This window comes from Hydra vulgaris, chromosome 09 (assembly GCF_038396675.1).
Source record: "Hydra vulgaris chromosome 09, alternate assembly HydraT2T_AEP".
NCBI lineage: Eukaryota > Metazoa > Cnidaria > Hydrozoa > Anthoathecata > Hydridae > Hydra > Hydra vulgaris.
The window spans coordinates 17,585,554-17,729,732 of NC_088928.1; the positions used below are offsets into that span (position 1 = coordinate 17,585,554).

The 144,179-nt window shown below is 27.6% G+C and overlaps 5 protein-coding genes and 2 long non-coding RNA genes across 13 annotated transcripts; 6 read left to right on the forward strand and 1 right to left on the reverse strand.

The window, feature by feature from the left end:
* Nucleotides 1–5,821: 5,821 nt before the first annotated feature.
* On the forward strand, nt 5,822–6,396 carry LOC136084605 (uncharacterized). The gene is made up of 2 exons (XR_010640677.1): nt 5,822–5,933; nt 6,056–6,396. It is a non-coding gene; the product is annotated as an uncharacterized LOC136084605 (long non-coding RNA).
* A 5,440-nt stretch (nt 6,397–11,836) lies between these two features.
* On the reverse strand, nt 11,837–30,745 carry LOC100202445 (uncharacterized). Its single transcript, XM_065804900.1, has 4 exons — nt 30,480–30,745; nt 22,914–23,069; nt 19,872–20,285; nt 11,837–12,458 (listed from the first exon to the last, which is right to left on the reverse strand). Exons 1-4 carry the CDS (start codon nt 30,661–30,663, stop codon nt 11,980–11,982), a joined length of 1,233 nt encoding a protein of 410 aa, XP_065660972.1. The 5' UTR covers nt 30,664–30,745; the 3' UTR covers nt 11,837–11,979.
* An 8,218-nt stretch (nt 30,746–38,963) lies between these two features.
* Nucleotides 38,964–61,045, forward strand: LOC101240885 (uncharacterized protein PF13_0277). Its single transcript, XM_065804901.1, has 6 exons — nt 38,964–39,119; nt 44,361–45,281; nt 58,432–58,486; nt 59,054–59,178; nt 59,925–59,986; nt 60,426–61,045. Exons 1-6 carry the CDS (start codon nt 39,038–39,040, stop codon nt 60,588–60,590), a joined length of 1,410 nt encoding a protein of 469 aa, XP_065660973.1. The 5' UTR covers nt 38,964–39,037; the 3' UTR covers nt 60,591–61,045.
* A 684-nt stretch (nt 61,046–61,729) lies between these two features.
* On the forward strand, nt 61,730–65,909 carry LOC100215587 (translation initiation factor eIF2B subunit alpha). The gene is made up of 2 exons (XM_065804904.1): nt 61,730–61,935; nt 64,973–65,909. The coding sequence occupies exon 2, from the start codon at nt 64,974–64,976 to the stop codon at nt 65,880–65,882; it is 909 nt and encodes a 302-aa protein (XP_065660976.1). The 5' UTR covers nt 61,730–61,935; nt 64,973; the 3' UTR covers nt 65,883–65,909.
* A 104-nt stretch (nt 65,910–66,013) lies between these two features.
* Nucleotides 66,014–78,505, forward strand: LOC100200083 (zinc finger protein ubi-d4 B). Of its 2 annotated transcripts, none has more exons than XM_065804902.1 (7): nt 66,014–66,532; nt 66,861–67,051; nt 72,262–72,403; nt 72,485–72,748; nt 72,824–72,936; nt 74,480–74,561; nt 78,236–78,505. In XM_065804902.1, the coding sequence occupies exons 1-7, from the start codon at nt 66,232–66,234 to the stop codon at nt 78,325–78,327; spliced, it is 1,185 nt and encodes a 394-aa protein (XP_065660974.1). In that variant the 5' UTR covers nt 66,014–66,231; the 3' UTR covers nt 78,328–78,505. The 2 variants fall into 2 exon arrangements, with proteins under 2 accessions (XP_065660974.1, XP_065660975.1); XM_065804903.1 differs by having other exon boundaries at nt 72,292–72,403.
* A 12,999-nt stretch (nt 78,506–91,504) lies between these two features.
* LOC136084606 (uncharacterized) lies at nt 91,505–96,577 on the forward strand. The gene is made up of 9 exons (XM_065804905.1): nt 91,505–91,668; nt 94,104–94,325; nt 94,870–94,963; nt 95,068–95,198; nt 95,270–95,403; nt 95,620–95,689; nt 95,843–95,889; nt 96,085–96,244; nt 96,389–96,577. The coding sequence occupies exons 1-9, from the start codon at nt 91,635–91,637 to the stop codon at nt 96,520–96,522; spliced, it is 1,026 nt and encodes a 341-aa protein (XP_065660977.1). The 5' UTR covers nt 91,505–91,634; the 3' UTR covers nt 96,523–96,577.
* Nucleotides 96,578–126,921: 30,344 nt separating this feature from the next.
* Nucleotides 126,922–129,584, forward strand: LOC136084607 (uncharacterized). Of its 6 annotated transcripts, XR_010640681.1 has the most exons (5): nt 126,922–127,597; nt 127,789–127,885; nt 128,081–128,189; nt 128,652–128,724; nt 129,407–129,584. It is a non-coding gene; the product is annotated as an uncharacterized LOC136084607 (long non-coding RNA). The 6 variants fall into 6 exon arrangements; XR_010640679.1 differs by having other exon boundaries at nt 127,789–128,189; XR_010640683.1 differs by lacking the exon at nt 128,652–128,724.
* The last annotated feature ends 14,595 nt before the right edge of the window (nt 129,585–144,179 follow it).

Sequence of the window (144,179 nt, forward strand, 5' to 3'; positions counted from 1 at the left end):
TATTTCAGGTTAATTGCTAAATAAGTAAAAAATCTCTCTTGCGAACAAGAAAAATCCTAAAAATAAAAAGTTTAGTTAACTGAGTTTAACTGAGTCAATTTACTGCGTAATATTAAGGCTTTTAGTGTGCAACTAAAAAGTCATATTTTTTAAATTAAAGTTGCAGAAAAATAATTTACAAGTAAAAAATAAAAACTATTACTATAAAACAAAATGATAATAGACAACAGCAAAGCAATAGCAAAACTAAACAAAATAAAAAACAAAAAAAAAAGAATAGAAAAATAGAACTTTGACATAAAGAAAAAGAACTAAAAAATTAAATTATAAAAAAATAAATAAAATTAACAAGAAAAAATGAAAATAAGAATTATAAGATTAAAAAAGAAAGATTTTTGTATGCATTATTTGATTACACTTTATTTAGACGTCGTTTAATTTTATTGTTTACTTTTACTTATATTTATCTTTGCAAATTTTATTTTTTATTATTAACTTTATTTCTAATTATATTTATTTTATTTCTATTTAGTAATATTTTATTTCATCTTTCATCAAGGTACAAAAGTAGTACTATGATTTATTTAATGAATATTTATAAATCATAGTGCTTTTTTTTCTGATTTTATTTTATGTTGTTATTTATTAAAATTTAGAATATAGTTTTTAAACACATCATGTTTTGAAGATGATATCTTTCAAATGATGCTCATCATTTGCTTCATCCTGATGTGATCTTTTTAAACCATTTTTCACAACTTAGAATTTAGCCAAATTTTTCATTTTTTAGCTATAGCTTGACATGCTGTGTGAATTGTTGCTCTGTCTTGTTGGAACCACAATTCTGGATTGTTCTCTAACTCTGGTCTTGAAAATTTTTAATCATTGCTTAATATTAAATGCCATTCCTAATACTCGCAACTTGTTTGTTGTTTTCGAAAAATTATCCAATGATCCATATCATTTATTATGTCTTAATAAAAATACTTGTTGTTTTCTAAACACAGCTCTTGAAAACGACAACTGCATTAAATTCATATTTGGACATCATTTGGTTTTAATGTGATTTAGTTGAATCTTATATGGTAAAATGTTTTCTAAATATAATATAAATAAATAAAGAAGTTTTCTATAAAACTCGTGGCAAAGACTGCCTTGTCAAATGCTGAGAATGTCTCCTGGTGGAAGTTTCAGGGGTTTATGTCAATCCTTACTTACACGTGTGCAAGTAAGTATTTACAAAATGAAACTGTTAACTTTTTACTATTATTATCATTAATACTATTTAATGATATTTACCTAAGATTAATTGAAAGTTATTTATAAATAACCTTAAATTTGAGATCTTTTGTCAAAATATATTGATTGATTGTATTACAAGGTTAATACATCACATTCCTTATAGTAACCAACATAATTATATAAGACAATGACATTAGTAACTCAATTTTAATTGGCTTTCACACGGTAATCTCCTACTTAAAAAGAAGGATATTATACACTTTATGCTACACTTTTCTTTGTGAGTTTGTATAAAAATAATTAAAATAAATATTTATATTAATAGTAATATATATTACCAAAATTAAAAATATAAGAAAAATAATGTCATTGAATTTTAGTTACCAAAACCACAATGGTGTTTATTAAATGATTCCACTGCAAATCTATTAGTTAGAGTCACAAAAGCGTAGCATTTTAAATAAAAAGTTAAATTTATGATGGAAAAAAAAAAAAAATATATAGATATTTGGGTATGAGAAAATTTTTTTTTGAATTTTATATCTTTTAAAATATATTTTATTCCATATTTTATATTTTATACTGTTATAATTTTGTATATTTATTTCTTAATGGTTATTTGTTAGTTTGTTTTTTAATGTTTACTAATTTAGTATAAGCGGTTTATGTACTTAAAATCAAATTAAAATTAGATAACTGTTCATCTTATAGTTTTTTTAAATTAAAAAAATACATATTAAATACATGCTACATAACATTATCTGCATAGTTAAATGTTATAAAATTATGCAATATATAATTTATATGTTTTATATATTCTAAAGAAATGTTATTATGTAAACAAAAAACTTGATTCAATAAATATTTTTTTAAATAAATAGTCCATACATAAAAAACATATTATATATATTAAAACATTAAAAACAGATTCAATAGCTTTCAATTAGATAACGCAAAGTGCAAATATTAATCCATTTAATGTCTATTTAGAGGGCTAATATTTTTTTTGACCCGTTCCTAAAAGCGAGCAAGTCTTTATTCAATGTTATAAAAGAAAAATAACGTTGTTACACGAGGTACGAAAAAAACTAAACGGAAACCCAATTTTTCAAAGGATTTTTTTTGTTATTTACAGTTTGTTACATTGAAATGTCAAGGTCCCAACAGCTTAATTACAAATTTGAAAAAGTATTTAAGTAAAAAAATTTTTATTTAATTAAAAAATTAACTGTTATTTATACTTTTATATCAGAAAATACATTTTAAACAAACTGTTACAATCATTCAGGGGCGGATCCAGACTAATCACGTAAGGAGTGGGGTGGGGTCACGGTTTTTAACTTTTTTTAACAACTCCATAAATCATATACCTTTAGAGTTAATTTGTATTGTTGAAACTGTTTCTGCAATCAGTAATGTCTATATCATCATTCTGGGACTTAGTATCCAAAACTTATCTGCAGTTGAATTTACAACAGAAGTTATACTACGGCAGTACCAATGTATAAGAATGAAAGATGAGGTAGAAATTACATCAATACCTATTAATATTTCTTTTGTTTAAATTTGTGTGACCAGGTGCAATATCCAATCAATCTCAAGTTGTTTCAAATTATTAAGTCATGTCCTGTAAATGTAGCCAGTGCTGAACGTAGCTTCTTAACTCTGCAACGAGTTAAAAGCTGGCTAAGAACACGAATGACAGAAAACAGACATAGAAATTTTCGTAAATGTTAAAAACGTAGTTGACCGTTTTTCATAGTCGGGAAATTGTAAATTAGAATTTGTAGTATAAGTCGTTGAAATAATCCACTAATCATTGTTAGATACGTTTTTAGTTAAACAACTTAACTCTCTAATTTTCGTCAAATAGTTGTGTTTCAACAAACCTAAATTATAAAAATATTTTAACATTTTAATTTACAATGCATGCTTTTTTTTATAAAGGGATACAAATGCTAAGTATAATTCACAAAAAAGTTTTATACTAATTTTGAAGGCAGGGGGGGGAGGAACTGCCACCATTGCCCCCCTATGGATCAGCCCTTACAATGATTTTTTTTCCATGTAATTTTGTCACTTATTAAACTATAAAACTGTAGTAAATCTATACTCTCTATAACTTATAAAAAAAAAATTAAAAGAATATTATATCAAGCTTATATATTAATTCATTTAACTTTTATAGTAGAAAAATTGTGAATAGTGCTCTCAAAAATGTATTTTTGTGTTATAATATAAAATTGTGTTAAAATATAACTCACCATATATAGATATATAGATACTTTTTATAATTACTATTATTTCTAATTTTTCTATATTATAATTTTTCATGTTATTATCACTATTTTTGTCCTCATTGAATTCGACAGGTGTTTCCTTCATATTCGTATTTATTTCTACTTGTAAATATTATTTGTATATATTATATTATATAAATATATTCTACATGTAAATTTTTTTTTTTGAAATATGTAATGATTGTTGTAAAAATAAAAAAAATAAAAAAAACATATATATATATATATTCATATATATATTCTTGATGAAAGAACTTTATGCAAAATATATATTTGATTTGGTAATATTGCAAGACTTTTGAGTTTTAAAGCACTTGTTGCATGACAAAAATAGTTTTGCAGCTAGCGTCATTGAAAGTAGTTGTTCAAATTATTCTTTGCAAAAATGGAATATTAAGTACAAAATTTTCCAATCTATACTATTAAATAAATTTTAGTAATTCAAGAGGACTTTGATGTTTGTCAATATCTCCAACTCTTTTCAAATTGTTAAGCTGCTACCACAGCGTTTATTAGCGCATCTTTTTAGGATGTTGGTGGTGTTGGCGGTGGTAGTGTTGAGTAGGGGGGAGGGGGTTTGAAGAGTTTGCTCCATGTCTGGAAGTTAGCCACCTCAAAAATCAAAAAGTTATGGATCCGCCCCTAGTAATAGGTAGCGTCAGCATAATGTTAAATAATTTTAACACTTACTAATAAGCATGATTTACGAAATTTAAAAATTAGGTTAAGTTATAGGCCACCAAAAATATCAATAATTTTCATAATAGTCTGACAACCCCAAACCTGCAATTAGGGCCCCAAAAATTTTTTCACTAGGTGTTAATAATAAAAAAAAAAGCTTCTTAAATTTGCAAAAGGGCCCCTAAACTTCTATTAACTAAAATTACTAGGTTCTAAATTTGGGAGCCTATTAATTTTTTACCAAAAAAATATTTACAAAATAGAGCAACTGGAAAAATATATGTAATAAGTGAGCCCGTAAGTATTTCTGAGAATTTAAAAGATTAGATAACGGCGTTTTGGATAGGTTTGTTGTAGATTTCGGCGACAAACCTATCCAAAACGACGTAATATGATCTTTAAATTTCTCAGAAAAACTTACGGGCTCACTTATTACATATATTTTTTCAATTAATCTATTTGGTAAATATTTTTTTAAAAGTACAAAATTTTCTGTCATCTAGTTGCTTTAGGTGATGGTTCACTAGATATGGAATCCAAATCAACTTCAATACCGACAGATGTTGCAAACTCTTTTGATTTTTGGGTACGCTATAGGTTTAGACCTTTTAATTAAAACGGTTCAGATAATGTGTTCATTTTTGATATGTGTAAATGTAAGATGAATAATGGCGGTTCAAAGTTTTGTTAATTGATTATAGCAAAAAAGTTGCTGGTATCCTTTTTAGTGATACTATCTTCTCATATCCTATGTACTTTTGAGCAGCCATACACATCTTGTACTAAAAACAAACTAAGAAACTTTAAATTTTTCAGCTACTGTCTTTTTAACCTACAAAAAAACTTCATATGAACCAACTTCATCCTCAGACCTTTATCTGTTTCCGCAAACTCATTCATTAGTTTGCAAAAATTTCCTTTATTTTCTGATTCTTCGGTTTCATTGTAATTTCGAAATGCAATACCTTACCAAGCAAAAAATTTAGTTGCACGAAGAAGTGCGTTTACTTGACTTTGATTTTCTTCTACTTCCTTTGATCTGCTGACGTAAGAGATGATTGAAGTTTATTGAGTTTAATCAATATAGAAATAGATGGTTGAAGTTTTTTTGATACTGACATTAATTGGATACCATTGAGTTGACGTAAACTTTTACTATGTTGCTCAAACAAACCTTTTATAAACTATATTTCAAAAAAATCTTTATCAGTGAATATACTTTCTTACCTTTGAATGTTCAATTTTCCAGCAAACCGTTGGTATTAGCGTTAAAAAGAATGCTAATTTTTTTTAACGTAGTATTCTAGTAAAAAAAAAGCCAAAGCAAAACGTCTCTTTGTAACATCAAAAGAATATACTTCAATACTAGACTGCATTCGAGGATTGTATTTCAATCGATTTATATCAATATCCATATGCAAAAGTAAAGATTTGAGATAATTAGTACTGTTGTAACCAGCGTCTTCTCTCTCGTCTACGTGTAGATTATCTGTGTTATCCGTATCTACGATCTGAACTGAAATAAATTTTTCAAAGTTAATCTATCTTCTGCGGTTTATAATGTTGCAAGCTCAATGTGAGTTTTCTTAGTAAATGCAAACATATTTAAACTAGCTTGTCTCAATTGTTCCTTGCGTGAATTAACTACAGTGTAAATGCTATTTATATAGATAGTTTAAATATGGTTTTACGCTTTTTAAATATAAAAAAGTAGGTTAGATAGGAAAATTAAGACTTTAATTTAATTAGAAAACTTGAAACAATTAAAAATGATTTTTACTTTGTTATGAAATTCGTAATAGAGAATTTAGCTGGTAATTTTTTTATTTTAGCTTTTAGCGAACATAATTGTCTTCTTCACTCCACAAATAAGAGCGCCTGCTCTTCAAACTACGATCTACGGGGCCACAACCTTTGTCTGGAAATTTAGAATGCGTCGAACTGTGCTGAGCAATTTCATTATTTTACAAACCATGACGTAAATGATTGGAATTCTTTACCGTTCGAAACTGTAAAAGCATCATCAACAAATACTTTCAAGAACTTTCTTACCAGAAAATCATACAAGCATTAGTTAAACGACATAAGTAGTCAACTGGATAGACCAAGTATCTTCAGTCTAGAAGTGTCTGGTACCGCACATCTTTATCGATTTTAAGACTATAACAATAAAGTTTTTTTCAAAAATTTAATTTTTGAAAACATTGCGACGTTTTTGACGTTATGTAGTTAAAGAAATTAATTACTGAATATAGAAACTTAAACTTATATGCAAGCTAAGATTTTACTACGCGAACCTTTATTTTATTAACATTAAAAGTTAATGATTTACTAAACGACAATAACAATAGGTTTTAAAAAAAACGTTTATGTTTTTAATAAACAAATGTTTTACGCAAGGATAATGTTTATGACGCAAATTTGCATCTTTTTTAACTGAAATATAATATAAGCTGGTGAGAACCTGCATGGTGTAAGTAAAAAAAAATTGTTTTAAGTCAATATTTATGATTACATACTATCATTCTGTTCAAGGCCCGTGGGAAAAATATTTTGTTAGGGGAAGAAGGGGGACAATACTACTGGGTAGGTCAAACACTTTGAGTATAAATCAGAATAAATTATGATTTTGCTTGCAATGTATAATAAACGGAATTTTTTTTATATTCTACTTGATTTAAAAGACAAAAAAGGTATATCTAGAGCTTTTTATGTTTGGATGAATTTTTAAACATATTTTAGTTGTCATTGAATATCGTATTTGGAGAAACGTCCACAAATGTTTCGTGTTTCTTTCCAAGCAAATCGTGTTTCTTTCCAAACAGCTAACTCTTTCACAACTCCAATCATATGGATTGCGTCAGTCTTATCTTTATGAATATTTAATAACATAATATGATTCAACCATTTTTTTTAGTTGTTGTTAATTAAAGACACGTTTTCATGCGTCTTAAAGTGGAAAATGATCTTTCGCTTTTAGCATTAGTTGCAGGTATCTTAAAGTATATAATAATCTTTCGCTTTTAGCGTATGTAGCATAATCAGAAGAAGCTTTGCCAAAATAAACGCTTGAGGCGTCTTTTACCCGCACTTAAGTTTTGTAAAAATCAAACTGATTCGTTTGCATTTACTACTGTTTCTTTAACCAGAACCTAAAAATTGGCAATTACGCAACCAATTTATCTTTTCAAAAATCATTTTCAAATACTTCAAAAACTACATTAATTTCTCGGTTATAGGCATTAAGTGCATTCATTAAAATTTGTTACAAAGTTCGGTAAACAACCCAATCTGGCTGATCAAAACAGTTTGTCGTTTCAGCTACATTATCAAGAGCTTTGTAATAAACCTTTCAATTTATCTCCCTGTTCTTTCAGGATAGTACGTGGTATTATCAGTATATTAACTTTCGATTCTAGCAAGATGTCTTTTCTTCCTTGGAATATAAGGGTTTTAAACTGCAATCGTAATTGCAAGAATTTGACAAGTTTCCAAAATCTCTCAAATGACTTATAATTTCTAATTGACAATGTTGACATTATAATAGAAGCAAAATGTTGGTCTTCAACAGCAGTGCATGCGCTATTCTGTAAAGTTCGTAAAAATCTGTTTGTCTAAAATCATATTCCACAAAAGACAACCAAAAGAAAATCGAATTGCTGCATGTATATCATATCACCCCGGATTTGCTTTATCATTTCAGTTTCTTTTACATTTCCCAACAACCCCTCCAATTAATCCATCAGCTAATCTTATTTTTTAATCACGACATTTATTCTTTATCTCAAAAAATTTCACCCCTTATTATAAAAAAGGAATTATGGAATATAAAAAATGTAATTTTTAGACACATGTTCCAGTACTTTACAGAAAACCAATAAAAATGAATGATTGAAATAATTTTACAGTCTATTTGACAATAAGTATTTAATGTTAAGTTTTTCTATGCTATGAAATAGAGACACTTGCATCACTTTTACCGCACGTTCTATCCATATATTTGACCGTTGTGTTGGAATTAGTGTTGGCTCTGTGAACCAAATTGTCTTTAACGATTTTAATGCTTTTGGATGCTCATTGCAGGATTCTAATAGATTAACAAAATCTGCAGGATTGAAGTACTGACTATCAAACCATATATCACTCCATGAAACACAGACGAAGTCGCATTGTGTATATATATATATATATATATTGTGTATATATATATATATATTGTGTATATATATATATATATTGTGTATATATATATATATATATATATATATATATATATATATATATATATATATATATATATATATATATATATATATATTGTATATATGTATATATACTGTATATATATATACTGTATATATATATTGTACATACTATATATACATATATTACATACATAATATATATACATATATTGTATATATGTATATATATATTTTTTATTTTTTATTTTAGGTTTCCCAAGATGTCCTAACGGTCTTGTCACAGAGCACCGCGGAAATGCATTTAACCAGGAAGTTCACGCCTCCTTTCTTACCGTGACGCGAAAATATGTCCAGAGCTCATTTTGAACCTGGATCTCTTGCTTATAAAGCAAGCGCTCTAACCACTGCACCACGGCCGCAAATATTGTATATATATATATATATATATATATATATATATATATATATATATATATATATATATATATATATATATATATATATATATATATATATATATATATATATATATATATATATATATATATATATATATATATATATATATATATATGTATATATATATATATATATATATAGTCGCGTGGGAAGGTTAAGAAAGTTGGGGGAAGGGGATGCTGGTACAAAAATCAAGGGGGGCTAAGGCATTTAGAATCAGCAGCAAGTGATGTCTTTTTTGATCAGGTTGCAGTAAATGACATAATAAAGAAATGCAGAAGTATCTACACTCATTTTAACCATAAGAGTTTTGCTTACACCAAATTAAAAAAAATCAACTATTTTCTATTTCCGAATCTTTTCTCTTTAACCTTTAACTCTCCTTAACTACGCTGAGTTGTCTCGTTTCTTTTGTTGTTTTTTTCTTTTGTTTTGACTTGGTTCTCAATATTTTGTTTATCTTTTTTATTTATTTATTTTTCTTTTATTAAACTCTCTTCATTTTTATTTAATTTATTTTTGTTAAAAACTTCCTTTAACCTTCCAAAACTTTTTTTTATCTTTATTTTATATGTAATTTATTTATAAAGTTCGTTATAAAAACGCGTCCGCCATTTCGGAAGTTTTTGCTGTGCTATTCTAATTCTAAGTACTCTAAAGTGTGTTTGCTACCGATTTCGGCAATTTGTAAAGATTTGAAAGTTAACTTAATACTACGAGTGCTACAAAAATTCAGAAAACGCCTGCATTGCCTGGCATTAGTTAACTTTTGTTATACAGAGTTAGAGAGAAAAAAAAAGAAAATCTAGATCGGCACGATGTAAATTTTGCTAAGCTTTAATTACCGATGGAGTTGCGACAACAACCAACTTCATTCGCTATTTAAAAACACATCCCGGAAAATAGGCATTATATCAAAAGTTTGTTCAAAAAAGATCTGCGGCTGCTACACCTGACCAATCTAAGATTTCTGACTTTCGAGCAGGTAAGATTATTTACTAATACTGATTTTTTTTATTTTAATAGATATTTAAAACAGAGGAACATACCCGCGGTCCGCATGCTCTCCGCATGGAGTTCCTTCAGGGGTTCCTCAAGGTTCTATCCTTGGCCCTATACTCTTTTTAATTTACATCAACGATCTTCCAGATATTCTCACATCTAAGGTGGCATTGTTTGCTGATGATACTACCATTTATTCTTGTCGTGATAAAAAACCAATACTCTCTGATTGCTTGGAGGGGCATTCGAGCTCGAAAAGGATCTCACTTCTGCTACAGCATGGGACTCACAGCGGCTGGTGAACTTTAATACAGATAAAACTCAATTTTTTTTCAGCCAATCGTTATCGCAATAATTTAGATCTTCCTATATTTATGAACGGTGATGTACTCGATGAGTCATCTACTCTTTATCTTCTAGGATTAACTCATACTTCCAATCTTTCCTGGAAACCATATATTAAATCAGTTGCAAAATTAGCATCTGCTACGGTTGCATCTCTTTATCGAGCTCGTCACTTTCTTACTTCAGATTCTATCTCTATAAATCCCAAATCCGGCCCTGTATGGAATACTGTTGCTATATCTCGGGTGGTTCTTCTAATAATGCCCTTTCTCTTTTGGACAAGGTGCAAAAACGCATTGTAAACATAGTTGGACCTGCTCTTGCAGCCAACCTTCAACCATTATCACATCGTCGTAATGTTGCTTCTCTTTATCTTTTCTACAAATACTATAATGGGCCCTGCTCTAAAGAGCTAGCGTCTCTTGTTCCATCTACTAAATTTCATTCTCGTGTTACTCGTCATTCAATTGAGTCTCATCCTTTTTCTGTGACTGCTCCTAAGTGCTCCAAAAACGCTTATTCGTCTAGTTTTTTTCCTCGAACATCAGCTCTTTGGAGTTCGCTTCCTTCATCTTGTTTTCCTGATTCATATAATTTGCAATTCTTTAAGTCGTCCGTCAATCGTTATCTTGCTCTACAATCTTCATCTTTTCTCTTTCAGTAACTTCCAACTTTAATTAGTGGCTGCAGCCTTGTTGGAAGCAAAGATGTTTAAAAAAAAAAAAGAAAAGCTTTAGGCTTAGCTTATAATGCTTAGCGTTAAGGATAATGGATTATTAATTTATAGAATAAAAAATGAGGATGACTTTGCATTTATTATTTGTAGTTGCTTTTGAAGAGATTTCTACTACAACATATGGCCACACCTACCCCAATCTACGAAAATTTTTGGCAGTCATTGTAAATCATATGGTAGTTGGTGCATCACTACTCGTGTCTTGTAGAATGTGAACGTTTTAAGCAATACAATTATGTTCTTGATCCTCAGTGCTCAAGCATTAGCAGCTCTGTCGTAAAAACCTATTTAGAAAAAACGTACATGATTGCAAAGGAAAACTTAACTGATTCCGAATCGCTAATATCTACATCGATATTGCTTTTTTGATTGAACCAAAAAAAATGTTAATTAATCTTTAGTTTTTGAATAATTTCAAAATATACTCTTTATTTTGTTGCAACTCTCCGTTCATAACCGTTACTACCAATATTTATCAAGTCATTGTGTTAGGTGTTAGAATAATCTAGATTATATATATATATATATATTATATATATATATATATATATATATATATATATATATATATATATATATATATATATATATATATATATATATATATATATATATATATGTATATAACTTGTTTTCAACTTGTTTCTACGCGCAGCAACCTTGTTGTCAAGGTTCATGTTTTGGAGTTATAGAGTTGAGAGAGGGTTATAAACACTATTAAGTAGCCTCCCCATCTGTAGTGGCCTTCTCGGCATTGAGGAGGTGAATAACAAAAAAAAAATAAAAATATGTATATATATACTAAACTAAAGATACTTTATTATCATTTACAAGTCACTTTTTTTTAATCTTATTTAACTATTATATTTCTATATACACCATTACCATTCATATAAACAATACATATACCATTCATATATAAAATACATATACCATTCATATATACAATACATATACCAGTCTATATATACCATTATAAAAAAAGAGCATAAGAATAAATTTGAGCAAACTATGCAAAACTCTGAGTTCTGCTGCGGTATTCTAATTTTCGATGATCATAATCTAACAATTCTTGGTTAAGGTTTTTTTCTGGAGGAAAATTAAAAGTACCTTTACATTTGCAGTCAGATCTATTGCTTAGCAACATTCGCACAATATCACCGAATAGTGGAATATTGCGCCGACGTATCATTTCCAAGTACTCACATTCCCGAAACGTTAAAATCTGATATATTGCACGCGCTGGATTTCCATCATTTAAAAAACATGTTACTGTCACAAGATGTCCTACCAAGCTAATAATCAATCCACTAATACTAACAATAATGCTAAAGACTATCAAAAACCATAGCATGATGAGTACATATTGATACAATATATTTGGGCTAATTTCGCAAACAAACTTATTGTGATTTATCATAGAATGAGTTGAGTCTCCGTAAGATTCTGCAATTTCGCAGATACCCATTGGTGGAAGAAGTACGTTACCTAAAAGTAGGCAATAACATATTAAGTACAAAATGTTTAATGTCAGTAAACAATTGACTCCGTTTTTAAACTTATTTCAACAGTACATCTTTAATTTTTTTCAAAATTCGCTATTGTCGAAATGCATAATGTAAAATTTTTCTGGAAATATCTTATCTGAAAAATAGGACTTGGTTTGCCGTTTAATGTGATTGGTCAGTTTGCACAGCACATGCAAAAGTAATTATGCTAAAGTAGTAAAAATTCAAAATAAAGTTTTAGTGGGAAATCTATTTTCAATGGTTTTAATTTTATAGAAGAAACTAATTGGTTAAAAAATTGTCAGTTTAAGTGTTTATTAAAAAGTAAAAACTTTCTAGAACTTACATATATATATCGCGAATAACGTTTTTATTTTACAAAGTATTTTAAAGTTCAATTTACCTATTTTTAAAAGATTTAACTCAATTATTGTAAGAGCCATTTTTTAAAAGATATGTTTTTTTGTTTGTTGCTGTATCTCGGTATTTCGTTTATTTAATTCTAAATAGATTTTTCAAGATCGTCTATCCCAGCTAGCACTCATTTGTTGATAAAACGTTGTATTTAACTTTTATTATTTACTTCCGCGCAACGTTATATTTAACTTTTATCGGAATTAAATTTATTTGTTTCTTATATTTTAGTGTATATATATATATATATATATATATATATATATATATATATATATATATATATATATATATATATATATGCATATATATATACATATTACATTTTACATATTTATACGCATATATAGTTGTATATATGTGCTTGTACATATATATTTTATCCATTTTGATGAACCATCATTGTAGATGGGTAGAGTGGTTTATTCTCCTCTGGCTAATTGCCATATAGAGGTCACAAAACCGGACCCGCAAAGATCAAGCTCAGCTCAATCAAGAGCAACATCACCAGCTTCGCTAAAAAAGAGTCGAGTTAGAAAGATAAGTAAGATATACATATATATATCTTACTTGCAAACTCGAAGTTTGTAGAACTTTTCGAACTTTTGCCCTTAGAACTTTCTAGAAAAACCAAAAGATATATATAAGCGTCTTCACATGTTAATCAATTTAGTATTCTCTGCAGAGACTTCTTTACTTTAGTTAAGCTAATATTGATAATAATATGAAATACAATATCAAAATAGTCACTAATATCAAATAGAATTACCACATGAGTGCCTTAGCCACAATCTTATTAACGACGTATTCGGATAACTTTTTATTTTATTTATAATTTACCGAAAGAGATAGAAACGTTATCAGAAAAAGCCATTCTAACTCCAAAAAACTTTGATTCTCTAGCGATAAACAACGAGATTTTACGGCTATTACCTCAAGTGGAAAAAAATTACAAAAGTATCGACAAAGCTGAATGTGAGAGAAATATCAATAGAACGCATTTTCCGCTAGAATTCCTCAACAGCATTACTTCGCCTGGATATCCGTTGCATGATTTGAAATTAAAAATTGTAATGTTATTGAGGAATCTCGACGTCAAAAAAGGACTATGCAATGGAAGAAGATTTACCATCGAACGGCTCGAGAAACATCTAATCGACTGCAGAATTATGACCGGCAGCTACAAAAGCAGATTCCTATTAGTCTAACGTATTACGATATGCCCAAGCAACCAGACACTACCGTTTTGTCTGCGTTGACAAAACGGTAGTGTCTGGTTTCAGTTCCACTATCATTCAAAACGACTATCAACAAAAGTCAGGGGCAAACGTTCAAGAAAGTCGGATTATATCTGCCAAAAGTCTTCGGAAATGGCAATTATACGTCGCTTTATCACAAGTGCGATGCATAGATGACATAAAAATTTATTTACCAGATAACCAAACACAAACCTGTCACATACTTCATAAAGAACTATTACAACGATCGATAACTAAGTTGCCAATATTTTCTTTGAAAAATTTAAAATTTTTACAAAGAAAATATAGGCGTTTTTTGTAAATACTTTGTAATGTTAAATACAATGTAATGTTAATTACAAAATAAATTTATAAAAATAAAAAATAAAAAGTAAGCGAAATTATTATATATTGAAGGATAGTATAAGCATGTAAACTGTATTAACAAATACAAGTTTTGTGCGCGAAAAAGGCGCGCATCAAAACTTGTATTTGTTTATATATATATATACATATATATATATATATATATATATATATATATATATATATATATATATATATATATATATATATATATATATATATATATATATATATATATATATATATATATATATATATATATATATAAATATATGTATATATATTTAAACAACTTTAAAATGTATTCTACAAATAGAGTGCTCAATGTACTTAAAAGAACAGAGCAATTATAAATTAGTAGAAAATCACTTAACAGAAATTTATCTCATTTAACACTGTGTGGAAATATTGTTATATGCAAGCGCTGTTTTAAGAATGGACCTATTCAGTATGAAATCATTAATATTTTTTTCTTTTAACCCCCATATATATTTTGAAAGCATGGTGTCTTTGGTGTCATCCTTAAAACAGCGCCTGCATATAACAATATTTCTAAAAAATGTATACTATGCCTTCAAGAAAATTTTGAAATAATTACACATGCAAACCAAAAATGTTTATTAAGCAAAAAATCGGAATTAATTTCTAAATGTAGGCACGAAAATAAGTTTCTCCTAAAAAACTACAAAAATAAATGAGCTCAAATAATAGTTACATTAAGTCCCTTTTTTAAAAAATATTTTTAAAAAAGTAATCATTTTCAAAGAATTCTTTTTATAATAGTGTCAGCAAATTCCACAAATGTGTGAAAATTTACAATAGTTAAGATATTTGCGACTTCCTGTAATTTAATTTTTGGTATAAATTGAAGTTTTATTAATTTGATCTTTCATTTCTAATGAGTCTTTATTGATGAAACACAGTGTTAAATAAGATAAATTTCTGTTAAGTAATTTTCTACTAATTTATATATATATATATATACATATATATATATATATATCACTGTGGACCAAAGAGACCGCCAGGTTTTATGTTGTGTCAATTGAATCAAACCGTTTTTTTTCAAAAGTATTTTGTTTATATGTAGAAAAAAGGGTTTTTGATATTAAAACAAGTTGGTATGGGCCAAAACAGGGTGTTAGGATTGTTTCCACCTACCCATTTTTTAATTGATTATGATGGAAAATATTATACCAATTAGAAATCATATAAAAACATAGGTCTGAAAGTTACTAAAAAGTGGTCTATTTTACATTAGAAATTAAAAATATATGAATTAAAATATATAAAACCAACTTCTTTTAAAAATTCCTTTTTGCGTCTTTAAAAATTTAACGGAAATAAAGTAACTATTTACGGTGTGTGAAAAAACTGGTTTTTTTTATCATCAATTGCTGAAAAATGTTTGAATAATTATTATATAGAAGAAATTTAGAAGCTGATATTTTTTAAATGATGGAAACACTAATTTTTAAATATATAAAATAAATGATAATTTTTATTAATAAACAAACGTTAACTAAAAATAACAAATTAGGCAACATTAAAAGTATAATTCTTTCGCATAGCAAATAAAATCCAGGGTGGGCGATTATATAAAGAAATTTATATAATACCAAAAAGATAGCTTAAAAAGGGTTTCGTATGTGGATATTGTACTTTTATATTACTTTTCATATATATATATATATTTATATATATATATATATATATATATATATATATATATATATATATATATATATATATATATAAAATACATACTACCGTAAACAAAATGGAAGATTACCTAAAAGTCAAAATTATCGAATAAATGCCAAGAGAAAAACCCTCCTAATGAGCCCAAGCTGCGTCTAATTGAGGAATTTTGGACTCAAATTAAAAGATATGTGTATACAGATAATTGACAAGCTGAAAAATCGAGTATTGTATTTAAAAAAATTGACCAAAATCACACACGCAATAAAAGATTATTTTTGTATTGTAAAACACAATTTTCTTGTTGTTACGCTTTTTAAATCATTAAAATTAATAACTCCGTTTAAAAGATTTTCATTATCAATGGGTTTATAGTTATTAGATGTTACTACTTCAGAAAAAAAAAATCATTATAAATAATTATCGCAGACAAATACTTGTTACTAGTGTTCAAAAGCTCGATTTTCTAGCGCTCGTGGACATGTAACTGATCCACCCCAAACTTATTTTAACATTTTTCAAATATAAGATTGACTTAAATGGAAAATAGTTTAAATTGATTGTTTGACCATACCAAAACCCTCAGCCGATGTGTGTAGACTTCCTGCGCCTATTACTAGATACTCAGTCAATGTATGTACAGTTGTGAATTTATATTAAAAACGAATCTAAAAGTATAAAAAGAAAAGCATTCACAAAACTTTGAAGTTATAGGTATTAAAAGTACAATAGCTATATAGGGTAAAGTTTGTTAGTATATACAAATTAGTGTGTATTGTCTTAGAAAAATAGAAAGAAACTCTTTACCAGTAATGGAGTTAGTTATGGAGTTTGGAGTAGTGGAGTTTATCAATTCAACATTATCAAGTCTTAAGAAACAATGGTGAAAAAATATATCTCTATACTAAAGCAGAGCCGTCGGTCCGTCTGTCCTACCATGACATCAGGCGGCAAATTTAAAGTGTAAACATGTTAGAACATTCTAGAACTTTTCCAAAGTTTCTAGAACTTCTTAAAGTTTCTAGAACTTTTTTAAAGTTTTGAACTTTTGACCCTTAGATTTTTCTAGAAAAGCGGTATATATACGCGCCTTCAAACGTAACCTTGCTGTCATTTATTATTCATTATGGATGCCAACGACAAAACAAGAACGCTATAAGACGTCGATCGTATTATTAGTGCTGAAATCCCAGATCCAAAGTAAGAAAACCGTCTACACGAAATCATAGCGACTATGATGATGCACGGAATCTGCGGCGCAACGAATGCTAATGTACCATGCATGACTGATGGCGTATGTTAAAAACGAATTCCCAAGACATTCAGGGATACGGCTTCTCTGGATAGTGATGGCTATTCAGAATACTGTAAAAAGGATACAGGTTTCTATATTGACAAATAATATGGAAGAGCCGATAATTGATGGGTGGTACTACACAACAAATACTTACCAGCAAAGTACAAATGTCACATCAACGTCAACATTTGCGCTACCATCACATTGATTAAGTACCTATGCAAGTATATCTACAAGAGACCTGACAAAACAGCGACAAATATCCAACAAAAACAACAGCGCCAGCGACAACCTGTGTATGACGAAATTTTGGCCCATTTGGATGCACAATATGTTAGTCTGCCAAAACCTGCGTGGCGAATATTCGGCTTTGATACTGAAATGCAATCATATGGTATTTATCGCCTAACCGTACATCTACCAAAATTTCAAAATGTTTATATCTAACCAGGTAATGAAGCCAGCGCAACTGAAAAAACTAACGCAAAAAACACAACTTTAACGGCATGGTTCCAATAAAACGAGCGCTCGAAAAACTGTTTTAAACAAGGAGCAGCCCAACAAAGCACCACTATCGATTCGTGACAGTTTTTGTACTGCGAAATACCAGAGCATTTTGTTTTCAATGGAACATCGACGGAATGGACACCACGAAAACAGAAAAGAAATTGAACACATGTATACGGTCAGTCCAAAGAAGAAGAGCGCTACTACCTACCGGTCATGCTACAATACTACAAGAAATATCTTGCAGTTTTTGTAAATACTTTGTAATTATAAATACTATTTTACTTACAAAATAAATTTTTAAAAATAAAAACGAAAGTGTGAGCAGAGTTATTATATATTGAAGGATAGTATAAGCATGTAGTCTGTATACAAAGCAAAAAACCCAGAAAGGTTTACTTTAAAATTATTTTACTCAAATAATTTTAAAAACAAATACAAGTTTTGTGCACGCCGAAGGCGCGCATCAAAACTTGTATATATTTATTATACGAATCCCTAACAAGAGGAATACAATTATTAAACACTTTAAATAAGATTGAGTAAGAAATAAGAAATGAAAAACTTAAATTAAATGTACAAAGGTCCAAAGCTATGCCTATTTTAAATTTACAAAACAAGAAGAGATATTTTACCTAACCAAAAAAGTGATCTCTGATTGCTTTTCTTTTTTGTTGAAATATGTTGATTTTAAAAATAAAATTGCAAAGAAAACTGTATCTTGCTATAAAAAGCAAATATTTCACCTCATAGACAGTAATGTTAAACAGTCTCTCTATTATTCTTTGATGAAAAAAATAATAACTTAAATATCCTAGAAAATCTATAAAACAAGAGAAATGAGAATTATGCTGAAATGTGACTGATGAACTTATGAGTCGTCCATAAATTACGTCACAAAATTGTAACAATCAAGTAGCAAGTTTTGTACTAGTCGTCACAAAACTACCAACCCCTTCCCCCTTATAGCGTGGCGTAATTTATGGACGACGCCTTAGTGAAGTGTGACTGATTAACTTACAATACTGAATTGCAAAAACTGCTAGATTGAACAATCAGACCCAAAGACACGGGTTTCAAAGTGGAGGGGTACAATTAAGTTGTTAAGTAAATGATATTAAAGATATTTGTAATAAATATTCAGTATTTTATAACTTATTTTATAACTTTTTAAATTTTATAAAGAAACTCAAGTATTATGCTTTTATATATAGTGGGTAATTTCTCTCTCTCTCTCTCTATCTATCTATCTATACATATATATATATATATATATATATATATATATATATATTATATATATATATATATATATATATATATATATATATATATATATATATATATAAAACAAAAAATACTAAATTTTGAAATAAAATTTTAAAAAGACTTGTAATTATTAGAAAAATTTTCTTATATTAAACACGATCTTGAATATAAGTTATATAAGAGATCGTTCATAAAGGACGTCATTCAGAATTTAAAAAATTAAAAAAAAAAAATAAAGAGTGCATTTGAAAAACTTTGTTAAACATCTTCACTAATGACGTATGCTAAAAGAAATGTACGAATCTATGTAAAAACAATATTTTTATTTATTTTTGTATTCAAAAGTTTTTATAAAGTCTTTTGACTACCCAGCCGGCATTAGGTCCTAAAAAGACATCTTTTAAACGTTCAGAAGATTTTTAGAACGCCTTTTGAACGTTCAAAAGACGTTTTTTTAGAACCAAATGCCGACTGGGTAAATGTTTTTAAGTTATATCTTTTGATTTCTCTTTTTTTTATTACTATATGGGAATACCCTGTAAATAAGTTCAAAAAAAAGTTATTAAAGTTGTAAAAAAAATAAAAATTTATAAAATATAACCTGGTTTAGGGTGCTTCATTTCCTGGAAATCATGTGATGCAGAGTTGTTGTATTTTGTCCACCGTATCCAGCTGGGACCGTAACTCTTAAAATTGCCGTTATGAAGTAAGTCTATTAGCCAGAATCCTACGCAGCAAACTGTAATGTAGAAGCATTTTATAACAAGGTTTAAAAAAATACGAATACGCATCTTTGTTTTTGAGTTTATTTTGTAATTAAAATAATTGCGAACGAGCGAATCAGCACTAACTTCTCCTTTTAAACTTGTCTTCAAAGAAATTATATCCGTATTAACAATACGAAACAATAAATAAGGAAAGTAGTGCATCAAAGCGAGGCTAGCAATAAAAAATGGCATCCATTGATGTTGAAGATAAAATGTTTTTTGCATAGGTTTGCATTTTTGTCCTAAAGCTAAAAATGAAAAAATAAATTTTTACTAATAATGTCAGTTGATTGTTTAAATGAAAATATAAAATGGCATAATGCACCGAAGTTCAATTGAACATTCCTTGTAATCTTTCTGCGTAAACACATGATTTATTATTATATATTGAAATGTCATCATCTTTGTTTTTTATCCCTAAGAACTCCTTTAATATTATAATTGATATATATTCCTTTAAATCACTTACACATCTATTATCCTGGAATCAACATTTATCTGGATAGGCCTTAAATGACGGCTGTAATATTTGATATCTTTCTTTACAAAGCTAAGATTTAGTTAAGTATACAATGTTGGATTTTAGAAACGGGTTTATCGAGTTGTTTTTTTATGTACATAATCTAGTTTATGTAGTAATTTCTCCTCCTGAAATTACACCGATCTTCTGATAAAATATATCAGTCAGTGTATCAAAAAAAAAATGTATCTAGTCTCAGACATAGAACTAACAATAAGGTCAAACAAATGTCAAAAAACTTTGGTTTTAGCTATTTGTTTCTTATTCAGACTTTTTTAAAAATTTTCAAAACATTAGGCGACATCCAAGAAAGTTATTGTTATTTTAGTATTTTCATCAATGTTCCAAAATATTTCATCAATATTCCAAAATATTTCAATAATATTCCAAAATATTTCAATAATATTCTAAAATATTTCAATAATATTCCAAAATATTTTATCAATATTCCAAAAAAAAATTAAAATGCTACACTGCTTAGCTCTAAAAAAGTTATGAAAAATTTGAAAGAAAAAAAAACACCATCCCGATTGTAAAACAGATTATAAATTAGTTTTACAATCGGGATAGCAGGTTTTCAGAATAAAGAAATTCATAATTTTCAAATTAGATAGTATATATTTTTCATTGAATGTGAAATTATAGTAAGTATGAAAAACCATATTATAGAATTTTAAAACAGAAAAACACCCAAAAATCTTTCAATATTGTTCTTCATTTAAATTATATTATATAAACAAGCTTTTTTTATTTACTCTTACCGTAAGAGATATTTTAAGCAGTACTCAACTGCTTAATAGTTATTTTGAGCACTCTAAATGACCTAAACTTTGTTTGTAAGCGCCTTTGCCTAGCCTAATGAGATACACATGAACATTAAATATCGTGTATGATCACTCCTAAACCCAAAACCTCATTTTTTTAGTAGAGTTGGAGAAAGCTTTAGCTGATTAATGTGATACTTTTTCGCCTATTTGTCATTAAACTCAAGTATGTACTAGATGATAACATGAGCTTTTAATGCATTTGATGTTTTTAGGGGTTTTATTTCAAAGTTTTAAAAATTTTTTATATGCAGATTCTACATTTTTTAAAACTTTGGAAAAATTTATTTAATGTATACAAAATTTATTTTGAAATCCAACAATTTTCAGGTTTTTAGAACTTTATTAAAAATACTAAAATGCCGGTAACCTTTCTTTAAATGTTTTTAAAAAGTTGTAAAAGTCACGTTTGTATAAAAATCAAAATGCTAGTACAAAAACTATTTGAAGAAATATGTTTTTTAACCCCATTGTTAAATCTATGCCTAATCAATAATAACAAGGTTCATGTTAAAAGTTTAAATTGAAATTATCAAACTATACTGTGGTGTGTAATCAAGTTTACTTTAAGTAAACAGAATTGTCTACGTTTAATTAGACGTATACTATTTATACTTATTCGATATTTCATTTATTTTTCAAACTTTTTTAACATTAAAAATAATTTATTTAAATTATTTTTTTTAACATTACCGAAATGGTACAGAACGCATTTAACGTTTAAGTCGATTCTAAGGTTAAAACATGTGGTTTGATAAACATAGCCAAATTTAAATTGACAAATATAACATTTTGTAAATCAAAATTCTGGTCCTTTAGACACAACCGTCCCCAGTATATACCTCTGATCTTTCCTCCTTATTTACTGTGACCATGAATACAAAACTTTTTTAGAGCGAAGCTCTAAAATAGTTTTGATCACATGATCACAGTAAGTAATCTATTTACTATTGATTCATGATCACAGTAAGTAATCTATTTACTATTGATATAATATTAGCAATCTATTTACTATTAATATAACTTGAGAACCTAGTTTGGTCTACTTAAAGATTATAGTTTTTCTAAATTTAGTCTACTTGACAACTCAAAAAGAATATTTCTCAGGTCATAACTAACAACTTGAGTTGCTGGGTAAACTATCAAGTGGCTAGTTAAAATTTATAGTGGGTTAAACATCTCTACGGCAGCCAACAGAACCATTTAGTGGAAATATAAGAATATTTAATAAAAGTTAAATATATTACATAAATGTAATAAAAAAATATAATATTTGCTCTTTATATTTATATTCTTTTATTGTTGTATTAGGTTTTTTCAAACATACTTTTTTTAATCAGATAACCTGCCCGTTTTACGCAACAAAAAATCAATACTTCAAAAAAGCACTCGCAAACGAGGCCAACTTATATATTTTCATAACGTTTCAGCAATAAAGACGCAAACTAGAGATTTTTTTTACTAAAATTAATTTAACTTTTACAAAAAATAAAACTTAAAAAAATAGTTTTTATAATTTAAGAATTTTTTACTTGGTCCTGTTTTGCATAATACTCCATTTTCCAACATACCATCATATATGATATCTCTAGGCATACCATAGTATCTAGAATCTTTCATTCGCATTGCCATTTCGGGATAGATATAAAAGCCTTGTATCCAGCATGCACTGTGAACAAAATCTGCTCCTTTACAATTACAAAAAAAATTATTTAAATGATTTTCTTTTTTAATTTTTTTAATTTAAAATAATAAACTCTAATATAGTACCTAGTATAGTATATATATATATATATATATATATATATATATATATATATATATATATATATATATATATATATATATATAAAATCTGAATTAATTTCTAAATGTAGGCACGAAAATAAATACCTCTTAAAAAATTATAAAAACAAATGACCAAATTAAACTATCCCCATTCCAAAGAAAATTATTTCATAATTACTTTCTGTAACTTCCCGTTAACAAAAAAAAAAAAAAAAAAAAAATATATTAATTAAAAATTTTTTATAATAATTTATAACTTCCTGTAAAATATTTTTTTATATAAATTGAATTTTTTTTGAGATTTAGTAACTCTTCCTGATGATCCAGCAATGGTGAAACTCCAAGTCGAAGATAAAAGTTAGATAAGTGTTTTTTACTAATTAATTATTGCTCTGTTCTTTAAGAACATTGAGCACTCTATTTGTAAAATACACTAACATAATTTACATATATATATATATATATATGTATACAGAGCTCGAAGTAAGGCGGGATGCGACGGGATGCTATCCTTACGCCTTTTTAAAAAAGTATAAACCATCCCACCACCTTTTTATAAATCACTATATAACAATGATAAGGCAGGATTGTATTTTTAATTTACCGAATACCATCCCGTTACTTTTGTTCTCCACTTCGAGCACTATATATATATATATATATATATATATATATATATATATATATATATATATATATATATATATATATATATATATATATATGATTTGAGTGTAGACATCTTGTATAAGAGTGTATGTTATATTAATAAGAAAACATCAAACAATACGAATTCTCTTAATACAGATAATAATTTATTTTGATCATCAGCTCGTAAAATATTACAAAATTTTTGTGAACGTTAAAATATAATATATATATATATATATATATATATATATATATATAATATATATATATATATATATATATATATATATATATATGTTTGAGCAGGATATAAATCCTGTTATTTTGGCAAAACTTCTTGCCACCTAAAGTCACGAATGATGAACACTACAGAAGGGATAAAAACTCTCTTATTTATAAGCATCTTCACTCGAAAGAAGAATTTTTTACTTGTTAAAGTGATGAATGTTTTTCGACTTTGGATCGTGCCTATAACAAAATTGAATTAAAAATTAAAGAAAGTACTCATATAGGATGAGATAAACCAGATGTGAATAAACAAGTTAATGATGTTAAAATGGCTCTTACCATTTAAAAAAATTTATGAGTTCTTTTGTTTTATTTAACATCCGTTAAAATAATTTATAATAATTCTTTTTGTATATATAGGAAGTTTGTTATTAATTTTATTGCTTTTTATTATGTGTATTTTTACAATTATATACTATACTTTATACCGTTTTTAACAAATATAGTTTAACTGATGATGACAATATATAGTCAAAATATGTATTGAAATAATAAAATTAAAAAAAGTTATCTTATTTTTAAAAGTATTTTCACATTTTGTGCTGAGAAGAAGTATTGGATATATATATATATATATATATATATATATATATATATATATATATATATATATATATATATATATATATATATATATATATATATATATATATACAAGTTTTGAACTTGTATTTGTGCGCGCCATTATTTGAGTAAAATAATTTTAAAATAATTTTACTCAAATAATTTTAAAATTATTTGATTAAAATGATTTTAAAGTAATTCAAATAATGAGATTCACAAGGATTTCTTAAGATTTATTAATTGCAAGACTGGTACATCTGGTCTCAGTCTCTCTCTAAATTTACTTAATACACTTCAAGATACTTTTTGGACTTGATATTCAAAATAGTAAAGGCCAAAGATATGATGGTGCGGGTTGTATGGTAGGTGATTGTGAAGAAGTTGCTTCTTGAATAAAAGCTCTTAATCATAAAGCTATTTTTGTTAATTGTGCAAGCCACAGACTAGTTGTGGCAGCTGCGTGCCAAGTTCAAAAAGTGAAAAATCTTTGCTAAGTAAAAGAAATGTCTTATATTTCTAACTTATCTAATCCTAATCGTAGTAACTGTCTCAAAAAATATTTAAGTCTAGAACAAGAAAAAATAATAGATACTATTTGAACAAGATGGATTCAAAAGCGGAGAGATCTTGATGCTTTTATTGATAATTTTATAACTGTTATTCATGCTACAGAGGAAATGGGATTAAATGAATCAAAGGAATACAACTACTTCCAAATCCTCTTCTTTTTTAAGATCATTAACAGATTTCTCTTGTAAGTTTAGTTATAACAAAACGGTTAATGGATTTTTATGCAATTACTGTAACACTGTAGTGTTACAGTAATTGCATAAAAATCCATTGCAACTAAAAAATCCATTGCAACTAACTCTTTTGACATATCCGCGCAGCGTTTTGAAGTACATAACCTAAAAAATCTGTTATTAGAAATAAAAAAAAATTGATATACATCACACTGAAAGGTACACTCTTGCTTTTGATTTGGCTTTTGGTTTAGTCTTGATATCTAAGAAGTGAGATCTATATTGTGTAATTTCCAGGTTTACCGAGATAATTATCCAACAAATACAGTTTGTGACTATTTTAAACATTTCTTCTCCATTAATTAAATATCTTATTAATGAGCTAGATAACAGGTTTCCAGAAAATTGTATGTTTGTTTATAAAGGTTAAGAAACCATGGAAATCTGATTTTTTATGAATTTTTAAATTTCTATTCATCTGATATGCCTCATTTTACTTCAATACATGCTGAGTTAGATTTGTTGGAATTATTTTTGAAAAAGCAGTCAAATATTCCTTTAACTGATGCCGGTATTTTAAAGGCCATTGACATGAGAGGTTTTCCAAATATAAGAAAAACGTATATAAGAAAGAGAGAGACTATTAGCCTATATTTACTTTATATTAATTGAACTTCAATACAAAAGTATAACAAAAATTATTAAAAAAAAAAAATTTCTATCAAGAAAAGCAAAGAATTCAGAAATGTAGGGTTAACCTTAGATAAGATTACTAATACTTTACATAAACTGCTATCAAGAAAAGGATAGAATCCAGAGATGGATAACCTTTATAATTATAATATTACTTTACATTACATGCCTATCAAGAAAAGGTAAGAATCCAGAAATGGATGGCTAACCTTAGGCAACATTACTTCACAATACGTGCCTCTCAAGAAAAGGAAAGAATCCAGAAATGGAGGGCTAACCTTAGGCAAAATGATAGTATACTGATGAAATCCAAAGTCTTTTGGCTTACCTTCTCGTTGGTGCACTTTGTTAAATAAGTAAATTAGGCTGTAAATTACATGTCTAATTTATGAACGAAGCAGCCAAAGCAACATTTGAGTAAATTTTTATTAAAAATAGATACTACAAAAGCAATACAAAACAAAATTAGTTATTGTTTAATAACATAAACAGCAGCGTCACTCTTAAAAAAAAGCTGCCCGGGGCATGTCCGTCCCACCCTTGCCACGCCTTTTTCTGTCCCTTCACTTTTTAAATTGACTCTACTTAATCCTTAGGGAGATTGGAGGAAGGGGGATTCCATGAAAAAATTTCGCATTACCCATTTAAAATGCTAGATCCGCCCCTGTATATATATATATATATATATATATATATATATATATATATATATATATATATATATATATATATATATATATATATATATATAAATATATATAAATATATATATATATATATATATATATATATATATATATATATATATATATATATATATATATATATATATATAATAATTCATTTAAATTGTTAATCAAGATTTTATGTAGGTGCTTTCGGCATAAGAAATTAATTTGAATTAATGAGACTTGCTTTCAATGCGTTTAAGCAACGCTTTTAAAGTTTTAATTTTGATTTCAATTGTACATGTAAATTTTTTTTGTTGATAAAATTTACTTTGCTTTATGCGTTTTTCTTAAAAGTTTCACTCTTGAATAGTTTCCAGACATTTTCAATACAACTGAATTTAGATGATTTACCTGGCCTATCTAATAGTAGAATTCTTCGGTCTGAGATTTTATATCAAAGTGTGACTAGGAGAACCATTCTTCATGAATAAAAAAATTTACGACTCTGATTTCTTACATTGTGATTTTGCAGTATTATTTTTAATTATCCTTATAATGTTCAATTCAACCAAGAGTTTTTTAAATTAATTTTTTTTCACTTATTAGAAACCTAAAATAGAAACTGGGTGCTATACAATTTTTATGACTTTATTTTTATTGTATTAAAAATATTTTTCAAAACTAACTGAACTTTATTGATCATCACTTGTTTTGTATGTTAAGCCCAGCAATGAAACAACTGTCACAACCAATGACAGAAATATTGCTAAACAAAACTACCAAACAAAGTGAAACAAATGTTATTAATGAAAAACAAGACGAAATCTACCAGTCTCAGATAGATAGTTTGGAGACGAGTTAAGATATGCACGCAAGGAATATTTCTTGAAAAAAAATGACAAAGGAGAAGTTGTCAAGAGAGACTGGCTTATTTATTCTCCTTTTATAGATAAAGTGTTTTGTTATGTGTGCAAGCTATTTTGTTAAAAATAAGGTGGTGTCGATGAATCTTGCAATCAGTTTCAAACTGGTTTTAAAAATTGGAAAAGTGCAACTGCAAGGATTAGTTTGCATGAGAAATCTAAAGACCACACTGATGCTCTCTCAATGATGTTGCTAGTTCAGAAGTTCACTAGAATTGATGAAGAACTCCATAAAGAAAAAGAGACATTGTTTAAATACTGAACCGAAGTTTTGAAAAGAACAATTTCAGTTATAAAATTATTTGCTAAAAGAGGATTAGCTTTCCGTGGTGAGAGTCTGTCATAACAACGGAAACTTGGCTGCATTGATCTTTTAGTTAAAATTGATCTATTTCTAATTGAATACATTCGAAAATGTGGCAACTAGGGTAAGGAAAATGTATCATATATGTCAACTATATGCAATGAGTTGATTGATATATTAGACTAAAAAGTATTGCCGCAGATAATTTCTGAAACAAAGAATGCAAAGTATTATAGAATTAGCAAAGATTCAATTTCTGATATCATGGTCACATATTTCAACAATGGTTTGGTAAATGTTTCTTCAATTTATTCCAATTGAACATCACGATGGAAAATACTTGTTTAAGCTTGTAGTAAATACTCTTAAACTTCATTGTATCATTATTACGAATCGCAGGTCTATCATATGGTAATGCCAGCAACATGAGTGGAATTTATTCTGGCGTACAAGTTAGATTTAGAGAGATCAACAGTTTAGCATAGTAAATACCATGCTCTGCTCACAACTTAAAATCTGTTGGTTCATCTGCATTGTTGTTCAACAGCAGCTAATTATTTTGATATTGTTCAGTTAGTGTGTGCTTTTTTTCCGCTTCACCACAAAGATGATCAAAATTTAAAGAATGAATTAAGGATAAAGCAAACGCTCCAATTTTACAAAGTCTGTCAGAAACAAGATGGTTAGCACGTAGTGGTGCAACAAAATTTTTTTATGCAAACTATTTGGAGAAACACCTAGCATTGTCTGATATTGCTAAAGGCGAACTTCAATCACCAGCAGCTGTTCATGAAATTAAAAATTTAGATCATCATGAAACTGCACCAATGTGTATGATTTGGAAAGATTTACAAAAAATTGATATAGTCAATAAAGCTTTGCAGCAGTCTGGCATGAGTTGTGCTCTATGCCAAAATGCTGCTCTACCAATGTGCACTATCATCAAATTGTATGACAGTCTAAAAACCGCTTTCATGAAACAATAAAAGTACAATTGGTCAATTAATCAGTACAATTGGTCACAAGTTTTCAAAACGTAAATATTGCCTTTCGTATTTATCTTTCAATTTTTGAAACAAGTTGTGAAGGTGAAAAATCTTTCTCAAAACTCAAATTCATCAAAGAAAAATCATCTTCTCTTGCACTTCTTTCAATTGAAAACGATTTGATGTGAAAAATAACTCTTGAAGATGTTATTTATAATTTTGCTCACGCAAATAGTCGTAAAGTTTATATAATTTAGTCTATAATACTGTGTTTATCTGTGTATACTGTGTATAATTCCTTAACTAAAATTTTAAAATCATAAAAAAAAATTTTCTAAAAAAAAAGGTTTCTAATTATAAAAGTGATTGATGTTGAATTTTGTCTTTTTTTTCTCTATTTTTTTAACGCTCAATAAAAAAATCATCTTTTTTTGTCATCAATTTTTTCGTAGGCCCTAATTACTCTGAGGCCCTAGGCTCAGTGCCTGCTGGATATATATACATTATAATAATATTAATATAATGTAAATATTTAATAAAAAAAAATATTCATCTATAATATTAATGATTTATATAATTGTCTATTTAAATATATGATATATACTCATTGTTATTGTAACATTGGTAGGGCAAGTGCAAATAATACAAGTACTAAATAAACTTTACAGTAAATAAATGATGCATATCAAATTACATCTAGAGCTAATAGAGCGGAACTATGCAAACCCCCGGTTAAACGTAAAACTTTAAATGCTTATCGACTCAAATAACATCAGGTTTTAATTTGAAAATAAAAGTTTCGAATTAAGTGAAGACGTCACAAGTTATTTGCTTCTATTTTATTGAAACCTGTCATAAGTGTCACATAAGACTTTAATTATTTTTCTTTTTTTAAGATTTTTTCTCAATTAATTTTGATAATTATCCTCCTCATGTTCAAGCATGCTTTGAGTTTGTTTAAGTACATTTTAAAATTGTTAAAACTTCGAAGCTGTTAAAGTGTACTTCGAAGCTGTTTAAATTTGACTTTGATAAAGTATACCTTAGAGCTGTTTAAGTATACTTTTAACGTGTTCAAATATTTTTCCTTAGTGAAAAAAACTGGCTGAAAAAAGCTAGAACTAAACCAGTTTGACCGTTCGCCACTATTCAGGAATATTTATGAAGTTGAAGAATATTTATGAAGCTGGAGATGTTGATAAAACTTTTGATAATATTTTTGAAAATGAAAATTTCAATAATATTCTTTCAATAATATTCATTATTAGTGTTAAAGAAAATAACTTTCAACTTGATTAGTGCTTTCAAACAAAATCTAGAGATAGAATATTGTTAATTATTGTGAATCATATTAGATTAAAAAGTTACTCCATTTTACTAATGTCTAATCTACAAATGCTTGAGAATCAAATTTCACAATAGAAACTTTGTCAATGGTATTAGAGAAGAGAATTTTTTTAAATATAACAAAATATAGAAAAACATACCTAAATTACTTGTTTTGGGTACAATACAAGATACTCTATCGTTAAAAAAGTCTACGCCCATTACAAGAGCGCTTATCATAAACATTTTTGTCATGAAAATTCGAACAAATTGATCAGTGTAACTATCATGCCTTGCTTTGATTTTCACAGAAAGAATGTCTTTTATGTTCCCGATGGAACCCATCAATTTTTAGTTTCTTGAAGATATAGAACGCGTAACTGAACTTAAAATATGTGAAATGGAAGAATCATGATTTATAAATTAAAATAAGTATGAAACTAAAATACTCTATTGATTTATCTCATTATAAAAGCGTTTTTTAAAATATACGTATATTTTTTTAATTAATGAAAAATACAAACATCCGTTATGGAATTTTTTATTTGAGATATTTAGGTGTTTAAAAGTCAACATATACTAATTAAAAGTTTTAAACGTTTTTTATCTTTTGTAAATCTTTTATATTTTTATTGGGTTTTTTTTTTACCGCCATTTTAAGAAATTTTTGGAAAAAAAAGGAGCTTGCGTTTGTTGCAATATACATTTATATATATATATATATATATATATATATATATATATATATATATATATATATATATATATATATATATATATATATATATATATATATATATATATATATATATAAATTATATGACTTTGGGTATACAACTCAAACAAAGTTATTAAAATAATTATCCTTGTTAAAAAAGACTAAAGACAGTAAAATTGAGTCATTTTAACATGATTCACCTGCTTGTTCATATCTGGCATATGCTATTCTATATACATACTTTCCTTTAATTTGAGTTTATATTTATTGGAAGAAGAATCTAATACAGAAAAACAATTATCGTTAAATGTGACTTTCGTTAACGTATAAATGTTTAAAAATATGCAAGTTTTTGTCTTTCCATTTGTGTTTTGAGATGGCTTGTGGTTTCGCAAATAAAGCTAGAATTCCATCCTGCACAAACAAATTAATAGACAGCCAATGATTTGAATTCTATTGGTAAGGGATCTTTAGGTGATAATATGTGGTAAATTTTAAATGAAATGAATACTACTAAATTTTTAAGTACTGATTAACATTGTCTTTTAATAATTGAGTTTAACCTCTTTTTTGTTAAGTCCGATATTTTTCAAATTAATTTGAAATAGGTTTGAAACATTTTATTAGTAGTTAGTCTTTTGATTTGATTATTAATAGAGGTTTTGCGCAGATAAGAGCCCTGAACTTTATTTATTAGCCAAAATGGATACACCTTTCTCATTTGAATTTCTAAAAAGTTGTTTATATTAGCCGAGTATAGTGTTATTGATTTATATATTTTGTCAATTAACTCTAGTAAGTTAATTTTTGTCATCTGACAAGGCTTACTTTGTATACAAGAGAAGTAAAGCTATAAGCTAACGACAAGTGAAGACCAGAATAATAAAGCATCGATTTCTTAAGGAAAAGCAGCAAAAATGTCGTCAACCTAACTTTGGTAAAATGTTGGTTTAACACCTGTATAAGATTTTAACCATTTTTCTTCCAAAACACTCGTATAAAGATTTGCAAGAACAGGAGCTAATGAAGACTCCATGGCAATATTATCAATTTGGTCGAGCTGTTGCTAAAATAAACAGTTTTTTTAAAATCTGGTGTGATAAAATTGGATTTTTTTTTTACTTTCTTGAATAAGGTTAACGCCAATGTCAATGATTTCTTGCAAAGGTATGTTAGTGTATAGTTTTTTTATAACGTAAAAATCTTAAAATTGTTTGAGGATGTTAGCTTGGATGACATCATTAACAAAGAAAAAAGATCCTTTAACGCAGAACTCTGAAGGCATTAGTGGAGCCAAGTAACCTCTTAAAAATTTAGCAAGTTGATAGTTATACGTTCCGATAGTTGAAATAGTACGTTCAAAGTTGAATAGCTTATGTGAGCCCAATTAATAAAGTTTGATATAAACAGTATAATTAAAAAAACGTTTACATTTAATTTTCGTAAAAGATTCTGTAATTATGTCTCTCTGCTGAAAGTTACTTTTAAAATCTTTTTTAAATAGTTAAAATTTAGTCATATTATTTATTATTTAATAAATTCCTTCATCATACACTTTTCTGTCTTCTATAACCACACCATGTCCTATATCTAGTTTTGATATAATACTATCTAAGTAGTTTTTTATTTTTATTTTAAAAACTCCGTGTTTTTTTTAAGTTTCTTTTAAAGGTTTATAGTTAGCAAGATGCAAAAATTTTTATTCTCTTAAAATTAAATAAATATTCATCAATAAATTTCAAACTTAAATCTATATTGGCGCTGAAAAGTAAGGAACGTATAAAGTTTGTAACCCCCTCATTTTTTTTCAAGGATTTACAGTTTCAGAAAAAGAGTCAAGAAGAAAAATTTGTTTTATTTAATTTCAACGGTCTCTAGCTCACCTCAAGGTCTACAAAACTTTGTTAGATAAATAACTTTATCGGAAAACCTCCAATATAAGATATGTGAATGGAATCATTAAATGATAATTTAAAAGTATTATTAATAAAATGACATTAATACAACATATAATAAAATGACATTAAAAAAACATTTAAAACAGATTTGATTTTATTAAATCAAAACTCATTAAATTATACAAATAGCATTTTTTTTTTTTAAATCTTTATTACATTATATAGTGTAAATAAATATAGTGTATGGTTATCAAACTATAAATAAAATTAAAAGTGCATTTGGGTTTGATCGCCAGGTTTGTATCCTTTAAATAAATATAAAGGTTTATCTTTTTGGTAATTGTTTTTATTGTAGATATACGTTAATTTCTTCATTCGACCATTGTTGGATGCATCTTGAGCAGAATTAAAAGAAGCATCACGTCCAATTTTTGGGTTTTGATTATAGAAAGGATAATATTGGAGTCTACCTTTAATTGTAGAAATTTTTTGGTATTTGTTGTAATCGTTAATCTGACTGCTTTGAGATTCATTTTTTAAAGTATTAATGTCGCTACTAATTTTGTCATCAGTGTCTTCGTTATCGCGAAAAGGCATTGCGTTGACTGACACAACCACAAATATGTTTAGAGCCAGAAATGCATTAAAAACCAACCTGATTAATTTGTTTGTCTTTGGCATATTTTATCTTTTTTTTATTTGATTTATTATATCTTTCTGTAAATTTTTATCTAAACTAGATCGAACAGTTTTCTAATTGTGATGTGTGTTTATGGAAATTTAAAGTCATAATTTCAATGAATAATAAAATTTTTTAATAAAGGTTCTATTGTGTATATTTCTTCCTCTTAAAGTGAAATAGAGTTTATTATTTCAGGAAGGAACACTTTTGGTTGAAACCAATTTTTTCTCATTGCATTTAAAGTAAACATCCACAAACACGCAAAATTAAAAATTTAAAAAAGGAACTAACATGGAAAAAATAAATAAAAAAGGACTTACATGGAAATAAAAAAACAAATCGTGACTACAAAATTTGGAAGTTCCTTTCTAGTTTTAATTGTATAGCTTCTATGTCAATTATTTATTTATATTAATTATTAGTATATTAATTATTTATATGGAAAAAAGTTTTTAGAAGATATAAACAGTTTTCGTATATTTAGTACCAAAAATTCTTTCGACTACCATTCAGAGATGTTACTTTGTTCAGACTGCTTTTTCTGCACAATTTCAATTAGATGTCATAGTAGTAATGTTTAAGGTAGTGGACATTGTTTGATTTTAGTTGCTGTTTTCTTATTGGATTTAATTTAACACAATATTTCGTGTGGTCTAAAGAAACATGCTGAAATAATTTAATATAACGATAGTGAAAAACCGAATTATTGTCCCTTCCCTCACCCTGCTATCCCAATAGTGAGGTCTATAAAACAATAAGTTTTTTACAAGTCTAAATTTACTTCGCTGACACATTTAAAGTTTCACCTAATATCCTTTTAGTGTTGAAAATATGTTGTAGGGCGGGCTAAGCACGACAATAAAAATCTATTTAATGAAAAATAAGAATTAAAAAATTTAATCACTTTTTACATTATTTTATCAAAAATTATTTTAGCAAAATAATTTTTCATCATCTTGGAAGAAATAACAAACTTGCTAAATAATAAAAGATATAATTATTTTTTTCAAAATTTTCTACATTTTTCTAACGTGTTTTTTTTTTGAAAACTTTTAAGCTTCCCGTCTAATGTCTTCTTCTAGCTTCAAATCTTATACTTACATTCACGCAAACAATTTTTTTCTAATTTTGAAATATACTTAATAAGTGATTATAATAAAAAAGCAGGCTGATAGTAGGAATTAAAAACAATGTATAAAATAAAGATCTAAAAAATCTAAAAAGTAGGAAATACAACTGGCACTAGCGAAACCGTATTTGTACTAATTCACTCAAAGATTTGGGGTCATCCATAAATTGCGTAACGCTCTCATGGGAAGTAGGGGGGGGGGTAGAGTTAGCGGTTTTGCGACGACCCTGTATGATTTTAGTTTCACATTAAAACAGCCCGAAAGTAAAATCTTGGCTTATTTCAAAACGGCTCGTGAATAAAACCTAGTATTACTTTTTAAATGTGTATTAATGATTCTATAAAATTAAAATAAAACTTATGCTTAAAAAATCTTAGTAAAATTTTCTAATAAAATTGGTTTTAAATTCAACAAAGTTTTTAACGTCAAAGTTTTCGTACTTTTGATTGAAATTTATTATTTATAATTTCAATCATAACCTCGGGCTCCACACCCCGCATTTTTGGCAAAACATTCTAATTTGCCATACGCGTAAACATTGATAAGTTTGGAGTTGGCGTAGTGTCTAAAAGCGTCATATATGAAGAAAAAAAAAACTCCGCCGGGTCTACTGGACTATTGAGCGTATGTTTTATCATGTAAGAAAAAAGTTCGAGCGTTTTCTGTTGTTCTATTTGTTGGATTGTGGTTGATATTAACGCACCTAGTTACTAATGAACAACAAACATGTTTGTTCTTGAATACATAATATCTTCTGCGTCTATTTACTTGACAGTAATCTCACATAATTCCTATAAGCTACTGCAAATTTGACTTTGAACAGGCAAATGTGCAAAGAGTCCTTTGACTCCTCGAAAAATTATAACAATATACCATGTTTCTTTTAAACTCAATTTAATGTTTTTGATTCTGTTTTTGGTTCTGTTTTTACTTTAAGGGTTCGGTCTCTGCGCAAGATAAACGTACATTTGCTGATTTTTGGCGGCTCGTTGTAGTTTCACATTTTTCCATTATCAATTTGCTCTAATTATTTTTATTTAAACTTTTTTGCATGTATCTAGAAATTAAAAACGTTTATAATATAATAATTAATTTCAACTTTTCATTTTCTTATAAAAAACCCTTTAAAGTGGTTTTTAAAATGTGGTTTCTAAAAATGGAAATTAAAAAGTGGTTTTCAAAAAATTATTTTTCCTTAGTCCGTATAACATATTTATTCAATTTCCTCCAGTATTTATAGAACAAAATAAATTAAACCTATAATACTAACATTGCAAGGTAAATATAAATATAACCAAATACCTTTTTATCAAACGCAATGTTTCTTTCTGAAAGATTGCGTTTTGAAAGGTTTTTGTTTGAAAGGTTTTCTTTTGAAAACTTTTGCGTTTGAAAGGTTTTCTTTCTTGTATGTGTGTTTTTTTTAATAGCATCAAAAACAAAACATAAGAAAAAATGGGTTAGTTAAACTTGTTAATGAAATTGTTGTTTATATCTTATATGGGTATGACAAAATGTAAACAGCAATTTTATAAACACCTATCTAAGTGCACTGTGGTTTACTAAAGTGTATCTTTTTAACTTAGGATTTTTTGATAGATATTTTTTACTTACTGTTTAACTTCAACTCTTTAAATGAATGTATCACGAAGATATGCACTCCTAGTTTTACAATATTCTTTCAATATAATACAAATTTTTGTTATGCGTAAATTGTATTACGGAGTACGGTATATGCGAGGTATATAATGTATACCTCACATATACCGTATTCCGTAATAAAGTTTATATTATATGGCATATGTCAAAAACCCTTAGCAATATCATGCTGACATTGTATACATACGTTACAGTAGAAGTACAATAGCCAAAATTCTTTATGACATTCTATTTTTTAGGGCAAAGTCCAGCGTTCAAACCATTACGATTCTGGAACAGCAATGTCATTACTGAGGATATAACCACACCATTAAAGGCTATTTCTATAGCGGCCTTCTGTAATAAGATTGATTTTTTAAATATTTTGGATAAACTATATATTTTTAACTTATAACTGGTTTTTATATAACACGATAACTTTATTTTTACATAAAGAACACATAAAAAGTAACCTTAAAAGCAAGAAAGAAAAAAGAAAAAAAAGCTTGTATCGCGCGGAAAACTGAGAAAAGTAAACATAAAATTCCTATTTCTTTTGACGTTGTAATTTCAATGAGAAAACTTAGTTTTTTGTCGTTTTTTTAATATTTATTTTACTTTGTTTCTAATGTAAAATAGCTTAACGCTTTTTCTTTGTTTATAGCGTATAATATTTTTACTGAAAAGGATGAAGATCTTTTAGATAAGAATCAAAAAAATAATAAAACTTTATAAGTAACTTGTTTGAAACGACAAAAAAGGTATGATTTGAATCTATCACGTTATTAAAAAAGTAGTAATCCATTATGTTGCAACGTTACATTTCTCACGTTATTGCAAGAAATTCGAATGTTTATCACGTTTTTGTAATGTTACATTCATCTATAGTAACTATTAAAAATAACCAGTTTGCTGCCTAAGATTTTTAGAAAATAAATACTCCAATAATTTTTGCCTTTTTTTTTTTTATAAATACATTTAATGAATTAATATAATTGTTTAAAAAAGATTTATAGATTGTTTTAGGATTTCTATAAAAACTTATTGTATGTCAGAAATTCTAGCATATAACAATAAACTTCACCATTTTTTCAAAAAAAAGTAAATGTAAAAAGAGTAAATGTAAAGTTTATAGTATTATAAGCGTTACTGTACTTTGCAAAATGTATGCCTTTAAATTACTTTATAGTCTTCAATAAATACAGCACCTTTAGTGACCTTTAGAAGAATATAAATAATAAAAGTCAAAGTAACAAGAGTGCTATTATAATAGTGTAATACCAACAAGTCACTTATCTGACATTTATGTAATCTTAGATACTTGATGGTATACACACAAATAATACAATAAGGTATACACATGTAAACTAGGATATATATATATATATATATATATATATATATATATATATATATATATATATATATATATTTAAACACCTACTTTGCTTTTTGTGTATAACAATTATATATAATAGTATGTATACATGCTATTGTTATTCATAAAAAGAAAGTTATGCGTTTTTTTATGTGTTATCTTAATTTTTAAGATAAGTTTATTGCAGGTATTTTTTCAATATACTAATATAACTAGATTCATTTTATATACCTTATTCTAAGAAGTTCTTTATAACATTATATCAAACCAAGGTCCATTTATAATACTTATAATCGCCCTTTATTGAAAGGGCCATTACAAGTATTATAAATGAAATGCAAACTACTAGGTTGTTCACAAATAAAGATATAAAAAAAGGCTGAAAGTAATAGCATTTCTAATGCAGCAGTGGAAATATAACATGAAAAATTGTTTTTATGAATACAAAGTTTAACAGAGTTACACGTTTAAAAATAGCTACAAACTAAAATGTCGTAAAGCATGTATAATAGCTGAAAACATAAGGGAAAATGATAAAAGCAATGTCAAAAAAAAAACAATGAAGATAATTATATTAAAAGAAGTTATTAAATTAAAATTTTTAAAATTTCAATAAACAGTTACATTTAAATTTGTAATTATCAGTATTATCAATAAAAAAAATATTAAATAAAAAGCAAGACAATAATAAAACAACATAATAACTGCAAAGGAAAAGAAAAATTGAAAAATATTATTACAGAACAATACAAATAAGGAGAAATGAAAATCTTATATTATTACTAATTTGCAAAAAAAGTTAAATAGTTGAGAAAATATATATAATAAATACCAAAAAATAAATCACATTTTTGTTTATTAAATGTGATTTAGTTTTCGTGTTGATACATTTTTTCAATTTCTATTTATAATTTTTTATATATATTTATATATATATTTTAAAATATATATTATGCAATATATAAATATACAAACTACTATGGTAAACAAAAAAGTATTGCAAATCTGCAAAATTCAAAATTTTTTTGTCTTTATTATTCAGTAGTAATGAAAAGAACATGACCAATATTTAATAGATTATTATTTTAGTGATAGAACATTTTTAAAATTATGTAAATATGAAGTTAGAATTTAAGTTAAATAAATCATTTTAAATAAACAAATTTTATTTTTCTGTTATGAAGTTAAATCTGGAAATCTATCATTGCTATATTTAAAAAGTTTATCTGGTTTCATTTCATATAGAGAGTTATTTTTATATATTGCTAATGGCAGATGTTTAAGAAAAAAGATATTATCAAAACGATCAATTCTGACATACCAGCACGGTTTGTAAAAAAAGATGGAGTTGCTGAAGGTAATAATTTATAATTTGTATCAGTTTTTAATTGTACAAGAATTGTGTCAAGTTTGTTATCAATGCATTAAAACTTATCACGATGGTGTAAATCTGTGGTTTAAGGTGTGGTTTTAAAATATTAGTGATCGGATAATAATTATTAGATCTATATAAAAGTTATTATGGTAAGAGATGAAAGAAGTTTTAATTCTCTTTGATGATAATCATTTAATTAATAAGAATTTGAACATCTGATTCAAACTAAGGTCATCACCTGATTCAGACCAAGGTTATCATCTGTTTAAACCAAGATCATCATCTGATTCAGACAGCACAATGGATCTTCTGATTTTTATCTGTAGCATTTTAATTAAAGTTTTACATTTTAAACATTTTTTTTTTAATTAATTTTTATGTAAATATTAAAAAGAAATAATTTTTAATAATAAAAAAATTTATTAGATAAACATTCAAGATAATAAATCTAAGCTGTTTACTCTAATGTTGCATGGGTGAATCAAGGAGAGTGTTTTCTGGTAAGAAAGTAAATATTAAAAATCTGCAAAAATGATGCAAATAAAAGTTATAAAAACCAAAATTGAAAATTTAACAGAAGCAAAAGTATTTTTGTTTTCAATTATTTTTATTAATTCATTTTAAATGTGATAAATTGAGTACTATGCTTCAAAGTAAATGTGCGCATGGGTCAGTTTATTATAATTAAACCAATTTAAAGAAAAATTTGTGTGACACTTTATTCGATTTTCCTAGTTTTTACATATTGCATTATGTAGATAGATTACATTTTGAATTTCAGACTTCCAAGTATAATGGTTTAGAAATTATAGCCTTATAAACACGACACAGATTTACAAGTGATTCTTGATTTACTTGATTTACAAGATTCTTGATTTACTTGATTTACACTTGATTCTTGATTTACAAGACTCTTGATTTACAAGTGGTTAAAAAATTTATTTATTTTTTCATCTTTACTTTCAACAAGGCTGCAAGCAACCACTATTAGAGTTGGAAGTTACTGGAAGAGCAAAGATAATGTTTATAGAGCAAGATATTGATTGACAGATGACTTAAATGATTATAAATTATATGAATCAGGAAAACAAGATGAAGGAAGTGAATTCCAAAAAACTGATGTTTGAGGGAAAAAAAACTAGACAAATAAAAATTTTTAGAGCAGTTAGAAACAGTCATAGTAAAAGGATGAGACTTGATTAAATGACGAGTAACACGAGAATTAATTTTAGTAGATGGCACAAGAGACGCTAGCTCTTTAGAACAGTGCCCATTATAGTATTTATAAAAAGAAAGAGAAGCAACATTACGACAATGTGATAATGGTTGGAGGTTGGCCTCAAGTGCAGGTCAAACTATGTTTACAATGCATTTTTGCATCTTGTCTAAAAGAGAAAGGGCATCATTAGAAGATCTTCCCCAGATATGGCAACAGTTTTCCATACAAGGGCGAAATTGAGATTTACAGAGATAAAAAATAAAATACAAAGTAAAAAAGTGGCGAGCACGATAAAGAGATGCAACCTTAGCAGATGCTAATTTTACAATCAATTTGATATATGGTTTCCGAGAAAGATCGGAAGTAAGAGTTAATCCTAGAAAACGAAGGATAGATGACTCATCTAGTACATTACCATTCATAAATATAGGAAGAGCCCAATGCTGTAGTAGAAGTGAGATCTTTTTCAAGCTCAAATGCCCCCTCAAGGAAGGATATAATAATCTTAAAGATGTTACCTAATACACCTTATAAAAAAAAGAGCTTATGGAGAAGACCAGCATGCCAAACTTTATCAAAGGCTTTAGGAATGTCAAGAGCGATAGCCTTAACCTCTCCACCTCTATCTAATGCATGATAAAACCTATAGGTTATTACTGTTAGCAAATCCATACTAGAACGAGAAGATTGAAATCCATATTAATGATCAGAAAGTAAGTTATTAGATTCAAGATGACAGAATAAGTGTTTGTTAGTTAAAGATTCAAAAGCCTTGCTTATGGTAGTAAGAAGACTAATAGGATGGTAGTTAGGCAAGTCAGATCACTCTCCAGAGTTTTTGAAAATAGGGATAGCAAATGCTGCTTTCCAGCAGTCTGGAAAACAAAATTCTGATAAGCACTTGTTAAATAGTTTTGAAAGTATAGACAACAACTTCGAAGAACATTTCTGCAAGACTATAACAGGTATGTTGACTGGACCACAAGCTGTAGAATCTAAGCAGGAAATCTAATGGACTTATATGGTTTTAATCTTAGATCAAAAGAAAGTGTTTAAAAAATTTACAAGAATCTCAAAATGGCTGAAAATTGGACATTTTAGGCAAATATACAATATACTTAGATATATTTGAGTTCTAAACTGCAACATGCTACTTATATTTTGCCCATTTATTGCAGACAGTAGTAGTTAATCAGAAAACTTACCTGTAAAGACTTGTTTATTAATAGAAAAATACTACTGTTAACTTCATTTTGGTATATTTTAGCAATTTCAGATTTTTTGTAAACTCCAGGTTATAATTTTTCTCTAATATGATGTAAGTTAATAGAAAACTTCTTTTTTAAAGAGAGAACTATCCAGAAAATGGTTTGGTGCTATTCGACTTTTTCACCCACCCACCCCTGTTTTTATGATTGATTATGACAGACAGTGATAAGCCAAGAGTTTTTTTGGGGATACTTTTTTTTTTTCGGTGGCAGTAGAGGAAGAGGCGATGCTGATAGAGTAATTTCCCTCCCTCCCCAGTTAACACCGGTGCTGCGCTATGATTTTTAAATTTTACTTTGTTTGTGTTCACCTTCATTTTTTTTTTAATATCTGATTTTTTATTATTGTGCTCACCTTCTTAATTTCTTTATTATCCAAAGATAATTAGTTGATTTAAAATAGTATCTCATTATAAAATCCATTTACATTGTTTAACGGTGCACATACTTTTGTTACACTAAGAAAAATTATTTTTTAAAAATTTTAATTAACTTCTAAGTTATTATTTAAATTATTATATGGCATTTGTAAATATTTATTGAAAATTGTTAAAGGTATTTTAAACATTAAGTAACTATATTTTAGTAATTTTAATTTTATTAGTTATTATATGTTTAAAATACTTTAAAGAATTTTTTTAATTTTTTTTTATGCTACCCAGTTTTTATTGTCATTAAAAATAAAATTTATTTAAGTTTAATTTAATACACATTTTTCAATGCAGGCCTGTAAGAACAAAAATTATATATTTTTTTCTAAATATCCATACTGTAATATTATGGTTTTAAGCATTTCCTCATAATTCCTTCTTGCTCATCAGTAATTATATGTCTAATTGTCACAAAATTTATTACCACATAATTACAGAGCTTTCGTTTCAATAATTCACTTTTACATGTGTTCACTTTGTATATATGGCAGATGAAAAAGTTCTTTCAGTGCAAAAACCATTATCAAAAAATCAAATATTTACTCACAAAGAAATCGAAAATTTTATATTTGATGAATGGTTAATAAAAAAATATATTTGATGAATCATTAATGAAATTGATTATGAAGGATTAATGCTCAGAGAAGGTGTGTGGTATGTTACAAACACAAAATTCGAAAAGATTCAAGATATGAATGTGTAGAATGTGATGCAGGACTTTGTGCAGCTCCATGCTCCGCAGAATATCAAACAAAAAGTGAATATTGAATATATTTTTAAAATTTTGTGTTTAAATAGTGTGATTAAATATTCTTAAAAAAATAAAAACATTTTGTTGTGCTTAATAGTGTTGAAAATAGTAAAAAAACTTTTTATAATTTGTTAATAAAAAAACACTGTTTTTCAAAAACACGGGGTATTTAGAGACCATTTCACAAAAAAAAGCTGGACTGATAGCGACCGTAATTTAAAAAAACACAGGGCTGTTAAAGGGTTAAGGACCTTTTTTTTTTTTATTCATTTTTTCAAAATTATTTATTTCAAAGATTATTGGGGGGAGGGGGGCAAATGCCCTTGCTGTCCCCCTGGTTGCTACGGGCCTAAGATGTACATACATTTACTGACAAATAGGTACTGGTACAAATAAATGTACATACATCTACTTACAAAGAAATATTGGCACAATTAAATTAGTACATACATTGACTGACAAATAAAGATTGGTGTATTTTTTGTGTAATTAAATGTATATGCATCAAGTGACAAATAAAGATTGATACAATTAAATGTACATGGTTTTGGTCAGGGTTAGGGTCACAGATCAATCAATGTGTGACCATTTTTACATTTTTAAACAGTTTTGCTTTAAAGTGTCGATAGAAACCAGGCTTTTTAAAAGTTATTGAAAAGAAATTTAATCAAAACAGAATATGAAAAAGATGGCGAATATTAGCGTTTTTAGTTTAATTTTTTAAAGTTAAATACCAACTTAAAGTACTTTCCTCAAATTTTTAGACGAATGTTTTTATATAATTCTGTAGAATTAGTAAATGTATTTATATAATATTTGTATAAATAATATAATAAGTATATAATAATATAATATATAATAATAAATATAAATAATATATTATATAATTGTTTTTATATAATTCTGAATCAGTATAATGTATTCTATCAAGCAAAAAAGCAGGGGGGGGGTGAAGTTGAGTAGTGTCAATAGTTCTAGAAAAAATGAGAAAAAATGAAAAAAGTTATAAAGCTCTAAATTAGTCCATTTTGATCACTTGTAAATCGAGGGAGACCACTATGTTGTGTTAAAACGCTATAATTTCTAAACCGTTGTACTTGGAAGTCTGAAGTTCCAAATTAAACTTTTCTACATAATGCACATTATAATATGTTAAAACCAAAAAAAGTCAGAGATAGTTTCCTACAGACCATTGGTTAAAATATAATAACCTGACCTATAAAAATAGAATATTAAAATACTTTTGATATTAAGTTAATATGTTCATTATGTTCACTTTATCGTACATTTTTTTAATACTTCAACAAAATTTAAGCTAATATTATAAGATATTTTTCAATAGATTTAGCAACTAGCTACTCAAAGAAAATTTCAGATGTTCTTAACAAAAATATGACTTTTGTATAATTAAAAAAAAAAAAATTTATTATTTTAAAATGTATTATTTATTAAAAACTATTTAATTTACAGATGTTTTTTGAAGTTTTTATAATTAAAACTAGTTATTTTATTATTTCAAATGTATTATTGTATTATTAACTTTTTAATTTATAGATAATATGGTTGGAGCGATTCAAACACCAACCAGAAAGCAAAAAACTCCTATTCCCTTTCGCAAACTAAATTTTCCCCCAAATGACATCCCGATTTTGCGCTACCCAAAAGATAACAAAATTCCTTCGGCTGAAATTTCTGAATCATATATTTCAAGTAATTGTCATAATGTTGTTCACCAAAAAAATATTCGACAACGGTTTTCCCCTTCATTCTTGCTGTTGCGCAAGAAAAAGCATCCTTTGGTTAACAATTGTGATTTAAATGGAATTATTAAAGAAGAAGATATGACTGAGATTGTTTGTTATAAGGATGTTGCAGAACATGAATCAACTAAATCAATAACGATGAGTCAACTTGATGATACAAATCTTCATGTGATGGATTTAGAAGCATGTGAAAGAGAATATAAGGCAAGAATGGAGTATATAATGAAAAACTATCGACACCCACCACCCTATCAAAGTAAAAAGCAAAATAAACCCAAAATTCCAGCAGCTGATACCCCTTTAATCAGTAAATTGCTAAAGGAAACACAACTAAAAGACAATACTAGTATGAATAATTACTGGCAATCCAATTTAACATTAGACAATGATATTCCGCAAGTTAAAAAGAAGTTATCTGTTAGTGATAAACTGGTAAAAAGAACCAGAGAGCAAATTAATTTAGCTCATAACAATAACAATAATAATAATAATTATTTTAACAATAATATCAACCAAGTTTCTTATTTTAATGTTGTAGACAATATGCAGAGGTTCTCTAAAGATAGAGATACTATGAGTGCAGTATATGGGGATCAATATAATCACAATGAGGCAACAATGAGGGGTTGTTCTTCTGTACCTAATTTATCTATACAATATGAAAACTCTCTTGAAAGTATAATGAACGCACAAAGAGTTCAACAACCCAGAGGTGAAAAATTGTTTTTTGAATGTTTCGATTTTAATATTAATTTTTATAAGGACAAATGGAAATGTTATGATTTAATTATTTTGCTTAAACCTAACATTTATTTTTATACATCACATTGATTGAATTATTTTATTATTTTTTTAATTTCTAAATAAAATAATTAAAATAAAAATGAAAAAAAAAAACGTTTTATATTTGTTTTTTGTTTAATTAATTTGGTCAGAATTTAAATAAAATGTTTGTTTTGTTGTTTTTATTTTAATTATTTTATTCAGAATTTATTTTATATATATATGTATATATATATATATATATATATATATATATATATATATATATATATATATATATATCAATCCTCGAAATTAGGAAAAATAAGGTCAGCAATAAATTGCCGATCTCAAACAGTTAGAGGTCGGCAAAAATAACTTGACACAAAGAGGTTACCATAAAACATAGAAATGAGGTCAGCAATTTTTTGCTGACCTCAAACACTTTCAAGTTGGCAGTTAGGTCGGCCACTTTCAGGTTGGCAGTTAGGTCGGCCTAACCCTAATTCCGAGGGTTGATATATATATATATATATACATATATATATATACATATTTATATATATTATATATATATATATATATATATATATATATATATATATATATATATATATATATATATATATAAATATATATATGTATGTATGTATATATGTGTGTATATATATATATACATATAAATAAATATATATATATATATACATACATACATACATACATACATACATACATACATACATACATACATACATACATACATACAAATAATTTTAAATGTATTCTACAAAACAGAGTGCTCAATGTTCTTAAAAGAACAGAGAAATAACAAATTAGTAGAAAATCACTTATCAAAATTTTTTTTTCATTTTATTAAATGAAAAAAAATTTAATTAAAATGTATATATCAGTGGTGTACACTGGATTTTTAGATGTTTAAGTTTTGACACATTCTGTTCAGTTTTTATGACCCTGTAGTGTTTACAGCCCCCTCAAATTAAAGGGAGTTAAATCTTTATATGGTCATAGTTTTTGAAAAATAAGAGATTATTGCATGAAATTTAAAATTTGTTGATGAATATAAATTTAGATAAAAATAGTAAAGAAAATATTTTATAAACTCATTGCTCCCACCTTAAGGGCTGGGTGGGCCCAAAAATTAAGGGTTTTTTGTTCCCAAGCTCCTATCACCCCATTTCTTTGCAAAACATTCTTTTTTGATATAAGCATAAACATACAAAAGTTTGGAGTTTGCACAATGCTTGTAAGTGTCAAAACTCAAACATCTTAAAATCCAGTGTACACCACTGTATATATATATATATATATATATATATATATATATATATATATATATATATATATATATATATATATATATATATATATATATATATATATATACATATATATATATATATATATATATATATATATATATATATATATATATATATATATATATATATATATATATGTATATATGTATATATGTATATATATATATATATATCAAGCCTTCCGGGAAGCTCGTGTGGTCGCATGCCTTGCACGTCCACGCCTAAAGTAATTTTTTTAGACAACTTGACCACGTTTTTATATAGTAAGCGTTTTAAAAATTTGCGACAAAATATAGCTATAAAAAACTTGAGAATAATTCAGCAATACTTGAAGAAAAGAACAGAAGACTATACGAAATAGAAAGTTTAAATAAAATAAGTTAAAAAAAATTATTAATAAAAAAAAGAGACTTGTTGTCAAAAAAATATACCTAAATATTTAATGTTTTTGTTTTCTTATTTTCAGAGCATTTGTTATTTTCCACTACCAAAATTGATCCAAGTCAAGGAAAAAAGTCGATAAGAGTATAACGAAAATAAAAATATCTTTTGATTTACAATTTTTTTGCAACTTTTTTTCAGTCAGTATAAAAAGGAAGTACTTTATAAATTGCGCTAGAACCGCGGACAGTTTTTAAATTTGTTTTTCAAATGTCATTGCTAAACTCTACTGTTTTTATCCATGGAAAGAAAAGCAAGAAAATTAATTGCTCTTTATTTGTGAAAAATTTTATTTATTTTTAACAAGTTTTTCATGTAAAAAATGAAACGATGCTGCAAAATTTTGTGGGCTAGTGCATTATTAATTTACTAAACTTTCTTAATGAAATTTTTAGGAGCCTATTTAAAACTTTTGTTTAAGTTTTTAAATACATTTTTTTAAACAGAGAAATCGTTATGTTCATTATCTCTAGTAATTTGTATTAACATTAAAAATTAGGCAATATAAAAGAAACAATTTCAAACATGCATCAAATGCGGTAAATAAAATTATTAAAAAAATGTTATTCTTTTATTTAACTTATTCTGTCATTAACAAAATTTATTAATCAATTTCAGATGTCACACTGTTCACCTAAATCAGCAGTATAAGATATATATATATATATATATATATATATATATATATATATATATATATATATATATATATATATATATATTTATTATTTTATTTTTTATTTATTTAATTTTTTATTTATTTAACTCAGACAACAAGTACAGTACAAGGTCCATAGTTAAGATAAAAAAATAATAATTAATTAAAATTTCTGTTTAATCTATACACAGCTTTGTTGCTGCTGGTACCGATAACTAACTGACTTATAAGGCTAAGTCTGTAGTTATGCAATAAAGTATCTAGATTAGGCAAGCCTAGTACCATAAACATTTTTGTAGCACTTGAGTACCTGTCATATCCAAAAAACATTTTAGTACATTTCTTGTAACAACAGTCTAGCTTTAATATAGTATTGCACTAAAATTAGTCCATAGAGCCACATCATTAAAACAGAGGCAGTAGGTCCTAAATAGCTGCATTTCTACCTTAATCAAGCATTCCTTGAATCGTCAGATTAGTATGTTTGTACGCATATAAACCCATTTAATCTCTCGATTTATATCAGCATTATCAAACAAACCATTTTCTATTATGTGACCGAGATACTTAAATTTGTTGCTTGACACAATCTTACATCTCTGTTTTGGGTTAAATACCATACACACTGTTTTTTTTATATTAAATGACATGTTAATGGCAGTGGCTTCAACATTTAATGCAGTTAATAATTTTTGCAATGCAAACCAAGGCAGAGCAATTCGTACAATATTGTCAGCATTTGTTAAAAAATATATAAATATATATGTATATATATATATATACATATATACATATATACATATATACATATATACATATATACATATATACATATATACATATACACATATACACATATACACATATACACATATACACATATACACATATACACATATACATATACATATACATATATATATACATATATATATATATATATATATATATATATATATATATATATATATATATATATATATATATATATATAATTATATTTAGATGAATAAAAACAACTGATTAGCGGGACTTAAAGTTTCATGCCCGAAGGCAATCATCAGCCGTATATATATATATATATATATGTATATATATCAGGGTTGGAAAAAACCCAGCCCACTGGGTTTTTTTGGGTTTTTTTAAAAATAGCTTTTTTTGCTTAGAAAAATCAAAGACATAAAACCTATTTTGCATTCAAACTATCTTTAAACATTTAATTTTTTCAAAATAATAATTAAAAGCACATAGTAATAGTTATATTTATTTATTGAAAAGAGGTAAATAAAATTCTCCTTACATAATTTTACTTTGTTTGATTATTACGATAATTTTCAATTCTTGTCAGCTTTTCAGATGTTTTTGACAGATTTCCAGTTAAACACTTCCTCTGGGATCATCAAGAATAAACTAAAACAAATATAAAATACACTTAAATAATAGAAATAGAATTTTTTTCAGAATTTAGATGGTTATACTGAAGTTAAAAATGATTTTTCCTACTACTTACCTACTTATTGATCAGATTCGATATCCTCACAGGAATTGCTGTCAGCTGCTGAGCTATTGTGAAATGGTTTGTAAATCTTCACAAGTTTCATTGCCTTATCTGCACCAAGACGATTCCTGATCTTCGACCAGACAAATCCAAAGGTTGAAAACCATCTCTCAATTGAGGCTGAGCTAGCAGGACAGGAATGTAGAGAAGCTAGAAAGCTGCAGAAATTGGCAGAAACCTCTTTATCCCTTATTTGAGATCTAGTAACCTTTCCCTTCATGATGTTCCATCATTCTGATGGAGAGATAACCTTCAGTGATTCTAAGAACATTTGCTTCGGGAACACCTCCCTGTCCTTCAAGTTAAACTTGTATAGTAAACCCAAGAAATCAGGGTTCCTGTCCTCTAACCGTTGTTCTGCACTGTTTTCATTATCATTATCAATGAAGCTTTTGTAATCATCTACATAGCGATGATCAGTTATATAGGCCAAAATATGAAAGGGTTGTACAGCATCTTGAAATCTCTTCTTTATTGCATCATAGTATATGGATAGCTCTTTATCCTTTATCAATGAATACCAGATATGAACTGCGTCAGAGAGATGACAAGAATCACTCTGCATCTTGTCTAAGGCAATCCCAAATTTTTTTATTTGACTAAGAAGACGACTTGCCTCATGTTTGATGGCTATATTCTCAATTATTCTTCCAATATTGGCTGGAAAATCTTCCATCTTCTCTCCATAGATCTCCATATAGAAGTTATAATTTTTCTGGTATGTCTCAATGCAGGCAACTTGAGAGTTCCAGCGTGTTTCATTTGGCAGCTGAGGCATACATCCACCTTTTTCCTTTAACAAACCGTGGGCCATATTCACATTTCTAAAATATTTCTGAACTTCCACAACCTGTTTTAGAATTGTTGAAAAAGAATTGCAAATGTCTTTCTGTAGCAAATTCATATAGTGTGCATTACAGCCATATGTTAACATATCAGGATACTCTTGTTTGATCAGCTCTTTCATTTTCTTCATCTTAGCTTCATTGTCAGTGCAGACAGCAAATACAAACTTATTATAATCATTTTTTATGCTAATTATAGCTTCATTGATGATTTTGAAGCAGTATTCTGCAGTTTTTTTTTCTGATCCTGAGTCAACTATGTTGTACAGATAACTCTTTTTTCCATCATAAAATGAGTGAGTAATTATTGGGTCATTCCGAATACTAGACCATCCATCTTGACAAATTACCAACGTGTCTTTGGTTTCCAGTTTGTTCTTTATACCAGCTGACAGATCATCATAGACTTCATTTAATAGATCTCCACCCTGTTTCTTTCGGCTTGGTGGGACATACCCAGGACAAAGAAGAGAGCAAAGTTTCTGAAACTCACAATTTTCCACTGAATTAAAAGACATGTTAGAGCTGAAAAAAAACCGGGCAACTTGCTTGTCTATGGCATCTTTCTGATCATTTGATGTTCTAACTACAAAGTGTTAAGCTACTACTTTTAAACCTTTTTGCTGGTGTGGAGCTGGACATAATAGATCCTTCGGAAATTGAAGTATCTGGCTCATTTGACAAGAGGCTAATATTGCTCATTGAGCTTCCAGGTCTTGGTTCTTGTTCATCAGTGTCCTTCTTTCTCTCTTTATACTTCTCCAAATGAATACGAATTCTTTCAATTTTTCCACTAATCTTCTCTGAACAATGGTCACACTGAACATTATTTTTGTCCCCTTCTATCTCACTGACCTCCTTTCACTCCCATCCTTTCTTCCTTCCACTTCCGAATGGCATTCTTATAAAGATTTTTTTCTGAAAAATACACATTGCATCGAAATATGCAAGGTAAATATACTTAATGCTACACAAATTTTTTTTTTTTTTTTTTTTTTTTTTGTTATTCACCTCCTCAAGGCCAAGAAGGCCACTACAGATGAGGAGGCTACTTAATGGTGGTTATAACCCTCTCTCAACTCTATAACTCCGAAACACAAACCTTGACAAACAAGGCCGCTGCGCGGAGAAACAAGTTGAAATAATAATAAGAAATAATAATACTGTTTGAGTAAAAGTTTCTTGAGTAATTTGTAAGATAGAACACAGGCCTGACTTTGATAAGGTTGATGAAAGCCACTGAGATCACTGAAAGTATATTGTAAAAAATACTAAAACTATTTTTTCAGAAATATTTCAAAAACATCATGTCTTTTAAAAATTTTGATTCTTATTAAGTACTATATTTTGATCATACCCGTATCCTCTTTTCGATAATAATTACCTTTTAATTAGTCATAATTATGTTTAAATGTTTTCTGACATAAATAAATCACAGAAAAAAACCAAGCAAAGAGAATCCTTTAAATAAAATATTATTTTAAAAAAACCCCAAAAAACCCTGTTTTTTTTTTGGTTTTTTTAACTGGGTTTTTTAATGCCAACCCTGATATTTATATATATATATATATATATATATATATATATATATATATATATATATATATATATATATATATATATATATATATATATATATATATACAGGCTTCGGCAGAAATGGCGGGCTATGGCCCGTGTCCGTCTCCGCACCCGTCTAAGTCAGTTTAGACGGGCCAAAAAAAGCCCGTCTCAAAAATAAATTTTGGGTAAAAAATAAGGTGAATTTTATGATGTTTTTTTATTTATGTACTCTTTTAAAATTTCTCTTATGACATAGTTTTAATATGGATAGCAAAATCCATGTTATAATTTTTTATATTCAAATGTAAAATTTAAACAATTATAATTTAAACAATTTAAATAATATAACTAAATCGTACAGTTTTTCAAACGACGATAACTGATTGATATAATATCGAATTACCGTATTATATCGAGTATAATATCGAATCGATATAATATCGAGTTACCGTATTATGTTATAAATTTAATAATTATTTGATTAAAAAAGGGAAATATACGCATTTGATGCACAAGAATTAGGATTTTATTTTGGGTTTTTGGTATTTATAATAATAACGATAATAAAAAAAATTATCCATGTGATCTTTTTTTCGACAAACTGGTTTGTCTTACTTTAAAGACATTTAAATTATTTCCCTGTTAACTTCCGCGTTAACTTAATGGTTTTTCTTAACAAGACGGCAGCATATTTAATATGCAATTGTATAACTCGTTATTAAAAATGAAATATCTCATTAAAAATCAACAGGCGGCTAATCAATTTTTATAGAATAATATAATTAGTGTGTCTGCTTTGTAGTTATCAAGTTATTCAAGTTATCCAGTCATTCAAGTTTTCAAGTTTTTCTAGTTTTTCAGTTAAGATTTCCGATCAGGATAGGCATATGTAAAGCGAAGTTATAAAAATTATAAAACAAATTATAAACAGTTTAAGTGAGTTTTTAGTTTTCACGCCCAATAGAATGCATAAGTATATAAACAATTGAATTGAAACATTAACAAAGTTAATGTTTCAATTCAATTCAATAGTTACCAAACAATTCTTAAACTATCGAACTCATTCATTTAAGGTTTAAAAAAAAAAGATTTCAAACTATTTGTGGCTATAGCTTAAAAAAGTCGCAGTTAGATTTTGAAAATTTTATCATTCTATAAGATTTTTATTCACTAGAAACGAAGGAACTAAAGAAGCACGATATACTAAAATATACTAAAATAAACTTTGGTAAAAAAATATACTAATAATATACTAAAATAGACTTTGGTAAAAAAACACGTCAGGATGCTTAAATAAGGAAACCTGATTAAACTCCATGGTTTTTATAAATGGTTTTTATATAAACGCCATGGTTTTTATATAAACGCCATGGTTATTATAAACGCCATGGCTTAAATAAGGAAACGTGATGAAACGCTATGATTTTTTCCGTCGTTTTCAAGTTTATTGGTTTGCCTATATCTGGAATAAAGAAAAAAAATGAACATAAATAAAGTTCACTTAAAGAAACTAAATAAAGTTCACTTAAATAACAATTCAAATAAAAGCAACCATAAAACAACTAACCCGCATGAAACGAAAATAGATCTGAGCAAATAAAAAACTTTGAAAAACAATTATTGAAACTTAAAAAGTATCCAACTCATTTACTTTTATTAATAAAAGATTTTTTTTCTAATTAGCTCTCAAACAATTGGCTCTCTAAGTTATTATTTTAGTTCAATTCACAAAATATTTCATATTCAATGACATTTTCATTCAAAAATAGAAGATAAATTTATAAACTTTAAAAAAAAAATAAAAAAATTTAAAGTTGTAAAAGCCCGTGCGAGATCATCGAGACGGGCGGCCCTCCAAGCCTGCAAAGTCTATTTGTGACGGGCTTTTCATAGCCCATGTGGTTTTTACTCCTGCCGAAGCCTGTATATATATATATATATATATATATATATATATATATATATATATATATATATATATATATATATATATATATATATATATATATATATTAGGGCTGTCCAAAAAAAATGTTTTTTTTCAGATTTGATTGCATAGTTGTTTATTTTGTGCCATTTGACATAGTAATTAACTGTGCAAAAAATCTTTCCAATCAGATAATGTTTAGGGGGTGCTCAATGACCATAAAGTTTTACGAAAAATGTGAAAAACATGGAAAAAGTAACAAAGTTTCACAAATTTCTAAAACCCGGTTAATTAGATTTTTCAGATTTGATCAGTTTTAATTATCTCTAAATATTAAATTCTGAATACAAATTACAATCCACATCCACTTTAGACTGGTTTATTAGCAGAGAAATTAATGAAATAAAATACTGCAATACGACTAAAGTTCTGCGGTTTTTGTTATATCAGAATTTTTCCAAAATAAAACACTAGGATTTTTGACTCTTTGTCATTGATTAAAATACGAATTATAAACAAAAAAACATATGAGCAATTAACATTTAATTATCGTAATGTTATAGTTCGTGCAATGTTAATGCTAGCGAGGACTATAACTCTTCAGAGTACACTTTCTGGCATCTGGCACTCGCTTTCTGTGATCCTCAACCACCTGAATTAACCTCTGCATTTCAGATTCATTCCTTGTAATCGATTCATTAAACATCGACATTAAAGCCACAGATCGTTCGGCAGCATCATTTACTACTTTCAATGAATATACTAAATTTTTTCCTTCTTGGTATTCTGGGGAATCATTCCAGGTAGCTGGATCGTTGTTGAACAGAAAATCAATATCAACCTTCATTGACCGCAACGCACTTGCTGAAACTGATGTCACCAGCATGTCCAGAGATTTCTTCTCTAGACTTTCAATGTTCTTTAATTTGATCAACCTTTCAGACCAGTTCTCACCGTGAAATTTCATGTTGGAAATCATTTTTGGCTTCTCTTCCGTTTGAAGTTTGTTTGAAAACAAAGCTAGTGGGACCAATTCTGGTGAAAGGTACCACAAATGGTTTTGAAAGTTCTTGACTGCTGCTTCGGAAATCGTTTTATTCACAACTGCAAACTGCTTAAGTTGCTGAAACAGAAACAAGTCATTAACTGGAGCATCGCTGGCATTTGTGCATGATATCCAAGATTTTACATAAACCAGACTAGCAAATAAGCAAAATTCACAGAGATTTTTTTCCTTTTTTGTGGTCAACTTGAACTCTTCACGAAATAAATAAATCTTAAAACAATAAATAACCTTGGCCATCCAGCGAGCCATGTGATAAGCACCAGGGATCTTGAAATGATAATTTTTCTCTTCTTGATCAGGCAGTTTTCCAAGTATTAACAGACAGAGATCCATGATTTCTTTGTAGTCATCCCTTGGCATTTTAACATGCAGGTTTTCTTTGAGGAATGCAATCACTTCATTTTGTAGTTCTTGCACCAGGGGTATTTTCATTCGAATGTCATCCAGAGGTTTAAAATTTCCTTGATTAACTTTGAGCCAATATTGCTGAAATCTCTGGAAAAGAGGTATGTTGGGACCAGATGATGGTCCAAATAGTGATCCAAACACTCCTGCTACTATGATCTCATGAACATGGTGTCTGCAAGCGAAATATAACAAATTTCTACCTATATGTTTCTCTAGAACTACACATGCACCATTTTTGGAGCCAGTGTTAGAGGCTGTAGTATCAAAACTCATTCCAATAACATCACCAATTATGTCCCAGAAATTAGGCAGATGAATAACTGCTTTTGCTTGGGCTTCTCCAGTTCCAGCTGATAGTTTTGCTATTCCAAGTATTTTGTCAACATTGTGACCTGTCACACCTACAGATAGCCGGTCAACATTTGCTTTAGGGGCTGCAGAATTTGTACGATCTATCATCAGTTTGCCATCCCAGTGGACGATTAATGGTGGTTTGTCCAAATCGCAGAATTCAGTTCGAACAGTGGCTTCAATATTTGATCGATGATAGGTTTGTTTTCTACGGACTGTAGAACGTGACAATGATCCATCATCGAGGTTCTGTCCACCAGCCCTTGCAATTGCTGCTGCTAGTATAGTAAATTTTGTGTCAGATAGATTAATTCTGTCTAATGTTGATGAAACATCAGGCGAGTCAAGAATTGTATCTAAGATACATTGTCGTTTTGGAGTACTTGCTATACTTGATTCAGCTGACCCTGAAGAACTTGCTTTACTGACTTGTTGTCTGTAATAAACAGGGATTTCTATCTCAAAATCTTTATCAACCATTTTGTCATTATCAACAGCATCGTTATCGTTGTCATCACTATAACTTTCGTCATGTAAAGGTTCAATAACAGGAACTATTGCACTCGCACCAGATTGTCTTTGCTCTTCTTTTAGCTTTCGTTCTCTCTCTGCTTGTTTCCTTGCTTCATTTCTTTCTTCTAATTTTGAAAGTTCTTTGTCCTCTCCAAACATCACCATTTTTCTCTGACATCTCTGATCCAATAAAAATTCTTTATCTTCTTCAATTCTGATCATGGTTTCAGCATCCTTGTGGGCAATGTCAAAAAGTAGGCCAATGGTGTCTGTAAATGATTTCTCTCTCGATTTCTGAGAATCTGACAATCTGGATTTTTTTTTTTTTATTAATTCAAATTCCTGGACTAAAGTTTTCAACTTTAAGACTACATTCGGATGAAATGCTGACGGAATACGGGCTTTATTCCAAATAATAATTAGTTCATCAACAGTTGTTTTAAGACTTTCAGGCACTGACTTTTTGGTTGAATTAAGATGATAAAAAAATGTTTTTAAAACATCAGATGTTAAGGGAAGAACTTTATCTGGAAGATTTGGCTTTGGTTGTCCAATTAAAAAGATTTTGGTTTGAAGTCGTGTAGAGATAGCAACACGAGATGATGCTGCCATTTCAATGATAACTGAAATATTATGAGAAAATCAAAACTCAATACCATATTATACAAACTTATCATTCAGTTGTTGGTTTATGCAGCTGCAGCAATATATTATAATAATTATTACTAAAGAAATTAAATAAATATTTTCAAATTAGAAATTATTATTATCTGCACTTAATAACAAACAATACACTACTAGACTACCATGCTAGTTTTCTGTAATAGGTTACTAAGGTTAGGTACTATCAAAATATTAATACATTTGTTGTCAAAGTGAAATTCCAAATAAAAATAATATTTATACTTGTAAACCTTTTTATTCTGTTTGAACAAATTCTAAATTGAGTTAAATAATAGTATTAAAATTATGAATACAAATTTTAACAAAATGATATAAACACAGTTGTTTTAAACACTAGCAGACATTTTTTAGTCTGGTGCCCTGATGACAGTTAATCTGCTGCACTTTAATTAATCTATATAGCACGCAATCAGACAATATTTCAGTGGAAAAAATCTAACTAACCAGGTTCTAGAAATTTTTGGAACTTTGGAACTTTTTACACGTTTTTGACGTTTTTCGTAAAACTTTATGGACATTGAGCACCCCCTAAACATTATCTGATTGGAAAGATTTTTTCCACAGTCAATTACTATGTCAAATGGCACAAAATAAACAACTATGCATTCAAATCCGAGAAAAAATTTTTTTTCCTGTGTTCACATGAACAGCCCTAATATATATACATATATATATATATATATATATATATATATATATATATATATATATATATATATATATATATATATATATATATATATATATATATATATATATATACAGGGGATACTCTAGACCGTTTTTGACAGCGTTAACTAGTTGGGCGCCAATTTGGACGCTGCTCAAACAAATTGTAAATTGAGAATTTTTTATTTTTATTTTTACGTTTTTTATGGCAAATATTATTTTTTTCACACAAAAATGCCGATACTCTGCAATATTTCTGCCAAATTCCTCCATTTTATATACATACATACATATATATATATATATATATATACATATATATATATATATATATATATAGATAGATAGATAGATAGATAGATAGATAGTTAGACAGATAGCCCTCGAAGTTGTAAAGTTTGTAAAAAAATGCTGATTTAAGACAGTACTAGGTTGGCATCAGGTCAGCACAAAATTATGAAGCAGGGTTTGACAAACAACAAGCATGCAAATGTTCAGCATAAAAAAAAAAAGACAGAAAAACAAGCACCAAGTTTTCTTTCAAATGTTGATGTTTGCTTAAAATTTGGAAAACAAATAAAACATAAGTTTTGCAGGTCTTATTTATATAAAAAAAAATACTTTGAAATTTAAATAGAATGTTTTGCTATTTTATATTTTAATTATTTTATTTAGAAATTAAATGAATGTTTGTTTACCTGTTGTTTTTTGTTTAATTTATTTAAAAAAATTTTTTTTTTTTTTAGAATTTAAATAAAGTGTTTGTTTGGTCATTTTTAGTTTATTTATGCTAATTTATATTGATCAATCTCAAAACAAAGTTGACTTGTTAATTTTTATGCAATAAAAAAATATATATTTTAGTTATGATATTTTGGTATCGCAAGATTGCTGTTTAAAAAATAAGTGAACTTTGGTTTGGTTGTTAGGGGTTTCTTTTTTTTTTTTGAAAAAATAAATAAAGCCAATGACTTGAATTACTTTCAAACCAAAATTCACCTTTTTTTATACAGTAAACTGAAGATATCAATAAGTCAAAACTCTAATATATTATTGTTGTTGTTGATGTTATTTTAGCACACTTAGAACCTGGGGAACTTGAACTTTTGATTTCACACTATAGAAAATCAAGGTATTTTTTTAAAGATGAATTTGATTTCTCTTGTTTGAAAATGCAGTCAACTACATTGGTCTGAAATTTTTTGAGAACATGGTTTGCATGCTTGAAGTAGCTTAGCAAGCCATAAACCTCAAAGTATTTCTTTTTTTGAAGGTATTTTCACTTCATCTTTTCACTCTTTCTAATTTATATGTATATTTTGAACACACAGAGAGAGTATTCATTTTTCAGGGTTAGGGTTAGGGTTAGAGAGAATATTCATATTAGGAAGAATAAGTGAACTTAGCAATGATATTATAAAAGACAATAATTTTGTAATAATAAATAACAGCAAAAAAATAAAAATCAAAGTTAACACTTATTTGCACTTTTTTCAACTTTTGTAAGTTTATATTGAGCATATTCTTATACTTCATAGAAGTATTTTTCCTTCAGCCTTTGTATATTTCACTATTTATATGATAATTGCAAAATTGTGCTTTTAATCAGCCATTTTGATCCCTTTATATAATAGTAGCACATTCCATTAATCTACAAGAGAGAATAATTTTTAAATTATGTTTTTTAATCTGATTTTAGTTTAGACATTTTAGCTCCCGATACTGCAAACAACTATTTTACTCCTGATAGTACAAAAAACTATTTTACTCCGTATTTTAAAGAATCTCCTTCTTATGTTCCACCAAGTGCGTACCTTAATGCTGGTGAGTAGTGTGAATTGTATATTTGTAAAGATAGTATAACATTGTTGCTTATTATAATCTTTTAATGCTTTCATAATGCATAAGTTATATACTTTCATAATGCATAAAATTCAAGCTTGTTAATTTTTATAAAGAAAAATTTAATAAAGTTTACTTGCTTTTTTTTACTATTTTTTTGTTTGTTTGTTAATATTGTTTGTTTTTTAATATTTCCTTGTTGATATTTGTTGAAATAAATTTATTTTTTTCTCCTGTGTAATTTTTTTAGTTAGTTTTGTATAAGTAAAAACTAGTTTAAAAAACATTTAAACTAGCAAAAAATGGACTTTAAATTATTTGTGTCGCTATGCATATTGTGTCGCTATGCATATTGTGTCGCTATGCATATTGTGTCGCTATGCATATTGTGTCGCTATGCATATTGTGTCGCTATGCATATTGGAGGCTTTTTAGATTATTACTACTTTTTAGATTAAGTTTTTTTTTTTTAATATGACAGGTGACTAGCAGTTTAAAATTAGTTAAAATATGTTATTAAATTATTCCCTTGAAAAATAACCTTTTTGTGTTATTTTAAGAAATCTAGTCAATATATTGCTAAAACTGTTATGATACATCAATAATTTATTGGTAACTGTTACAATTCATAATTATTCTAATAATAACTGTTACAATACATCGTTATTCTAATGATAACTGTTTTTAATGATCACTGGTGTATTAAATTTTCTATATACAACTTCTAGAAATCCCAGATTGGTTACAAGTATATGCAAAAGCGTCTCCTGATCTTGACAAATATTTAAAGGTGAGGGGTTGTATTTATTGGTGAGGAATTGTTTAGTGAACAGGTTGTTGTATTGTAATCATAGCAGTAATGATGTCATTTATGCTTTTTTCATTCATTTTTACTTTTTAATTTTATTTTTTATAATTCATCTTCCCAAGGCCGAGAAGGCCACTACAGATGAGGAGGCTACTTGTGGTTATAACCCTCTCTCAACTCTTTAACTCCGAAATGCGAACCTTGATGAACAAGGCCGCTGTGTGGAGAAACAAGTTGAGCGCAGCACTACCAGGGACGTGGGACTTTAGATTAAAAATATTTAGGTGGACTTTAAATTAAAAATATTTAGCCTGTTTGAGAGTTTGTTTTCTTTAACAAAATTTTTCACAAAAATTTTTATCTATTATGCTTCTTGTTTTTTTTTTTTGTTTTTTTGTTTTATACATCTTTTTTAACCTAGTGGGAAATGTTTCGCTATCCAGAACTAGATTGTTGGCAAACTATGCTTAAACGGCTCTACAGAAAAGAAGTTGAGCAAGTTGTGCTTTGGTATGAAGAATATAGAATTGCACTTCAGCAAGAAGTAGAAAGACGAAGTATTTCTTTTAAAAAAACTCATGTTTAAATATTTGGTTCAGGTTTATTGAAATTTTAAATTTTAAATAAAAAATCTTATTTTTTGTTAATTTTTTCATATTCTATTTTTTTTGCTATAGTTACATTTTTTTTTTAATTTATTCTTGCTCTTTTCAGAATTTTTATGTTATTAAATTATCTTGGAGATCCTTTTCTTATTATTGAATTTGATTTTTTAAAGTTTTAATATTATAAATATGTAGATAGTGAAATTTTTAATGCATGTTATTTAAAATATTTTTAAAAAATTATTTTAAAAATAATGATTTTTCTTTTTTTTTTTAATTTAGATTTAGACACCATATTTTACATAATTTATTTTTTCAATAAATATTTTTATTTTTGTGTCAAGACACATTTATGAGTTTATACATTGAGTTTTATGTTTATATAGAAATGATATCTTGGATATTTTTTTGAAAATATAATCATAAATAGCTTAAAGTTTGATCTATAAAAACCTGAAACAGTAGTTTAGCCATCTACAAAAAAAAAAAAATTACTGACAAAATAATTTCTAGATATCAGTGGGGTAACGTTAGGTTAATTCCAGTTTGGGCATTCAAATATTGCTGATCGCTACTTAAGTTGCCCCCAATGATCATTTGTAGGTCAGTACTTTTTTTTTTTTACAATTGTTTTACTCTCTTGACAAGTTATTTACATGATAACTTATAATATATAAGTTATCAATATCAACAAATTTTTATGAGTTTTATGAGCAATTAAAGCTTTGTAAAGGTTCTGTTAAAATAATCTGGTCAACAAAATAAAGCTTTTTAAAGGTTCTGTTAAAATAAGCACAACAAAGATTTTTATAAATTATAAAAAAAGTTTATTAAAAAAATACTCTGTTAAAACTAATTATCTGGTTGCCTTGCTGGGGAACTGGCTGCTACTTTTTTTGTAAAATCAGTTGTCCTTTAAGAAAACTACTAGTTGTCCTTCATAGACTGATTTTTTTTAACTTGTTGTAAATGGTTTTATAATGATTTTTTTAAACTCTTTTTTGTATAAGTTTTGATTATACTAATTTGAAAAGTTTAAAGATTCAATTTATTTAAAATGTTTTTTAACCATATACTGATAAATTTTATTCAACCATTAAGTCTGTATTTGCATACTTTTATAGTAATATAATAAAAATTAAAAAATGAGATAAGCATATACAAAAATAAATTGGTTGATACATAGAGTTAAGAGCAAACTTATCTTTATACATCAATTACCATTAAGGATAAGTGAGAATATTCATTAACGATAAGCAGAAATACTTGATGATATGTATAATACGCTTACTCGCGATGTGTAATAAATAGAATCACAGATTTTAAGTAAGTATATATTTTGATTAAACGATAAATATTAATGTCCTAATAAAACTGTACCAAGTTATGACCAGAATCAAAAATATACTTGAAAAAATAATACAGTTAGTTGACATTTATTGATTAACATCTCAGTATGTTAGAATGGAATGTTTTATTTTGATGTAAAAATGAAAAAAAAAAATCTTTTAAAAAGCAAAATTATTGATAATTTTAGAAAGTTAGAAATTGTGTTCTATTTTCATTGCTACTATGAATAGAAATATATTATTCCTATTTTTGGCTTACTTTGAGTGTTTCGTTTGTTTGTCTTTATTCAAATATTATGATAGGAAATTTAAAGTTATAATAATTTTTAAATAATACATAAGCTCAGTTCTTCTAAATATATAATCCTCTGAACTCACCATAAGGTTAATTTATAAAAGCTCAAGATAAAATCTAACTTTTGACAAGATAAAGTTTAATTTGTTTTCAATATTTTTCATGTTAAATTAGTGCATAAATCTAATGATTAGCAGGTGGTCAGAAATGATTAGTAAGTGGTCAGAAATTTAGAACATAAGTAAATGCCTTTTTTTACATCAATTTTTCTATAATTTTTCTCCTTTATCTTTAAATTTTGACAACTACATCATAGTTTTGGTGGTATTTAAAAAAAAAAAATTTTAATTAGCCGTATGGTACTTTTTATTCATTCAACTGATCTTTTGTCTTTTTTGCATGTAAGCTGGCTAGTTCCAGCCAAAAGTTTGTTCCAGCCAAAAGTTGGCATCAGCTATTGGTCCTTTTCTTGTTTCAACATATCATGACGTTAGAATTATAGGGTTCAATCTCCATTTTGTAATGTTGAGAGAGTTTAATTTTTTAATTATTTAAAAGTTATACAGCTGTTGTTTATATTTATAAAATACATGTTTTTTGTTATTTATAATTTATAATAAATCTTATATTATTAATTTTATAATTTTTAAAATTGTTTACAAATTAATTCAAACTTAAATAAATAAGGTTAAAACAATGAAATAGGATTAAAACAATGGAAAAACAAAAACATATATTTTTAAATATTATATAAATATTATATTAAATATTATATTAAATAATAAGGTTAATATATTAAAACTATAATTTAGAGCATAAGAATAGTATATTAAATAAAAACAGAAAACTAAGTTTTTCTTACCACAAAAATTGGAAGATAGAACCTTATAATTGTCATGTTATAACATATCAAATTGTGTACAATTCCATATGTTATTTTGTCTTATACCAATCTATATTACTTGATAAATAATGTGTTCCAAACAATCAATTTAACAAATTTGATATTTGGACCTTTTTAATTTAACGAGTTTAACAAATTTTTAAAATTTAAAAGAATATAACAAGTTATGTTAGATTCTCTTAACATTACAAAAGGGAGATAAAACATTATTATTCTAACATCACAACGCTGGAATGTCGTTACTGTATAACACAAACCAAATTTATTTTTTAGGTTTCCATTTTTGTTTTAATTTAACTTTATATTTGGAGTATAATCTTTATCAGGAATATAAATTATAAGAAATTAAATATACGATATGAGATTTTCTGGCATACTCATTGTAATTAAGGTCCTTTTTAAGAAAATCAGTTATTAGTTTAACAATTGAGATATTTCTGTAAAATATCTGGTCTGTAAGATAAATGATTTGAAAAAATCATTTATCTTACAGACCAGACAAAAATCTTACTATATACAAGCAATCTTTTAAAGTTTATTTAAAATGTAATATGAATCAAGATTTTATGTTGTATAATTTAATATAATATAATTGTGGTATGTTATGGAATCCTAACTTTAGCTTTAATATCCAGACCTGTGAAATCTCAAGTTTTTTAATTTTTAATGAAGCTTTTGCTTGGTGCTGTAATTACTTTAACTATTGCAAAGACACATTGACAATAGAATATTCCTTAAGGAAATAGAAAAAATAAAGAGCTCTATCTTTTTTAGGAAATTTATGGATTTAAATATTTTGTAAAAGTTCTAGCTCTATTGATCTATAATCACTTCTAAATTAAGGACGTTTTTTAATTTTATTTAAAACAATTATGAAGAAAACCCACTGAAAAAAACCCTGAAGAAGTTCAAAAGGAGACTTTATAAATCTTAAATTATATAAACTTAAATTATATATCTTAAATTTTGTGTAAACAAAAAAAAAATCTCCAAGAAATTTTTTTTTTAATTTAAGCAGAAGTTGTGTTAAACAAAAATAAACTTACATTTATTTCATTTCATTTAAAAACTAAGTTAACGTCAAAAATAAGATTTTTATTAAAAGTTTCTATTTATGTTTTACTAATTTGCCTTAACTACGTTGAGTATCAATACTAGACAGTATAAATTATTTTTTGTCACTTTCAAAAATGATGAAAGTTTAAGAGTTTATGATTTCTCAAGGCAATTTTCAAAACCAGGTTTCTCCAGCTTCCTTTACATTGTTTTTTTGGTTCACGTTGTTATTTTTAAAGTCAAGTTTTTAAAAATTTTTTTGAGTATACCTTTTAGAGCGTAATTTTTCATGCTAATTTTTTTTGGTTGTCCTGACATGGTTATTAGTCCTAATTTTCAATTCGTATTGCTGTATTTAATTAAATTTTTCTAGGAAACATTTTCTTGACTTGTCATTCCACAGTAGACTATTTTTATGTTGTTTTTTGTGGTGGGCCTATTACTTGCAAATGTTTTGCAACATCAGATTCTTTCATTTATTCAAGTACAGAATCTACCATCAGAAATATAGTATATAAAATGAAGATAAAACAAATAACAAATATATAAAAAAAGAATTTTAAATTGAAGATTTAAATTTTAAATTCTTTTTAGCAACCATTTTATCTTAAACGTTTCTGACCACCTGTTACAAGTTTGTATTGATAAATTAAACGTACTCTATTTATAAAAAAAGTTATTTTTCTAAAACCAATTTAAAAAGAAAAAAAGTTTGTTTATATTTTGTCTAATTGATTTTTCATTAACTTTAAATTGTAGAATGGATTTAGAAAATGAAGCTGTCAAAATTTATCAAAAATATATTGAAGAAGATCTTGATTTGCCAGTTTCACTAGCTGCAATTAAGACACTAATCCACATTATAGAGGTATCTAAAGCTGAAACAATGCAGGGATTAGATGGTGATTTGAATATTGTGATTAATTATCTTAAAGCCAATAAAGTAAGTTTAGATTCTGTAACATCTTTCACCTCTGGATGTGAATTGCTGAAACGCACTATAACTTTAAAAGCAAACGAGGCTCTCTTATCGAAAGACTTTTCTATAACCAAACAAGTCCTTGTAGAGGGTGGACTTTTATTTTTGAATAATGCTATAAATGCAAAATATAAAATTGCACATTTAAGTCAACAGTTTATTAAAGATGGCTCTGTCATTTTGACACATGCCAGTTCAAAAGTGGTTATTCAGTTACTAATTGAAGCATCATTACAAAATAAGCGTTTCACAGTATTTTGCACAGAGACAATGCCTAACAAACAAGGTTGGAAGACACATAACATTTTAAAGAACAATGGTATTTCATGCAAAGTAATACTTGACTCTGCTGTTGGTTATATAATGGAACAAGTTAATATGGTGCTGTTGGGTGCTGAAAATGTGGTTGAGAGTGGTGGAATAATAAACAAAGTAGGAAGTTTCCAGTTAGCTGTTGTAGCAAAGGCAATGAACAAACCTGTTTATGTTGCTGCTGAAAGTTTTAAATTTGCACGAGTATATCCATTGAAACAGAAAGATATCTCAAACATATTTAAATATAAATCAAATGAAGACGGGCATCCCATGACTGATTACACGCCTCCGTCATACATTACTCTTCTATTCACAGACTTAGGAATTTTAACTCCTTCTGCTGTTAGTGATGAACTAATAAAGCTGTATATGTAAATTTTAATTACAAAAAAATTTAATGTTGCTATGGTTTTTTTCTAACTACTTTTAAGTTTATTCAAAATTTTAATTAGTTTTTGTATGTTAATTTTTTATGGTAGGTTAATTTAAAAATTTTTTCCTTTTAGTTCATACATTTATATTTGTTATTTATACAAAAAAAAAATTCAAAAACATCATCACAAAATAATTGTGCCAATATCTAATATTTTATGCAAAAAAAAAATTATAAATTTATAAAAAAATTATGTAACTAACATTATTCACCATTTTTAATATTTTTATAGTTACCTAGTTGTTTCAGAATTCTCTATCAAATTCTGCCAAGAAAAAATAATTTGTAAGAATGAATTTTATTGGTTCAAATGAGTTACCATACAAAGAAGCAATGGATCAAGTTCATGCGTACAACTCTAAACTGCTGCTTGAAAGACGCTTGCGTATGCCATATATTGATAGTCAAACTGGCTTAGCTCAACAAGACTGTCATCTTTGGGTGAGTAGAGTTCAACGTTGTGCACCATTAAGAGAAGGTCAAGTTTACAGTTATCCTTCACGCCGATGGAGAGTAAGGCGTAGACCTGATTTCACAGGCTCTTCTAAACCAATGGAAAAACCAAAACCAATCGAAAGCATTGAACATCATGGTACTAGCTTATAATTTATTTTCATGTTTAGAATACTTAATTTTGATTATTTATTAAATAATTATAGTTTATTAATTAATGATAATTTATTAAATAATAATTAATTATTTATTAATGATAGTTTATTAACAAATTGTAGTTTATTAGTTAATGGTAAATAATTAATGATAATTTATAGTTATAATGCATTAATGATAATGGCATTTAATTATGTGTTTAAAATGAATTATGTTACTCTGAATGATTAATTAGATAATAAAATGACATGATTATTGAGGATATTATTTATACTGATGATTAGAATCACAACTTAATTTACATTGTTTAGACTTTGAAAAGATTTTTGGAGATGATTCCAACTCATTTTCAAGAGAAGCATTTCATGTACCATCTACTCCTGTGAGCACTTTAAATCTCAGTAATATTGATCAAGAATATTATGGAGATGAAGCATTTGATTCTGAGTTTGATAGTGATGACGAGTTTGTGAGGAAAAAAAAACGTAAGAATAAACTAAAGGTATGTAATTTCATTTTTATTAAATGTTATTTATGTAATCATAACTTTTTTTGTATAATTTCATTTTAATTTTCTAAAGTAAGATTTTTAATTATATTTACTTTTTGTAAGTTAACAAACAAGAACACTCTTTTTTATCTTTAATTTTACGTTTTTGTTCAGAAAAAAATCATAGGCCATGATAACAAGTTTAGTATGGGGATTACAATATTATAAATATTACTCATTTTTCACATTTATCAGTATTTCTCAAGATATCTTGAGTAACTATCAAAATTATCCTCGTTAAAAAAACAACTCATTTTTCTAACTTATTATAAATTTGAATATATAGGAATACACAGAGCTATTGCAAGTTGATTTTAATGAAAAAATAATAACTGCAGCAGGTATAGTAATGACATTAGTAAATGTTTGTTTAAATATTTTTGAAAGTTGTCTTTCCGAAGAAGTGTAAAACACTTTCTGTGATTTTCAACAACTTATAGCACACTTTGCTTGCTTTTTTCATCTTTTGTGAGGGACGATAAAAAGTCATGTATCAATTTTACACCTCTCATAGCAATATCATTAACAACTTAATTGTTTTTTAGAAATTTCATTGCTTTAAAGATAGTCTTTATTCCCTATCCAAGTTTGCGCTGTAGTTTTCAGATATTCAGTGTTCTCAATAAAAGTTTCAAACAGAAGCCAAGAGTTTTCTCCAATCAACGATGGAATTTTTGTATTTTCTGTCACTTCATTTTCTGTCACAGCTTTTTTGAAAACAATGAAAAAACTGCAATCTCCTTGGTTAAATACCAAAAATGATTTTTAAATATTCTTGAGGTCCTTTCTGATATTTTCTTGTTGATGACTTTGAAGTCCTGTTACTCATTGAAAAGTTTCATGTCATTGAAAGGAGTGTAAACTCTAATGGGCCATGCTAACCAGTGCTTGACATACACAAGATCATTAAAAAGACATACAGTATTGGACAAAACATTTGCAACCAACATTGAACAATGCTAAAAAGTGTTCCTAATTTTACATGTCTTAAAAACGAAACGAATTATACTACCACAGCAAACAATTCAGGAGTCTGGAGTCATAGCATGCCATGACATGAGCAATCAGCTGACAGGTGACAGTGCACAGGCAGAATTTCGTTGACAAGTGCCATTTTGCAGCAGACAAAACAAGTGCAACCTTTTTGGTTTGTTTCATTTTTTTAAGTCTGGTCCGTGTCAACGTCCCGGAAGTTTTTTAATAATTAAAGGAAGTATCCAGAAGTTTCCAGAAGCATGCAGAAGCTTCCAGAAGAAGCATCTGGAAGCATCCGGTAGAATCCAGAAATATCCAGAAACATTCAGAATGCATCCAGAACATCTGGACGCATCCAGAAGCTTCCAGAAGCATTGAAAAGAAGCATCTAGAGTCTTCCAGAACAGGTTCACACAGGTTCATTTTACTATATAAGAGACATGTAAATCGACATGTAATTCAGTCAGTATATGGAAGTCAATCAGTCAGTATTATCAAGACAGTTTATCGAAGTGAGTTTTATCAAAGTGTTTTATCGAAGAACATCAATACAAGAAGTGAAATACAACAAGTGTTTCACTACATCAATAAAGTCCACATCCAACCAAGACGTAAGTGGAATGTCACAAAAAAGTATTTGTGATAAATATCGCATGAAAAAATGGACTGTATCAAGACTATGTTCCAAATATCGTTCTACGGGGAAGTTGGCAGCAGATAACAAAGGTGGAAGACCACGTTCCACCACTTCTAGAGAGGGTTCTATGATCGTCAGATCCGTCAAGAAGGATCCCTGGATATCATCAGTCGAGATACAAAAATAATTGGAGCTGCCTGTATCGGACCAAACAATCAGGCGACGTGCTGTTGAAGCCGGATTGTTTTCTCGACGCCGTGCAAAGAAACCGCTGATTTCACTAAAATACCAGAAGAAAAGACTCCTGTTTGCTACATCTCATATTGACTGGAATGTGCAGAAATGACGAACTGTCCTGTTCATGAATGTCCTGTCCTGTGATGAATCGAAGTTCAACATCATTGGGAGCAATGGCGTTTGCCGTGTACGTCGACCGGCCGGAAAACGCCTCGATTTATGTTACTGCCATAAGACCGTGAAGCATGGTGGAGACATTGTAATGGTCTGGGGGTGTTTTTCTGCTAACGGCCTAGATCCAATACATCGAAACGATGGAATAATGGACCGTTTCATGTATAAAAATATCCTGAAAGATGTTATGTTACCACATGCTGAATGGAATATGCCAATAAAATGGGTTTTTCAGCAAGTCAACGATCCGAAACACACTGCAAAAGTAGTCAAGCAGTGGTTTCAAGACAACCACCTATCAGTGATGGATTGGCCGTCCTAATCTCCGGATCTCAACCCTATTAAGAACCTGTGGGAGATCGTCAACCGCAGAATTAATCATGAAGGTGTTTGTAATAAGGATCAACTGTTTGAACAAATCCAAAAGGCCTGGGCAGCGATTCCACAAAGTTTCATTGATCACCTGATCGAATCTATGCCTCAAAGATGCAAGGCTGTGATAGCAAAATACAGCTTGGTCAACATTTTATCGAGTTGCACTTGTTTTGTCCAGAAGGAAATCAACTTTTTTTAATACTTTTAATTAGTTTATTAATTTTCGTGTACAAATAATGAACTTTGTGATGAATAAAACTTGAAGAACTTTGTCTCTAAACAGTTACATAGTTATTTCTCTAAATTGAAAAAATGCAGCACTTTTATATAAAGAAACTAAATTAGCATTTTTTGGTTGCACTCGTTTTGTCTAATACTGTATATATCTCAGTTTCACAGAAGTTCCCTCATAGGTCATGGAATCTCTAAAGAGGTACATTTTAGCAGCGTATATCACAGACAATATCCATCTTGCATAATTAAAGTCCCCAGTCTTGTACCAATGTACACCTTTATCTGGAATTTTCCCAAGAAAAGTTGCCATAAATTCTGTACATTCCTTGTAATCATTTCTTAGTAAGAAATTCTTATTCTTGAGCTGTTCTTTGAAAATAGAAATGGCAGAATCTTGCTGTAGCTTCATATTTCTGACTTTATTATTTAAGCATTTGAAGTCATCCTTGCCCAAGATAAAGTCCAATTTTTTTGTGGAACTCTTTAAATTATTCATTATTTGGGCTGTGATGTCCAAATAGCACTTTCCAGTTTTTCCCATACGCAATGTCTGCATGCAAAATAAAACAACTTTTTTTCTAATAGAATTTCAATTTTTATGCATGCACCATTCTACCTCCCTATGTTTGAAGCAGTTGTGTCAAAAGACAATCCAACTACATTATCTACTGAATCTCATTGGTGTACAAGAGAAAATTTAGCAGTGACTTGACTAGACCCAGTGCTATTCTTTATTTCTTTAATAACTAACAATTTACCTTGTTCGTAACTTGAAGTTCCTGAAACTAGTATTGCTAGTCTATCTGACTGTTCTTCCATTCTTCCTGATCCTCCATTACTTTCCTGTCCCAGTGCAAAACACAAAATTTAGGAGCCACTAATGATTTTATTTTATCTTCCATTATGGCTCTATTTTCTTGTCAATATCGGTGAAGTTTTTGAAATTGCCACAGTGTATAAGTCAACTCAACTACTTTTTAGCATTGCAGCTGTGATCCCTGTTGGTTGATAAAAGGAATAGTTTTAAGCAGTCAGCCATTTGACAAACCTTTTAAAGGATTAGTAGGTGATTTTACGAACAGTTTTTTCTTAGGCTTTTTTAGGGGAAGAAAATCTTTATCTGAAAAATTGAGATCTTTATTTACTCTCGAATTTTCTGAAATCACTTATGTTAATTGCTTTATAACATTTTTTTTGTGTGTGTACTTTTCACTTGATTGTTCTTTTTTTTTAATAATTTTGCAATTTTCTTGTATAATCTTTGTCAACAAAACTTAAAATGACTTTTTTTTCCATCTTTTAAAGCATCTAAAAACTTTAAATCTTCCTTTTGTTTAGTGTTCCATAATTGATATTTGAACAATATTAGCTGCTTTTTGATGTGCAATATAAAAAAAGTTTTTCTAGTTAATATAAAACAGCTGGGATTTTTATAATTTCTACCTTAATGCTTTGTTAAGGTACCTCATGTTTAGTTGGTACTCGGTTTGAAGGTAATTGTTCCAGACAATTCAGATTCACCAACAACCAAATATGGCATTTTGAATGTTTAAAACTTTAAAACTTTCACAAAAGACACTGCATAGAACAAAACGAAAAGGTGACCATATGAGCATCAAAACAAGACAGCAATTACAATTTGATAATTTAATAGACTACTATTTTAATGTGCTGCAGTGCTGCTAACTTAGTACTTAAAACTATTCTGAATCGGTTTTTTTTTAATCCCCATATTAAACTTGTTATCATGATTTATTTTTTTTGAACGTATTTGTAGAGTAAAAGTTTACTTGTTTGTTTAGTTTTAGATTAATAGTAATCTAAAATCTTTGAAAAAACTAAAAAAAAAAGTTTGGGGGGGACTTGGAACAAGGGTTAAGATTAACATTTTGGGCTAAATTTTGAAAATGAGAGTTTATAGGCTACCCATTGCTAGAAAATAGCCGGGGAGATCGATATTTTTAAACTTTGATTTTTTCGGAGCACCCTAATATATATATATATATAGATATGAATTGTTGTAGTTAAGATTTTTCTTTTAAAATAAAATTTAAAAGATGAAACATTTTAATCAAATTTTGTTGTTTGGGCACAATAGACACGTCTCTTCTATTTTTTTCAGGTCTTATATTAGAACATCACAGTCGCTGAAAATAAAATTTTTTTTTTTTCAGCTTTATGATAAAAAAAATGTACATAAAAAAAAATTTATTATTTAAATAACTGACTTTTTAATTGACTTAAAAATTAAATAATTTAATAAAATTATTTCAATTAATTAGTTATTTAAATAACTCAGCAGATAAAATAAAAACTTTAGTTACTTAAAATCTAATTAATAAAATTTTTGAGAAAGTTTTGTTACTTACTAAAGCAACAAAGTGAAAAATTTTTAAATTGTACATTAACATCTATAGAAATTTATGCTAGTTCATATAATAACTCCAAGTTATTAAAGTTTTTTGTTATAATCAGGTTGCTAAAATTCTAGAATGTTTTCTAAGTTCTTTATATATTCAGATGAATTTAGGAATCTTTTCTTTTCTATGACAACAAAAAGGGGAAAAAAAATGCTCTTGCCATGAAACTTGCAGAGAAAGTACCTATACTTACTAAAGATGAGATTAGCAGACTTGTCGGTGAAGAACGAAAGCGTCCGTATGGATGTCAAAGTAAGTTGTTAAAATTTTCTGAAACTATTTACATTGTTTAATTATTGATAACTCTAGAATATTCAAATTAAATTGTTTTAGTATGTAGCAAACGTTATAAAAACCAACAAGGTCTTCGTTATCATTATGAACACTTTAACCATGAGGTTGAAGATTTCAACACTAATGATACTGTTATTGAGACTATTGTAGACCAGCCTCCAAATGATCATGTGTCAGGGGCTAAGCGTCAAAAAGGAATGCCACCAAGCTTATATTGTGACTTCTGCCTCGGAAATATCGACGAAAATAAAAAAAGTGGAAGTTCTGAGGAGTTAATATCTTGCTCAGATTGCGGGCGATCAGGTACGTAAATTTTTTGTCAATTTAGCGTCGATTGTCTCAAGTATAGTTTTGAAAAGTGCTATTTTTTATGTAAAGGTCATCCTTCATGTTTACAGTTTGATGATAATCTAGCAACGCAAGTAAAGAAATACAAATGGCAGTGTATTGAGTGTAAATGCTGTTGTTTATGTGGGACTTCAGACAATGATGTATGTTTTTATGGTTTGTTTTTGTTGAAAATGTTTTACAATTTTTAATTTTAATTATCCCAATTTTAAGTATTTTTATATTTTTTATACTATTTATATGTTTTCTGTTTAAATAAAAAAAGGATAAAGAATATGATAAATATAAAGTATAGTTAAAGATTAAGGTATATAAATAGTATAAATAAAGAATAAAGAATAAATAATAAGAAGAGAAATTCTAAATACAAAAAGTTTTCTTTTATTACAATTTAAAAAAAAATTATTTTATAATAATTTTTTTTTAAATTGTAATAAAATTATATATGACTCAGTTTTTTTTAAAAAGGGGAATTTACTCAAAACTACTTAAGGAAATTTCCCCTTTTAAAAAACATTGATTCATATAATGTTTAAAGCTTTGTTTAAGTTCACAAAATGATGATTTTTGTTGAAGATATTTTGGGAGTGTAAACATGTGCACTCATGTAAAAGAGCTCTTTTTATTGGATTGGAGTTTAATTTAGTAGTTTTATTTTAAAAAATTTTTTTGTATTTCATTTTTTTTAAGTTTTTTCAAGTTACCGCTAACATCACTGTCTAAACATTAATGTACTCAAAAACACACTTGTGTTTTTAATGTAGAGTGTAAAGTTTGTAATTTTATTTTCTAATGGGGCAAGTTCACTTCATCATCCCAAGTTTACTATGTCATGATGCTTAACTAATTTAGCAAACTCTTTGTTTTACAAGTTGCTGCATCTGTTTCATTGTTAGATAGGCTTGCAAAATATTCATGAGACTCTGCATTTACTTAAAGCTATATAGATATTGCTGTTAATGATGATGATATATATAGATATTGCTGATAATGATGAAACTAGTATCTGATTTTCAAAGAAATAAAAGTGCCAAGATTATCCAACATTGGTGACTGCTTACAATCTATTTCTAGCGGTGCATATTTGTCTTTATGTTAATATAGGAGAGTGGTATAACTGCTTTTGATAAGTTGTTGTAAAAAATTTACAACATTTTTGTACACAAGATTTAATTGATAACAAAAACATTTTGATGTTTTAAAATTATATACATTTTGCTTGCAAGCAAAACACAAAACAACATCTGAAAAAACAATTGTTTTTAAAAGTTTTAGACATTTGCAAACATTTTTGTAAAATACCAGTTTTTATTGTTACATTTAATTTTTTTATTGTTTTATTTAATATCATTACATCCATTATTTAAAATCTATTCTTATATAATATGTTTTTGATGGATGATATAGTACACACATGTTTTTTGAGTTGCTTATTATAGTTTTGAGCCAGATGTATTTCTGAGAATAAATGTTTGATTTGTCATTGCCTAAACATTCATAGATTTTGAAAAAAGTAATCCATAAATATGTTGTAGAATAATAACCTTTTAAAGGTCATATTGCCATAATAATGTTGTATAAGCATAAATATGTTGTAGAACCTTTTTTCTGTTTGATAATTTATTTTAATTTTTTATGTATTTGTGAGTTGTATTTTGCAATTTTTATCATTTTTTTGTTTACAAGGATCAGTTGTTATTTTGTGATGACTGTGATCGTGGTTATCATATGTATTGCTTAGTACCTGCAATCTCTGAACCTCCAGAAGGTTGGTTTTTTTTTGTTTTGTTTTTTTGTTGTTACTTTTTTAAGTTGATTTTAGTTAAGGATAAATATTATGCAAATCGGATTACTCACAATACTATGCAAGGCTGGATTACCCACAGGGCACATAGAGCCCAGGTTTGCTTAAAAAATTTAGTGAAATTTAAAAGTAAAGATTTTTTTGAAATAACAAAAAAAGTCATTTTTGAAAGACAGTGAAAAATAGCAAAAGTAACAAAATTTAAGTATTTCTATACTGAATCAATAAATCTATTTGATTTACTTTCATTCAAACAACTTTGATTTTAATTATGTAGATCTATATTAACATAATAAATGTTTGTTGAACATGATAATAGTATTCATTATCTTTTTCTTTTTAATTAAATGAAAACTATTTAACAAATTATTTTCATTTTTAATTTATATAATCCAGTGTTTGATTACATTAGTATGTAGCTAATATTTTGTTGATTATTGGTATTGTTGTGTCTTAGTATTGGTATTGTTGTGTCAACAACTAAGTCGAGACTTAGTTGTTGAAAAGTTAGAAATTGAAAAGTTGACTTTTATTTTATTATTTTTAACTATTTCAGTGATGTTTTTGGAACTAATTTATTGCAGGCCTTAAACGCAGGCTAGAGCAGGTTTTGTCCACTCCCGTTGTCCCCTATCTTTTTTTTCTTTTTTTTAATAATCCATTTTGAACGAGAACAAAATAAAGTAGAGGGTTCAACAAGTGTTGCAATCTCAACAAAGTGTTGCACTCAACAAAGAATTGTTCTTAGTATCAAAATGCTTTTTCAGCAAGGAGGAAAACAAAATTTTGTTAGGCACTTGTTAAGGATGTAGTTCAGGATCTGTGTCTGAAACACAAACTATTACATTTTAATTGTGATGTTTAACAATGAATTAACCTAAATCTCTGGGATGACTGGAAGAGTTTATTCATTTAGGAGATTTTGGAGATAAATTTGAAAAAAAATTATTTTATTTATTTTGTTTTATCTTTTGGTAAAGTAATAAGATCAGATCCATCAGATTTCTAGGAGTGATTGAATGTTGGATTGTCTATATTAATGACATTGTTAAAGATTTTCCAAAATTCTCTAGAACCTAACTTCTGAAATGAAAATACGAGATTTAGTAATCTGGGATTAATGCACCATAGAGTCAAACAAATTTTGATATTTAACTGACTTCAAATATGCAGCAAAACTTTATGCTGATGATGCCAGTCGATGATAAAGAAAAAGTAGAAACAGTTCAAGCTGACTTAGATAAAGCTGTCGTTTGGTCCAAAAAATGGTTAATTTCTTTTAATTTTGACAAATGAATCCTTGAGATTATGTAGTAGGTGCAATTTTCAGTGGAGTGTCAAAAACATCAGCGCAAGTGCCATTACAAAAAAAAACCATGAACAGAATCCTAGTCAGCTTTAAGATTTTACACTCCAGTGCTATAGGGGTCAATGGTACTAGAGACTAACCAATAGCAACAATAGTTGGAGATCGTAATTAGAGACAATACTTAAAGATTGATAATTTTTTACTTTTCAAGTGTACGTCACAGATGAGATGTTTTTATATTGTCAAGTGTACCGTCACAGAGATGTTTTTATATTGAAATATTAAAAATTAAAAAAAAAATTTGTTAATATACTTAATTCAAAAGTACAACATTTATTTATAAAGTACAAAGTAAAAACAAAGTTTATTTCAGCAAAATCTTTTGCAAAGTCATCTTCTACTATCATGACTACCTTAGATAGGTAAATAAGTCAATGTTACTGGGCAAAACGAAGTAGAAATTCATTTAAGGTGAGGATTTCGTTGTGTTTCTGAATAAGAGCAATCCCACACTCTGCCATTGTCATTTGTCAATTATTGACAACCTTTATCAAGTTGACTCGATGCTTCAAATTTTGGTAGCAAGCATCTGATTCCCATACTTCTGGATCTTTCAAATGGAAACTTGGCCTTTTTCTTTTCTGTGATACTCTAGGTCACAAACTATTCAAAGTTGTTAAAGTCTTAAGCCACACATTGAGTAAACTCAGTGTAAGCTGAATCAGCAAATATAAAGCCATTTGTGAACTGGTGACATCTGCATAGTTAGAAATTGTCTTTTTTGTTTGTCATTATGTTCGAAACGTTCTTCTTGAGAAAGTTGCATGAGGTTGTCTTTGAACATTGGCTTTTTAAATCTAAAACTTTCGTATGTTTTCATATGCATTTAATGTAAAATGATATTACATATTAAAATATATAAAATAAAATGTTAAAATCGGAGCTAGCAGACGGCATATCCGTTTGCAGTCAATCTTGTTGAATTGATTGGTTGCTTTGCCGAACTGCCAAACTTGTTTTTTGTTGCAGCTGCAATTTAGAGTTAATAAAATGGAGTTAAAGAAATAATTTATTTGTAAAGAGGTGGTGGCTGAAAAATACAAGAGTTCAAGTTCATAAAAGGTTGGTTGACCGTCACTTAAATGTACATACATTTTTTGAGTGGTGAAGAAGCTCTGCATTGACTTAAAGCTATATAGCTATTGCTGTTAATGATGGTGATATATATAGATATTGCTGATAATGATGAAACAAGGTTCTGATTTTCAAAGAAATAAAAGTGCTAACATTATTTTTTACTGATCATGAAATAGACGTCAGCAACATACTTTAGGTTGAATGCTAATGTCTTATAACTCAGCTCATGTCTTGATTCTTTGTTAACTCAACTCTTTTCATGACTCTCTGAACGCAACTCTTGTCTTGACTCTCTGTTAACTTAACTCATGTATTGACTCTGTTAATTACAATTAAAAAAATAATGTTGCAATCCATCTGTCTGATAAAAGACATGGTTTGCAGTCATCTAAGGAAGTGATGTAAATGCTTAACGAAATAAAGATTGATATCTACATTGCGTATCTCTATTTTATGATGACGCAGCCAAATGTTAAAGTTATATCTATTTTCCTTAACAACGGATGAAAATTATTGCAAGCATTAATAGAAAGGCTTATTCAATGTTGTCTTTAAGTTTTAGTTTCTTGATAAAAATCAGAAGTTAGACGTAAAATTTTTTTGTGAAATGCTAGATTATCCCGTACAACACTGCCATTGTGATTTGGAAGTTGATTTCATGGTCTTTATTTAAAATGTTGAAAATAGATACTCAAGTAAATACGGTGTGACAAAAATTGTAGTATATTAAGTGTATGGTTGAATTTTGGGTTTACATGTTTTGTCTTGTTTACTTCTTGCGATCTGGAGCGCTGATTCTCAACAATAAAAACGTGAAAAAGTATTCTAGGATTTTTAATGAATCAAGAAAACTTTATATACTACGATCTTATTTTGTTTTACCAATAAACTTCAATTTAACAACAGTTTTTATATAGAAAGTGTTTAGGTTATACACATCATTTGTTCTAATCTACAATATTAAAGATTAATTTTATTCAAGACCCAATCCTACAAAACGATTAATCCGGTCTTGTTACTTTAGCGACCATTAAAATCAATAACTTTGTTTTTAAAATGTAATTTTATAGCATTTAAGCAATCATACAATCATAGAAATTATGTTATTTATAATTAAAAATATTATTATTCAGAGTTTATATTCGAAATACAATAATTTTTTTTTAATATATATATACAACTAATATTTTAGGCAGTTGGCAGTGCCAATTATGCGAAGCACGAGTTAAAGGAGATGATGTACGTAAAGTCGCTGTACTTCCAGAGCATATGGATTCAAGATAATATCGTTTTTACAAAAACTCTTATTTCTGATATAGGCTATATATAAACATTTCAATTGTTAATTTGTGTATAAAAAATAATAAACCACTTAAAAAGACTAATTGAAGTATGTTATTCAGTGAAATATATTTATCCACTAAAATGTAAATTATAGTTTAGAGTTTTGCTAGTGTTGAAATTCAAGGTTGTTTTTTTTTTAATTTAAATTTCGTTCCTTATTTTTCTCTATATCGAAAGATGTTGTTGGCTTAGCATAGGAACAGCACACACGCACACATAAATATATATATATATATATATATATATATAGAGAGAGAGAGAGAGAGAGAGAGAGAGAGAGAGAGAGAGAGAGAGAGAGAGAGAGAGAGAGTCATAAAAACTAACCTAAGATAGCGTTATAAATAATGCCGTTTTTATTATACTTCTAGAAATCTTATGATCCTCTTTTCATATCAGCTTCTATACAAGTTTATACTTGCATATTGTACACATGTAATCGTAAATATTTTGTTATTGTGGAAAATGAATTATATTTAAAATCTTTGCTAAAAAAAATGTTACCGTTGTAACAAAACAATTACAATAAAGTAAAAACTAAAGTTGATACATGATTTCTTTTTGTCACGTAATAAATATTTCCCAATAAAATTTATTGGGAAGTTTCCCAATAAGTATTATTAATGCTATGAAACATTTGTATAATAATGTATAATGTAATATTTTGTAATAATATTATTCAAAATTTTAAGTTAGCATAAGTTCAAAATTTGCATAAAGTTTCGTATATGTTTTATATAGTTTTTGTCGCTCCACTAGAATAAAGTCTACTAGAGCAGGGCACCGTTAGATTTCCAGTTTATAGAAGCTAACTTCTTCTATTGTAGAATATTTGTAATAATAATATATAACTGAGCCGAATAAAATAAATAATTTGTTATTAATTTTTAATCCAATTTGAAATCAAAAAGTCAATCTTGAAACTTATTCGAGACTCATATTTATAATTATAGATGCACTTGAAGTAGTTAAAACAATATTTTGCTTTGTTGAATAATTTAGTATTTATACAGATAGTATATATTCACGGATTTAGTCAATAGCGAATTAATGAAAAATATCGCGAAAAACAGGGTTCGGGGCAAAGACAATGAGTAGGTGGTAGCAGAAGAAGATCGTACAGTAACCATTTGAATTTATAATATTTGTTTAAAACAGAAGAAGAATTAACTTTGGTAAAATACTTAAAAACCTAGATGGTCAATGTAGTTCATTTTTCTGCAATTTTGAAAATTTTATCAGTAATGAGTAATCTTTAGTTGATAAACCTTTTATTAATGTATAACCGTGAGAGTCATGTTAACATTTTTATTATTGAGCAAAAAGATCGAATCTTTCTATTATTCAGTTGAAGATTGAACATAATTTTAATTTTATCCTCACATAACTGACAAAATGCAACCCTTGATCGTGGTGTTTTTGGTCCATTTAAAAAAATTTTTTTAAAGTGGTATGAATCTTCTTAATAATAGTATTGAGGTTGAAACTACACTTGGCAATTTCCCACCAGCATCGTCTATTTCGTTAAGAGAAACATCTGTGACTTAAAAATCAACATCATCTATTGTTTCTCCTTAAAAAAAATTTTTTTAATTAAAATCCAAATTAAGAAAGACAAATATTTACAAAATATCGTAAACCACGCATTTTAACATCTGAAAAAAATGATGTCAAAAACTCTCTTTTGAAGACAAATTTGAAAGACAAAAATCCAAGACATATAGGGCGTCTATTTTTTAAGCAATTTTTGATCCCTTCCTCCCTCCTCCTTAATGAAAAAGAAAAAAATGTATTATTTTACTCTTGTTCTATATATTCAAAGTGTGAACTTGCCTCACTGACAAAAGAGTAAAAGCTATTTGGTTAATAAAATTAGAATGAGTAAAACTGACATGCATGACTCCCAAGTCATGCATGACAGTTTTACTCGAATGAGTAAAACTGAGATGCATGACTCCCAAGTCATGCATGACAGTTTTACTCATTCGAGTAAAACTGAGCCTGACTTGGGAGGCAAAGTACAAGTTACAATGCTTACAGATTCTCTGAGACAAACTTGATTGCGCAGTGGGGCAAAACAGATCGTAAGGAGGGAGTTTGAATGATTTCAATAATTTAGGAATGGTGATCTGAATATTGGAGGCAAAAAAAAAATGCACAAGGAAACCGATTCTTGCTTGCAACGTCTGAAGCGGCAACAGCTTTCAAGTCATTTTCTGACTTGATTAGCAGATTGGAATAGGTAGAAGTAAAAATTGACGGGTAATAACATGGAAATAAGAGATCCTTCTCAAAGAACAACATCTGAGATCCTCACATTTTACAGATTGCGTGAAATATTTACTGGTACGCACATGAGAGGCAAACCATTACTTATCCTTTGATAAGAGATGACGAGCATCGAGCTCCGTCTTGTCGTCTAGATCAATATACTCGGCTACCATTAAAAAACTGATTAATCAACAGAACAGAAAAGACCGAGGCACAGCTCTTTCCAGCAAATCAAAATTCTATTTCTCCAAAAGTTGATCCACTGTCCTACCTTAAATATAAGTTGTAATACAAATAATCAATTCCTTAAGTCTTGCTATATATATTGTATTTTGATAAAGAGTTGATATTAAAAATGAGCTTGAATACCTTGAGAGTTTAGATGAGTTTCGCAAAGATTTGAGAGTTGGCGGGATTGATTCCCCTCGTGATAATGATCACGAGGGGAATCAATCCCGCCAACTCTCTACTCAGTGGAACCATCCTTATCCCGGCTTAATTGGACTTAAAAAGGACCTCGTCCCAACACATTCGTCATAATAAATAATGCATACAAATCATTTGTATAGAAACGATGAATTGCTGTAAACCAAATAAACATAATAGTTAGAAGAAACATAATTAAATTAATAGATCGTAATAAAAAATAAGGTAAAAAAGAGGTTTTACAATTTCGATAACTTGAACGCATTGTGGATTTTAATCCAGTCCACCATCAACACCGATGACAACCACTGGCGTGACCTACTTCAAAGGATCCTTTTGTAATGGAATTGAACTTTGACAGAGTCAAAGTTGTTCAAAGTCCAATCCGTGAGCATACGCTGTTAATGACGAATGCTTTCCAGGTTGAATAGCAACATAAGTAGAGCCGAAATAGGGTACTGCGTCAGTTTTTTAAGCCCATCTGGTTTGATTTCAATGCTTGCATAGACGGACGGAATGAACTTGCGCTTTGCAACAATAACCCAATCATGATCAGGAAGAGAAACTCAATGTTCCATAAGCATTAATATAGGCGCTTGTTTGCAAGCAGCTGTAATTCCAATCGAGATCCGAGCTTTATTGTCTTGACTTATAAAGCACACATCCTATGGTTATAACTCTTTATAGTTGCTATACAAAATGGACCATCTACGTGACTTGAAAGGAGGTTATTTTGAACTCGCATCAACTTGACTGGAGACGTGTCTTTTTTCTTCAAATAAATTGTTCCGTTTCGGCATTAACCAAGTATATAAAGCACTTCTGCTAAAATAGTAGCTTCTCTTTTCGAGCTCGGCACCAAGGTTATCCAACAATTCAAGGCTCTTTATAAAGTATGTAAAAAATTATAAGCGAATAAGTTTAGAGGCTAAATATTTATTTTTAGGACTAATATAGTCCAATGGAACTTTTTATTAACTAAAGTTATACTCTCACTCTATACACTTCAGATTGCCTTTTATCGTGGGCAGCAGGTCCATGTTCAGCAAGTTGAATGATGATGCACAATAGCTTAGATTGTTCTACTTCAATGGTAGGGCGAACAATTCCGTCACGTACTTTTAGAGGATGGTTAGCGAACACCTGCAGAATCAAAAAAACCTGTAAAAATTAGTTATTATTCATTTTCTAAAGTATTATTATTGTATGATGCGATAATAATACCTGATTAATGACTTTTTTTTACCCTTTTTGTCTTGTTTTTTTCAGCCCTTGATTTTTGTTTTGACTTCATATTGCCAATCAAATTGTTCAGATTAGTCGTGAGCTCCTGGACAGTGGCCTTTTTCTTTTAAAATGTTTCTTCTTCAGCATTGGTCCATAGACCACTACTTTTTCTGTTATTCAAAGCAATTAATTTTTGATTCAAAACGACAACCTCTTCTTTGATTAAGTTATAACCTTTTTTGTCTCAAGTTGAACAGTGCTGGGAGTGTCGTGTTGAAAGGCGTTTGACGTAGTGTCAACGACATCTATCGGCCTAATAAATTGATATGAATCAGGATGAAATTCTAAGGAGGAAGAACTGACTTAAGAAGGATTGTTTGTTTGTTTGCTGGGCCAAAAATTACATTAAAGAGCCTTTTTATTTCAAGACCATCTATATTTTGTTTTTCTTTGATCTCGTTGTATTGTACGGAGTTATTTTTTTGACAAACGGCTTTTTTTTAAAAAGGATGAGCGTTATTGTAAGATTTTATAAGCAAATTTAGAAGACTATTTTTATCCATTTTTTGACATACAGATAACATTGATGTTTGACACTACTGCCACACTTTAAAAAACAAACATAAAAATATGATTGCTTGTCAACGAATTTCTTTAGAATAATCATTTGTTAAGGTGAGTTTTCACTCGTCCGTTTTTCTACGGGAACGGGATAGGAAAGGAAAAAATAATCACATGTGCATACGTAGTTTTACTTTGGACAAATTAAAACTTATAATGCGCATGCCTAAGTGATTACTTGAATCCATCATTAGTGGTTTGATTTATACTTTCAATTTATAATACGATTTATTGTTATTTTTTATTCTTGTTTATGTCTTGATGTAAAAAAGTTTTAAACTTGTGAAAAGTTCTGACGATAAGATCATTACATGATCTTATCTCAGAAGTCTTGTTTGATTTTATAAACGACGACATCTGTAAACAAGCAGAAAAGAAAGAAAAAAAAAATCATTCAGACCCTGAAATAAATTTTCGGATTTTTCCGCACGGATTTGCGTTTTAAAACAACTTTAGATGCGGCAACTGAAACTGCGAAAATGACCCAGTGGGCGCGGGGCCTAAAAAGACGTCATTTGAACGTTCCAGTTCAAAAAACGTTATTTTTAAGTCCCGTTTCCCGTTAATCAGGGATCTTTTTATTGATAAAGCTAAGAGAAGCAAAAGTAAGATAAAAACAAGTAAAGTTCTCCACTCATTTCACTTAAATTTCTTAATGTTAGCTAACCAAGATGAAACGTTGTGATAAAAAGAAATGTTTAAATCAAAAAGTTCATAAATTTTAACACTTGATAAAAATAAATTCGTATCTTAAGCAAGTCTAATGCTTTCTAGTCCCAATGCTTTGCAAATTTCATTTATATAAATTAAAAATAAAAGTGGAATTAAATAAAGTTGTGTGTTGTTTTCCATCTTGTGGAAAACCACATACAATTTCAATCATTAAATCACAGTACCCATTTTTGTCCAAAACAAGATATTTATAAGTTCTATTATAAATTTTTCTTTCTAATTAGATTGGAAATGTTGGAGAATTGGATATAGGACGCTAGTTGCGAGAGAGTCAACATATAGGGTCGGCGCGAGTAAATGTACCTGCCAACCACACATCCCTCCCTCCCACACACACACACCTACGCGCAGACCATAATGGTAGTTGTTATCATTTGTTTTGTCTCCATTTTCGTATATTAGAATAACTTTAGTAATTTTTGATTGTCTTGGGAATACTTCTTAATTTAGGGATAGTTTGAAAACTTTAAAAAAAACATCCTATAAGATTTCATCACGATTTTTCATTATGCTACTGTTTATTTCGTCAGCTCCGGTTGATTAATTTTTTAAAAGAGATTTAACTTTTTTTCATGTTCTTAAGTCAAGTTTGCTCTTTTGGCAGAGAAACTTAGGTTTTAACAGTTATTTTTATAGAATTTTCTAAGAATGATAACAGATTACAGTTAATTTTAAATTTTATCAAAAGTTTTAAAAAATAAAATTTTTCATATCTATTTTATATTTTATTGTTTTAGGAGAGTTTTGTTTTTAAGTATTTTATGTGCTTTATTTTAAAGAATTTTTGAGTCGTTACGTAAGCCAAAAGTTTTTTTAAAGTATAAGGATCATATTTTAACAATCTTATTCAAGATAAGCGAACTGGAAAGTTGTAAGTGTGAAATGTTTCAAAGAGTTTATTATAAATTTGATTTGCGTCATCACAATAGCTTATAATCTAGTCATCACAATAGCTTATAATCTAGTCATCACAATAGCTAATAATCTAGTAACAACAATTGAACGTAGTTATGTAGAAAACAGCCAGTCTATAATTTCGGCCAAATTAAGATATTGATGTCACCCGATGGAGAAAGGTCAATTCTATGCTCTAATAAAACCGGCCAGGTGGCTTTCATACAATAATTCATTGTATTTGCCTTACAAAATATTTGAGTTGTTTAGATTTGATTATTTAACATTTAGACAAAAGTGCTTTTATCTCAGTTTGAGTTTTTTGTGCCTGGCTGCTTTCTGTATAACTAAATTCAATTGTTCTTTAAACGATTCTAATATTTTTTTGTTTCAATATGTTTTTTAAATATTTTATTTAGTATTACGTCATTTGTATATATTGGGGTTCGGAGTTACAAAATAAGGAAATGGTCTGATAAATCGATTGTATTATCGTTAATTAAAACGTTAATTGTAATAATATTATCAATAATAAATCTATTAGTTACCTAAGCTTGGCGGTTGATTAGAAGTATTCCTTCTGTTAAAAAATTTTTTTATCATAAAAACAAATTTATTGTCAATATTATATGCTACGCAATCCACATTGGAATCTTCTATTAATTCTTACTGCTTTCTTTGTTGCCTTTGTTGATTATGTTTTGACGTAAGTACAAACTAAAGTTTTCACACGCACTGTCAAGTGGCCTATAACAGCAGCTTACAAGAAATGCTTTTTATATTGAAGAATTATCTTTTAGAATTGATTATATTTTAACAATCTCTTTATCGCAGTCAGAAACGTTCAAATCATTTCTAACAAAATGCGCAAAATTATTTTTTAAGTAAATCAGAACTCCTCCAATTCGTTTTTTATTATGTTTTTCTAAAAAAAGTAATATTAAAATTATTTTTAGCTTTTTCTTTTAACTTTTAAACTTTTAAGGATCCGTTAAAAAGTGAATCAATAAAATTTTGCTGTGAAAATTAAAAGTTGAGTTTCTACTCATCCGTTTTTCTCCGGGAGATGGGATAAGGAAGGAAAAAAAATATCACGTAGGTATGCGTAGTATAAGTTTAAATTTGTCCTACGCATTGGAATACCATTTTATGACGTCATTTCATAGTTACACTGGTAAAGAAGAATAAGACCAACATTCAAACAAAAATTAAGTAAAAGGTTTTATGATTTTTGCTAAAAAATATAAAAATTGCCCCCTCCCCTCCCCCCTCCCCCCCCCCCCCGCCTTTCTTACTTCTCCTTACTAGTTGATTTATTTCCGCCCCCAGTAAAACAGCGAATACTTATGTTTAGATAATCACTTTTCTTAACTTTTTTTAAAATATTTCTGACATAAACTAAAAAATAAGCTTTCAAATTCTAGAAGAATTAATTTTATTAAAATACATTATGTAGAGACCGGATTCGTTATCTCAGTTTGTTTGTTATTTGTTAACAAAAATTTTTGGTAGTTTTATCGTTTTATATTTAAAAAAGATTTTGCAATTTTGTAGTTAGAGATTTTACAACCGTTGTCTTTTTTCTTTTTATCATATTCTGTCTTCCCTGTACAATGAGCTCTCTCTTTATTTGTATATCCCCTTTAATACAAGTTTTTCTTTGAGTAGTAATTTAATTTTTATCACCTCCTTTCTTACTGATGGCGCAAAATATGACCAGAGCTTGCTTCGTACTTTGGATCCCTTGTTTATAAAGCAAGTGCTCTATCCACTACATCACGGCTGCTTGAAGATTAAACAAGTTGTAATAAAATTGATAAGTTAAAAGTCTAATTAATCTCATCAGTATAAAGAAGCCAACGCTAATCTAGTCAATGTGAAGGGACCAACGCTAATCTCATCAAAATGATGGACCCAACACTAATCTCATCAATATGAAGAACCCGACACTAATCTCATCAATAAGAAGGAACCAACACTAATCTTATCATATGAAGTAACCAACACTAATCTTTTTTTTAACTCGTAAAAGACTAAATCAAAAAATAGCATGATAAAAAAAATTTGTTATGAAGCTAGAAAGCTAAATCCCACCGGGCATAGACTATTTTTAATTTCAGTAACGAATGGAAAATTGATTTTTAATAGAAACGTTCTTTCTTGAAACAACAAGTTTTATTTTACTATAATAAGGTACAAAATCAGTACAATAGAATCGATTGCAAAAGATTTTATTTAATATTATTTAACATTTATTAGATAATTGACTTTCTCTTAAACTCATTCAGAAACAGTCAGAAACAGAGAATCTAATATCCTCCAAAGTACTTTGAAAAAAAAAAAAAAATTAACATATAGTTATAAAAAAAAAAAAAAAGGTAATAAAAGAAATGTCAAAAATAAGCAAACCAATGTGGTACGTGTTTAATGCGATACTGTTTCTAAATATTTTTGTGATTTTTTCAATCAACTCACAGCCACTTCGCGATGATGAAGACACTGATAACGGAATAAATGGAGACATTACTAAAATAGAAAATGAACAATATAGCAGTCAAATTTCTGGTTATAAGAAATTCAAAAATCAAGCAGAATTAAAAACTAACTCCATTAACCATTATATACCCTTTTTTTTACCACAGCCGAAGACCTTTCGCGACGTTAAATCTCACTCTGATTTAACAGCATCCGACGATGATGAATCAAGAAAATCAATCAAATTTTCCCAAGAAAACAGGTATGGACAAAAAAAATCTAACACCAATCCATTTATATTTAAAGGACATAAACATGGTGACCCAACCCGTCAAAAGTCTTAATCGTGATAAAGTTTTCATTTTTTCTGCAAAAAAAATTAATGACGGTTTTTAATAATTCAATGAGTTATTTATTTTACGGTTTTTTAAATATTTTATTTTGTTATTAATAATGTAAAAAAGATGTTAAAATAATTTATTGAGATGAAAATTGTTTAAAATGTAATCTGTTGTCATTTTTATTAAGTAGTTAAAACTAGCCTGAACTTTTCAAAAACGGTTGTTATAATATAATTTAATACAATATAATACATAATATGTATTATATTGTATTATATTATATTATAACAATCGTTTTTTTAATATATTGTATTATATGATATAATACAATATAATACAATATAATACAATATAATACATTCCCTGTATTCACAGAACGTTTTAAAACGTTTAAAAAATCTTGTTAAACGTTTTTTAAACGTTTTAAAGACGTTTATGCTTACTATGTTTCAGTCGTAATTTTAAACTGCTATGTTTTTCAATAGTAAGACTTATTTTCACTTTAATTTTGTGTGTTTAATTTCCAATAATTTAATGCCCTGGTTGTTAAAATGTCCGACTGCCTAAAAATGCTAATTTTTCAAGATATAGACATTCTAAAAAATTAAACTATACTCTTTTTCTTAAAAAACCTGAACAGTCTTATGAAAGACTGTTCAGGTTCAAAAGTTCTTTAAGAAAAATTGTTGAGGTTCAAAATTTCTTTTGAAAAATAAATAAAAATAGCAAGTTTCCACTACTTTAAAAACAAACGAAAACCAACCAACAAACAAAAAACAAAAAAAGTTGCTTCAACAATGGAATTAGGCAAATCGTTCTATATTATATTCATGAAACTGTTTTCACAAATAATAAAAACATTTTTATAATGCATTTATAAATCCTTTATAAATGTACGCTTATATAATCTCAATGTTTATATTATTAGTATACGCATTGAAAATATACGCAAAAATATTTTGTAGTTTCTTAAGTAGATGAGTAAGATTAAGTAGTTAAGAAGTTTTATTTTACAAATAATATGTAATACACAAACTATTATAATAATATATAATATACAAACTATTTTTAAAGTGGGTATCAGTATAAACAATTGGTCTTCTTAAGGTGGCTCATATAGAAAAAAAAAATTTCTTAATAGAATAAATTGCAACGGTTCATATATACTTTATTGTATTTTTGGTAATATGAGAAACTCAAATTTCATTAAAAAAACTATAAATGAATTTTATTTTAGGCAACTTTCAACAAAATAAGAGGTAAAAAACGCAAATTTGAAAAAATTCAAAACAATGTTTCTTGATTAATTTTGGTTTAAACTCAAAAACCTTTTGGTTATAGCTTCATTACATTATTTTCATTCATTTCTACTAAAAGAATAAAATAATAATAAAAATATCAAAAACGGGACACAATACTTAAAAAAATCACAAATTTTTACGTAATAAAAAACGGGTGTTGTGTTATAAAAATTGATAAAACTATTCTTAGTTGATCATTTTAGTACATCTAAAATCTTAATGATTAAGGAACATACACTAAAAATTTCAGCCAAAAAGCTTTTCTTAATCTCGAAATATCATGTTTTGAAGTTCAAAAAAAGAATAAAATTAAAAAGCTATGAAAACCATGACCAAAGTTTTTCGATAAATAGAAATTATTAGCAAAAAAATGAAACTGACCAATAAAAAAGTTTAAGTACGGTAACATTTGTAAGTATTTTGTGCAATATATATATATTTTCTGAAAGAATTATAAATTTCGAATCAAATGGTATATTAAAAAAAAATTAGAATTTTTTTTTAAATTGAGTATTTTTTCTATATGAGCCACCTAAACAGCGCCGTAGCGAGGAACATTAGCGTGCGGGGCCAAAATAGCAAAAAAGCGCCATATTGTAGTAAAAAATCAATTTTTTAAGAGAAAATTTTTTATAAATAAACTAGCTTATTTTCATTATTTTTGCACCTTTTTATTCGTTTGCACCCAAGGAAAAACCACCTTTGCTCCTGTTACTAGCTAATATCACTAATAAACTGGCAACAACTTATTAACTACAAAGACGCAAGCAAAGCTTATGAACATTTTATCTGTGAGTTCAGTAATGCTTATGAAAAAGCGTTTCATAAAAAATTTACAAAGCCCATAGATTTCACAAGACCTCATTAAATCTTCCAAGAAAAAACAAAAACTCTACGAAAAATACTTAAAAAAAAAACTTACAAAAATGAAAAAAAATATAAAAGTTATTAAAAACCTTTTTGAAAAACTTAAGAAACAAGCTAAAAAAAGTTATTATTCAAACCTTTTATAAAATAATATTGATAATAAATAAACATGGGATGTTATAAAAGAAGTAATAGAAAATGAAAAGATTGCCAAACCATTTAAATATTGATAATAAAAGCATTGTTATTAATTTTTTTTTTTTTCTATATAAATTTATTAAAGTCGTAAAGCATAATATAAATACAAATAGCAGGGGCAAGAAGAAGATATAATTAGTCTTATCACCAAGCCCCTTAGTCTATACCGTAAATATAAGATAACAAAAATTAAAAAACGTAACACTATATAATATAAAAAGTTTTTCTATAGACTTTATAAAATAAAAATCATCGGTCCTAAAATCCTACTTTAAGTTTTTTTTTTTTTGTATTGGTTAAGCAAAATTTAAAAAAAAGAAAAAAAAAGGTTCAAAGAAACTATATTACTAGCAAGCAAGCAAATACGCATAATCCTGAAGCTTTCCTTTTACGCAAGCATATACCTTGAAATATGTGAATAACTCTTATAAACCATAATTTTTTATATATATTTAAAAAAAAAAAAAAAATTTAAGCAACAAGTGGCACAACCCTTTTCTAAAATCGTCAAGCCCATAATGACAAATCTCTAATTGTTGGGTAAGTTTAACAATAGCAACCATTAAAACTTCAGAAAAAGCTACGTCGTTCATCAGTAGTTTTTGCTTCAATTTGTTCTTAAACTAACTAAGCGTAGAAATTGTTTTAAGTTTATTAGTTAATATTTTATTCCATAATTTCGGTCCTCTAGTAGAAATTGAAAATTCGGTCGCCGCAAAATAACTTTTAGGTTGAATATAACTGTTATTTGAAAATCTGGTGAGATATCTATTCTGATTTATTTTGAATAATGGGTAAAATATTTTAGGATATATATTTTTATTAATTTTGAACATAAATATAAGAATTTGATAGACATTTAATTGATAAACATTCATTATATTTGAATTAACAAATAATGCTTGGAAGTGTGTATAACGGTCCACATTGGAAATTCTGATTGCATACTTTTGTTTATTAAACTTTTTTACTTTATTTTTATTTGTATTGCACCTTTTATGTTTGCATAATTTAGATGGCAATGAATGAACAAGAAATATAAAAGCTTTAGGAAAGTTAGATTTAAAAAAGGCTTAGCTCTGCATAGCAGGTCTATGTTCCTTGAGATTGCATTTTCGAGATATTGTATGTGATCTCTCCACGTCACATTTTCATCAAGAAGGACGCCGAGAAATTTTAAAGTGGTTTCTCTTTTTATGTCCTGATTGGCAATACAAAGTTTTGGAAGTTTTAAAGAAATTTTATCTCGGTCATGAAAACGATGGAAAAAATGTATATTTTGTTTTGGTTACATTTAGAGATAATTTGTTTGCATTAAACCATTCAGTAAGATTTAATAGCTCTTTGTTTACTGACTTAAACAGAATATTTATATCATTATGTGCATAAAATAGATTTGTGTCATCTGCAAATAAAATTGTATTTAGTTCATTACAAGCTTTGCTTAAATCATTAATAAATATGAGAAATAGGAGTGGCCCTAATATAGATCCCTGAGGAACCCCACATGTTATGTTCATATTGGTTGTTTTACCTTCATTATAAGAAATGTATTGTTTTCTATTTGACAAATAGCTTTTAAACCACGCAATATTTATATGTTTAATACCATAGTTTTCTAGGTAATAAAATGTAATGATCGACAGTGTAAAACGCCTTGCTGAGATCAATAAATCCCTCTAAAAAATGAAGCGTTGATTTGATGTTGATTAACGTTGATTTTGCGTTGACATTAGCGATCAACAGCGATCAGCTATAAATGGACGTTGTAGCAACGGCAATATTATCAACAGCAAATCAACGTTTATTTACAAACACTGAGCGTTCGTTGATTTTCTGTTGACAAAAAACAAATTTATTGAGCCGTTTACTAACAGTAATTTGCAGAGCAAACAGCATGTTCTGCTGGGATTTTTTTGTTATTTTTGGTGGTAATAAAACGTTTGTTCAAATTTTAATTATATTACGGTATGAAATGAATATAAACTTTATTGAAAAACATATACTTTATTTAGTAATTATATTTTCAGTTCTTGAATAAAGATTATCCTAATGAAATTAGGGTAGTTCTTTAACATTACTATTATCATAGCAAATTAGTAATGTTTATGATTGCAAGTATTTGCCTGATAAATTCTGACTGCAAATTTAAATCATATAGTACAAAATACAATTTAAATTGTTTTTTTCTGTATAAGAATAATAATTCTTTTCTTTTTTTTCTTTTGTGATGTAATAAAATAAAGATAATAATGTCTAAATGTGACAGAAGCCTGTACATGAGAGAATTTATGAAAGAAAAACGAGATACTGAAAAAAGAATAAAATATCTTCTTGAAGAGTGCAATATTGTTGGTAGAGGGAATTATGTTCATCTAGATTCAGACATTCAAAAGATTTTTAAAGTTTCTAAAGATGTGCACATCGATATATTGATGTTTTCAATCACTTTGCCTGAAAATAAATTTTGTTTAAGTAAAGTTGAATCTAATTATGGTGATGTTGATGACATTACTGTTGAAAATAGTTTATACAGTAGTATTGATACTCTAACTTCAACAAAAGATTTTTTATATGAGCGGACATTAAAATACTGTATAAAAGATGATGCTTTAAATGCACTTTTATTTCACTTAAATAAATTTACTCCATCTATACCGAAATGCAGGCAGACATTACAAAAATCTCTTCAAAAAGTTAATGTTTTATATGTCAGTGGAAGCGATTATATATATCTTGGATTTGAAAGTGCAATCGATTATTATATATCAACAGTTGGAAATAAGGAAAAGCTTGATCTAATTGTAAGTATTGATGGTGCATCTATGTACAATAGTAAAAAGACTTCCATTTGGCCTATACTAATTACAATTAACAGAAAAAGACCATATGCTGTTGCAATTTGGTATGGTCAGGGAAAACCAAACAATTTGAATGAGTACTTTAAAGATTTTATTCTTGAAATAAAAAAAATGGGTATAAACAGCTGCAGGTGACTATTAAAGCTTTTGTTTTTGATGCGCCTGCAAGAGCATTTGTTAAATGCATTATAGGGCATAGTGGCTACCATAGCTGTGAAAGATGTATGGCAGTTGGCACACAAAAAGATGGTGTAAGATTATTGGAAACAACTGCTTTACTTTGTACTGACATGGCTTTTAATAATAGTTTTATAAAGATCATCAACTTGAGAGTCTTTCTCCGCTTGATCAGTTAAATTTCCCAATGGTAAATGGATTCCCATTGGACTATATGCACCTTATATGTCTTGGGGTAGTTAAAAAACTTCTAATAAACTGGTGTAAAGGTCCCCAATGTATTAGAATAAGTCAATCTGTTAAAGACAGTATTTCAAACGAACTCATAAATTTACGAAGTTATACACCATCCAATTTTCAACGTGAAAAATGAATTGTTAGTTTTGCCATATGCTAAACAGTTGCTTATATGGTTTGTTAGAGAAGTGCAAATTTTGTATGGGGAGATTTTTGTAACATACAATGTTCATAGCATGATTCATTTAGCTGATGATTGTGTTAACTTTGGGGAGAGTCTTGATCATCTATCAGCTTTTCCTTTTGAAAACTTTTGGGTCAAATTAAAAAAATGGTGCAAAAATCACATCAGACTGTTGCCCAAATAGTGAATCAACTAAATGAGAGAAAAAAGTTTGATATTTTTCTTAGAGAAAGGAATGGTAAAGGAATTTCTGTCCAAGTGGTAAATAAAAAGATCACATCAAATCTATGAGAGTTTATTTCATTCAAGACAAAGGGTTTTATTTTAGTAGAAGAGGTTTTGTAGATCTTTTAAAATGCAAGGCTCTAAATCCTCATTCCATTCAAAAGTTTTTTTCTGATTGTTCTGAAACATCTTATTTAGACGTTTGTTATGTAAATTCATTAGCCAACCTAAAAACAATTTTTCTGAAAAAAAAGAACTTTTGAAAAAAGGCTTGATGATCAAAAAGTTCAAAAACCTGTTCAAAAAGGTGGTTATGCTTTTTTTCTGCCTAGATATAGTGATATTGCTTATGATCACTGATTTCTTGAATTAAAAACACAAATTTTGATTATACTTGCTGACCATCATTTTTTAAAGAATGTCTGTGCATGTGTCATTTTGTAAAATTTGTTATAAATTTGTCAAATATATAGTTTATTGAATAATTTTAAAGTGAGTTGAATGCATTTTAATTTATAAATTTTCTCTGTGAAACAAATATCTGGTATGTATATAGAAATAATAAAATATTTACGCTGGTGTTTTACATTAATAAATCTAAAAAGCGTTTTAAAAAAATTTATTGTTTTTAATCTCTAATGTATTTTTAATTTTATTTTGTAACTTATATAAGATTGTTTAGAATTAAATTGCACCAGAATATTGAAATGTCAATTTTTAAATGGAAAAATTAAAGAAGTGGAAGTGATTGCTAAAAGTTGGATGAAAAATGATAGGAAATGCTTCTGGCCGCCATTTAAAAATCCGCTGCATTTCGTAAAGCTGTCACAACCTTGCAGGCACTGGAAGATATACCCAGGCAGGCACTGGAAGATATACCCAGCTAGGATTTTATACACTACAGGTTTGCATATTACTATAAAAAAATGTAAAATAATTGAATTAGATACTGAACTGTATGTTTTGACCAGTGCACTGGAGAGGATAAACATGTGCTGATGCAAATTTATTTTGGACCCCCTTTACAATATGACTATGCTCTCATTTAATATCACTTATTTTAAATCCAATATTCCAATTGGCATATGTTTAAATAATATGTTCTGAATGTCTTTAGAATGTTTAAAAAAGATTTCCAACCATTAAAAAAAGTTTTTTTAATCATTGACAAAAACATTTTTATTTTGGAGTCTTTATAAAAAACAAGTTTTTTTAACAATGTTTTTAGTTTTTTTTTTAAACTTTTAGTTTTTTTTTTAAACTCTTAGTGTTTTTTAAAAACTAAAAAATTCATTAATTTTCATGGGTTTTTCATTAAAATTCATTAATTTTTATGCCGTGCACCAACTGCACCCCGTTCTCATAGGGCCTGCTTTTGCCGCAAACATTTCAATTACATTTTCATTAGATATTGATAAATGATTTTACGTACATAGATTTGTGTTTAGATTTTTATGAAGAAGCTCAGTCACGCTTAGAAAAAGCAGCAGATGCTTCAAATATTGAAAATGACACCGCAGAGAAAAAAGGGACCAAGCGAAAGTAAATTTTACTAAAATTAGTTTTTAATAAATAAAAAATTTTACAATAAAGAATTACACAAATCATGTACTTTTTTTGTTTAAAAACTAAAGTTTATATTAAAGGAGAAAGACGGCAATGACATTCTGTGAAAGTGATGAAGATATTGTGGTTGGTGATGAAGGACTATACGGAAGACATTATTTTGATAGTTCAAATAGCCAAAGAACATCTAACATGATTCCAAATATAGCAGGTTAACTATTTTTGTAAAAGAAAAATAATGGTTTGTTAAAATAAACATGCTTTTTTTTTACTGAATTATAGATGTTTTTAAATCGATATCAACTCCCCATTTACACAGTGAAATAGCAAGCTTTTCAGTTGCTGAAAATAACATTGAATTCTCAAAAGAAACTAATCTATCTCAAGGGAAAATGATGTTGTCTTCAAATATATTGGTAAAAAAAAGTCCTAATATTGTGTTTGTTCTAATTAAAATCTGTGTGCGTGTGCAGTAAAAAAATTAAGAGAAATCAGAACTATATGTTATAGAATATAATTTTGTTGACAAATATTTTATAAATATATGTTTGTTGACAAGTTTAAATAAAAATCACTATAGAATGTTTAAAAATTTTGTTTAATTTTTGTATGTATATTTTATCTATATCTAGGTAGAAAATGGCTCTAAAAATTGTGTTTTGGATAAAGAGGATAGCAGAGAAAGATATTGGTCTTGCGAGGGTAAATAAAGTTTTTAAGAATGTATATTTCAACGTGTTAATCAAAGTTTTATTTATTTTTTCCATTTAGGTAATTTTTCATGATTAAATTTTTACAAAATATTTTACATAAATAATAATAATATTATTTATTTTAATACATTATTTTTTTAAGATTTTCAAAAAGTTGCGTTGAGTTGGATGGCAAAAATAGATAAAAAGGTACTACTGTTGCTTTTTATTTTAATTTCAAGGATTACATATGGCCCCCACAAATTTTCAAAATTTTCAATCAAATCAGAAAAGTGATTCAAGAATCAAAAAATCCATGTATTGAAATCAAGATAATTTCATTCTTATAGAATGAACATAATATGTATTCTGACCCTTAAGTAATTTTTATTTTTTTAATAATAGATGAGTTCTCTTAGTCGTTGTGGAGGTAATACTCCATATAAATCGGCTTTTGCTTTTGGAAAGTTGTTGATGAGCGAAGACGCTGGGGCCTGTTTTAATGTCTCTGGTGGTTCATTGAAGATAAATTTTAAAACATACACCCTGTATCATATGATAGTGGGTAAGAATGGTTTTATGCATTTTTTTAGATTTTTCTTTTTACAGGAAATATATTTTGTTTATCCCAGTCAGTCATTTATGTAACTATTTGCTATAATTTCTGCAGTTTGATTTTTTTCAAATTTGATTTGAATTTTCGATTTAGATGCGATTACACGACAGCATCATGATGCAAAAATTTGCGAATGTCATTCAGGCATTTCGGAATTTTTAAGGCAATCAGGAACACGACTCAATCGAAAAGTTTTAAAAATGAACAATGCTGCAAACGATAAATAAATTGTTTGAAAATGTAAATTTTGTGTTAAATTCAATAAAAAACTTTCTTACTTAACGCAGTGCCTACTTTATTTCATTATTCTTTTGAGTTAGCTTTGAATTGCTCTATCAATAAATTTTTTGCTAAATCCTTTATTTACAGCCTGTTTTTTACAAAACAAATAAATATTTGAGCAATATGTATAAATTTTATATACAAATATTTTATATAAATACATATATACATACATAATATATATAAATTATAAATTAGTAGAAAATCACTTGACAAAAATTTTTTCATTTAACACTGTGTTCCATCAATAAAAAGACTCATCAAAAATAATGAGTTTTTTTTATTGATAAGAGCATTTCTGATGAGTCTTACAGTGTTAAATGAAAAAAATTTTGTTTGGTGATTTCCTACTAATTTATAATTGCTCTGTTCTTTTAAGAACATTGAGCACTCTATTTTGTAGAATACATTTTAAAGTTGTTTAAATATATATATATATATATATATATATATATATATATATATATATATATATATATATATATATATATATATATATATATATATATATATATATATATATATATATTTCGTAAATTGTTGATATATTTTTTTGATATATGCATCAAAAGCGATATCAAAATGCCGTTGGCTATTAAAAAAATCAGTGTTGAATCACCAGAATAAATGTTTGTTGATTAAACGTTCAAAAGCAACATTCGATCAACGTTTTTTGTAAACACCAAATCAACGTTGATAAGTGGCTAACATTTTGGACAAAAAATCAATATGGAATCAATGTTGACGAGAAACATTGAATCAACATCAAATCAACGCCTCATTTTTTAGCGGGATACACCTAATGTATATTTATATCATCAAATATTTTAAAAATATCATGAACAAGATGAACAATAGCCTGATCAGTAGAGTGGCTCTTTTTAAATCCAAATTGCTTACTATAGAGAATATTGTTTACATTTTAATGTGTTCTAATAACTTTGAAAAGCATGATAGTATGGAGATAGGCCTGTAATTGGAGACAATAGTCTCATCTCCTGATTTTAGTATAGGTACTACCCTTGCAACTTTAAGTTTATCGGGAAAGATTCATTGGTTTAAAGAGAAAATATATGCAAAAGCGGAATTTTTAAATAAGGCATTGATTTAATTACTACATTACTGCTTACATCATCAACTCCATTACCTTTATTTGGTTTAAGTAAGTACATGGCATCAAGCATTTCTGTTTCTGTTAGCATATTATTGTCCATTGTATTATTATTAGAGTTTAGGTATGATTTGAAGCAAGTTTTACTTTTATTTATTTTTGATGCTAAACTTGGACCTGTGCTAACAAATGCATGGTTAAACGAATTAGCAATTATTGCGTTGTTAATAATTTCACAGTCATTTATAATTAGTTTTTTTGGCAAACGACTAATATTCATATCTTTTTTACCTATAACCTCTTTTATTATGTTCCAAGTTTTTTGTATATCATTTTTGTTACTTATTTTTGTCAATTGGCTACTATAGTAAAACTTTTTTGAGCGCTTTACAATCGTCACAAAAAGGCGATTATAGTTTTTATAGTTTGTTTCGTTATTAAAAGTTCTTTTTTTAATGAACTTCTCATACAATCGTTGCTTTTTATTCGAAGATTTTATGATTCCGGGTGTTATCCAGGGATTTTGTAAAGTTTTTGTTTTAATAAATTTAGTTGTTTTTGGGAATGCTTTATTGTAGTGACATTCAAATGTATGATAAAATTTACCATAAGCTTCATTAACGTTTTTTGTTTTCATAACAGATTTCCAGTTTGTTGTCGATAAAAAGCTAATAAATATCACAAAAGAAGCGTCCTTAATTACTCGCTTTTTAGTTTTTACTTTTTTAGAAGGATGATTTAACGATTTTTGTGTTGTTATAAAAACCGGAAAATGGTCAGATATGTCTGTAATAAATACTCCAGTTTTAATTTTTATGTTTTTGAAATTAATAATTATAATTTCATCAACTAAAGTAGCAGTATATTTCGAGCAGGTTTATTTATAGTTGGAATAAATCCATTTTAAAACATATTATTGAAAAAAGTTCTGACGTCTTTGTTTTTGTTGTATTCAAGTAAATCTAAATTCAGATCGCCTACGAAGTAAACGCATTTGCCACATAATTCTTCGCTAATAATTAAGCTTTTAATTTGTTTGTTAAATGCTTTTTTATTACCAGAAGGCGGTCTGTATATGACGTGTACAACTGCGTTCTTGCAAGTTTTGTTTACAACTTCAATTGATAGCAATTCAAAATCATACGTAGCAGCAAAATAATTTTTGCGTAGTTTGAAATCTAAGGAGTTGTGGATAAAAATGCATAGCCCTCCACCTGTTTTTTCAGAGTCTCTAATTTGATGAAAACTTTATAATTATTAAGTTGAAAATTAGAATTGTTTTCAATTTCCTTATCGCGGCCCCATGTTTCGGTTAGACATATAATTTGAAAGTTAATTTTGACACTAAATAAAAATTGTTTGAATTTCTCAAAATTTTTTGGAGGCTCCTTATTAAGGTGTAGGATAGATAATGCAGTTGAATTTTTCTCAGCAGTAATACTTGAGATATCTGAACTATAGTAATAAGGACTTATATTTAATAATCCCTCCTCATCATTATAAAATTTAATATCTATATCTGCTTGATTTTTTAACGGTATATATTTGTTTATTAGGAAAGGTTCAAGCTTATTTATGTCAATATTATTAAAAGCGCTATGATCAAAATTATTCCTAAATAATCGATTAGTTTTCATTTTAAAAATATAAATTTAAGATAACAATTATAAATAAATAAAAAATTAATTAATTTTCCTTTCGAACCCACTCATAAACGATTAGTTTATCGTAAGATATTATTGCAAACTTGTCAAACTTTCGTTCCTTTTTCATTCGTTCTTTTAGATCTTTCTTATTAATATTGTTTCTGCGCAGTAATCTTCATTAACGTAGATTTTTTTTCCTTTTAATTTTTGGACGTTTTTTAAAATAGCAACTTTATTTTTATAATTTAGAAGTTTAATAACAACTGTTTTAATTTTTTTCGAGTCTCTAATCCCAGTCCTATGGGCCCGTTTAATTTTTATATTTTTCAATCCAAGTAAATCTTCGAAGAATTTTTGCATTTTTAATTCAGTCTCATTCCAATTTTCGTTTTCACTTTCTTTTAATCCGTCAGTTCTCAAGTTATTTCTTCTTGAACGGTCTTCTATTTCTTCTTGAACAATTTTTAAATTATTTCTTCTTGAACGGTCTTCTATTTCTCTAAGTTTACTTTTTATTTTCGTGATCTCACTATTATCTTTTATCTTGTTATTTCTTTTGTTTTTTTGTTCAGTAATTCTAATTTACCTGAGATAATATCATCGTTTGCGTGAATGAATTTCTGCATTTCACTGAATTCAGTTACCAGCAACGTCACGGATTTATTTGTTAATTCAAGTTCGTTTATAATGGCAATTATTTTATTTGAGTTATCAATAATATCTTTATCATTCTTATGAAGTCGTTCAGTAATAATTTTCATGTTTGCAGCTGTTATGGAAGCAAATATTTTTTCGTGCTCTTTTAGTAATTTTCTAGTTTCGTTTAGGATGTCGATTTTTTGCTTTTCAAGCATTTCAGAGAACAATTTTTCGATACAATTTATATCCCTAACACGAATTTGAACGATACCAAGAAAATAGAAGAAAAATGTTTTTAATAATAGTAACAATAACATTAAAAATAAAAAAAAAGTTTGAGCAAAAATTTTCTAAGTTTTAAAACGCTTTAAAACTGCTCTCTATTGTTTGAATTTTTGTAAATGATTAATTTTTTGAATTTTCAAATATGATCAAAAAAAGATTGCTGAAAGTCTTAACAATTATTATACAAACATCGGAAACACACTAGCTAATAAAATAACTCAAAGTAAAAAAGTATTTAAATCAAATTTAAAATAAGTGGACTTTGTAATGCACGAGTTTGACTTCTCTTCTGATGAGCTTCGAAATGCATGTAAAACAATACAATCAAAAAAGAGTCCGGGCATTGATGACATAAGCTCTCAGGTGGTTAAAGAAGTTAATGATGTTATTGAATATCCCCTATTGTATATCTTTAATCTCTCATTAGTAAGTGTTTTTCCTGAACACTTAAAATCAGCACGCGTAGTTCCCATATATAAAAGCGGAGATAACTCTACTTTATCAAATTATAGGCCTATCTTTATTCTTTCATGCTTCTCGAATGTACTAGAGCGCATAATGTACAACAGACTTTTTTCATACCTCCAAAATCACAATATCCTTTTTAATAACCAATACGTATTTAAAAAAGACCATTCAACTGAACATGCAGTAATAAAGTTAGTTAATTAAATTTTGAATGGGTTTGACAAAAATCAATATTCACTGTATCGAACGCCTTTGACAAATCGATATTATTTATCGATTTGTCAAAGGCGTTCAATACAGTGGATCACGAGATCTTTCTATACAAACTTAGTAATTATGGTATACAAAATAGAAATCTAAAATGGTGGAGATGCTATCTAATCAATCGGAAACAAGCTTTATATTACAATAAAGCTTACACTTCCCTTCAAACCATTACTTGCGGCGTTCCTCAAGAATCTATTCTAGGTCCTTTGCTTTTTCTTGTCTATATTAACGACATATTTTTATCATCTCGTATACTGAATTTTATTCTTTTTGCAGATGACACCCAAGCTATCTACACCCACTCAAATATTAAAACTATTTTTAACACAGTAAATCAGGAGCTTGAAGAGCTAAGCAATTGGTTGAAGGCCAACAAACTTTCCTTGAACATTGACAAAAGCAAATACGTTCTTTTCACAAAACCATCAAAGTCAGACACATTACCATTAAAACTTCCAGATATTTTAGTTGACAAAACAAAATTAAAAAGAGCATTTTCTGAGAAGTTTCTAGTAGTCATTCTAGATGAACATATTAGCTGGAAAAAGCATATCAAGTTGTTAGAAAATAAAATATCTAAAAGGGATTTTGCATAAATTGGGATTATGCATAAAACTAAGTATATTTTAAATAAAATATGTCTAAAAAGTTTATACTTTGCATTTGTTCATAGCTACATTAGCTACTGCAATGTTGCCTGGGCAAGTACTTACCAATCAAAGCTAGACCAAGTCTATAAAAAACAAAAGCAAGCATGCCGCATATTCACAAATGGATATGTAAATGGAGCGTTCTTAATATTTATGAACAAACCATCTATAGCATCCTTCAGTTTATGTTCAAAGTAAAAATTAGTTAGGTCCCAAAAATATTCCATAATTACTTCTATCTTATTGATCATAAATACGAAACAAAACATTCTGAGCAAAACTACTATATTCCAAAAATGCCTTTGAGACAATCCAAAATCTCAATATCTAGAAGAGGAATTTTATGGCAGGATTTTGTTCGTTTAGGAATTAATATTAATTAAATATTAGGTCTTTATTTACTAAATTTAGCATGGGTACTAAATTGAAGCCTGCACTTCTTATAAAAGTGATATTTTTATATTTGGTTGCTATGGATACCTAGTTTTGCTTAGCAACAGCCTATTTTTGGTAGTTGCAGATGCTTTATGTGTGAAATTTACATTAAAATTAGTTTGTGCATTATTATGAGGTTTTCTCTTCTTATGAGGGAGATATTTATCATTTGGCTGCTATGGTTACCTAGTATTATGGATATCTAATTTGCATTGCAACAACCTATTTTGACAAATGCAGATTTTTTACGAGTGCTATATTCACTAAATTTGACGTGAGTACCAATACGAGGTCATACTTTATATGGTAGTCATAATTTTTTTAATTCAGTTGCTATGGATACCGATATTGCTTAACAACCAGATAATTTCCTTAGTTACATGAAGATAAATAAATTTTTACCGGATTTTCAACCGTCCTATTCAAAATAACTATTAAATGCCAAATATTTAGGTAAATAATTTTAGGTAAAGATTTAAGTTATTAATAATAATAAAAAAAAAAATATTCCAATGAAACATTGATAATTTGCAACACATTCATAATTTATAAAACATACCTACATGCATAAAATAAGAAATCATGTTTTATATCGTCAACAGTCGGAGCCTGAAGAAAATCACTTACTCCTTCTGGGAGTTGAGATTTTGAATTTTGAGAATTTGGCCTTCTCATGCTGTTGATGATTGGGTCTGATGAGCACGAAAGTTTGCAGAATACATTTAGTTAGTTTTCGAACGACTGCATTTGCGTGTGTAGTTTTTACGGAAACGTTTGAAATTCTTGTTTCGTGCTTCCTGTACCTCTTTAGAGAACATTCCGATAGTCAAGACCATTCTTCTTCCATGTAATAGTATTTTGTGCAAACTTTGTGGCATGTAATACCATGGGTAGCTCTGCGCAAACAAATGAGTCACCTAAAAGAGGCAAACAATCATGTAATTACAAAACTAAGTTAGCCACAGCTCAGTATAGGAATAATTTTAACAAATAAACTTACCTAAAAGTAGTACATTTAACATGCATCTGCATTAATTAGCAAAGTTGATGACAATCTGGTCAAGATAACATGCAACTTTTTCAGCAGTAGTACATCCAGCTTTAAAATTTCAGCCGCAACACTTACAGATTGGAAAAAACAACGAGCTGTACTTCCATCATTGGATGTCCCAGAACCACCAGATCTGGGTACATCAATAAATATTCCAAGACAACTTTTAAAGGCATCTAGGATTCTTTTTTTGATTGTCGTCACAGATAACTTTTCTTTTGTGCTACGCGCCTTATCTTTTGGTTATCCAATTGAAGACAGCATTCCATCGTTCTAATCCATGCGTGTAATAATGACGAGCCATACTAGAGATATACAGACAAGACCAGAGTAGTTTGCATTTTCAATTTTTGCTACCATTTTTTCAATATTGTTACTCTCTTTTGGTGTGCTGCCACACACTGAGCAGGACTGTAATGCATTGGTCTCGACTGATAAGGCTAATCCCACTTTATTATCTACCATGGTTATTTCAATGATATTTGGCACATTTAAATAATGAAATAAAACTTTTATGTTATGCAAATTCTGTTATTCGTTTATTACAGCTTAAAATGGTATTACCAAATCCATAACTGTAGCTAAGTATTACCTTTTAAATGTTAAAATGTAATGAAATAGCAATAAATACTGTTGTTTCGCAAAAATAAATAAAAAAATTAGGTATCCATAGCAACCAATTAAAATTATAACTTCCATAAGAAGTGTGAATCTCATTTTAATACACGTATTTAATATAGTGTACATAGCACAAATAAGGAGCTATAAAAATACCGTTAATATAAAAATAAGTTGTTGCTATGTAAAATTTGGTATCATAGCAACCAAATTGCACTCAATGTGTAGCCTGAAAACGTCTGTCTACGTCCATAAAACCAAGTGTTTTGGCTTCCTTACATTATAAAGGTTTATGACCATTCATTTGCTGCCCTAACCCGCCCCAAAAAAGATGCATTTACTACCAAATTACCATTAAGCCATTCCGGAAAGATGATTAAGAATTATTTAACAACAAATGTAATAAAATAACTCCAGAACTTTAATTATACGTTTTTGTTTAGTGTTGATTGAATGATATTAACAAGGTATTGGGAGGTTCCATATGGTGATTTATTGATTGTCGATACAACAGGACGCATTGGGTAGTCTTTTTCGGGTTTGTGCGCCTTAATCATTCCATATATTCTAGGTGGTACGCAATCTGATGGATACATTTTAAAATACGTAGTTGTGTCTAAATTACCCTCTTTTCTTAATTTACACAATTGTTTTTGAAATTTGGTAGTAAGTGTGGGCGTTGGTTCATGATCAATAACTCTGCTATTTTTAATTTGTTCTTCTAATTTAAGACATGCATCCTTTTCGTATAGTAATCCAAAACCTGTGTCTTTATCAAAGGGATAAATCTTAATATTTGAACCATCTTTAATTTTCTTATAGAAATACGTTGTTGTTTAGTTAAATTATCTTTTAATCTTAGTTTTAACGAATTCGTCAAAATTTTAGAACAGTTTTGCCTTAGAGATTCTGCCTGTGTTGACTTATTCTGTTTTTCAAGTCGCAAAGTGCACATTTCAATATTATTTATAATGTCCATATAAGGGATTTTCTTCTGTAATAGCACAAACTTTGGACCTAGATTGAGAAACTCAGTTGTTGCTTTATCCAAAATAACATTTGTTAAATTACGTATTCAGATTTAACAACTTGATTATGAGGATTTATTCTAGGAGTCTTTTTTTTATATTCAATTTAGTTTGTGATTTATCTTAGAATAAATCCTCCTAATCAAGTTGTTAAAACTGCTATACTTAATTTAACAAATGTTATTTTGGATAAAGCAACAACTGAATTACTCAATCTAGGTCCAAAGTTTGTGCCATTACAGAAGAAAATCCCTTATATGGTTATTATTCATTACAACAAGATGTATTGAGCACCAGGAAAATAGTAAAAAAGGAAATGGGCTAGTTCGGGTACTACTGAACATTCCAAATCATGCCAAGGTACATTTGACTGGTTACACCTTAAAACTATATCAATTGCTCCAGAATATCGTATTCGAACAATTCGAGAATCCCTGGAAATAAACAAAGTTAAAGTTCGACAAGAGTTGGGAAGTGGCAAAATGTTCTTAATAGGAATGATGGTGATAACATGACAACAAAAGCTTAGCGGTCATTTTTTATTTGATTATGTAACGTCAACATTTAAATCCTATTTTGTATTTCTTCATGCTCTTTTTAATGTTACCTTTTTAATGGTTTGTTTTTATTATAACGATTTTCTTTGTAACGATTTTTATTTATTACACCTTATGACGCTGATCACAATAGATCAGCGAAATATCGAAAAATATATATTGAAATAAAACAAAAAACAAATATTTTTTCAAAAAAGTTAAAACACAGCCGTATTTATTGAATTTTACATTATATATATATATATATATATATATATATATATATATATATATATATATATATATATATATATATATATATATATATATATATATATATATATATATATATATATATATACTTATAAATAGTGAGTACTTATAAATCTTCTTTAAATAAATTGGACAAAATTTAACGACCACTTTCAAATCTTTAATTTGCACTTATTAAAAATAATAATCCTTTTTTTTTTTTAACTGTCCTAATTGCTTATTAAGTTGGCTATAAAATAAAATGTCGAAACCTGAGTTTCGATATCAAATAAACATTTATTTTTTGAATTGCAATAAGGATACAAAAATATTGCAAAAATGCGTGCAAAGATCGAAGAAAAAGACAGATACGCGGCTCTTGTATTAAAAGAAGAAGGCTATAGCATCAGACAAATAGCAGAAAAGCTCGGAAGGTCTCACTCTTGCATTATCAACGATACAAAGAGAACCGGTCAATTAATGATCGTCATAGGACTGGACGCAATTAAATTTCAGATGACCGTGATGTTCGCTCGTTAGTGAGATTAATGAAAGAAAACAGACAAGCATCATCTACAGACTTGTCTACGAAATGGACACTGTCAAATGGTCTGAAAGCAAGCCCTAGAACTGTGCGAAGGGTCCTCCACAATTTAAATTATTTATGGCGTGTTGCTGCAAAAAAACCACGCTTAAATAAAAAATAAAAATTTGCCAGGAAAGAGTGGTGCAAACTACATAAAAATTGGTCAACAGATCAGTGGAGCCGTGTGGTCTTTAGTGATAAAATGAACGTTGAGGTAGAAAACAGAAAAGGTCGTGTAATGTTGCGTAGACTTCCAAGCGAACGGTTCGATGAATCATGCATTTTGAAACGAACAAAACAAGGCAGTGGTTCAATAGGCCTTTGGGCCTGTATGAGTGCCTGTAGAATTGGCGTTTTTCATTTATTCGATGGTAGACTCAACAAAGAAAAGTACATCGAAATTTTGGAAAACTCGCTTATTCCTAGCATTGATTTATGGCAGTTGCACGATGGATTTATTTTCCAGCAAGATAATGCGCTGTGTCATAAAGCGCATGTTGTTAGCGATTGGTTTAATTCTAATAAAATTCAAGTGCTTTCATGGCCTGCCAATAGTCCAGACTTGAATCCAATAGAGAATTTATGGTCATGGCTTGATCACAAGCTTGGTAAAGAACAACTTTACAATTTGGAAGATTTGAAATCTTCTATCTCTCATCATTTGAAAAATGTGCCTGATAAAGTAATCAAAACATACAGTCGACCTCAAAATATTATTATCAAAGCTTAACATGTATGGCATAAGGGGTAGAACGAACAAATGGATAGAAAGCTACTTAGATAAACGTGTGCAATCTATATACTATGGAGATAATAAACTCTCTAATCCTTCCATATTAAAGTGTGGTGTTCCTCAGGGTTCAATACTTGGGCCTTTGCTTTTTTTAATCTACGTTAACGATCTCTATCGGGCATCAAAAAGAATTTCAACTATAATGTTTGCTGATGATAACAACTTTTTTATCTCCGGAAAAATTATAAACGAACTGTGCGTAGAAATGAATCAAGAATTAGAAAAAATTTCTGGATGGTTTAGGGCAAATAAACTTTCTATAAACTCAAGTAAAACGAAGTTTTCTTTATTTCATCCTTCTTATAAAAAAAAGAAGTTGAATCTTCTCGTCCAAAATTGTTTAATTAAAAATAGAGAAATAAGTAAGGATAATGTTACTAAATTTTTAGGTGTTTTTATTGACAAAAATTTAAATTGGAATAAACATATCGCCTATTTAAGTAGTAAAATATCTAAAAGTATCGGAATAATATACCGATCACGCCATTTATTGAAAAAGCCGCTACTCAAACAAATCTACTATAGCTTTGTTCAAAGTTATTTAAATTACGGTAATACAGCATGGGGTAGTACCTATCAAAGCAAACTAGAACCTCTCCATCGTAAACAGAAGCATGCTATATGAGTAATTAATTTTAAAAATAAAAACGAACACACAAAGCCTCTTTTTGAGCAGATGTCTTTACTAACATTGTTTGAACTAAATATATATAATGTTCTAAGTCTTATGTATAATAGTAAAATGCAAAAAACTCCTTCAATTTTCTATAGTCTTTATAAACAAAAGCCCGAGTATAAATACCTGTTGCGCACAAATAGTACCCTTTTTGAGCCTTCATGCAAAACTAAGCTTGTGCAATTTAAAATTACTTATCGTGCACCTCGTATCTGGAATAAGTTTTTATTACTTAATCAAAATATTATTAACCTTGAAAACTTAAATGGCTTTAAAAAAACTATTAAAAAGAGTATTTTAAAGTATAAAAATTTACTTACTGATTTTTTCTAAATTTGTTCACTGCTAGCTTCTTACATAAACTCTTATTTTTTAATATACTTTAATATATATTTCAAACATTGCGTTAGCAATAAACGTGGTAATATTAAGAAAAAGTAACGATACATGTTTGTATAATTGTTATCTTACACTTTAATACAATTATAATGTAACAATTTAACGTAAAAATTTTGTAAATATTTTAATTTTTCTATACGCATATATATATATATATATATATATATATATATATATATATACATATATATATATATATATATATATATATATATATATATATATATATATATATATATATATATATATATATATATATATATATATATATATATATATATATATATATATATATGTATGACAATGTAAAGCGGTTCTTGATGATAAGGCCTTTTGGTCTTCTGCAAGTTTCCCGCGTTCTTCTTACAGTTCGTATTACAGAAGTTTGTTTATTATTTATGTTTGTGATTTTTTTTTTTTATATTTATATGTATATTCAATCTTAACGAACCTTTATTATGTAATAACGAAAATTTATACTATGGAACAAAAAACACAAAAAAAAAAAAAAAAAAAAAAAAAAAAACTTAAATGAATTCAATGCCAGAACGAGAACAAGAGTGCTTGAAAAGAAATAGAGGAACAACACGTTTCTAAATTATTTTTGTATTGCTTTTTGAAATATTTTTGAAACTGGTCTTAAAATTTTGTCCAATTTTTTTTCCCATTTATATTTTTTACGAGTCAGTTTTTTAATTTTTTAACATTATTTTGTAAAAAAGTTATAAATTCTTTTATAATAAATATAAAATACAATAAAAATTTTTTCTAAATATGTTTTTCTTTTTTTGATACCTTTTTCCAAAATAAAATTATACTAAGGTTAAAAATAAATTTTGAAAAAAAAACTAGTGGTCTTTAATTTTTGGCCACGGCTGTATATATATATATATATATATATATATATATATATATATATATATATATATATATATATATATATGTATACATATGTATCAATAATTATAAATGTATTCTTTAAAATAGAGTGCTCAATGTTCTTAAAAGAACAGAGCGAAAAATTAGTAGATATTGTAAGTAGTAGTAGATAGTAGTATTTGAGGTATATGTATATACATATGCATATATATCGAATGTAGAAGTTTTTAAGAATGCTTAAGATATATATTGTGTTACTGTTATTATATCCATATCAAAAACTAATTAACAGATTTAAAAACGAACACATTTGGAAAACATCAATTTGAAATATTTTTTTGTAATTCGTATAAGTTGTTATTCCAAAGGAGTTAATATTATGGGGAGTTTAATTGTTTTGCATATAGAGATTAATTTATTTCAAGGGGAGTTAATCTATTTCAAAGTAGATTAAATCCCGATTAATTTTTTATATTTGTGCATTTTTAATACCTAATACCCTAATACTAATTCACAACTTGAACATTGTAAGTTAGTATTAGGGTTAGGGTCAGCATATAATTTTATGAATTCACAACATAATTAATTTTTAATTTTGTTACTTTATTGATAAAAATGATGTTCATAAAATGATCGATATAATGTTATTTGGTTATACTAGTCAGTTTTATGTTAACGTTTTTAAAAGATAGTAATAAGTTTTTTCCAGATGTTCAGAAAGTTGATCCACAATTTTTTCTAGAATTTTTAACCATACAGGTAATACAATTATAGAGCAATAGTTATCAATTTTTGTTAATGAGTCTTATTTGCAAAGAGGTTGGAATTGTTGAGGTTTGCAAGGATTGTTTGTTATGTGACTCAAAGGTGTCAATATAATGTGTGCGCAGTCCTTCAAAATTTCTGCAGGTTGTTTGTCAGCACCTGTTGCCTTCTGATTTTCTATTTCATTTAGCTTCGTTTCTATATAAACTTTTAAAACATACTTAAATTAAAACTAGCTGGTGATCTGAATTGGATACTGCTCATGGTATCTCCAAACAAAGTTCACTAGCAGCATAGCTTAAGTGATTGGGGTGGTCTGGAAAATGAGTCACAAAATTGACTATATGAGTAAGAGATTTCAAAAATACAAAAGTTAGGGGCTAGAAAAATTAATGAAAAGATACTTTGAAGACCACGAATATTTGTGAAAAATATATTGAAACAGTTTGGTGGTGGGGTTGATTTTTTATGTTTAATATTTTTGGTTACTTTGAGCACGGTTTAAGTTTAAAGAGGATTATACTCATTTATAGGTAGAGCACAGCATCTCAAACAAGAACCTATGAGTGTAATTAAAAAGATCCAGCATTCATCATACTAGGCAGGAAATAATGTAATACAGGTTTACATTGTATGTTTACAAACAGAATAATTCCGGTTGACATAATTATTCTGTTTACCCCTGAAGTCTTTGCCTAGAGGTCTACTACAAAATTGTATCAATTCTGATGGTCTAGCTGGCTGGATTATTAGTATTTTTAGTTACATCTTGTTCGTCAAAACTGTATTTCACTGCATCTTTAACTGTGTGCTCAACGGAAACACTTCTTCGGCATCACTGTTAATGTAATCATCATCATTTCTTTGAGAAGATTAGCCTTTCGTTTATTCATATTATCATACAACAGATATTTTTTGTACTTGAATATAATTTCGCTCAAGTAAAGGTACTTTTACTTAAGTGATTTTTTTTTTTACTTTAACCACTTCAGATTAATATGGGTGCCCCTAATAAGCTGGTTGCCTCTTGTAAGCTAGGGGCTTGGCGCAGTTGCGCCAGTTGCGCAATAAATCCGGCCCCAACAACCTATTTTTGTATTTACAGATTTATTATGCGTAATGTATATACTATATTTAGTAAGTGCATTAATACGAAATTTGCACTTTTTATGAGGGGAATATCTAGTTTATTTGATACCTATTTTTGCATAGCAGCAATCTATTTTGATAGTTGCAGATTATTTATGAGTGCTTTTTTTTTTCTTTTTTATTTTGCCGTTTGTGAAAAATTACAAAAAAAAAATTGCTATACTAGAAAATCTCGGCCGGAGCAAAAAGAAGACAGACTTGTCTTATTACCGAGCCCCGTTACATTTAGGGTTTCTAATTGGTTTTTCAAAAGAAAAATTGTTCAAATATTGAATATAACACGCAAATATCTTCAAATATAAAGTATTCGAATACTCAAAAAAATGGTCTATTCTTTATATAATAGATTTTTATTCCTTAAAAAAACATACTGATATTTTTAGTGTTTATTTTGGTTGAACAAAATATTAACGCATAGGTAAGTAATAAAAATAATTCACGTTTCTATCAATTATTTAATTTTTTGAAAATTTTTTTGATGAAAAAATGTTTTGAAAATATATCTCCCAGATAAATCATCAGTTTGGAAATTTGCTACCTGGTGTAAAATTCCAAATTCAAGAGATGTTGAAGGCATCTGTAATATACGTGGTTGTGTTGTAACATGTTCTGGTGGATCCACAACTACTTTGCTGATACATATTTTGTGTTATGGAATTACTATCAATAGCCCTTTTACTGGAGAATCAAGCAGCAGCTCAATTTTTTTTTTTTCCACTATCAGAAAAAATAAAAATAAAACCATGGACAGTTATTTACAAAAAACGAGCCTTAAAGAAGTTTTTGCTGATATAGCAACAGACGGTGTTTCCATTAATACAATAACTGACAGCAAATTTATTCGCTCATTAATTCAACAAAGATGAAATCATCTTCCTAAAAGTCAAATAACTGTGATGAATTTAATCCATTAAGGTTTTTCTGATAAAAAAGAAGTGACAAAACAAGAAATTATCGTAAAAATTCAATTGGGACATAAGTTCATCTTAACGCATGATGAATACACATCTTTGAGACACAGAAGGTACCTTGGTGTCAACCTGCATGAAAGCAAGTGTAAGAAAATTTATAAAACTGGCCTCAATAGGATTTATGGTTCCTGTCCAGCTGAAAATTTAATACAAAATACTAAGGATCATTTGCTTTCATTTGGTGTCTGTATGGAAAGAGATTATTTATGCTTTAATCATGCAATTTATCTTGATGTATGTGACACATTGTGCAAGAAAAATAAAGACACAAACGTACCAGTTCCCAAGGAAACGGACAGTGATTCAGAAGATGATGAACATAGATTTTATGATGACAATTTTAGCTTTAAATCAGTAAAAAAATGAGATTAATGTTGAGTTTTCTTAAATTTTGATGAATGCACGAAAAGTAGTGAAATTCATAAAAATTTCATCAGTTCGTAATCAAAATTTTCAGAAGAAAGTTACTGAGGAATCCAGTAAGGAAATTGAACTGCATCTCGATGTTCGTCATTGTTGGAATTCACTTTTTTCAATGACTGAGCCTTTGTTAAAAACTAAAAAATATTAATTCCAGACATTTACTGAATTAAATGCTCTTGATGTAATCAAAAAGCTAGATTTTGAGTCATTAGCTTAATTGCATGCCGCTTTAGAGCCAGCAAAACTAGCAGTGGAATTCCTTAGCAAACAAGATGCAACGTTATCGACAGCAGATACTGTTTTTGAATTTAGGCTTGGAAAACTATTTGCTGCGAATACAGAAATTGCATTTTTATTGCATTCAAATTTAAAAAAGCGCGTCGATGAAAGAACTAATGGAAATGTCACGCAGTAGTTAAGGTGCCGAAAAGATCTTTTAATTGTTACATTAAAAAATACTTTAAATTTTGCTGGAAAACTTGCGTTTTGGCTTTTTGGATTTACTTCCAATAATTAGGAACCTCTACTAGCTAAAGCACCATATACAGCTCACCTGCTTCTTTTAAGGATGAATTAAACGCACTTCTCAATAAAGATAGCATCAGACACTTGCCAAAATTTACTGATCAACTCAAATGGCTTAAGCAATGTTTTGTTGTATCAAAATGCAGTCAAAAATACTAAAAATCTTAAAAACATTTACAATACGATACTCTCGATAAAGCCCACATCAACAGATGTCGAACGCATTTTTTCGAGCTGCACTAGTTTCTGAACAAAAATCAGATCATGATTATCTGATGAATCGTTAAAATTTTTAGTTTTCCTAATATTTTTTTACAATAAAAATAGTTGTAAGTTTTATCTTGAAATATAGACATAATGTTAGAATACTTTATTTAAATAACTTTTTTAATAAATTATGCAAGAAAAATCATCATTTTTATCATGATTTAGATGACATCAGCTTTATTATTTAACAAGAAAAACCGACAACCACGGTTAACCGCGGTTTTTTTTTTAAACTAAAATCGAAACCGCGATTTTTTGGAAACCCTAATTACATTGTTGTTTTCAAACGTTTTTAAAAATTTACATAACTGATAAGTGATAAAGTAAAACAGTATAAGTACCTATAAAACTTCAGCAGTATAATAAACTTTTGCTAACAATCTTCCAGCGAAGTAATTAAAAAAAAAAATAATAATTCAATAAAATAATACTGCAGCGGTCACTACATCTTGAACGAATACCAATATGAGGTCGCGTTTTATATAAAAGTGATTATTTATTTTGTTGCTATTTATAATAGATCTAATAATTAATAATAAATTTTTATAGAACTTTTAACCCTCCTATTTTAAATAACAATTAAATACTTAGATAAATAATTTTAGGCGAAGATTTACGTAATTATTAAAAAACAAATAATAGTGTAAGAAAACATTGACAATTTGAAATACATCAATTGAAATACATACAATTTATAAAACAATAATATCGTTTAAAGATTGTTCAAGTAATTGTAAAATGCCTAGATTTTACATTGTAGGCCTACTGATTTTCTATGGGTTAAGCATATATAAAAGTTTACAATGTAACACACAAAAATAAATTTACTCATTCAAATAAAATTTGTTTAATTAGCAATGAAAGCTAAGTTTTTTTAAAAAAAATTTTAGTTCAAATTTAAAAATAATAAACACAATATTCAAAAATTATCGTTAACAAAAAAAAAAAAAGCTCATTTATATTGAATATATTGTATATTGAATAAGTCAGCATACATGCATACATACATACATACATACATACATACATACATACATACATACATACATACATACATACATACATACATACATACATACATACATACATACATACATACATACATACATACATACATACATACATACATACATACATACATACATACATACATACATACATACATACATACATACATACATACATACATACATACATACATACATACATACATACATACATACATACATACATACATACATACATACATACATACATACATACATACATACATACATACATACACACATACATACATACATACATGGCTAAAATAGAATGACAAATTATATTTATATATTTATACTTTCAGACATGATCACATATAAATATAAACATATAAATATAAATAAATAATAGCCTTTTTTTTTTTAATTTTTCATATTTAAATGTGCGTTGTTTTGATATTGGCTTTTCGAGCAAAATCAAACTTAAAGAAAAAAGTAGGTCGACGTTGCATTATTGTTGGCGTGATATCGGTATATTATTCGACGTTTTCAGATTTATAACAACGTTGGGCTAGCGTATTGATGTTATCTGGGATTCTACAATACAAATTAAGTAACGATTATGTAATGAAAAATGGTAAGTCACAAAATACTAAATTTATAAACTGTTGCATAATATTTTTGAACTTAAAAAGTTATAAAAATCACATTACAAGTTTTACTCATTACATCACCTTACTTCCTACAAATACAATTATATTTATAAGTTAAATTAGAATCAGTTTAATTTATAAACAAATATAATTGCATTTGGTTCAATATCAAAATGCATTCGACAACTTTTTTTCCCTCAATATTTCTTAAGAAGAAATAAAAGTCCAAAGCATCAATAGCTCCTCAATAAAACGTAAAGTATTCAATAACTCCTCAATACAACATTAAGATATACATTTAATATTTAAGAAAACTAAAATCAAAATTTTTTTTATCAGATTTATTCTAGAGCTATAGTTTTCAATGATTTTTTTACTTGTCATTCGTGAGCGCATTTTGTGGATTTTAAATTAAACTATACTACCTTGTTTTGAGAGATACACACCTTTAATTTTTTAGATTTAGCAGGTTTTAAACTCCGTTGGTACCAAACTTCACCGTCGCAAGTTTTCTACAAGCACTTTATAAGAGAAGACTAAAGAGTTCTTTTCACCCATCACTCTACTATTGAAAATCGAGCAAATTTCAAGTCGCTGTTAATACTATAAGCATAAAAGCTTTTTGAAAAATGTTTACTGTTTTTTCTAACTTGTGTCTCTAAACATGTGCCAAGTTTCGGGGAATTTGTTTATGCAGGGTACAACCTCTTTTTTTTTTTAACTATTTTCAAAAAAACAAGGTGTTGTTTTTTAAAAAATATCTTTTAAATTTTTAATATTTTCATAAAATATATTCTTATAATAAAATTATTCATAGCTATACTCATTTCACACCAAGTTGACTATTATTATAAATTAATTATTTTAGGAACCAATTCTTGATGTCAATTATTTATAAATTCCTTTACGTTTACAAAAAAATGAGTTAAATGGAATTTGACCATCCCATTTTTATTTTTTATTTCTTCCTAAATTTAAAAAATTAAATAGCAGCGCATAATGCTTAATGGTAATGTCTAATTTGTTACAATAGAAGTTTGTGACGCAGTGGTTAGAGTATGGACTCTTGGATTCAAAGTTTCATGCTATCTTATTTTATTTTGTAGAATTCAAACACATTTAAGTAAAAATCGTGCTGGTGTGACATTTCCTCTAAGAATATTTAAAAGTTTAAAAAAAATTAATAACAAGTTTGTTTCTCCCTCATCAAACAAAAGCAAATGCACGGAGTTCAACAGCATGATCAAAAATAATAATTCCGCGCTTTTAGTATTGAAAGCTGACTTTCAATAATAAAAGGACGCCCCGCTTTGAGATGATTTCCCAATTAAGTGATAGTTTTAGGATGATAATTTTAAGGTCTTAGTCAATATTTTTTTCTTCTGACGTTTACGACTACTTAAGAAACTTTTATTTTTTCTTGATACTTCTTATTTCTTTTTCCAAATCTTTTATTTTTTGAGTAATCACATTGAGACAGAATTCCTCATTTCTCTCCAAACCATAGCATAATAAATTCTTATTTCACAAATTTCATTTTTCGATACTTCAAAATCTTAATTAGCCTATTTTGAAAATCTGGATTTAAAATAAAAATTTTAAATCAAATTCCAAAGAAGGCCGCATTCATTTTGCAATTGTCATTTTGATTTGCTTGACAGATATGCCTCAGTCCATGTCCTGGAAAGCCTTTCGTAGTTACTATTTTTATTCATCAGATTCTAAATAAAAATTAATAAAAAAGATTGTATAAAAGTAATAACTATATATATATATATATATATATTTATACACATATATATATATATATATATATATATATATATATATATATATATATACATATATATATATATATATATATATATATATATATATATATATATATATATATATATATATATATATAGCGTTTGCTTGACAGATATGCCTCAGTCCATGTCCTGGAAAGCCTTTCGTAGTTACTATTTTTATTCATCAGATTCTAAATAAAAATTAATAAAAAAGATTGTATAAAAGTAATAACTATATATATATATATATATATATATATTTATACATATATATATATATATATATATATATATATATATATATATATTTATACATATATATATATATATATATATATATATATATATATATATATATATATATATATATTATATATATATATATATATATATATATATATATATATATATATATATATATATATATATATATATAGCGTAGAGCGAGGAATAATAGGACACTTTTTGATTTTTATTTTTTTTGTTTTGTTTACATTAAAATGTCACAGTACAATTATATATGCCGTGTTACAATTAAAAATGCCAATATCAGCATAATTAAAATAAGAAAAACACTCATATATATAAATATAAGCATATATACACTTACAAATGTATAGATGCGCGCATACATAAACTGCTAACAGTTAAACATAAGCTAGGATCTGAAAGAAGATCACAAGAGCTTGTTGTCAGAACCTTATAAAATACAAGCAAGCAAAATAAAGACAAGTATAACATACTAAAAAATAAAGTAAAAATAAAAATTAAAAATGTAAGAAAATCCAAGTTGAATAACAATTTTCAAAATTTTAGAAGAGTCTGATAATATTATCAAGCGAAAAAATACATTTTTTTAGATTAAGCTTGAAAAGGTAAAAGAAAGTTGACAGATGAAAATTCCGCAGAACAATATTGTTCGAAAGGTGGGGTCCACGATAAGCTAATCAATAATCTAATTCTAACGTGGTTTGTGGTCAAATGCTCATTTTCTAACTGCTGTTTTATCACTTATGAAACAAATGCTTGTTGTGGATTAACTAATCATAGTTAACACTGTTTTTCATAAATTTCCAAAAATTCATTAATATAAAAAATGAAAAAATAATATTTTTTTTTAAAAAAAATAAGCAACAACAACCAAAGTAACGAAACCAGACTAGCAAAATTGTGGGTGGGGCAAAACGGGACAGTTAAAAAGCAGCAGTTATTTGTTAATTGTAAAGCTTTAATAGAAAATAAGGTTATCAATGATTTAAACATGTTCAGACAAACTCTCAAAAAAGTAATATACCAGTATAAACTACACGCCCAGACACCACAAAAAGAAAATAACACCTAAAATTAAGAAAAAATTTTGCGTTTTTATTATAAAATACCTCCTCTCTAAACTAAATATTATTAAATTGGTAACGTCTACTACTTATATTAAAATTAGGCAAAAAATATTATGGATAACATTAATCGCACAAAAAATATCCTGAAACTATTTGGCAACATTTTTGATGAGCTAGCTTATTAGCAATATGCTAATATAAAGCAAATTTAAATATGTCATATGTCTCAGCAACTTTTCTAGCTCTAAGTTTTAAGTCCTTTTAGCTGTGAGCCCAAAACTGCATTTCATCCCATTTTCGATGATTGATCTTTCTTTTATAATTTCTTACCATCATTGTTTACATTAAATACCAGTGGCGGATCCAGCATTTTTTGATCTTTGAAATAGCTAACTTCCAGACATGGAGCTAACTCCAAACATTTATATGTTTATACTTATGTCAAATAATGAGAGTTTGCAAAAAATTGCGATGATTGGAGGATGGGAACAAAAAAGCCCCAAAATTTTTGCTACACCTGCCCCAAACGTGAGAGCAACAAGTTGATAAAATGTTTTTGCACTATTCTCAACTAGACTTATATTCATCGATAATTTTTAAGTTTCATAGTATTATCTCTCAGCGTTCAAAAATTATGACCATATAAAAATTATAACCGAAGTTAAGTTATAAAAATAAGAATTTCTATGAATTTATTACTAATATTGCTTTTCTGAATGAGAAAAACAAAATTTTAGATTAAAAATAGAATCATCAAACTGCAAACAGCATCACGAAATGGTAGCAATATACTCAATTATATAAATAACCTGTATCCCGATATGCCCTAAATAAGTCATTTTTCTGAAATCAGGGTCGGACTGGGGAGGAAAATTGGGGTATTCCCCCCAGCCCCTGCTATGTCTAAAGGTCCATGGGGCTCTCAATAAGTCAAGATACACAAATTAAACACACAAAAATACAAATAAGTAATATCTAATTATTGTAAATATGTATCAGTTTTTATTTTCCTACAACCTTTAAAAGAAAAAACCATGTGATTAAGGGTTTAACGTATTTTTGCTAAATTTTTCGCTACCTATAAGGGCCCTATCTATGTTTCCTCTGGGCCCCTAGGTGCCAGTCGAACCCTGGTTAAAATTAATACTTTTCAAAAAGTTCAATTTCAGATATAATAAAGTTACAAATAACAAACTAATATACATATTAGTTTTTTTTTAGTTAGTTAGTCATTTGTTTCTTACAGTAATACTAATTATTGCAAGTTTAAAAACATGCGTGCAGTAATATATTTGGTGCGCACAGCGTGCAGTAATATATTTGGTGCACACAGAACTATTCAGTGCAAACCTCTCTTAAGAGAATATTAAGCTTTAAATGTCTATTAACTTAATATAAACTAAGTTTTATTTTACACTAAGTTTTATTATTGATTTTTAAAACAAGGAATAGTCAAAGAATCATCTTCTAATATATTTCAGTTCTACTTAAGTGAAGCTTCTCACAAACACCCTACTCAATTTTCAATTAACAACTTCCAAGAGCTAATTTAAATCTAAATTCGTACTGAATAGAATACCACTTTTAAAACATTTTCAAAACCTAATACTAAATGGAATACTGCTTAAAAGATTACTTTGGAACCAATCAGGAAATAAACTTAGAGTCTTTTAATACAAAAAGATTTTAATATAAAATATCTTTTTTAAAATAGATAAATAATATTAATTTTCTAAAAAATAGTTGTTTACACTATACATTTCTCATTTGTTATAAATTTATTTTTTGTTGAAAAATTATTTTACTATTAGCACTGTTGTTGATCTTTAATTTATTGCATATCATTTTAACACGTGTAATTAAATACGTGTTTAAAATTTGTTATTAAGTACTTTTTGCCACTGCGTTGATAATACATTTGTAATTTTTAGTCTTGCCATAATAATTTAGCTTTAAAAATTATAAAACTAAAATAAATCAGATGTGACATGATAAGTTTTTCACTTTTCCTCGTTACAAAGTGTCAAAAAATCTATGACCCCTTTCCTTTCAAACTCTGATGTAATTTGCAAACAACCCCTAAGAACATTCTAAGCAAAATATAGCATGAAGTTCAAATAATTTAAAATTTATAACTTGACTATTTTTAAAATTAACTCTAAAGTTTACAGAGGGTTCCAAACTATATACAAAACTATATTTTGCTGTTAATTGTTGGACGTTAAAAAATTAAATAATATTTTTGAGGAATTAAAACTAATGAGGCATTTTTTGCAGTTAGTATGTTAACTTTAAAAATAAAAACATTTCCTTTTTGCTAGTAGCGTTGTATTTAATAGTTACTTTATGTGAAAACAAAAGTATGTTTAAATGTAAAGTGAATGTTGGTTGCTGAAGCTTAACCTCTTATCTCATAAAACGGAAAGACAATGGAAATTGTTTGTTTTATAAATGTTTATACACATTGTAACAAACGTCATGACTTGCATGACAAGCAATAGAACTGATATTTCAGCGTCGCAGTAACAACTAAGAAAGGAAAATAGCTAATTTAATATATATGTAACTCAATAAGGGAGAGTGTAGTATTGGCGAACAACTAAGCGGGAATGCGAATTAAAGACACCAGTTATACAAAATTGATCATATTTACTACTTATCATTTAGTTTAACTATTCATTCACAAACCTTCAAAAGCAATTTTTATAAATCTTATTATTAATAAAAATTTATGACAAAAATAAAACCATTGGTGTTCGGAATAAGGGCAAATTGGGGTACAGTGAATTGGATTTCTATATTTTTTCAATTGAGCAAAAGTTAAAATATGTATTTTATTTTTTTCAAAGCAAAATGATTGAGATATATGTCCTTCATGATAAGAAATCATTGAAACCCAAATATTTCTATCTGATGGCTCACAGAAAAGTTTAAAATGAACTGAGTTATGTTATTTACTGTGCACCAGTATTGGGGCACAGTGAATAAATGAACACAGTTGTGAATTAATGATAGTGAATAGGGGCATAGCCAAATAACTTTTAGGCTGAGGGAGTAAAGACACTGTACACTATACTTATGGCATACTTTTTTTAATTAGATTAGTATAAAATTGAAAAAATAGACATTTTAAAAATTGAGAAGAAAAAAAAAGAATTTTATTGATAACAAAACTTATAAAAATATTAGAAAATTAAAAAATTATTCAAATATTATTATTCATAACTTAAAGCTAATAAATTCCTTTTCATGTAGTCTATTTGTTAAAAACACATATATTTAATCTTTAAGACCTTTATTAGGGCATAGTGAATCGACCTATTCACTGTACCCCAATTCACAGTGCCCCACCATAACAAATTAAGTTTAAGTTTAATTTCTTGGGAAATGAGTGTTGTTAAACGAAAAGCTAATCTACTAAAAGGAAGCATAAATATCAATAATCCGAATGAATAATTTCAACTTTTGAAACTATTTTAATCGTGATCTCTATAACAAACATAAGGACTGTTAGAAAATTAACTTTAGTTAACTAAAAACAAAAATTACCTTCTAAAAACCGGTAGTCAAAAATTATGTGGTAACAACTATAAATAAAGATGACTGATATATGAGCACATAAGATGATTACATAATCAAGATGAAAAAATTCTAATCTTTGAGAAAATTCCTCTTATTCACTGTGCCCCTCGATCCACTGTACCCCAACTTTACTCAACGTACGTGGGATAATTCCGAACACACCGGGTTACAATCAAAAACATTGTTGTGTAATAACCAATAAAATGCTAATTGTAATAACTAAGTGCAAAAATTATAATATGCAACAACAACAACAAAAAAAGGAGTGGTTTTATATCCATAGAAGCACAACAGAATGTTACTCAAGAAAAAGTTGCGTAAAATTATCAGAAAAAATTAAAGTCAAAATATAACGAACAACAATCACAGCTTCATTACACTGCTATCACAACAATCGCAGCTATCAAAAAGTATATTGATCATCTCAGTATAGTAAACATAAAGAAAAAATTTAGTACGTGTACACATAGTTTCCAGTTCCGTCGAATCACACCTGATGATATTACAAAAATTATAGGTTCTATGAATAATAAGAAAAAGACTAGTGGCGATATACCAACTTTTATGTTAAAATTTTATATTGTTCACTTTAGGAATAGTCTTACAGATTGCATAAATAATAGTATCCATGATGGTAAATTCCCATCTTTTCTAAAAATAACTGATGTTACACCATGTTTTAAGAAGAATGGCCTAACTGATGAGTTGAATAACCGTCCAGGCTATAGTACTCAGCATTCCCTTTTTTTGTTAATTAATAAGCGGCATGATTGTATTAATAATGGAGATGTTGTTGGATCAATATCAATAGACCTCTCAAAAGCGTACGACTATCACCCGCGTAACGTACTAATTGCTAACTTAAACGCCGCTGTTTTTTAAAAAGAAAGTCTTAATCTTATGGTATCCTATGTTTGTGGCGGTAAACAGAGGGTAAAATTAGGTTCTTCTGCCTCAAAATGGGTGGATATATTATCTGGAGTGCCTCAAAGGTAAATCCTTGGACCTATTTTGTTCAATATCTTTATAAATGATTTATTTTTATTTATTAAAGATACTTTGTAATTTTGCTGATGATAACAGTATTTATGCTTGTGATTTTAGCATTGAGAAGGTTATTTTTCGTTTGCAAAAAGAAGCAACCAATACCATCAATTAGTTTCAGTTAAAATCGATGGTTGCTAACCCAGATAAGTTCCAATTTCTTTTAGTTGGCTTAAAAAACACAAAAAATCTATCGCTAACATTAGGTAATATAAGGGTCTTTGCCTCCGATAAGGTAAAACTACTTAGTTTAACAATTGATAAAGATCTAAAGTTTGGGGAACACATTAAACAGTTATGCAGTGAAGCTAATGGTAAATGTTTTGCTCTTTCACGCATAAGAAATTTTTTATCCTGCGATAAATCTATTTTGCTGTTTAATGCTTCTATTTTGTCTAACTTTTCTTATTGTCCTCTATTTTGGATGTTTTGTTCAAAAAAAGATGACAAACAAATAAATAGAATTCATAAAAAGGCTCTAAGTATAGTCTATAAAAGATTTGATTTGTCCCTGGATGAATTATTAAATTTTGATAATAGTCCAAGAATTCATATAAGAAATTTGAGATTTCTTATGATCGAAACTTTTAAATCTATTAATCGTCTAAATCCAATATTTTTAAAAAACTTTTTTACTATAAAAAATCTTACGTATAAACTCCGTTGTAGCAAAAAACTCATTCTACCTCCTAAAGACTCCATATATAATGATTCATGCTGTACATTATATAGAGTCACCTCGCTCTGGAACACTCTAAACAATGAGACCATGTCCGCAAAAAGTCTCGAGGTGTTCAAAAAACATAGCAAAAATTGGTATGGTAATAATTGCGTTTTCAAAATTTGACGTTTTTAAAATTTTGTTTTATTTTATACTGACTTATATCTTTAGTTAAGATTGTATTACTATAAATATATATATATATATATATATAAATTGAAACAATTTTTTAAACAATTAAATTTTCATGACATTTTTTTTTATGAAATAATTGTAATTTTTTAATGATATTTTTATGGTGTGTGTGTACTGTCTATAAAGTTAAATGTGTTGATTTAAATTAGTTTTAGTGTTAACTAAAACCATTTTGTAAAAATCAACTTGAAATAAAGTTTTTAAATTAAATTAAATTAAATACTGCACGTTTGGAACTGAGCATGAGATCTCCTCTCAGCAGGAAAAAGGAAGTTTTCAAATTTATTTTTCTATAATGCTGTTTTAACCATGTTCGGAGTTATCCCGCGTTCGCCTCTACCATACTTTCTCTATTCCTGAAATTATTCAGCTATTTCGAGATTTGAACCTTTCAAATTTGTTGATATATTATACAATACTATATTGTAAATAAGTTATACACTTAGCGTATATTTCCAAAGTCCCCAAAACATAAAATAATTTTTTTTTTTTAGCTTTTATAGCAAAAAAAAGAAAAAAAATCAAAGATAAGTAAGAAAATGTTTAAAGAAAACTTTTTTTAATTTTTTTTTTTTTTTGATGCGGATCCTTCAGTAAATATTAAATAAAGAAATTGCTTATATAAAATCTATAAATACGTTTTTCGACATTTTTATGTACTGCCTATCGTTTAAAACGCAACTTGTTTTTTTTTCAGATTTGAAAATCTACGCCTAAAATCTGCACCTATTTCATAAAAACTAGTTGGTCATATTAAAAATGAGGGTTCTGGGAAATTTTGTAACTAAAAATTACGCAGAACTCTTATTTTTAATATAACCAATTGTTCAAAACTTATAAAAATTACCCAGAATTCTCATTTTTAATATAAGCAAAAGTTCAAAACTTTTGAATTTTTTTTTACTCGGTTGTTGGAACTCATTAAAAAAAAATTAAAAGTTTTAAACAAAAATAAATTGTTTATTTTTTCTTTATAACATGAGGAATAGTTACATTATATTACTGATGAGACTTTACTTAAAATGCAGACAAACTATAAATTAATAAAAAAACAGTTTTTAACACCAGGATACGGAGATAAATCAAACATGAAAATAATGTAAATCAGATTAATTATCATTTATACTACGACACCTGTGATCATTTTATACTTTTATATTCATTGTAAACGAGTTTATTATATACAATCACAAAGTTGCAATGATAAAAGAACAACAACAACAACAAAAAACCATACTGTTAAAGTTAGTAAAGAGTTTGCAATTCTTTAAATTGAGAAACGAGTAAATATTTAAATGAGCAAGGCTGCCCACGTGAATACAGAAATCAAAGTCACTGGCGAGACTTGTTTTTTAATTTTTAAAAAAAATCGGTTTTTTATTGTAAGTTTTTCTGTGTTGCCTTTTGAGCACCGATTGAAAATTGACTTTTTCAGAGAGCTATACAATAGAATCTATTGTAAAAGTTTTAAATGTATTTTTTATTCTTTATTAAAAATAATACTTTAAATTCACTTAAATTCGAAATTAAAATCAAATTGAAAAACTCAACGAAGCAGTAAAAAAGTACTCAACATAAAATCACATTGAAGCAAAGAAAAAGAGAGAAGTAAAACGAAGGAAAAATGTCAAAAGTAAAGAAGTTGTGTGAGTTTAATATAATACTGGTTCTGTACATCTTTCTGGTTTTTTCAGTTAACGCACTGCCTTTTAAAGATGACGAAGAAACTGGAATCGAATTTGACGGTAACATCAGCGAATCAGGAAATGAGTATCAAAGCAACCAATATTATGATTATAATAAAATAAAAAATCAAATATACAACGACTACCCAAACATAATTGAAAAAAACTTTAAACCTTTAAAAGTAATGAAAATGGGACGTGGTGCTAACGATCACTTTGACCAGATTGGATCAAGAAAATCGAACGACGTTAATCTTATAAATGGAAACCAACAAGATAAACCCGCATTTTTATTTAAAGGATATAAACCTGGAGATCAAACACAAAAAAAATCATAAATTTAGTGTATCTGATTTTTATGTTAATATAAATTATTAAAATGTGATTATTTCATAATACAATTTACTTAATCTTGCGTATCTATGTCATTTTAATTTTTCTTTTGATTGATTGATTTATCGGAATTGTTTAGTTAAAAATTTTTTTGTTTCTAAAAAAATCTTGATGTAAACTTTCAATAAAAAGTATTACCGGTCCTTGTAAATAAAAAATTAGTAAAACCATCCCAGTAGGATACAGTCTTAAATTGATACTGATGGCAATACATATTTTATTTCAAGTAGGAACAGTGCAGCAACATCCACAGGTCCAGCCGCTCAGCCCTGGGTTCAAAAAATCTTAGTTGCGGCTGCGTAGAAGTTTTCTGCAACCCAAACGTTGTTATCGTACATTATTCGAACCACAGAAACTAAAAAACCATAAAGTTATGCTGTAATGATGTAGTAACAGTGTGTTCGTTTTATAAGCGAAAAATAATGAACTTAATATTTACCGCATCTCTGATAGTACCGAGCTCAACTTATTTTTCCTCACTGCGGTTTTGTTTGCCAAGGTACATTTTTTAAAGCTTTAGTGAGTTAAAAGCGAGTTGCAATTTAAAACTAAAAAAATGAAAAAATCTCCGTAAAACGTAGTAATCCATTTGACCTTCGGAAGTTGTATTGAATATAAAAATAAAATCCAAATTAAAAATATCACAACTAAACAACTAAGTTTATAAAAAAGATTTTCTTTTTTTTTTAATACTGTTATTTAGGTGCCCCAAGAAGACCTAACCCAGTCGGCATATCTAGTATTGTAAATACTCTGAGTATTGATCACGTATAACATACCGCCATTGATACCAGAAAAATGCGCATTTAGTTTTAAGTTTCGAACTCGAGTTCAATACCACTTATTTATCAAAAATACGTATTTATAATATTTGATCAAAATCGGATATGATATCGAATCCGATTTTGATCAAATATTAACAAATAAGGGGAAAAACGAAAATCTTTGCTTATAAAGTGCATGCTATTTTATTGACATTTCCGTTATGCTATTACCTTTTTTGTTCTGTTTTAGAAAATTTAAAAAAATAAGTTAAAATTTTGAGCCAACACTGACACTTTAATTGTTGCTAAACGTTAAATTTTGTTATTAGGATTGCAGTTCTTTTATCTGTTTTTTGTTCTTTATTCAATAAGTATTTGATTTAAGTTAGATATGATTATAATTTGATATTTTATTACGAGATATATGTCTTTATATATAAATATATATGAACCTTTTTAGATATTTTCATGTTATTTTTAAATTTTTTGTTCACACAATTCAAGTTATATATGTTTATAGTTTGCATATGTGTTTATATTATGTTCAAAATTAAAAAGTTTTTGATAAATATATGTATGTGGTAATATGTGTTATATAATTGTTTTATAAATGAATTTTTAAAATAGTATAAAATGTATCTATTGTGTATATAAATATTATAAAAAGTGTTTATATATGTTATACAAATTTAAATAAATATATTGTGTTTTATAGTTAGTATATATGTTTATATTATGTTGTTTCCATGACATAGAAACAACATAATATAAACATATATACTAACTATAAAACACAATATATTTATTTAAATTTATATAACATATATAAACACTTCTTATAATATTTATGGACCATGTTTTCAAAGTGTGTGACTTGGCAAACGTGTTGAGCAAGATTTTGCATAAAGTTGTTATTTATGTTACTAATGTTGTTACATTTGGCTTACCTTTATGTTGGTGTCTATTGTTAAAAATTATAAGTGGTTTTATTATTGAAAGTCACTGCTTTTAATCATTCACTAAAAGCCATTCAAGAAAAGTCATTTTGCCGCATATACATTTTGTTTATATATTAATTTGAATTTTTAGAACCATGACGTACCAACATGAATTGTTTTCTAAAAGCTAACATGAAATAACAGTACTTAACAACTACTACTCTCTTATCATGACATCTTATCTCTATCTGTTATATTGATTTGTGATTCATATATGATGTTTTTCTTTGTATTTACTTATCCAATACATTTTTTTATTTCAGATTTATCATATGATGGATTTATGCAATATAAAAGAACGAATATATTTATATTTTTATGAATTTTCTAAAAATATCTGCTAATAATTAGTCCAGTCAACGTTCAAACTTCAATTTTGCATATGTCATCTTTAAGTAGTTTCTAGGCTTTTCTAAATGTGTTTCTTATTCACATGGTTTTACAAGCAAGGTATGCAAGCAAATTTGAGCTGAAAGTTTTTTTTTAGCCTTTAAGGAGAATTGGCGTTACACTTTTTTAAATTTAATTTGTTTAAATATAGTAGTTTTAACAAATAAATGTTTGTTTGTTCTTTGTTTTTTTACTTATTTGTTTTCAGATTCTTAAGAACTTGCTTATCTAAGTTTTTTTTTTCTTTTTAGTGCAATTGGAAAGAGCTGAAAGTTATTTTTTAAAGCAATTGAAAAGAACTGAAGTGTTTTTTAGTTACTTCACACGGTATAACTGATACTGATTTGAGTAAGTTTACTATTTTGTTTTATTTTATATTGGATTTATTTGATATTTGATATATGTTATATTTGATATATATTTTATGTGTTTAACATGGAAAACTGACTGTAATTTGTTGACACAAAAGTTTATAAACATAAATCTGCCTATATTTCAGTATATTTTATATTTCTCTGTATCTTTATAAATATTCTTTTTTAGAAAAAATAACAGACTAGAAAAAATAAATAAATTTCTTTGAAAGTAGTTGAATAAAATGATGATGTATTTCCATATTTCATTGTGTAAAGTGTAATACCACTTTTTAAAGGTATGTGAATAGATATATAGGGGAACATGGGGCAAGATGACGACTGTTTTGAAAAACGCCTGTATCTTAGTCTGTCTAAAAAATAAAATTTACCTTTAGCTGGTGATGTAGCGATGTAATAAATCAAGTCAAACGAGGATAATAAGTTTTTTTCTCAATGTCAGAAAAACTTTTTTAATACTTAGCTTTCGTCACAAAAATAATATTTAAAAAGAAACCATTGATAAATCTAGTAAAATTAATCTACTTCCCTTTCAGCTAAAGTCAACTGTTATATTTAGTTTTGCTTAAGAGATAACTGTAGGTTGTCATCTTGCCCCATTCGTCATTTTACCCCATGTTCCCCTATATATATATATATATATATATATATATATATATATATATATATATATATATATATATATATATATATATATATATATATATATATATATATATATGTTTAAATAATTAATTTAGAGTAAAATATACTGATTGGCATTGCTTCATTTTTTTATACAAGATTGTGCATTTATTATTTTTATGCATTAAGGTAAAAATAATTTTGTGCATTGTAGTCAAGATTCTTTTTTAATTAAAAATAATTGATGTAAATAAATGTTGTTTAATATTTTTGATAAACGACTAATGTATGTAAACATATAAAAAGATATGGATTTCAATAAATCTTGAGTTTAAATAAAGTCTTTGATTAGAAAAGATCACAATTTGTAAGATTCTTTTGCGTTCATTTATTCAGTTGCAACAATAGTAAGATTACTGGTAATATGTTTAATGACATTAGTTAAATTGAAATAGATAGTATTAGGCTCGACAAAGTTATTAATGTAAATGCTTATAGGCAACTTGAAAATAGTAGTCAAATGAAAAAAATAGATCATTTCTAAGAAATATTTTACGATTTGCTTGCTATTTTATGGTATAATTGTTTAAATTGTTTAACTATAATTGTCCCTCGATTGTTCAAATATTGTAATAAATAAAATCTTTTCAGTCCAAGTATTTAAGTTAATAAAATATTTTATTAAGTTGTGGTGTTATTTGCCAGTGTTACTACATTGTGTTGTCTAGCCTTTTTATAATCTTTTTTAATTATTCTGTAGTCACGGAATATATATTTTCTGTTATTATTATCCTAATTCTACTAACAATACAATGCAAATAGTACTTTTGTAATTAAAAATTGTAATTTTTTTTAAAATTTTTTTTTTTAGGTGTTTTCAGGCTTTCCGTTTCTGGTACCTGTGTTGTGACAGATTTTAAAAAGAACTCAACTGATGTTAATGCGGTCTTCGTCGTTAACTATAAGCAATGACGTTACTGAAAGGGAGTCAAAGTTAAAATATTTATAAATAAATTTGTATTTAATTTTTTAGATAATATATCAAGTTATTAATGTGTTTTTATTGTTATTAATGATTTAATAACTCATAACCCGTATTATGGGTTGGTTACTGCTAGTCATTATCATTATGTTATGAATTCATATTAGTTAATAAAATTGTATTGAATATTCTCTGGTTATCGTGTTTTATACGTGTTTAAATGCGAGTATGATACTCAGTAGGCGTCGTATTGTATACCTGTCTACGCATCTGATGTCGTATTGTATACTGTCTGTATACGCATCTGATGTCTATTTTTAATGCGCGTTTGACACGATAAAATGGCTAACAAATATTCGTAAATAATGCGTATTCTGGAAAGTTTTACATGCGCATGTAATACCAGGAAAATATCGTATTGAATATTCTCTGGTTATCGTGTTTTATACGTGTTTACAAGAGTTTCAAATGCGAGTTTGATACTCAGAAGGCGTCGTATTGTATACCTGTCTTTATACGCATCTAATGCGTATTTCTAATGCGTATTCGACACGATAAAATGGCTAACATACATACCACATCGATACGTATTTAAACGAGTTTCTAATGCGCATTTACAACTAAATTTGCCGACTGGGAACGGTCTTGTCACAGAGCACCGCGGAAGAGCATTTAGCCAGGAAGTTCACGCCTCCTTCCTTACCGGACGCGAAATATATCCAAGGCTCGTTTCGAACCTGGATCCCTTGCTTATAAAGCAAGCGCTCTAACAACTGCGCCACGGCTGCAAATTTAGTATTCAATGAGGAAAGGAAATAAGATAAAAAATTATTAATTTTTTAATATACTACATTTCCTAAGGTTAAAAAATATTTTAAAAAAATGCATTAAATTCATGGATATCGATGCAAATACTTAAGGTGGTAAGCTGGTAAAAAAACGTGAAAAATTAGGATTTTTTTTTAACTGTTTTGTATTCAAAATTTATCACAGATTTCAAAAATATATATTGTCATTGTATTTTTTTTATTTTTTGTTTAAAAAAGAAGGTTTTTTAGGGTATGGTTAAAATTTTGATTTAAAATTTTTTTAAATATTTTCTTCATCTATTGAAAAATATAATATTCGGTACTCCCATTACATTGGCAATGGCGATACTGAATCCTTTAAAAAAGTTACAGAATCAAAGCCATATGGTGAAGATTTGGAACCTATAAAATCTGAATGTGTTGGCCATGTTCAAAAGAGACTTGGCACACGGCTCCGCAAACTTCGTGTTAGCATGAAAGGTAAAACCTTATCAGATGGCAAAGGACTTAGCGGGAAGGGAAGATTAACTGATAATATTGTTAACAAAATGCAGAACTATTTTGGCATGGCTATTCGCCAAAACTCTCTTTCAAGTTGGAATGGTAACAAAAGTACTGCTTTGTAAATGATGAAAAAAGGAGTACTGGCAGTATTGTGGCACTGTACAGGTATTAAAGATCTTGGAGTTCGTCACCAGTTTTGTCCCCGCTACTAATGATAGTTGGTGTAACCTGCACTAATGATAGTTATACTCAAGTACTTAATGAGAAATCAGTCACTGAGCATTGAACTGTTTATCTAAAAAATTCAAAATTAAAAGAATCTTCGCCATTTTGAAACGGTTGACCAATTTTTAAAAATTTTGCTTTAGGCACTAGACAATTATATATTCTTTTACTGTAGCAAATTTCATACTGATACTAGTTATAGATCTCTTAATACCCATGTTTTGCTTTTTAGCTTATTTTTATAATTTTTGCTGACTCATCATAAAATAATTAATTTTTTAAAGATTTTTTTTTTTGTAATATTTATTTTTATGATGACTGTTGTGTGTGTTAATTTCAGTTTCAAACAATAAATATTAAACATTCTAGTTTTTTTACCAGCTTACTACTGTCATCAAAAAGCAATGCTTCTACAATAAATTCCCTCCCCCTACCCCTTCAAAAAAAAAAAAAAGTTTTAATAGTGAAATTATTTACATAAACTATAAACGTATTTTGTTATTAAAAAACTAAAGAAGTATTCTGAGCAACTAAAGAAACATAAAAATAATCGGAAAAAAATAGTATTTAAGAGCATTATTAAAAAAGTAATTGACATTAAGCCAACCAATAGAAATTGAACATGATATTTTTATAAAAAAAAAGATGGTATTAAAAACAAATGCTTAGACTGGCGTAAAGAGTTATTTAAACAAAAGAAACAATGTTTATCATATGACAATGGTAAGTCTGACATGGCTATCACTTTTGGTGTTCCCTAAGGAACAATTCTCAAAATTTCAAAATCAAGAGTCAAAATTTATTTCTTTATTATATGAACAGTTTTTATAAATTTCAAAAATTTTTTAACTCAGTTCTATTTGCAGATGACACGAACTTATTTAACTCTAGTGAAGATGTCAATCTTTTACTTACAGGGTTATTCATTTTTATATGCGTGTCTATTCATTTTTATATGCGTGTTTATTCATTCTTATATGCGTATTTATATTCTTATATGCGCATTTGTTCATCCTATGCGTATTAATTCATTTTTATATGCGTGTTCATTCATTCTTATATGCGCATTTATATTGTTTATTCATTCTTATACGCGCATTTATATGTGAGTCAACTACCCATAAAATTTCTAATATAATTTTACATAAACAATAAATATATATATATATATATATTTATATTAAATATTTCATATTAGATATTATATATTATATACATATTTTTGGCTTTTATGTTTTTATATAGATATATTCAAAATATAAATTAGGTTGTTGCCACTGCTATTAATTTAAAAAATGGTTGCCGAGCCAGCGCTGGATTTATGTAACTATGCATATGGTTGTAAAATGGAATTAAATTAAACTCTGTAGTATCCATAATATTTTGAAGTTTCCAGAATACCCCATCCGTGTTTCGAGGCCTCTCTCCCTGTTTTTAAGTATGCTTTAAAGACGAAAATTCTCCTATTGGATTAAGCTGTGGCGTTTATGCTGGCAGATAATTAATAGCTATGCCATGAGAGGCTAATATTTGCCTAGCATAAAGGCTCCAGTGGAATTTACAGTTGTCCAAAACAAGCACCGGCGCTTCCATATCTGCATTCCAAATCGCTGGTGCCAACATTGTAGTAATGAAAGTAAAAAATGAATCAGCATTCCAGCCTCCAGTTTTTATTTCATAAGCCAGCAGTCCCATTGTTGAAACAGTACAAATCAAACTAATTTTCTTACCACGATTTACAGACGACTGTAAAATTGCTGGCGCACCTCTAAGCGAATAACCATAGGTGCTGTTAGTGTGCACATTAAATCAAGTTTCATCAAAATAAAAAAGTTTTTCATTTGAAGTTCTGTTAATTTTGCTTGCAAATGCATAGCGTGCATCAATAATTAGTGTTGAGTTTCGTTTATCTGGCACATGCGCAACACGCTTTCTTTATAAATCCGAGCATTTGAGTTTTCTTGAAATAGTAGACTGAGACATGTTGAAGCCTGCTGCAAAAAGATTTTTTTTTTTATTTGACTACATGACGACTCGAATGTAGTCATGTAGTCGAATTCTTCTCTTTTTAATTTAACGACATGATTTTGACCTGTGTAATAAGATAAATAATAATTTAATCAATCAATAAATTTGATAATAAAATAAACAAAGACCTAATACTAAATTAAGTAAGAAAAAGAGGGTCGTCTGTAACTAAAATAAACCATCATCGAATATAAAAAGTCTTCGTCTTAAGTATTTTTAACCTCATTTACCAGGAAACAAGAACAATTTGTTTTGAAAAAACTGTGCTTTTTTAAAACGCATACAAGAATGAATAAATACGCATATAAAAATGAATAAACACGCTTATAAAAATGAACAGACACGCATATAAAAATGAATAACCATGTAAAATAGCTAACAAGGAGTTTTAAATCTAACAGTATGGTTTGGGCCAAAAAATTGTCCTTCAATACAAATGAAACTAAAAAAAGAATACAAATAAAAAAGTATACTTTTTTTCATAAACTTTACGATATAAAAAACACTCCATTAAAATTCCTGATCTATATATGGAGAAAGTTTCTAGCTGTAGATTCTTGTCTAACACTTTACCTTTAGAAAACACATAGACGCAATAGAATCTAAAATTTTAAAAAATATTAGTATACTTTATTATATGCTAATATTTTTTATCTACATCCGAAATATTTCTGACAGCATGTTTTTGCCTACAAATATATACAAAGCCAAATAATTATTAAATAAATATTCTGTAAAAGTTTTCTATTTCTTCCTCATACATTGATACATAAACAATGCTAATGTTGCTTGGTGTTACTCTGATGTAAATAAGGTTAGAAAATTGCTAAGTAGACAAAAACATGCTTTCAGAATTATTTCGAAAGCAAGTTGATTCATTTATTATAAATGACTGTTTAAAAGTAATCACATACTCAATCTTTTCCAGTTAAATAAATTAAATTCTTATTTTTATGCACAAGTTTGACAAGAAAAAAATTCTAATAATATTTATTAGTTAAACTTAAAATAATGTTCTAAAGGATAAAACAAAAGACACGTTATAGCTTATGGGGCTTTCATAGTTTTCGTTTTATCCCGGTCACGTAAACACTATTTATTATGTAATTTAATTAGTATTTTATTTAATTTATTTATTATTATTATTTTTTATTTAAATGTTAATTTATTTTATGAAAAAGCAGTTATTTAACGTTTTTTTAGTTTAGCGGATCTAGGTGACAAGACTTAATGTTCTTCTTTGAGTTTCCGTGTTCTTTATTTATTTATTATAATTATTTTTTATCTTTTTAACGAAATCTTTGTTGGTAATTATTTCCTTTCATATATATGCAATATTACTTATATCACAAAATTGTGTCTATTTTTTTACTGACAAATTAAATAAAACGATAACAACTTATATTTTACTTCAACGTAGTAAAGGTCGAATAAGTAATACTTAAATTGAAAATTTTTATAAAAGTTTAATCTTTGACAATCAATAACTTAAGTTTTAAATGAAATGAAATAAATTTTTTTTTTTCAACTCTACCACTTCTGGTTATGTTTTATAAAATTTTCTTAAAGTTTTTTTTTTTTTTTTTTTTTTTGTTTAAAAGAATTTTGAACTTTTACGAAGTCTCTTTTTGATCATCTTTTGGGATTTTGCTCAGTCAGTTTGTTTAAAATTATTTTAAATAAAATTAAAAAACGTCCTTTATTTGGACATGATTATAGATTAAAAGAGCTAAAACCTTTACAAAGTTTTTTAACTCAAAGTTATAATGTTCTCCGTTTATTAACTTTAAATTAATTTGAATTGCCAGATTTCTAATAATAAAAGTAAACAAAAATATTATAAGCTACCCAACAAACATTCTATAGCGGAATTTCAATGGCCCTAAATAGGCACTTTGAGCGACCCACTGTAGTTTTGCTAGACGATTACTTAGTGAACCATTAGTGGGAGCCGCCAAAAGCGGCTGGCCGGCGACTAGCTACTATTAACATATCGGAAAATTATTGGCTGGCTATTTATAGCGGCTACCACTAACGGACCACTAAGTAAACGATGAGCAAAACTTCAATAAACCCCACAAAAATGCCTATATAGATCCACTGCAAATCCAATAAAACAATGTTTTCTGTGTGGTATTTGTAACTCTTCCTTATTCCTTTTCTTGAGGAATATTTAATTTTTCAAATGTCTCAGCATTAGTTAAAATAATTCCAGCACCAAGCAAAATCCCCACTTAAAATAGCACTCAAGAACTTGAGATTTTACAGATCTGGAAATAAAAGCTAAAGTTAGGACTTCATAATAAACCGCAATTATATTATATCAAATAATATAACATAAAATCATGACAGGCATATTACATTTTAAATATATTCAAAAAAATTGCGTGGAGGTCTTTGGTTTTTTCCCTTTAAGCAATCTAACCGTTTATCTTGCAGACCAGATATTTTACGGAAATATCTTAATTGTATAAACTGATAACCGGCTGACTTCATTTTTTTGAAAAGCACTTCAACTTCAATGATTAAAAAGTTGTTTGTATTTTTTTCTTTCTATGTCGCGACTTTGAAGGAAGCTAAAAGGAATTTTAATGACTTAAAATAATTGCTTTTAATTACTTAGCTTAAAATTTATATCGTTTCTTTTAAAACTCAATTTTTGGTCTTTATATTTTGTTTTTAACTATACTACTTTCTTTTCATTATATTTACGTGGTTCTTTTTATTTCATTCGTACTTTTATTAATTTTTCTTTTTATAAATAATTCATTTTAAGATTATTTTTTATTTTAGATGGAGATGAAAAACATTATTTGTAAAAAATGACAAAAGATTTTTGTAGAACCATTCACCATGTTCATAATTGGTTTTGTTGAGATCACTATAATAAAATCCATATGTGAATGAATAGAATGTGTTTAGAGTGATTTAATTTTTGTTTTATAAAACCTTCAACCAAAAAAAATTATAATTTTCCTTAAAGGCATATTTATTAACAAGCTAATATTTAGGAAACGTGATTCGAACCTACTTTGAAAAAAAAACTACTTTGTACAAACTTCATAAAAATGTTTTGAGAAATAATTCCTCACAAAATCTACTTAATGTAAACAAAAATGTAGAGGCAGAAAAAGCAAAAATTTATATAACCTTTCTGCATATCTATAAGCTCATCTATCACCTTAAAAATCTCTGTCAGTGCTATTGTAAGCATTATGTATACAGTCTACAAATAACCACTTGTCATTTTTTATATCATTCTAAAAGCAATGTTGTGCGAACAGGCCCGAAAAAAAGTGGTTTTAAATAGTAATAAAAACTTTTGTAATTTTGTTTAGAAATATTTTACTTTTTTAATATAAAAAATATCATTATTTCGCAATATCAAGAAAACCAAAATCACATCATTATTTCGCAATATCAAGAAAACCAAAATTACATAACATTAATCAAGCCAACACAATAATCCTGCTAAAATGAAGGTTTTCTAGCGAATCTGTTCAAGCTTTTGATGGAAAATATATTTAGTCACAACAGGGCATTGGTTTCTAGAAGAATCTTAAAGTGACATCTCTTTGCGAGAAAACTCCATCTCTTTGCGAGAAAACGTGTATGTTAGCTATCAAATGTTTTTGATTGTTCATCAGATTGAGGATTTTCAAATCGTTTATAAGAAAATATTAAAATATTTTCTGTTGTAACTTGCGGTTTTTCTCGAGTTTTTTGAGAGTAGATAGCTGAAAAATGAAATGGGCGCTGAGTATTTTTTTGGAGTAATAATTGAATTCACTCAAAAAGTCTAAAGATCTAAAATATAAGTTATTTGTTCCCACTTTTTAAATACTAAATTGCATGTTTTGAAGGATTGCACTTAAAATTAAAAAGTTTAGCTGATAGTAGTGTTTTGATGACTCACTCAAGAAATTCTAAAATATGATAATACAGTGATTGGGATAATGAGTAATCAATTTACAAATTTTATAATATCTCAATAACAAAACGTGACCATCAAAATTACAATAACCATGCTTGTTAACAAGAGACAGAAAGAATTGTTTCAAGAGTTATTTTTATTTCAAAACTTTTCTTTTACTTTAGGCAAGAGGAAAAAACTTGAAAGTTTAAACATAAAAAGTAGACGGAAGATGTAGTATACGGAAATAGTTAATGTTTCAGGAAATCTTTTTTAGTCAAATATTTATTATGAAAGTCATACTGCTAAAACTACAAAAAAAAATTGTTTAATAATGATTTTTAAAATAGATAAACTAGACGTCTAGACGCTTGTCGCGCACAACAACACTGATATTGTTGCCACGGATGAGTTTGTTTATTTCAATTTCCTTAAAGAAAGTTTATTTTTTCCAAACCTTTGTATGTGTTTTTCACGAAGAGAAACAAATTTTAATAAACAATGTTCCTTCCTGAAATAACGAATTCAATTACACTTTACGGGAAAAAGAATATGCAATAACTTCTATAGTAAAAGTTAATATTAATCATTAATGATACGAATTTAAATTCTCTTCAGCTCATGTTAAAAGAATCAGAAACATTTCAATCAATCAAAAAATCAAGAAAATTTGATAAAACTGTTAGCAAGTATTTATAGTACAATTAAAGAAAAAGAAAATGTCAAAAGCAAACAAATTAACAGCGTTTAATATACTACTGGTTCTAAACATCTTTGTGATTTTGGCTGTCAACTCACTACCACTTCGTGATGATGAAGAAATTGATAGCGAAATTGATGGTGACATAACCGAATTAGAAAATGGATATCAAAATACTCAAATTAACAGCTACGACAGACATAAGAAACAACTAAATCCCAAAGACAAAAACAAAAAATTCATGATTTTTCAGGGACCTAAAGTTGGGCGTGATGTCGATTTTCACTCTGTCCAATCTCCATCCAACAAAGTTGGAAAATCGACTCGTTTTTACTATGGAAACGATTACCGATAAGACGAACCTGAACTTATATTTAAAACACGAAGAAATACATAAAATAATATTTTTATAAGAGTATAAATTAAAAGATTGTTACTTTATTAAAATTTGTTATAATTTTTTTTGAAATATTGAGAAATATTGTCTAAACAAAATAAATAAAAGGTTTATCAAAAAATTTTATTTTTAATTTCATTTAATTGAAAGTTGCCTTTTGATGCGCTTTTTTAGACTCATACTTCATCAACTTTTGAAATTTTCACCTTAATTTAATCTCTAATTTCACCTAAATTTTTGTAAAAACTAGTTTGAGCCAAAAAAAACTAAATTATTATTTTTTTGGGTCATTCAATTCGGGGCCAAAATTGTGAATGTATTTAACTTTAAAATAAGTCTACAGGATTTTCAGAGAATTTTAAATAAAGCAGGTTTTTGCTCATAAAATTTTAATGACGTAAAGATGTGAAAAGTATATGCTTTAAAACAACCGACATTAATGCGAGATTACTTTTTTGTAAAAAAGTCAATTTCTATCAGAAACCAAAAATAAGTTTTGCAAAAGTTGGCTAATAAATGAAAAAAGTTGGCTAGCAGAAGACAGAAGTTTATGAGTTATATTTCAAACAATTGTTTAAAAATTACAAATCATCCATACGTGTTTATGAAGGCGCTGTTAAAATTTTTTACTAAAATTTGGGAAAAAAAACCTGCAAAAAAACAAATAGAAATAGAAACTTAATTTGGTTCAATCTCCCTAAAACAAAAATATTTTAACAAATGTTGGAAAAACTTTTTTAAAGTTAGTGGACAAACATTCCCCTCCGTCTAGTTATTTGCTCCAAGTTGTTAACAAAAATGCTATTAAACAAAGTTATAGTTGTACAAAAAAATATAGAACGAATTATGAAGCTTTTTATAAATGTATAGCCTTATATTATGGAAGTAATTGATAAATTAGATACTAATTCGTGGCTTGCGTTGTACAAAGACTCTTCACGAATCTTAATTCGTGAGTATTTTTTTTCTCAATATATACTGAAGGACTTATTAAACATGTTAAAAAACATCACTTGGTATTTGTATTAACAATTTAAAGATTTGTATTTTAACGTATTTTTATAGAATATTTTAAAGAATTAAATCTATTGCTTATAAGTGGTGAGGGTCATGGTAGAAATTAAAAAAATTCAAAGTAATCTCAAAAAAACATAATTTAATAAAGTTTGGTGCAAAAAGAATTAAAAAGGAAAGTATAATGTTTTGTAACACTGAGATTGACCATGTAACCTCAATGGAATATTTTAGAGTACTCATTCATGGTGACCTTAGAAGTAATAACCATTGTAAGTAGAGACAAAACAAATTTTTAAAAGCAACTTACGGAGCAATTAACTGGGGTCAGATGTATCTTTAATAATAGATACATTAACTGATCCATTATTAAAGATACATCTATTCAAATGTTTTTGTAGATAATTATTTTATTATGGCAATGGCGTACATCATCTTAACAAGAACCAAATTCAAAAATTTCAAAACACTTAAATCAAATATAGTAGAAAATATTATATGTATCCCTACAAAAACCAGAAGTAAGCATTTTTTAGCTTCACTAAAAATAAAAAACACACGTTTAAAAGTTGACATTAACAAGTGTTTCTTGTTTGAGCGATTAAAGAAGAATAGAGTAACAATTTAAATAATAATTTGACTCACAATCAGATGGAGATTTACAACATTCTCAAGGAATTTTACAACATTCTAATGGAGATGTACAACATTCTCATGGACATGTACAACATTCTTATGGAGATGTACAACATTCTCATGGAGATGTACAACATTCTTATCGAGAACTTCTATGGTATACATGATAACTTAATAATACAATTAGTAGGTATAAAGAAATGGTATAGTATTACGAATGCTCAATGCAACTCAATGTAACTCGCTTACGGACCATATAAATCAAATTTGAGAAAAATTATTTGTTTTCATTCCTTAAAGAATTAAGTGACCTTGAGAAAAATTTAATTATCAAACGCATTCAGATCTTCAAGTCTGGGATTACAGAAACGATAAGCTTTTCACTTTTACAAAAACGTGGAATCTGTAAATATGAAAACATTCTTAAATTATTAATTAATCACAAACTATTTTACTGATTATCTACGGTGGCGTTATACTCTGAAATAAATAATTACAATAGTAATAATAATAAAATAATAACAAACTCTCGCTGAAGATAAACTCCTGAATATTGCCATAGAAATAACCAAGTTGCAACGGACATTCTGTGTTACATTCTTAGGCGTTTTAATCGATGAGCAAATAAGTTGGAACGAGCACATTAATCTAATAGAAAATTAAATTTCAAAAAGTATTGGAATTATGTATAAAATTAGATATATTTTGGATGAAAACTGTTTAAAATCTATTTACTTTTCATTTATTCATAACTATATTAGCTACAGTAACATTACCTGGGCAAGCACCCGTCAAGGTTAACTTGTATCTTAAAAAAACAAAACAAAAGAGCCGCCTTATATTAAATTCTAATAAATATGCCAGTGTCATTCCACGGCTTAGAAAGTTTGAAGTGCTAAATGTTTATCTATAAGGTGGCTACCCACTATTAAAAGTCTAAAAAAAAAAAAAATAATTTTTCTTTCTATTTTTTGGAAGTTTTATAAACAATAACTTATTGTTTGCCATAACTTTCTTCCTTAAAAAGGAGTAAATATCCAAAAGTTCCTTAGCAACGGCCTTAATGACAGTTGGAACTTTTTTTCTCCAGAATAATATGCACTTTTTCTCCATATTTTTACTGTACCTTAACTAAGTTCTTATCTACACTTTTAAGTTATTCCCGAGCTAAATGACAAGGTTTTTGAAAAGATTCACTTAATTTAGAAAATTTAGAAAATATGCTACTTTTGAGTTAACTATGCGCATAATTAATGACGTAGTATTTAAATTATAAATTTTTTGTATTAATTTGTCTTATTTGATTCCAATGCAATTGAAATGTTTAAATATGGGGGGATAAAAGGGTTCATTTCAAGACTTTATTTAAATAGCGGGTAGCCACCTTAAATATTTATAGAATTCTGTTATTCATGTTAGATTAAAATATAATATGTTGCCTAATAATATTGAAGACTTTTTCTTTATATTAGATCATAAATATCAAACAAAGCATTCATTGCTTAATTGTTAATTACCAAAAACTTTGTTAAAACAATCCGAATTCTCAATAACATATCGAGGGCCACATTTGTGGAACTCTTTTTTTTAAATCTATTTATTCAACCAGAAAATTGTAAAAAAATTACAGATTTATTTATAATTTTACAAAATTAGGTTCGGTGTCACTCGTATAGCTAAAAACTAGTCATTGGAATGACACCTTAATAAAATAGACAAATAAAGCAAAAAACAAACAAACAACAAAAAGTAATAATATAGATAGTGACCAAAGAATAATGATAATAAAAAGAAGAACAATAACTATTAAAAAAAGCCAGACTCATAACAAAAAAGAAAAAAGTGAATGAGCTGACATGAGAGATAATGAATGAATTAGATAACACAACGTTTAAAGATCGGATTCTGACCGTTAAACGTTGTGTTATCTCATTTATTCGTTCTGAGAAGAGTGATAGAAAAAAAAAAAGAAAAAAAAAGATATAATTAAATATTATGATGAGACAAAAAAATACGAAATCACTTAAATAATAGTAACAAATGTAAAACGTTGCAATAATAAAAATAATTAGCAACAACACCACAAAGATTAAAAAAATAAAAAAATAAAAAATGCGCGACAATATTAACAATACACGTATGAACACGTCAATATAAACTATGTACAAAATTACACTACATTATAAAAAAAATAGAAATTCACGACAATATAAAAAATACACAATAATACACGACAATATAACACGGCTTTAATTTTTGACCAAAAATCTTTCAGCGCGAATTGTTCTCTCGACTATTAAAAGAGTAGGTACAAACGGCGGGGCGGAGCGGATCAGCGGGGCGGATAATTTAAACGGTACAAACGGCGGGGCGGATCATTTACACGTTAATAAAGCGAGTCATATTTCATTAAATGAACAAAAAAAAAATGATTCAGATGTAGTTTAATGTCATTAAAAAATATAATATTTAGAAAGTATTTGCATATTATAATTAGATTGAACGACAAAAAAAACTATATAATTTTATAATATTTTATAAATTTTGTAAACTCAAAAAACAAAGTGACCCGCCAATTTATATCAAGTGATCCGCACATTTAACTTAAATGATCTGCCTAATATTTTAATTATTTGAATCAAAGTCTATAATTTTTAATGGTTATTTTGCCAAAAACAACGTGATTCGCCACTTTATATCAAGTGATCCGCCTAATATTCTGATGGCTTAAATCGAACTCTATAAGTTTTAATAATTTTATATTAATTGATACGCCTAATATTTTGATTGTTTGAATCAAACTCCTTTAATTTTAATAATTATTCCACAGAAAAACAACGTGATCCGCCAAATTTTATAAAGTAATCCACCAAATTTTATGAAGTGATCCGCCTAATATTTTGATGGTTTGAATCAAGCTCTATATATTTTAATGGTTGTTCTACAAAAAAACAACATGATCCGCCAATTTATATCAAGTAATCTGCCAAATTTTATGAAATGATCCGCCTAATATTTTGATTGTGAGAATCAAACTCCTTTAATTTTAATAATTATTCTACAGAAAAACAACGTGATCCGCCAAATTTTATAAAGTAATCCGCCAAATTTTATGAAGTGATCCGCCTAATATTTTGATGGTTTGAATCAAACTCTATAAATTTTAATGATTGTATTACCAAAAAACAACGTAGTCCGCCAATTTATATCAAGTAATCCGCCTAATATTTTGATTATTTAAATCAAGCTCTATAAATTCTAATGGTTGTTCTACAAAAAAACAACATGATCCGCCAATTTATATCAAGTAATCTGCCAAATTTTATGAAATGATCCGCCTAATATTTTGATTGTGAGAATCAAACTCCTTTAATTTTAATAATTATTCTACAGAAAAACAACGTGATCCGCCAAATTTTATAAAGTAATCCGCCAAATTTTATGAAGTGATCCGCCTAATATTTTGATGGTTTGAATCAAACTCTATAAATTTTAATGATTGTATTACCAAAAAACAACGTAGTCCGCCAATTTATATCAAGTAATCCGCCTAATATTTTGATTATTTAAATCAAGCTCTATAAATTCTAATGGTTGTTCTACAAAAAAACAACATGATCCGCCAATTTATATCAAGTAATCCGCCAAATTTTATGAAATGATCCGCCTAATATTTTGATTGTGAGAATCAAACTCCTTTAATTTTAATGATTGTTCTACCAAAAAACAACGTGATCCGCCAATTTATACTTATTGATCCGCCTAATATTTTCATTGTTTAAATTAAACTCTATAAATTTTAATGGTTGCTCTACAAAAAAACAACATGATCCACCAATTTATATCAAGCGATCCGCCAAACTTTATGAAGTGATCCGCCTAATATTTTGATTGTTTGAATCAAGTTCTATAAATTTTAATGGTTTTCCACAAAAAAACAAAGTGATCCGCCAATTTATATTAAGTGATCCGCGTAATATTTTGATTGTTTGAATCAAACTCATTTAATTTTAATGATTGTTTTACCAAGAAACAACATCATCCGCCAATTTATACTTATTAATCTGCCTAATATTTTCATTGTTTGAATCAGATTCTATAAATTTTAATTTTTATAATATTTGTTCTACGAAAAAGCAACGTGAGCCGCCAATTTGAATAAAGTGATCCGCCAAGTTTTATGAAGTGATCCACTTAATATTTTAATTGTTTGAATCAAATTCTAACTCTGATTTTATTTATTAATATATATGATTAATTGTTTGAATCAAAATCTAACTCTGTTTTAAATTTTAATGGTTGTTCTACAAAAAAACAACATGATCCGCCAATTTATATCAAGTGATCCGCCAAATTTTATGAAATAATCCGCCTAATATTTTGATTGTTTGAATCATTTCTATAAATTTTATGAAGTAATCCGCCTAATATTTTGA

What these genes read in the sequence shown, in the direction of transcription:
- LOC101240885 (XM_065804901.1), top strand. Translation starts at nt 39,038, where the DNA reads ATGTTTAAGAAAAAAGATATTATCAAAACGATCAATTCTGACATACCA. An exon ending in TCACACTATAGAAAATCAAG is followed by an intron (nt 58,487 to 59,053) that starts GTATTTTTTTAA and finishes ATCTGATTTTAG; the next exon opens with TTTAGACATTTTAGCTCCCG. An exon ending in ATCTTGACAAATATTTAAAG is followed by an intron (nt 59,987 to 60,425) that starts GTGAGGGGTTGT and finishes TTTTTAACCTAG; the next exon opens with TGGGAAATGTTTCGCTATCC.
- LOC100215587 (XM_065804904.1), top strand. Translation starts at nt 64,974, where the DNA reads ATGGATTTAGAAAATGAAGCTGTCAAAATTTATCAAAAATATATTGAA.
- LOC100200083 (XM_065804902.1), top strand. Translation starts at nt 66,232, where the DNA reads ATGAATTTTATTGGTTCAAATGAGTTACCATACAAAGAAGCAATGGAT. An exon ending in AACGTAAGAATAAACTAAAG is followed by an intron (nt 67,052 to 72,261) that starts GTATGTAATTTC and finishes AGATGAATTTAG; the next exon opens with GAATCTTTTCTTTTCTATGA. An exon ending in AATCTCTGAACCTCCAGAAG is followed by an intron (nt 74,562 to 78,235) that starts GTTGGTTTTTTT and finishes CTAATATTTTAG; the next exon opens with GCAGTTGGCAGTGCCAATTA.
- LOC100202445 (XM_065804900.1), bottom strand. Translation starts at nt 30,663, where the DNA reads ATGGGTTCCATCGGGAACATAAAAGACATTCTTTCTGTGAAAATCAAA. An exon ending in ACCCAAAACAAGTAATTTAG is followed by an intron (nt 23,070 to 30,479) that starts GTATGTTTTTCT and finishes GTAATTGTAAAG; the next exon opens with GAGCAGATTTTGTTCACAGT. An exon ending in AATGAAGCACCCTAAACCAG is followed by an intron (nt 12,459 to 19,871) that starts GTTATATTTTAT and finishes GCCTACTTTTAG; the next exon opens with GTAACGTACTTCTTCCACCA.
- LOC136084606 (XM_065804905.1), top strand. Translation starts at nt 91,635, where the DNA reads ATGTTCTGCTGGGATTTTTTTGTTATTTTTGGTG. An exon ending in TTTTTTTGTTATTTTTGGTG is followed by an intron (nt 91,669 to 94,103) that starts GTAATAAAACGT and finishes AAGATTGTTTAG; the next exon opens with AATTAAATTGCACCAGAATA. An exon ending in TGTTGTCTTCAAATATATTG is followed by an intron (nt 95,404 to 95,619) that starts GTAAAAAAAAGT and finishes ATCTATATCTAG; the next exon opens with GTAGAAAATGGCTCTAAAAA.